The sequence below is a fragment of the Mytilus galloprovincialis genome, chromosome 2, assembly GCF_965363235.1.
Source record: "Mytilus galloprovincialis chromosome 2, xbMytGall1.hap1.1, whole genome shotgun sequence".
NCBI lineage: Eukaryota > Metazoa > Mollusca > Bivalvia > Mytilida > Mytilidae > Mytilus > Mytilus galloprovincialis.
Genome location: NC_134839.1, coordinates 87,858,384 through 88,002,562, shown reverse-complemented (window position 1 = coordinate 88,002,562; position 144,179 = coordinate 87,858,384). Strand labels below are relative to the sequence as shown.

At 31.7% G+C, this 144,179-nt stretch overlaps 3 protein-coding genes and 1 long non-coding RNA gene across 5 annotated transcripts; 3 read left to right on the top strand and 1 right to left on the bottom strand.

Annotated features, from left to right (window-relative positions):
• Positions 1-4,255: 4,255 nt before the first annotated feature.
• LOC143062570 (dynamin-like protein A) lies at positions 4,256-21,003 on the bottom strand. Its single transcript, XM_076234232.1, has 9 exons — positions 20,963-21,003; positions 17,808-17,873; positions 16,441-16,660; positions 10,994-11,277; positions 10,123-10,266; positions 9,545-9,751; positions 8,090-8,205; positions 5,851-5,992; positions 4,256-4,411 (listed from the first exon to the last, which is right to left on the bottom strand). The coding sequence occupies exons 3-9, from the start codon at positions 16,631-16,633 to the stop codon at positions 4,256-4,258; spliced, it is 1,242 nt and encodes a 413-aa protein (XP_076090347.1). The 5' UTR covers positions 16,634-16,660; positions 17,808-17,873; positions 20,963-21,003.
• A 9,036-nt stretch (positions 21,004-30,039) lies between these two features.
• Positions 30,040-62,350, top strand: LOC143064748 (arrestin domain-containing protein 3-like). 2 transcript variants are annotated; one of them, XR_012975318.1, is made up of 7 exons: positions 30,040-30,209; positions 47,989-48,102; positions 52,194-52,420; positions 56,254-56,433; positions 58,562-58,741; positions 61,695-61,778; positions 62,226-62,350. XR_012975318.1 is itself a non-coding variant. In XM_076237819.1 (7 exons), exons 1-7 carry the CDS (start codon positions 30,083-30,085, stop codon positions 62,297-62,299), a joined length of 1,050 nt encoding a protein of 349 aa, XP_076093934.1. In that variant the 5' UTR covers positions 30,040-30,082; the 3' UTR covers positions 62,300-62,350. The 2 variants fall into 2 exon arrangements, 1 of the variants encoding a protein (XP_076093934.1); XM_076237819.1 differs by having other exon boundaries at positions 61,631-61,778.
• Positions 62,351-68,943: 6,593 nt separating this feature from the next.
• On the top strand, positions 68,944-97,053 carry LOC143062450 (uncharacterized). The gene is made up of 7 exons (XM_076234140.1): positions 68,944-69,271; positions 69,911-69,998; positions 71,024-71,131; positions 73,709-73,816; positions 85,645-85,752; positions 95,614-95,715; positions 96,903-97,053. Exons 1-7 carry the CDS (start codon positions 68,975-68,977, stop codon positions 96,917-96,919), a joined length of 828 nt encoding a protein of 275 aa, XP_076090255.1. The 5' UTR covers positions 68,944-68,974; the 3' UTR covers positions 96,920-97,053.
• Positions 97,054-105,531: 8,478 nt separating this feature from the next.
• LOC143064747 (uncharacterized) lies at positions 105,532-117,326 on the top strand. The gene is made up of 4 exons (XR_012975317.1): positions 105,532-106,066; positions 107,159-107,246; positions 111,451-111,558; positions 117,302-117,326. It is a non-coding gene; the product is annotated as an uncharacterized LOC143064747 (long non-coding RNA).
• The last annotated feature ends 26,853 nt before the right edge of the window (positions 117,327-144,179 follow it).

Genomic DNA, 144,179 nt, shown 5'->3' with positions numbered 1-144,179 from the left:
TCTACTTTAAAAAATGCCTGTTCCAAGTCAGGAATATGACAGTTGTTGTTCATTCGTTTGATGTGTTTGATGTGTTTAAGCTTTTGATTTGCCCTTTGATTAGGGACTGTCGATTTGAATTTTCCTCGATTTATTTGCTGATTTTACTTTAAATGCTAAATAATGCTTAAACAAAGATATTAATGTTTGTAAACTTTCTTTCTGGTTAAAACACATGTTGATATATAATTACAATACATTAGTATCCCCTTATTTTAGTCAAATATAGACATCTAACAATATTTATAAAGTCAGTGTGGCATCACTAGTGACGACTGCTTCATATCTTGACTTACATCTAGAAATTAACAATGAGGGTCGGTTGAAATCAAAACTTTTCGAGAAAAAGAGATGATTACAGCTTCCTAATTCTGAACTCTCCATTTCTATGTAGCAACATTCCAGCAGCGCCTGCACACTGAGTATATATCTCCCAATTCATACGATATTTCCGGGCTTGTATTTCCTATTTTGATTTCCTTGATAGAGGGTTGCTGCTCACAAGGAAGCCTTTAAACCAAGAGTTCCAAATGGTGAAGTTGAAATCTTTCATTCGTAAATTGACGCCATCACGAATTGGTTGACTTTTCTGTAATATCCTTTTCACAGATGATATCAGATATGTTCCTTATGTCATAACTACAATCCCGTTCCCTTTTCACGAATATGACCTACCGAATTAGACTATTTACTAAATTTGTAATAACATGAACAACACGACCACTGCCACATGTGGAGCAGGATATGCTTACCCTTCCGGGGCACCTGAGATCACCCTCAGTTGCTGGTGGGGTTCATGTTGCTTAGTCTTTAGTTTTCCATGTTGTTGGTTTGTGTACTATCATTTATCTGTTTGTCTTTTTTTAGCCTTGGCGTTGTCAGTTTATTTTCGATCTATGAGTTTGACTGTCCCTTTGGTTTCTTTCGCCTCTTTATAGTGAGCTTTCTGCACTTAAGTGTTTAGATTAAATCTTTAGTACCTATACCAATGAAGTTAACATACTTTAGAAAGTCTGTAATACGTCTTTCTTATTATTCTCCTAAGCACACATTCGTTAGTTTCGATATATTCGTATTTGCTGTGATGTCAAAGATGTTAATAGTTAAACACTTATACGTTTGGATGTTCTTTTTGGATCTTGTTTTTTTTACAGTATATATATACATTGTATTAATAAAAATAAATCTTATAGATGTATTCGAAAAGTATGATTTCGCCTGCATGTATTTATTCAAGATTTTTGACACCGAGCATTGTTCTGTTATACATTCTGTGAGGCAAATATGATTAATAAAATGAAATTGATAATTTGCATTTTTTTTCATCATTTCTTTTGGAGATGAACATCACTTGTTATAAAATATAAGCTATTTTTAAAATATGCCATTCTTACACTGAGTGATTTACTCTTAAAAAATGTAACATATAATAAATGGAGATTTTAGAAAAGAAAAACCTACCTGAAGGAAAGAAAGATACTCATCCATATGTAACACTCGTCGTTTTGCACACGATACGACAAGTTCGGTGTTCAGTGATGCGACTCAGAAAAGACAACGATTAATGGCTACGACACTTTGAATATCCGTGGTCATCTGTTCCACAGATATTCCATAATGTTCAACCAAGTCGGATTGCACCTTTTTAACTTTCAATAGTATGACTTCAAACAGAGTAGACAAAGATACAAGAGGGACGTTAAAACTCATTAGTCGAAAAAAACTAACAACGCAATGGTCAAAAAAGAAAACACCAACAGACAAACAAAAGTTCACAAAACACAACATAGAAAACTAAAGACTGAGCAACACGAACCCCATTTTATAACTTTACGGCTAGGAACCCTTAGTTCAATATCTTCCTTGACAACAGAAAGTCTAACAAGATACCCTAATGATAATTAGTCAACTTTTGATAAATTTGGTCCAGTTTTTTTTTAGAATAGAAGATATTTGTAAAAGTTTACTGACAAAGAACGAAGAACGACTGCAGACAACGTGCGTCAAGTGATGACATACGAGCCCCTTTGGCAAGGTTAGCTAAAACTTGATATTCTGTTATTTTGAATCTTTTATTTCTGGCATTTAAGAAATTATTTGTTTTTCTTTTTAAACACCTATGCATCTTTTCGTATGTTTTGTAATCGTTCAAAAATATTTCTGGCCGTTGGGCGATCGACAGGATCTTTTTCCCAACAGTCTTGTATTAATACTTTTAATTTGTTAATAATTTCCCCGTCAAAATTAGGTTTTCTACCTTCAAGGATAATGTAAGATAACTGTTCGTAGGTTTCAAGAGATGACTCCTTTTCGTCATTCAGAGCAGAAATGCGGTACCAAGATTCCCACAGCACAAGTCCAAACCTAAATACATCTGATTCTCTACCATAAAATAAAGAGCGTAACAAATCTTGTGCTTTGATTAATGCTATGCCATGAATAGGACCCTTAAGCAAAGGTCGGTGCATGCCAGCATCTGCTAATTTTGCAATGCCATCTTTTATCTGCAAATAATAATAAGCATATAAAAGCTATGATTTATTACAAAAATTTGTGACAAACATTTTTCAAATTTATTCATCAAATGTATTGGTTTTCTTTTGTGGAAGAAAGTCGATCCAGTTAATCACTCTACATAACAGCAATTGTCAACTAGAGGCTCTAATGTCTATGTGCAAATTAAGCAAAGGACACAAAAGGATTCATGACAAAATTATGTTTAGTTGTTGCTGCTAACAATTGTCTCTACCTGTAATGAACATGGTCCAGAAGTGGCAGTGGAAAATCTTTTTTAAAAATTTACAAAAATTTACAAAATTTATGAAAATTGTTAAAAATTTACTATTAAGGGCAATATCTCCTTAAGGGGTCAATTGACCACTTTGGTCATGTTTACTTATTTGTAGGTCTTACTTTTCTTTACATAATTGCTGTTTTCAGTTTATCTCTTTCTATAATAATATTCAAGATAATAACCAAAAACGGCAAAATTTCCTTAAAATTACCAATTTAGGGGCAGCAACCCAACAACGGGTTCTCCGATCCATCTGAAAATGTCAGGGCATATAGATCTGAACCTGATAAACAATTTCACTCCCATAACAGATTTGCTCTAAATGTTTTGGTTTCAGAGATATAAGCCAAAATCCATATTTTACCCCTATGTTCTATTTTTAGCCATGGCGGCCATCTTGGTTGTGTGGCCGGGTCACCGGACACATTTTTTGAACAAGATACCCCAATGATGATTGTGTTCAAGTTTGGTTCAATTTGGCGGCCCAGTAGTTTCAGAGGAGAAGATTTGTGTAAAAGTTAACGACGACGGACGACGGACGCAAAGTGATGAGAAGAGCTCACTTGGCCCTGTGGGCCAGGTGAGCTAAAAAGAAACCAATTAAAACGAAATTTTTCAACAGTTTTATTTAAAGATAAAGATCTGGTTTTTAGAGAATTCTTTCCATTAATCGAACCGTTCAGTTTTCCATGATTTGTGTCAAATTCTGTAATCACATTACTGGTTTAAGATATCTATTTTTAACTTGGCTCTATCATTATCGTTGAACTTATTGCGGGCACTAAAATGAATAAACGACACTGAGAAAAGATAAATTATTTATGGACTTACCAAAATATTCGAAGGTTTGACGTTTCCATGCATGATATCATGTTCGTGAAGATAAGTTAGTGCCTCTAAACACTGACATAGATAAAGATGAATACATTTCCTCCAAGGTTTATCTTGTTCTGTACTATTAAAAATTACAGTCTCTAAACTTTTATCACACTTTTCTGAGTGGATTTGAAGGATGTGGCATTTTTTTCGAGTTGCAAATGTTATTCCAAAAACATCTAAAATATTTTTATGATTGATGTTTCTACAAAGCGAAAAAATACTGGCTATAAGGTTATATAATTTATTCTGTATGTATTTTTAAAGTTTATTTTCTGAAAGTAAGACCATATGTATTCATACTTACAATTTACCTTAATTTATAAAATAAACGACTTTCTTACTCAGTGTTTCATGTATAGAAATACCAACTAATCTTTTTATTTCGCCATTATTAATTATTTTCTTATTCGTCTAAACATTAGGACCAAAGTACACATACACCTGTATTTTAAAAGTGTTCTTTACATAATGTAAATGTCCTTTACTCTTCATATTTGATGAATGTTATATCGTGTATTTCGATGTTTACAGTATAAAATGTGTTTACCGTAATATCTGGATTTCACTCAGCACTGAGCAGTTTGCATTGTTACTGTATGACCATTGCATTTGTTTTACTGCTGCATCTTTCCATTCTCCATTTACAAACACTTCAATGTCATTTGAAAGGTTTTTCTTTCGAACATAGGATCGACTTAACTTTAACATATCAAAATACTCCATATAAATGTACAAAACACGCCCGTACACAGATTTGAAGTCATTATCTACTAAAATACATTGTTTTCTTATTTCGTGTGGTTGCCTTATGTCTATTTTGATTCTTTTGACCAATATTTCCCCTGCCGAAATTCTTCTAGGAATGGTAAATTTACAGAATTGATCTATTCGGTTATTAATTTCATTTAGAAATTGTCCGAAAACTTTCTCCTTCAGAAATTTTATATCAATTTTCGTCAGCATGTGGTCTAAAACATATTTTGCACACATTTGTTTATTTTCATTGTAACTTCTAACACTTCTTCTGTTTTTAATAGATTCATTTGAAAAATACTTAATACCATAAGGGATAGCAAATAAACCAACGACTAAAGACAATGGCGCCCATAGTGGAAATGTTACAAGAATGGCCACTTTATATCTAAGGGGGATTTTTGTAAGAAATGACTTATCCTTTTCTGATTCCCATGTACTGGTCATACCTAGTTCACAAGTACTAAACGATTGTCCAAGAATTGTATTGTCTATTTCAGTACACTCAGATTCAATTATTGAACATTCCTTCTTCAACTTTTCTTCCATAAATTCGGGAAGTCCACCATTACTAGTTTCTTTTAGCCATGTTTTTATTTCTCTAGCTATACACTCCTCCACCAAACACATTAATTCCGTGTGAATCTTGTCAATATCATCATTTTCTGGTAGATCATCTTCCGTCCATGAACACAGTTTATTCTGTGTTCCCGGAAGATGTAAGTAATGATAAAGCTGTTCTGCACGTTTTAGACACTGATCAGTTGCTACGCCTTTTAGTTTCGATTGTACCTATTCATACAAAAATGTTTGACCCATTAAAAATTTCAAAGCATAACACATGGCTTAATGAAGGGTCAATCAAAAAATTTAGAAAAATGAAATGACAAAATGAAAACAATGAAAAAAATAAACGATTTTCTTACTCAGTGTTTTTATATAGAAATACAAAGTAATCTTTTAATATCTGTTTAGACACTGTTCAGTTGCTACGCATTTTAGTTTCGATTGTACCTATTCATACAAAAATGTTTGACCCATTAAAAATATTTACCAATTTCAAAGCAAAACACATGGTTTAATGAAGGGTCAATAAAAATTTTAGAAAAATGTAATGACAATGAAAACATTTGAAAAGATAATAACAGTTCGAAGAAAACTATTTTTATCCGATTTCAATCGATTAATATATTTCAGTCATTCATATCTTCAGTTAAACATTTTTGCTCAAAAGAAAATTCAGTTTGGTGTTCACCAGTATTTGGATTACTTTTTCAGTTTTTTCGTTGATATTTTAATGTTCGGTTTATATTTTCGTTTGTTCAAAAACATTTAGAGTCGCGGTTTTTTGTATTTGTATTTATTATTTTGACACACTTACTTACAGCTGTGATATTCTCTCTAACTTTTTGAACCCTCTTCATGACTTGTTTAGCCATCATTTTTTTTTCATCTTCAGTTCGTCTTGCATTAATCATCCGAGCTGCAAGTTTGAAGTTTAGCCTGTCTAGGAAATATCTCTGCCAACTGCAATGTATACCAAGGCTGACTTTAATGGTGAAATTTGAAGAGAAGATTTTTAGTTGGAATGACTTTTGTAAGTGTAATGAGATGTGTATCAAAATCATAAGTTTAACTAACCCTCATTAACTTCATATCTAAATTACTCAAATATTACAGTTAAAACCGAAAAATATCTATCTTGATGTAAGGTATATTCTTAAGTGTTTTGAAAAAAGCTTTATTCTGAGACACACGATTTACTTTTAGTTGATATTGTCCTTGAACTAGCTTTAAGTACCTGCGATTACTCTCAAATCGATTCATTGTGTCTTATTTTGTCATTTTAGGGGTTATGTTCGTTATATCGACCTGATGTATTTAGCCCCTTTTCGATTGATTTATGTAGTTTGTTCCTAAATTTTACTGCAACACATACATGTTAAACACTGCCACTTTGTGTATTAACGTGTTTAGTTAGGACCATGTAATGTAGTTATTATCGTTTGTTGCTGTATAGAATTGAGAACGGAAATGGGGAATTTGTCAAAGAGACAACAACCCGATTAAAGAGCAGAAAACAGCAGAAGAACATTTATAGGTCTTCAACGAAGAGAGAAAATTCCGCACAAGGAGGTGGTCGTCAGCCGGCCCTTAAATAAAATTGAGTACTTGGTTATTGAAAATGAACGTCACACTAAACTCCAAAACATAAAATGAAATAAAATTAAAACATACAAGACTAACAATACCGTATTTGTTTTGCGTTTATAGCTTTGGAGATAAATCAGGCCGTTATTTTTCTCGTTTAAATTGTTTAACATTGTCATTTTGGGGTATTTTATTGCATACTATGCAGTATGGGATTTGTGCATCGTTAAATGTCATACGATAACCAAGTAATGGTAACTTTTGGATTTTGTCGGGTTATGTAATGTATCCGGTTGTTTTCTGTAATTAGTTAATACTTCAGTTTTATCATGTATATCTTTTATATAGTCATTTTAATAAATTTACTGTTTGCAAAGGTATAAATTGTTCTAAATAATAGGGATGTTCTGGTACCTAACAGAAAACCCTGGTCGTTTTTGGCACAACATTTTTGAACTTTTGAACTTTTGGTCCTCGATGCTGTTCAACTGTGTACTTGTTTTGGCTTTCAAACTTTTGTATCTGGACATTACTGGTGAGTCTTGTGTGGACAAAGCGCACTTCTGGCGTATTAAATTTTAAACCTGTTGCCTTTTGTTAGCTATTATTCGTGTGTTACGATGTCAATTGTGTTCTGTTTATTTGTATTGTAGTCCTGTAATGTTGTGTTGTCATTTTAATATTATATTTAACAAGGTTCAACCCACCATTTTTTTCTTTAAAAAATGTCCTGTACCAAGTCAGGAATATGGTCATTGTAATATTATAGTTCGTTTCTGTGTGTGTTATATTTTAACGTTGTGTTTCTTTTGTGTCGTATGTTTCCTCTTATATTTGAGTGTGAATTCACATTATTATAAGACGTGTCACGGTACTTTTCTATCCCAAATTCATGTATTTAGTTTTGATGTTGTATTTGTTATTCTCATCGGATTTTGTCTAATGCTTAGTTCGTTTCTGTGTATGTTACATTTTAATGTTGTGTCGTCATTCTCTTGTATTTAATGCGTTTCCCTCGGTTTTGGTTTATGACCCGGATTTGTACTTTTCTATCGATTTATGAGTTTTGAACATCGGTATACTAATGTTGCCTTTATTTACGTCATTTGGTGTCTGATGGAGAATTATCTCATCGGCATTCCTACCACATTCTATTATTTGTATATTTTCATTGTTTAATTGTTCATCATTGCCAATTTACAATACCAAATTACGGTTTATTGGTACACGACTTTAACTGTTTGCAAAAGTACGAAATATTCGAAATTCTAAGGATTTTCTTATCAAAGGCAGAGATTACTGTAGCTGTATTTGGCACAATTTTTTGAACATTTTGGTCCTCAGTGCTTTTCACTTTATACTTGTTTGACTTTCTTACTATTTTGATCTGAGCGCCACTGATGAGTCTTATGTAGACGAAACGCGCGACTGGCGTTACAAGTTATAAGCCTGGTACCTTTGATAACTATTTACCTCGCGTGCCGAAATATTTTTTCATGGAGACATGCAGGTATCATTTGATCTATTCCTTTAAGTAGAGCTTTGAAGTTATCAGAAATCGGTTGGTCATTCTTCGATCTTTGCATTTCCTGAGAATAACGAGGAGAAACAGCATGTAGTTATTAGTAGATATCACAAATTGAAGAAAAGGTGTTTTTTTATTTTTTGTTTTTTTTTTTATTTCTTATGATAGTCATTTAAATTAGAAAAATAATTCCACCAATCTTACATTCAACAACAACCGAACATTCATATGTTCGTGAATGTCGAAAAAAGTTGACTTTGAAATGAACAGTGATTTTTTTTTAAATATGCAATAAACTGCTCATAAGTTTTTGGACGAAATCACAGTGAAAAGTAAAATCACAAAATTACTGAACTTAGAGGAAAATCTATTCGGAAAGTCCATAATCACATGGCAAAATCAAATAACAAAACAAATCAAAAACGAATGGACAAGAACTGTCATATTCCTGACTTGGTACAGGCATTTTCAAATGTAGAAAATGGTGGATTAAACCTGAAAGAGTTTGTTCACACCATATATTCTATTCGACATAACACTTTATGAATTTATTCACTGTGCATATTTAGTAGGCTTTTGTGTATTTCAATTACACTGGCTTAAACAGTTGACTAAATTGCAGTTTGAATTTGCCATCAAACTGATCAACTGGTTAAATTGCTTCATGGAAAGTCTTTTTGTTGTAATATCATAGATTATCTTGGCATCGTAAATTATGATTACTTTCTGAATTGTTTGCTTTGGACCAATACAATACTATTTCAGCCAATTTACTAATATGTTACTTCATGCGACCAACCCAACGAATTGCACTGAAATTTGATTAAACTGTTCAATACTATCATATTAGTTTAGACAAAAATATACACTCATGTCATATGAGCACCTCTATGATTTAAGGAAATATGACTGCTACAAACATCCTCTATGATCACGTTAGTGACGTCGTTTTATTTTACCGAAAAAGCATGTAAGTTTTGTTTTCGCATACAAAAATATCATTCAATTTACTTTGAATTCAGTTTAAGAAGCTGGTAACCAATAAAACATCAGATAATGCAACTTACAAATTAACGTCATTCAATACAGATACTTTTTTTTTAGAAACAAATATAAAAAACCCAAAAAGTTAAAAGAACACAAAGTTGATCATACTTCATTTAATTCTATATATTTACTACACCAATAACATAAAGATCATTTCAAAATATGATTTTTTGCATATTTTACTAAACTTAATTGTATGATTCATGACATTTTTCTTTGTCAATGCAAATCCTTGAGAGAAACGGGATACATGCTTTAGCTGTATCGCTGCATTATCACTGTCTAATGAGGATATATTTTATAAGTAAATATTATATAAACGGAAAAAAAGATACATAAGACGTAAAATAATTTACCTCCCACGCACTGATCTTGTACATTTTACTGCTGTCGAAATTAGTCCATTTATTAGAAAGTTTCTCTTTGATATGATTGAATACTTTTTCTTCGTCCTCATGCATCTGGTCCCATTTGTTACATACAAATATTGCTCTTCTTGGATCAAACACAGTCTTTACACCCCTACATATACGTCTTTCTTGTTCGTCTAATATTCTTTGAAGCTGTTAACAATGAGTTTAAAAGATGAGAAGAGTAGTTCCTAACAAGCAGTAAAAACCGATTAAAACTATATTTTTATTAAATGTCAATGTTCAGAAAAAAACATCTATACATATATACATGCAATGCTGTTTAAAATATAACTCAACAACAACTTGTACTGCAAATGTTGTATAATCTATAATATCAACACTTTACACATTTGCATAAAATTATTAGTATAATAAAAAGTAAAGTAACAAAAAGTTTAATCTCTTATGTGTTGATTATACACTCCGCGAGGAGAAATATAATACATAAAAAGTGTTAATCTCGCACAATTAAATGCTAACACGATTATCCCTAATAAGTTAACTAGCTATATAATACTCACTCTATCACTCTGAACTCCTCCTGCGTTTGTTGGATTGATGATATAAATAAATGCCAGAGCCGATGGAAGGTACTCAAACAAACGCGTTGCGAGAATATCGTTGTCTGGGCTTATACCAGGTGTATCCACAATCATTATTTTACTCTGAAAAAAACCCCTCTTCCTTGAAATGGAATGTTTGAAAATGTGTATCAGAAGAAAATAAATAATAATTGTAAAACAAAATAGAGAGGATAAAAGTTAGAGATTTTTTTTTTTAAATAAACTATTTTAAAGAATAAAGGCCTCTCTGTTAACGGCAGTTTTTGTTACTTCACTTTAAATCGTTATATGGTACCATATCCTTACAAATTGTGTGTATATCAAAAGATCGAAGACTTTGTTATTAAATGTTTTCTGTCTCATGTCTTCATTTTACACAATTTTTTAAGAAAAAGTAAAATCACAAAAATACTGAACTCCGAGAAAAATTCAAAACGGAAAGTCTCTTATCAAAATGCAAAATCAAAGACAAAGGATAAAACTCATCAAACGAATGCAGAACAACTGGCATATTCCTGACTTGGTACTGGCATTTTCAAATGTAGGAAATGGTGGATTGAACCTGATAGGAAATGGTGGGTTGAACCTGGTTTTATAGCGCTAGACCACTCACTTTTATGACAATCGCATCAGATTCCGTTATTTTTACAACGATGCGTGAACAAATCAGGCATAATCGGTAAAATAGTCAACCTATGGTTACAATAGTCATCACTGTGTTAAAATCCCAAAACAAACAAAATTATGCGAAAAACAGAAAATGCATTTATCAAAAAGCATTTACAGAATAAGTTCAGTTATTTATTCCAGAATTTCGTTGTAAATTTACCTGCAGACAAGGAATAGGCCAGCATATATCTACAGCTTTATACTTCTCCCCGGCTTCAGTAGCACATATATAATCCTTCAGAAGTATCCTCATTTCTTCGACTCCTTGGATATCAGCAAGATTCAGATTATGCTGTTTGTCCTCACTGTCTGTCAATAGTATTCTTTTGTTATCTCCGTTACTGATACGACATATCGGTGAAGTACAGGTCAAAGGTGACTGAGGAAGAAGTTCTACTCCAAGTAATAAGTTAACGAAAGTACTCTTTCCAGCGCTGGTCTCTCCTTGAAAGAATATCACCACGATGTGCACATTTGAATGGTAAAATTACATTAAATTTCGTTTTCAATTAGTATATCCATAGATATAAGGTGACATAAAACTATATTTTGAGGAAAATATTTTAAATCATTGTAGTATCAAATTTTAGGTAATTGAGGTATAATTACATTATTGGGAAATATCAATACGAATAAAGTGTCAATACTTTGTTGACCTTTCTTTTTTTTTTGTACTGTGAATTCAGAAATTATTGCCTGCATTTATTATTGCAACAATTGAAGATTCAACAAAATTGCGAGATTTTAAAAAATTGCGATTTCAGGAAAAGCTTTAAACAGATATATATACAAGTCTAAATTGAAAACTACGTTCAAACCTATGATTGCGTTGGATAAAAACCGCAATTTTTATACGTGTGCAAGTAAAACAAATTTCGTTGTAGAAGGGTCTAACACACAAACAACATCTTGACCAAAAAAAGTGAAAAAGTATATTTAAACAAAACGCATTTGACTAACAGGTCGAACAACTGATGTTCTTAAATTCTACTGACTGCCATTGGCGATTGCCAAATAAAATTGATCACAAGATGTAGCAAAATGGATCTTAATATAAATTTAATACTAAACAGAAAACCCAATAAACTTGTGACCAAGATGTTATGCCACAAACACAAGGTGTCCATATTTTTTTTGTTGGACACCAGATCTAGATTTCGACAATATATGTCTCTTCAATGATGTTAGGTATCGAAACGGTAATTGGAAGTCCATATGATTTACCCTCAATTTCAGATAAACTCTTAATTTTAAGAGTCAATATAGGATGAACGGATCATATAAACCGGAGGAAAAATATGATACAAGCCCAAACGAAAAAATATAAACAAGTCTAAATTTAAAACTACGTTCAAACCTATGATTGCGTTGGATAAAAAACCGCAATTTTTATACGTGTGCATGTAAAACAAATTTCGTTGTAGAAGGGTCTAAAGACAGCACAAACAACATTTTCCAAAAGACCAAAAAAGTGAAAAAGTATATTTAAACAAAACGCATTATATGTACCAGATATCTATATGCGAGATTTATTATTGTGAGACTCGACTGGTCGTATTATTTGCATTAAAAAAAACCAGCAATAATTTCTTAATTTACAATTTGCTCTGAACGTCACTGTTTTGTGGACGAAACGCGCGTCTGGCGTATTAAATTAGAATCCTGGTACATTTGATAACTATTTACACAACAGGGCGATGCCATTGCTGGTGGACATTTGAGCACTCCGGTGTTGACATGGATATCAATTATATGGTCATTTTTTATAAATTTCCTGTTACAAAACTTTGATTTTTTTTTTTGAAGAACTAAGGATTTTGTTGTTCGATGAATAGATTACCTTAGTCGTATTTGGCACAACTTTTTTGAATTTTGGGTCCTCAATGCTCTTCAACTTTGTACTTGTTTGGCTTTATAACTATTTTGATATGAGCGTCACTGATGATTCTTATGTAGACGAAACGTGCGCCTGGCGTATTACATTATAATTCTGATACCTTTGATAACTATTTTGGTATGTTATACCCTACGGCAAAATTAACTTCCAATAAATTTACTTATTCCTTTAAGTTTAATTACATGAAAGCGTTTATTAAGAAGGTGAATTTAGAAACCACTTCGAGCGAACAAATTTATACATGTTATTGTTATTTACTGGCAGAAGATCTAAACCATATCAGGATGTTTTTGTTTAATGTTTCTCTGTATCGACATGATCAGTTAAACTGTTTTCTGTATCGACATGATGAGTTAAACTGTTTTCAACTGATTTTTATAGTTTGTTCTAATGTTGTGATGTTACACCACTGTCCAGTGTTAGGGGATATTTAAGTGCCCACAAACATGTTTAACCCCGCCTCATTCTATATGTGTAAATAAAGGCAACAGTAGTATACCGCTGTTCAAAACTCATAAATCCATGGACAAAAAACAAAATCGGGGTAACAAACTAAAACCGAGGGAAACGCATTAAATATAAGAGGAGAACAACGACATAACACTAAAATGTAACACACATAGACAAAATCCCACGAGAATAACAAATATAACATATATATATAACATCAAAACCAAATACATGAATTTGGGATAGACAAGTACCGTGACACGTCTTATCGCAATGTGAATTTACACTCAAAAATAAGAGAAAACAAACGACACAACGTTATAATGTAATACACACAGAAACGAACTATAATATAACAATGGCCATATTCCTGACTTGGTACAGGGCATTTTTAAAGGAAAAAAATGGTGGGTTGAACCTGGTTTTGTGGCATGCAAAACCTCGCACTTTTATGGCCATGTGAAATATAACATCAAAATGACAACACAGGACTACAATATAAATAAATTGGAGAACACAATTGACAAAGAATCACACGAACAACAGCCAACAAAAGGCAACAAGTATCAAAATTTTAATACGCCACAAGTGTATTTTGTCCACACAAGACCTACGTGTGACGCCCAGATACAAAAGTTTAAAAGCCGAAACGAGTACAAAGTTGAACAGCATCGAGGACCAAAAGATCAAAAAGGTTGTGCCAAAAACGGCAAGGGTTTTCTGTTAGTTACCAGAAAATCCCTATAATTTAGAATAATTTATACTTTTGCAAACAGTAAATTTTATAAAATGAATATTCAAAAGATGTACATGATAAAACTGAAGTATTAACTAATTACAGGAAACAACTGAAATACATTTACATAACCAGACATTTGAAACACAAAAGTAGACACATCCGAATACGTTTAAACCTCTACGCCAAGTGACGTCCTATTTGAAACTGAAAAATGACGAAAAAATGACGTCATTTGAATTTGTAAAACAGATCATCAAAAAATGAAAAATGACGTCACATAAGAATGAATAAGATAGAATTAGGATTAATTTAAGATTATATATTTGAACTAAATACTGATATTGCATTTAATAACAAAGCACATTTTAATACTTATTAATATCAAACTAAGGTAGCAATTAACTATATTATAAAACTATGTCCGGTATATTTTGCATCTAACTTCAAACGTAAAATATCGTACTGATTACGTTGAACGAAATCAAATCTGATAAATGAAGGCGGTGATTAATTTTCGTTACCATAACACATAAATATAATAGAAAAGACGTCAACACATTTGACAAAATCCGATGAGAATTACAAATATAACTTTAAACATTTAAACTAAGTACATGAATTTGGGATGGACAAGTACCGTACCACGTCTTATAGTATGCGAGTTCACACTCGGCAAAACAGTCACAATCGGGAATAAGTCACATTTGGTAATTAAAAGATTAGACGACATTATGACAAAACACAATCTACCATGTGGTAAAAATGTCCTTAGCTAGTTTGGTCAACGAAACATCGTATGGATCCACCAAATCGTGATGGTGTCCATAAAATTTACGGAGTGTCAATTTTAATCTGTCCTCCTCATAACTTTGTTGGAGCAGTTTCTGCGTAAGGAGCACACTCCTGTATATGAAGTCCGTATAGTGTGAACAAGCACGAGAATAACGTATCAATTGTGATATGTAAACACCATACGAAGGGGCAGAGGGTATGTTACTGCTGAGAAATGGGAAATTGATAATTGGGAAGTTGAAATCGTCCCGTTTATCATAGATTTTCGTGTGAATTCGTCCATCTACGTCAATATTGAGGAAAAGATCAAGGTATGAAGCAGTCTTTCTAGTATATGTGGTATCCTTAATTTCAAGTTCACTTGGATATATGAGATGTATATAAGTATTGGCTGAAATATGGGTTATTCAATGATAGAACATCATCAATATATCGGAAAGTAAAATTAAAGAATTTCGCAAGGTGCTTTTTCTTTTTGTCTTTTAGAAGGTTCTGAATGAATTCTGCTTCATACGAGTACAAAAACAAATCAGCCAGCAGGGGTGCACAATTAGTACCCATTGAAATACCGACTGTCTGTTGAAATATATATCCTCCAAACTCAACAAATATATTGTCGATCAAAAAGTCCAGCATTTTGATAATATCATCTTCTGTATATTTTCTGGGAGATTCAGTGTGATTTTTCACAAAATATGAATTATTGTAACCCAAAACAAGAAATTTGTATCTACGATTTCCATTTTTATAGAAAAAGCTCTGTTTTATGAGATGGTGTAGTCGATCTTTCAACTGAGCATGGGGAATAGTAGTATATAGCGTAGAAAAAACAAAAGTTTTTATGTTGCTGCAAAATTGCAAAGATTGTGATTGAAGGTTAAGCAGTAGATCTTTCGAATTTTTGAGAATCCACATCTGGTTAACACCACTGGTAGAATATATCTCCTCACAATATTTTTGAAGCCCATCTTTAACTGTCGAAAGTCCCAAGTCAGGAGCCTTTAGTTCAGTTGTTGGTGATTCACGTCGGTCAGTATTGTTTTTCGTAATTTGTTTTGGTTATGAAAAAGGCCGTTAGCTTAACTTTAGCTTTAACTGAATTGTTCATATTTTACATGTCGGAGTCTTTATTATTCTACTATACGGTATGGTTTTTTTCTCATTGTTGAAGGCCACACTGCTGCCTATAGTTGCTAACATCCACTTTATTTGAACTTTGGTGGATAGTTGTTTCAGAGGCAATCATTCCAAATTTCCTTATCCATAAATAGACAGTGTAGTAGCAGCTTTGAGTTCGTTTCTGTATTGTCTTTTGTTTTTTGTTACACTTAAATGTTTCGTTGTTTTCCTCTTATAGTTGATGTGTTTCCATCGGTTTAAGTTTGTAACCCGGATTTTTTTTCTCTCAATCGTTTTATGACTTTGAAACAGCGGTTAACTTCTGGTAACTTTATTTATCACTATTTATATATTTGTTCATATTTAATGAATACAGTCAACGTCGTTTTAAATTAATCTGATCATTCAAAATCAACAGTATTGGTTTTCATTTCACAACAGAAAATTGCAGTCTATTTCATTTAATTTGTAAAATTTGGCATACGTTAATTTCTCATTTTGTTAAAATAATGTATTCAAGCATAGTGATATTCTTTCTTAAAAATAAAACACAATCAAATACTCACTTGTAGGATCACTAACCTGTAACATTGAACAAACAAATACAAACCTGTGATAACAATTGGACAGATGTCTTCACACACATCAGCTTTCTGCTTATGGACCAATTTGATAATATCTCCAAATTCTGCTGTCAATTCTTCGTTTATCTCAGGAAAGAAATGCTTGCTTTTAACAATATCTTCTATTTCTTCATACACTTTATATAAATTACTTTTCGCATTTCTATCAAATGTGGCCATCCTTGATAACACATTCGCTGCTTCACTCTATAAAATAAATTTATAAATGGATGTTCAAAACCACTGGCAATAAACTCATCATAAATATCAGAATTAATATTATGTTCGCCATACGCGTGTTTCGCTTAAAAAATCAAAGTCATGTATACAGTTAATTGATAATTGTTACCATATTCATGTCAACACTGAGTGTTGACTACTTGGCTGGTAAACCTCCACTAGTATTGGATTTAATCCAGTGATTGTAAACAAACTCTAAATATATACCAGGATTCAAATTTTGTACGCTAGCGAGGTTTTTTTTCACAAAAAGATTTGTACATGGTGCTTGAATAAAAGTTTAAAAGATAAATTACAGTGTGAAGTTAAAAATTATTGAGGAACAAAAAATTAAGAAAGGTTTTGTCGAATAAAGCATCTAATTTATGAACATATGAATAAAAATTCATGCCAACTCTTTAAGTGTTGGCTAGTGGGCTCAGTGAGTAAATATGAATCAAATATATGACATGACGAAACATACACTGATACATTACTGAGACTGGTTAGAGGGAGGGATTGGCGCCAGCAAACATGTTTAACCCAGCTGCAATCTGAAAGTGTCTGTCATAAATCAGTAGCCTGTAATTCAGTGACAATCGTTTGTTGCTGTATATGATATTTATTTTTCGTGTAATGTGTTGTACATAAATCAGGCCGTTTGATTTCACTTTTGAATTGATTTACATTTGTCATTTCGGGGTCGTTTATAGTTTTTATCTGGTTTGGATTTTATTCATTTTTCAAGGAAGTACAGTGACCTATAGATGTTTACCTGTACGTAATTTCATATCTGTAAGAGAGGTGTTACAATTATACCATCACTTTTATGATGACTACCATATTCAGCAAAATTATGGGTTGAATAAGGTATGATATCTCAATTACTTGATTAATCGATCACTTTTCCAAGTTAGAATTCTATACAGATCCTAGGAAAAACTCAAATAACACGGAGTTAAAAACATTATACTGAACTTTAAAATGCACCTGTTATCGCCTAGTATAGCAAACTCTATACACCTATACAAAGAACCAGAAAAGTTAACTGTCAGACACAGTTTGTGGTCTTTTGGAAGACTAAGAAAACTCAGTAATTAAAAGATATGATTATAAATAAATATAAGCTACTTACACATGCCGTTTTATGGACTTCATCGGGAATTTCCCTTTCATCCTTGAAATCAAAAGATAAGGTGTCCTAAGAATGAAAAATAAAATATTCTTGAATTTTCTAATCTCTATTTATTTTCACGTATACATTCCAGTAATGCATGGTGACGATCTGAATGAATTTTGATTGTAATAACATTAGAACTACGTATTATACATGGGCGGATCCAGGATTTTAGATTAGGGGGCGCAAGTTCTATATTCGCCGAGCGGAGCGAAGCCAGAAAAATTTTGAGGTAAAATTATTAAAATATTCTTCTAAAGGGGTGCAATGTAGGTTTTTTGAACTATTGTGTGGAAAATTAGCGAGAAATTAAAGTTTCAAGCAGAAACCGCCTAAATCCACCCTTAAAACAATCTACAATCAGTAGCGACTGACTGACGGCTCGACAGACAGAGGTAAAACAAAATGTTCTTGTTCCGCGAAGAACCGCCTAGACTCCTAGTTATGATGGCAAGGTCTCCTACAAATTAGAAAAATCTACCACCCCTAACTTACGCACTAAGAGATTCATATTGCATATATGAGTTTATAAAGTTACAGTTATAAAGCTGCTGCCTCAAAACCAGAAGCTGAAGATTATGCAAACATTTTATTTTGATTCTGTGTTCCTTTGCAAATCTACAATCAAGACACCAGCACTTGTCGTAAAATTATCTATACAGCAATATCAGGTAATATCTTAACTAATCCTTGAAAGACATGGTACTGGTACAATGGTAGTTGTGACATAAAGAAATACAGGAACATCGCAAAAAAAAAAATAACCCTTGTTTTGCACATTGTCAGTGTGTCTAAGCCAATTGTACAAGGTTTCAATAATGCGAAATGAAACCGGTTAACTTAAGAATTACTTTAACACTCCATAACACCATCCCTGACAAACTTGGTTAAGACAATTGAAATGTGAAGAGTTGACAGATAGATAAGAGGACCGACGGACGCAAAGTGAGACGAGACAGATCACAACAGCATACAAGTGTAAGATAATTATTACTTTTCCCCGTGATTTTTAATTGTCCTTTCATAATATATTTTTTTATTTTATTTTCGGAGGTCGTGCCAGACTTTATATATACTGTGTTCGCCACAAACATCTATATACTGTGTTCGCCACAAACATCTATATACTGTGTTCGCCACAAACATCTAAAATCAAAATGAGGTGCATTTACGAAGTTATGTTTATTTTCTGGGGATTCCATGCATGTACATTGTAATACGGTACATAATTCGGCAAAAATTTTAGGTTGCAAGTAAGCAATATATATAGACACAGAGATACAAATTATAAACTAACCTTTCGCTTGAATCAGTATTTCTATCTACCATGAAAGATATTAACAAATAATCTCACCTGGACTGTTTTCTTGGCCATGTCATGATGAAATTGTGAAAGTGAGTGAGGGACGTTTTGGAACTTGGATTATCAAAGAAATTAATTATAAAAACCGTAAATACATTGTAACAATTGTTTTTACTTTTTAAACTGCTAAAAACCTTGCGTTTATATTTGTCATGAAACGCAGCTCCGCGTTTGACACCACCCTTTGAAGTATATAATATTTATAGAACTTAAATAAATCGTAGGTCAGTTGATTAGTTATCAAGTTGATTCCGTTAAACTGACTGTTTTACATATACTTGGGATGTTAAAAAAGATGGAATGGTCTCTTCTGATACTCAAATAAGTTGAAACAACCCATGCTTTGCAAATTTTAGGGGGAGCGCACGCCCGCCACTCCCCCGCCTAAATCCGACCCTGTTATACAAATAAAGGTTAAACCCTATATAACACTCATACTAGCCATTAGTGTTTTAACAAAGAAGTAAGCTATTTCATCATAAAATGGCGTAGAAGGTACTTTGAAAAAAACATTATTCGGATGATCACGAATTTAATTTCTCAATGACATATCAGACTGATTTATCTAAATAATTTGGATATTTTTATTTATCGTTGTAGAATAACATGATACCATAATTCAATTAACCTTTGGCACTCTGTTTTATTCTTTGACTTCAAAATGACAAAACCAATGACTGATTAGACAAATAAAACAAATGAATTAATCCTACAAATAAAAAGCATTTTCATCAATACAGTACTCCTGATTATGTATTATCGGAATGTTGAACATCATTGCTACTGGTTGATACACTTTCCAACAAACGTTTGATATTCCAAAATCGTGCATCGCTTTTGTGCCACCACAAATTTGTTGATTGCTAATCTATGAGAGTTTAGAACATTGATTTACCCTAAACGTATGTGGTATTTTTCATTGTAAGAAGTTCTGATGGGTGTCACATATAGAGAAGGATGTGCTTTTAGTAGCAGAAAAATAAAGGCAACAGTAGTATACCGCTGTTCGAAATTCATAAATCGATATTCCTGACTTGGTACAAGCATGTTCTTAAGTAGTGTTCATTGTTCTATGCACTCTTTTTCGTTGACCTTGATCTCTGATTTAATTTGCTCTTGTATCAGCGTATCGAGCTACTGGCGACGAACCTTCTTTAAATGCATTTGAAAAGAGAAGGATGTGCTTCAAATAACAGAACATCTACAACATTACCAATTATGATTGAACTAGTTTTATATTGACAAATAACTGGGATATAAAAGTATAAACAAAAATACAGACCACCGAGGAAAATTCAGAATGGAAAGTCCCAAATCAAATGACAAAATTAAAAGCTGAAACCCATCAAACGAATTTAAAATTGTCATTTTTCTGACTTGGTACAATCATGTTCTTATGTGTAGTGTTCATTGTTCTATGCACCCTTTTTCGTTGACTTTGATTTAATTTGCTCTTGTATCAAGCTACTGGTGACGAACCCTCATTAAATGCTATTCGTATAACTTGGATATCTCATTTTGATTTAGACTGTTGAAACCAGTACACAATTGATAAGGTAAAATATTCACAGTTCTTTTAATTAAAAATTTATCGATTAAAGTAGATTCTCTTATGTATACTTAAAGAACTTTAAACAGTAATTATGAAAGACCGGGTCCCTTTTATTTTCAAATAACTCTATCAATGTTCTTTTCATTAGACATGTTGACGTTTGAAGCAAAACAAATTTGACAAGAATGTAAGTCATACCGATATGCTGATACCATCTGAATCAGAAACAGCACAATCTGAATCAGAAATAGCCAATCGTCTTAATATGGAAGGTTTCTTTTTCTTAGACGATGCCATCAGAAGCTTTCAAATCTACAAGGTACGAAAATACTATAAGACATGAGTTTGTATTTAAGAATTGAATGGATCTTTTGGTAAATTCATTGGGGTGTAAAAGCGTTGACCGAAGTGCATTTTGTATGAAGCGGGGAAGCGCTGCATTCTAAACATTTGCGTACGGTCAATGCTTTTACAACCCAATGAAATTACAAAAAGAAGCATTTAATACTGATAATTACATTTGTTAGCTAGGATCATGAAAACACGATTTCTATCAAGTTTTTAATTAATTTACCTGTGCAATTTATAATGGTACCTCATGTCATTCTGAATATTAAATTTCATTGTGTAATGAATGTCAATTGCAGACGAACGCGAGATTGCTGTTAGTCAATTAAAGTAACGCAATATTATGAAACATACATGCAATATAATTATTAAAGAATGACAAACACAAATCCATACGCCGACTGCAATTGCATGCACACACAAAATGTCTTAATATGACATGAAACTTTTATAGAATTCGATCTAGAATGTCCCAATTGACATTAATAAGATTAAATTGTATATTGTACTGAACCTGTATGTAGACAGTTACAATTCAAATTTATAATTTCAATTATAGATTTATTGCACTTGCATGTTTACAAAATTGTTTTAATATTGTTATTGCGTTCCAGCTCATATAAACCAATTGACCTTAATAAGCTTCAAAATAGATTACCTAAATCAAGATTTACCTGTGCAGATGACATTGAAATGCATCTAAATCGATGGAAGTGGCCTGAAAACCATTACCATTGGCAATGATAATCTTTTTATTAGCTTTATTATGTTAATTGGAATGATGTGAAATTTCCGTCTGTAAACTTGCCTTTTTTTCTCTTAACCCTCGCGAAAAATACACCATCGATGAATGAGTTCTAAATAAAGGCAACAGTAGTCTACCGCTGTTCGAAAGTCATACATCGATTGAGAGAAAACAAATCCGGGTTACAAACTTAAACTGAGAGTTGTATTTGGCAAAACGTTTAGGAACTTTGGTCCTCAACTTTTTTGGATTCGAACGTCACTGATGAGTCTTTTGTAGACGAAACACGCGCATGGCGTAAATACAAAATTTAATCCTGGTATCTATGATGAGTTTATTTCGAAGTGCAACAAAAACCAAACGACCATGCTACACACATAGAAACGAACTCTAAGATAACAACTGCCATTTTCCTGACTTGGTAAAGGACATTTTAAGAAAAAATGCTGGGTTGAACCTGTTTTTGTGGCTAACCAAATTTCGTGCAATGTTAAATATTACACTAAAATGACAACATTATATGACAGGGCTACAGTACAAATAAATGCACGAACATTCAGGACAGAGAAATGCAAAAAGAAACAATACAATAGAACATTTCGACATGGTAACAATCAAAGGTAACAGGCTTATAATTCAATACGCCAGACGCACGTTTCGTCCACAAACTTGAAGAGCAACGATAACCCAAAATAACAAAAAGTTGTAACAAATACGGTTAAGGTTATCTATGCCTGGGATAAGAACATCCTTAGTATTTAGAATAATTCATACTTTTGCATACAATAAATATATAAAAATGACCATATAATTGATATTCATTTCAACACTAAAGTGGTAACTAACCACAGAATAAAAATGAACATAGATATTTTTTTTAAATCGAAATTTTTCCACAGGTAAATATTTCCTTTGTAATGAACAACTGTTATTCAAATATAAATTTTCATTTGTAAAATTGTTATATTTTTTAAAGCTTTCACCTGCTGTAACAAAAAAGCGATCGATCGAAAATCTACAGCAATGATATACTACTCTTTCATTCAGAGAACGAATCGGTGACAATGCCCAGTTGTTGCCATGGTATAAAATCCTTAAATACAAAAGTTACCAAATCGAAACTATACTTTAGTGCATTGGAAAAACAATATGAAACTATAGTGAAAAATCTTCGAATTTTGAGATTAATTGTTGAAAATAAGCTTTCAGCATTTTGGAGTTCTATAGAGCTGGTGTAGATATTTTATTTTATAATTTTAAATGTGTATGTTTTAATACACGTTGTCGCTTTCTATATATTTGAAAAATATACAGGATAACAAAAACTATATATGTGTATGTTTGAGCGACACATACTTAAGGGGAAAATTCTTGAAAATATTTGTACGTCTTATAAAATACTCGATTCGATGTTAGAAACAGATCTGTAAATATTTCACGATGTGTTTTATTCAAATTACAATAACTTGCATAGTGCCACTTTTGTACAATAATTTTTTAGTTGTCTCATTTCAAACAATTTTGCTAGTCAACATTCTGTAAAGTTCCATGAGTTTATCTTAAGCGTTATATACATTATAAAATATATACGAAAAAACATACCTTATTCAAAATTCATTCCATTTTTTGAATTCAAATAGTTCAAATATCGGAACTTCCTGCTTTGTTATAATAATACCAGTTTGTGTGTGCAATGAAGCAATTTAAAATGTATTTGAATAAATCACTTTAAATGTCATACAATTATTTTATATCAACTATACATTCAAATAAGAATAAAGAGTGAGACCCATTCGTCAAATAAATTAAACAAGTAATAATTAGAAATCTGATATTACGCCTGAAATATAAGCTGTTTGTCCTCTAATCTGTATAAACGTTCCAAATACAAAAACGACCTTGATAACACACATAAAACGTGCAAGCGTTTTAAGTATTTGAGTCTCTTAAAATACACATCCACACGATATGATGCATACATATTGATAATGTTTCGTGCAACTCAAATCGACACTAGATTAGTATTGAAACATCTTTACTTAAAAATATCACTGTAGTTATTAGTTATCAGAGATAACAGGCTTATATTTTGTCTACATAAGCTCATCAGTGAAACTCAGATCAAAATAGTTAAAAAGCCAAAGAATTTATAGTTGAAGAGCATTGGGGAACCAAAATTCCAATAGATATACAGCAGAATACCATGCAAAAATAAGATAGGACTAGTGAAGAGTTACCAAACTAACAACACTTTACCTATATCTTTTTATGACAAATATCTTTATGTTACAAGTTGAATTTTATCGTGATTTGGATTCATTTAAATAAATAAGTCAAACCAAAGGCAGAAACATCAAAATTTTGTAAAATAAAATCATAATAGTATGAATTTTGCTTTCTACTACTTGTATTTGTAATCAAACAACGGAAAACGATCCAGCCAATCGAATTAAATGATTAATCATATAAATAAATACAATATTATTCTTACAATAAATAATTAAATTTTACAAATATCATCTTTTCTTTTGTTCATAGATGTGGTATGACATGTTGTCAATGAGACAACTCTCCATCCAAGTCACAGGTAAAAGTGAAAAATTAAAGGACTAAGTACGGCCTTCAACACTGAGTCTTTGCTCACACCGATCAATAAGCTACGAAGGGCCAATATAATTACTACTTTTAAATCATTAAATAGTAGTGTTATATTTCAATACAGAAAGACACTCTATGAAATATCAGTTAAAATGGCTTAACACATATTTACAAAACCATGTAAACACAAGTGAACGAATATATTTGGTCCATGACATAATATAAATACAATATCAATTAAAAAACTATAATCTTGGAAAAACATGGCGTTAGAAAAATAAAGTACACAGGTACAAATAATAATTTTGCTGCAAATAGTACAATGGACTACGGTTTTATAGTCTATGAGTTTCTGGAAAGTAAATGATTTCGAATTGGTCTGGACATAACTTCAGGCGAACATAATTATTCATACATTCCTCAAAATTATCCCCTTAAAGGAGTTTCAATTGATGTACCGTAGTAATCAGAGACATCATGATATGGAGGTGTAAATAGGTTTTAATCATTCATAGGAAGACATCAAAGTTTTTTGACTAACATGTAAACTCTGTTCGTTACCGGTTAATAAGTTAAATAAAATTTTGGAGGATTGCAACACAATTTCATATAGCAGTCCTAAGTATGAAATTGTTCAATTTATTATGGCATATTGTTATTCTAAATTTTTTCCCAAAATTGATCGCCCTGAAGATCATAAAAAACATTTTATTAAAATTAAGTATGTCAATAAAGGCTTTGATTTTGTAAATATTGCCGGTATATTTAACGACCATTCTGTTAAATAACAAATTCCTGGATATTTTGACAATACTGAGCTACCTCTCATTTGTTATATTTACAAGAAATCTACCCGGAAATTTGTGTTTAATTATAGTCAATATTGTAAAGATGTTAATATCAGTGAAAATACACCTACTTCATGTAATTGCAGTAATTCCGAATATATTTATGCACCCATTTCCCATGTTATAACAGGAGATCTTAACATCGTTCAAGACCGAGAGTTAAAATCATTCCTCAGTAAAGGACCTAAATATCGTCCCCCGTCAATTATTAATTGGAATGAGTGTCGTAATATCATCCACGACTCACTCCATACTTACTGTATGAAATGGATAAAACGGGAAAAAGCTGACAAAAAATCTTTGGATTCTTTTTTTAATTCAGTAATGAAGATAGTTGATATACGTATTCAACATTTTAAAGAACATTTTACTATAAACAATAACCACAATAAACCTATTTCTCGTATCAAACATAAACTAAAAGAACTAGCCAAGGAATTTGTTTTTGTCCCGGCAGATAAAGCTGCTAATAATATTATTATTGTTTGACGTAAATTTTACATTGAGGTTCTGAAAAAGGAAATCACCAATTCACCAACATTCCAACTGACTCCATTTTCAGAAAACGAAATCTGTAACAAACATAAACTTTTAGCCACCGCTTTACAAGCAGACCCAAATACAATGAAAGTCCCAACTATGTATTGGCTTCCGAAGCTACACAAAACCCCTTACAAATATAGATTTATTTCGTCTTCAAGCCATTGTTCAACTACTAAATTGTCTATTCTTCTTACCAGCACACTTGGTACAATTAAAAACCTGATAATGAATTGTTCAAATAAGGCCTTCGAAAATAGTGGAATAAATTACTTTTGGAGTGTCAAGAACTCGTTGGAAGTACTTGATAAATTGCATGCTTATATTGGTGATTTTGAATCTGTTCAAAGTTTTGATTTTTCTACCCTGTATACCACATTGCCTCACATTCTCATTAAGAAAAAATTCACACACCTAATTAAATGGGCATTCAAAAAATCAGAATGTGAATATATATGTTCAAACTCTTTTAGGTCATTTTTTAGTAGCAATAAACAAAAAAGCTATGTTAATTGGACATGCTTTGATACTATATATGCCCTTGAATTTTTACTAGATAACATTTTTGTTCGCTTTGGAAATTCCGTATATCGTCAGATTATCGGAATTCCAATGGGGACTAACTGTGCACCACTTATTGCGGACCTGTTTTTGTATTGTTATGAGTTACAATTTATGACAAAAATAAGCAAAGACCCATCGAAATAACATCTGATAAACAAATTTAATAATACTTTTAGATATTTGGATGACATTTTGGCTCTCAATAATGACGACTTCAGTATGTATATTAATGAAATTTATCCTGTTGAACTTACTTTAAATAAAGCTAATACTAACAATGACCACTGCCCTTTTCTCGATCTTGATATCTATATCACTAATGGAAAGCTGAATACTAAAATTTATGATAAAAGGGATGATTTTTCATTTCCTATCGTTAATTATCCGTTTTTAGATGGTGAAGTTCCCTTGTCACCATCTTATGGTGTTTATATATCTCAACTTGTACGATTCGCTCGTGTTTGTAACAATGTTTTAGATTTTAACGAGAGAAATTTATGTATTACTGAAAAATTATTACACCAGGGTTTTCGATATCACAAACTAGTCAAAACATTTACTAAATTTTATCATCGGTATAAAGACATCATTCGTAAATATAGCTCAACATGCAGACTTCTAATACGTTCAGGTATTTCACATCCAATTTTTTATGGTAATATTCTTTATAAAGCACAAAGGTGTCAGTATTCACCTCAGAAACTTACAAAACCTTTGAATAGACTTATTAAGAAGGGATATAATTACGATACTGTTGTCAAGTCATTAAAGATTGCATATTTTGGCGTTAATATTGAGTCACTGATAAGGTCTTTGCATCGGAACTAAACACATTTATTCTAAAAACAGTTGTTGGCATGACACGGATTATGTTCTTCACATATATGTTATGATGGTATGATACTAAACCCCTAACGGGACGGATTGTGCCTGATGTTCATATGATGAAATCATAATCTTTCAGTCAGTTTAATTGAAGTCTGGAGCTGGCATGTCATTTAACTGCTAGTAGTCTGTTGTTATTTATGTATTATTGTCATTTTGTTTATTTTCTTTGGTTACATCTTCTGACATCAGACTCGGATTTCTCTTGAACTGAATTTTAATGTGCGTATTGTTATGCGTTTACTTTACTACATTGGTTAGAGGTATAGGGGGAGGGTTGAGATCTCACAAACATGTTTAACCCCGCCGCATTTTTGCGCCTGTCCCAAGTCAGGAGCCTCTGGCCTTTGTTAGTCTTGTATTATTTTAATTTTAGTTTCTTGTGTACAATTTGGAAATTAGTATGGCGTTCATTATCACTGGACTAGTATATATTTGTTTAGGGGCCAGCTGAAGGACGCCTCCGGGTGCGGGAATTTCTCGCTACATTGAAGACCTGTTGGTGACCCTCTGCTGTTGTTTTTTATTTGGTCGGGTTGTTGTCTCTTTGACACATTCCCCATTTCCATTCTCAATTTTATCAAACATATTATCAAAAGATGAGTTTTGTCTTAATAATTTATATCTGATAATGAAGAATTGCCTTTTGACAAATAAGCATAATGATTTTTTTATTTCAGTATTTGAAATTATATACTATGTTGCTAATAAGTATCATTTACCTATGTTAGAAAATATGTGAGAACAATTTGTCCAGGAATAGATGTGAAAAAAAACAAGACAGAAGACATCAAAGGCAAGTTAAAGAAATATTAAATCGGCGATACAAGGACAAATAACAGAAAATAACCACGAAAATTGGAAGTTGTTCCTCATAAATCAACGATTACATGATACACAGTCATATAGAGTTCGTTCTGCCACACAAAACAACAGTCTACGACTGTTAGTCCCAAGGAGATCATCGGCATAGTAGATATGATTCGGTAATAACATGATTGCCAACATATTTTTCTTAATTCTCTGTTGACAAATTAAGATATCATTAAAAAAAGATTTCATCAGCTACCTCAGTCCGATATGATCTTGGACAAAATTTGAATACTCCTGAATACTCCTGTTATGTACATTTTGGTAATAAAAGCTCCTCATTCACTTAGATTTCTAGGTTTCATTTTTTGTGTAAGATAAAGGTCAATGTAAAGAAGGATAAATACAGACCTCCCTCTGCAAAACAAACTCTCCCCAACTATATTTATACCTAATAAATATTTTTGTCATAATCTGTCTAACTGGTTAAGGGGATCAGTCATGGTTGCGAAGAGTAGATAAACTCATCATAGATACCAAGATAATTTTTTTATATATACGCCAGACGCGCGAAGTTGAGGACCAAAAATTTCTAAAAGTTTTGCCAAATGCAGCTAAGGTAATATATTCCTAAGGTTGAAAAGCCTTAGTATTTCATAAATTTAAAGTTTTGGTTAACAGTAAATTTATCATTATGAACATATCAATGATAGTTTTCCTTGGTTAAAAAAGGTCTTGGTTAAAACAAAACAGAAGATACAGAACGGACATTCTTTTAAAATACAATTGACTTATGAAGTCAATTCCGTTTTTTCTTTTCTCTTATCTATATTTCTTTACTAAGTACTACATGGATTTTATTGGGATTAATATTCGTTTTTTCATGTTGTTTTACTGGGGATATTCAAACTCGTACGTCGATAAAAAAAATCACAATGCCATGGTAAAAAAAAACCAAAAAAACAACGACCACAAGACAAATATAAGTACACATAAGGTAGCACAATACAAAGATTTTTTTATATTTCCAATCTCCAACCTTTAAAATGGTGTTACTTTCTTAAGACTGCATATAGATTAATAAACGAGGTATTGGAGATAGATTAAAGATTAATCTTTTAAATGAGTGCAATATATTTGGTATGCAACAATTATGTAATCAATTATTATTCAATTAATGGCAAAATATTGGTCAGTTCACTTGAATGAATTAAGCTCTATCATCTCTATAACTATACAGGATTTTTTTTAACGAAATCTTAATCAACACAGTAGGAGCTACCAAAGGATGTCTCAAATTATCACTATCGTATTCCATTCTCTCATAAATCAGTAATTAGTGTAAACATCCTTACCACATAAAAGGAGATAATGTTTGAGTTGTAAAATTTGATCTATACATTCTATTCAAAATCTGAGACACTATTTTGTAGATAATGGCTCTAGGAACATCCTATAATAAAAACAACCCTCTGGGAATAACCACGAAGAAGCTAATTGTAGTTGAAAGTGGAAATTTCTTGTAAAATTTTGTAGACACAGCTCACATTATAATTGCACATTATGATTACATAATTGTTGTATAATACTAACCTTGCAATAATGTGAAAGAGTAATCTGTTAGCTATCCATAAATACTACTTTCATACATTTTCAAGCATTATAAAGAAAGTTAAAGCATTTTAAAACTTGGGAATAGAAGTATAAAATCTTTGTATTGTGCTACCATAAGACAGCATAGAATACTAAAGACTAACCAACAAGAGCACAACTAAAACCGAAGTAATTATTAACTTAAACGATCTTTACTAAACAAGGATTACCCTCTTAATAACAATCTTCCGATAGTCATCCATAATATGTCGGAAATCAATACCTAATTTTAATCAAAACAAGTTTCCGAGTGTAACATCTGATTACTTCCGAAATATCTATTGTTTCCGTGGTTGTTTACATAAAGATTATACGAAGAATATAAGTATGGAAGAAATAAGGGAGATAAGGGAGTTTCTTATAGAACTCGAAAACAACAAAGATGTTTACCTTCCAGGTGATATTGTTGCTGGAAACCTAGTATTAGAATTATGGTCGCCAATGCAAGTTAAAGGTAAAGTTGTTGTTTTTTTGTCATCAACAACCAAACTATGTAATTGATTATGTTATAAATATATATTTGTATGTATAATCAAGATAAAAATAACAGGAAACTCTAATATATATGTAGGATCTGGAACCGCGATGGTACTTCAAACAACGATGGTCACGCTGAAGTGCGTTGGTTAAACACGCTGAAGTTCGATTGTGACATTGTGACGTTTACTTGTTGATAACTGCGCTGATGTGCGATGGTGGTTACGCCGAAGTACCAAAGTACCTGATATTCTCACATTTAAAAGATCTTTTGATTTCTGTTTAGTTTAAAACAGAGTCTTTGAAATCTTCATTAAATTTTGTTTTAAAGGGAAAATTCGCGATTTTTTACTTATGGTTTAAATATGTTCATTATGACATAATATATATATTCACAAAGTTTTATCGCTATAATTGCAGTAATAAAGGAGAAATTCAATAATCAATGAAAAAATATTAACAACTTCCTGTAGGTCGTGACGTTTTCTCCTGGTTTTTGCATGCCGGGATTTAAAATACAATCATTAAAAGTCTTGGTTTTTAATCATATTTTAACGTAATCGTAAGCGCGTCGATGACTTCTGCTTTATCTAATAACCAGCCGATAATAAGAAGATAAAACGCACAAACGTGCAATTGTACATATTCATGAGATAAATTTTCTATGTTAAACGTATATATTCAAATTAATTTTTTAGACACCACAAAATGTTATAAATTTATTTTTAATTAATGCATTTTCGGACTGATAAGGTGAACAAATTAAAGTACAATAATCTGTAAAGACAATATGTTGGTGTACTCTTATTGACCTTTTACTGTCTCTGCTATGACTAGGTTTATACGATGTGTGTATTCACGGTTCTGTGGCAAAACTCGTAGATGGCTTGTTGAAAGGTAAATTGTTATTTGCACTTCGGTATCATGTTAACCACGCCTCTAGGGCACACCTTGCCAGGTGTGACTGTCTATTCGGATCAGTGGATTATAAAACACATTTAAAATACATATTCAAGTTGGTGACAAATGAAAATAGATCGCCGTGGAATTATTTAATTATATTTGGTGCTATTATTTATTTGAATTCAAATAAATTAATTTACTAAGAAATAAACAATTTTCGGTTAAAGACGGGAAACTTAATTCATGTGTCAATGAAATGATATACACCTCTTGTCCTTGATTTATGTCTCATAAAAAAGGGGAACTTATAAATTAGAAATAGCTTTACCAAAGCATTTTGATTGTCTTTATTAGGCAAAAAAATGTACGAGAATACTTACATTTAGACTTTTGAACCCATGTATTAATTAATATCTGAAACTATTTGAAGATAACTCTACCGAAGCGGAATATAATACGTACAAATAAAGAAAAACTACTGTTGTTTTTTAATCTTGCACATTAATGATTAATTATTGTTATCAATAATATTGTTCATTTAATTACTTAATTAGTACCTAAAATATGTCTACCGCTTGGCATTAAATCTCGGTGTGGTAGGAAACGATTATTACATATAGATTATATTATTTGGATGAGGATTTGAGCTAGTCTATAAAAACACATTAATTAGTTAACATACATTCGAGACCTAATACAATTGTTGTAATAAAACTTATATTTTAGTCATGCATAACTGATATTGACGAAATTAAAATAGTTCGTCCCTACATCGTTGTTCTTGAAACAATCATTATTAGTATACATGTAAGTTTCCTGACGTATAAGCGCCATTGAGGATGAGCTCCAGAGAAAGCAGACTAGTAGCGTTTCGTTAGTTTGTTTGTTGGGAAAGGAGAGGAAATGCAACCAGTTGTACAGATAAACGACAGAATAACCATACAAGCATATATAGTCAACACAACCAGAAAGAGTTCCAATCGTTGGACGGGGAATATGAAGGCTTCCAAGAATGAACAAGTGACATGTCTAACTCTGAACAGTTAGAACACGGACTATCGACATCGACCGCTTGTTCTTGATACTTGAAACTGCATGCATATACACGTATACGTTTATGATAGTGATGCGTTCTTGCGTCTGACAAAAACTAAATTCCTTCAATCATGGTTGTATCTTGCCATACGTTTATATTGGTTCGTTAGGGGATTACTCAAAATCGTTATTTAAACATCCTGTTTGTGAGATGTAGATTCATTTCAATACCGAAATTTCGTCTATATATTAAGATTCACAAGTTATAACACGGAGAAGCTCTGAAGGTACATCACTCCCATTTTGTTTGGGTGTGAACCATCGATGTTAACAGCAATATTAAAGAATAAGATGATGATGGTAGAAAGAACTATGGGCGTCATGTGGCAAATATTACATGCATATCGGACCATGAGTTGTCAATCTGTATGAAAAGATTTCCAATACAACCATATTATTGAGAAGGAATGTTTACATGCTATACTCTCGTACTAGTATTACAGGGTTCTTGTGGCGTTCACCTTAGACACACATCTTTTTAACGATGTTTAAAAAAAAAGACAGAACCAATTTAATGTCATATTTCCCTATTTTTTTAATATAACTAAAAGTCTTTTATCTGAAAAGAATACCCCTATTTAGCGGACAAGCAATTTATTTTTATAATTAGTGTCCGTCCAGTGGCATATATAACAATTGTGATGACGAATTCCTTCCTTTGTTCGAGAACAATCTTATTGAAATATAAATCTGTGATTTTACTATGTCCACAACTTCGATGAACCAAAGCCAGTTATACATCGACCTGTATTTAAATCAAATTGGTTCTCTTCTTCTTCTTCTTTTGGTATACAATAGTCTATCGACATTCGATGAGTACATACTGTTGGCATACGTGGACTAGTCTCTTTACAAAACTTTTACCCCAATTTATTCAAAATATATATTTTTTTCTTATGTTCAATGTATACATGTATATATTTTAAATTGCGCTATAAATCCGTAACTTTCTACCCAGTCGTATAAACGAATCGTCGACAAGTGCGTTCATTTTTTAAATCAATATTTCTGGTATGTTCCACTCTGTCCTTCACTATTGACAACGAGTATATATTACATTTTCCCAAATTCAACCTTGGAAAAAATATTTAAATAGATTTTAATTTCATCAAATCTTATTTTTTGGGGTATTATTTATATTTTTATGAATAATATTCTTTACACCAGAAATGTTATTTATAAACAAGCGTATGCGTTTAGTAATGACAAGTAAGACAGACGTATATTATACATCTGATAGTTCAAAATGGAAAGTTATAAGTTATCGGCCGTGTACACTGATCAATACCTGCAGAAGTGAAACGATGCATGAACTTGCAAGCCCGACAGGAAATCGCTTGAATACCTGGACGTGTCACCTCACACCCCTCACAATACCTTTGGAAGTAATACCTTTAGCCATGCTGGTGATCAGATGAGGGAAGATCAGAATTTATTTGAAAAAAGTTTATTACTTTAAAGAATTATGAACAAATTAGATTTTCGAAAACAATTTTCACAGAACACTTATTTATGATTTCAACTTTGACTTTTTACCTAATTCCAATATTAACAGTTTAAAAACAACAGACCATGGTAATTAAAAAAAATAAGAATATTTTCCGTATCAAGTTAGTTAGTCGGATAAAACAACCGTACGAGTGACAAGATATCGACACGCAATTACGACTACATCGGTTACTGTCGTTTTGTTCCTTTGCGGTTTATAGACATATCGTTGTTATTAATCGAGAAAGAAGACAAAATGGCCGAACGCAGAGAATTGATAATCTAAATTTAAAATCGATGGTGATCGCTTATCTAGCGGAATAAAACTTTAATATCTATGAATTTGAGCATTTTTATACAGAATGAACATAATACCAATTTTTGATTTTTTTGCGAAGTTTCCCTAATCTTTGCACATTAATGATTAATTATTGTTATCAATAATATTGTTCATTTAATTACTTAATTAGTACCTAAAATATGTCTACCGCTTGGCATTAAATCTCGGTGTGGTAGGAAACGATTATTACATATAGATTATATTATTTGGATGAGGATTTGAGCTAGTCTATAAAAACACATTAATTAGTTAACATACATTCGAGACCTAATACAATTGTTTTAATAAAACTTATATTTTAGTCATGCATAACTGATATTGACGAAATTAGAATAGTTCGTCCCTACATCGTTGTTCTTGAAACAATCATTATTAGTATACATGTAAGTTTCCTGACGTATAAGCGCCATTGAGGATGAGCTCCAGAGAAAGCAGACTAGTAGCGTTTCGTTAGTTTGTTTGTTGGGAAAGGAGAGGAAATGCAACCAGTTGTACAGATAAACGACAGAATAACCATACAAGCATATATAGTCAACACAACCAGAAAGAGTTCCAATTGTTGGACGGGGAATATGAAGGCTTCCAAGAATGAACAAGTGACATGTCTAACTCTGAACAGTTAGAACACGGACTATCGACATCGACCGCTTGTTCTTGATATTTGAAACTGCATGCATATACACGTATACGTTTATGATAGTGATGAGTTCTTGCGTCTGACAAAAACTAAATTCCTTCAATCATGGTTGTATCTTGCCATACGTTTATATTGGTTCGTTAGGGGATTACTCAAAATCGTTATTTAAACATCCTGTTTGTGAGATGTAGATTCATTTCAATACCGAAATTTCGTCTATATATTAAGATTCACAAGTTATAACACGGAGAAGCTCTGAAGGTACATCACTCCCATTTTGTTTGGGTGTGAACCATCGATGTTAACAGCAATATTAAAGAATAAGATGATGATGGTAGAAAGAACTATGGGCGTCATGTGGCAAATATTACATGCATATCGGACCATGAGTTGTCAATCTGTATGAAAAGATTTCCAATACAACCATATTATTGAGAAGGAATGTTTACATGCTATACTCTCGTACTAGTATTACAGGGTTCATGTGGCGTTCACCTTAGACACGCATCTTTTTAACGATGTTTTAAAAAAAAAGACAGAACCAATTTAATGTCATATTTCCCTATTTTTTTAATATAACTAAAAGTCTTTTATCTGAAAAGAATACCCCTATTTAGCGGACAAGCAATTTATTTTTATAATTAGTGTCCGACCAGTGGCATATATAACAATTGTGATGACGAATTCCTTCCTTTGTTCGAGAACAATCTTATTGAAATATAAATCTGTGATTTTACTATGTCCACAACTTCGATAAACCAAAGCAAGTTATACATCGACCTGTATTTAAATCAAATTGGTTCTCTTCTTCTTCTTCTTTTGGTATACAATAGTCTATCGACATTCGATGATTACATACTGTTGGCATACGTGGACTAGTCTCTTTACAAAACTTTTACCCCAATTTATTCAAAATATATATTTTTTTCTTATGTTCAATGTATACATGTATATATTTTAAATTGCGCTATAAATCCGTAACTTTCTACCCAGTCGTATAAACGAATCGTCAACAAGTGCGTTCATTTTTTAAATCAATATTTCTGGTATGTTCCACTCTGTCCTTCACTATTGACAACGAGTATATATTACATTTTCCCAAATTCACCCTTGGAAAAAATATTTAAATAGATTTTAATTTCATCAAATCTTATTTTTTGGGGTATTATTTATATTTTTATGAATAATATTCTTTACACCAGAAATGTTATTTATAAACAAGCGTATGAGTTTAGTAATGACAAGTAAGACAGACTTGTATATTATACATCTGATAGTTCAAAATGGAAAGTTATAAGTTATCGGCCGTGTACACTGATCAATACCTGCAGAAGTGAAACGATGCATGAACTTGCAAGCCCGACAGGAAATCGCTTGAATACCTGGACGTGTCACCTCACACCCCTCACAATACCTTTGGAAGTAATACCTTTAGCCATGCTGGTGATCAGATGAGGGAAGATCAGAATTTATTTGAAAAAAGTTTATTACTTTAAAGAATTATGAACAAATTAGATTTTCGAAAACAATTTTCACGGAACACTTATTTATGATTTCAACTTTGACTTTTTACCTAATTCCAATATTAACAGTTTAAAAACAACAGACCATGGTAATTAAAAAAAATAAGAATATTTTCCGTATCAAATTAGTTAGTCGGATAAAACAACCGTACGAGTGACAAGATATCGACACGCAATTACGACTACATCGGTTACTGTCGTTTTGTTCCTTTGCGGTTTATAGACATATCGTTGTTATTAATCGAGAAAGAAGACAAAATGGCCGAACGCAGAGAATTGATACTCTAAATTTAAAATCGATGGTGATCGCTTATCTAGCGGAATAAAACTTTAATATCTATGAATTTGAGCATTTTTATACAGAATGAACATAATATCAATTTTTGATTTTTTTGCGAAGTTTCCCTTTAATCTAATTTTGAATTTACTAATTCTTAGATAAGTAGGAAGTAGTATAGTCAGAAAATATGATATTCACGGCTTGTGTGTCTATATAAGAGCGGCTAAATATACCAGTGGCACAATCAATCTCATAGATCGAAAATAAACTGATAAAGCCATGGCTAAAAAAGAAAAAAAGACATATCATAGTACACAAGAAACAACATAGAACACTAAAGACTAAGCAACACGAACCCCACCAAAAACTGGGGGTGATCTCAGGTGATAATATACATTTATTTCCCGTGCCTGAGGGAGATATGAAGAATTGCTCACCCAATAATATTCATATTTCATGAGATTATAAACATAAGAGCTCATAAGGCAATTTTATGTATAACTAATGTTCCCATAGATGCATAACTCATTTATAACTTTTTGATCAGCACTGATTTTAAAACAAGCTACTATAGAACTCTGGCAAGAATTGTACACATGAAGGCGAAAATATTACTACTTTCAATATATTCAGTATTTCTTTCCAAAGGGGACTTCCTCTTTTATAAATGATTGACTGGCATTGATTTCCAAATTTGTCCAAGATATTACTGATATAAACATTTGATATTAGTTTCATAAAAAAGAAAATGGTAATAATTATACACATAAAAGCGCTGACGATGCGATTTTTAATAATATTAATGTTCATATAGGGCATTACTCTTTAGAAAATATTTCATCGGCACCTGTTTTTAAAGTCGTCAAAAACATTGCTGATATAAACCAATGCTATAATTTCCATAAAAGTCTGTCAAGAACTGTTCATACAGGAGCACTAACGAAACAGAAAGGACGGACGGACGGACGCACAGACGGCCGTACAGAGGGACACCTAATCTTTCTATATCCTCCCCAACGCGTTACACGGTTGACAGTAAACAGTCGTTTGTCCTATCCAGTCAAGTCCAATCCAATCCAGTCCAGTGTAGTTCAGTCCAGTCCAAGTTATACACTTTGCCATCACAGGCTTGCTCTTTTTGATAGGATGAAGGAATGACAAAAACAAACACATGTCTGACTTTAAATCTGTCCTTTATTATCAAAAGGAAGGAGAAGCAACAAAATGATTAATATGTATAATTGGATAAATAAATCATATTAAGAAAAAACATACATGTTTAAAATGACAAACCTTTATTGACCCATCCCACTTAAGGTTGCGTTACATTCGAATTTACCACTGCCAACTTGTATAACAAATTAAAGATTAAAAGTGCCTGACTTAAAATATATCAATTTTAAAATGATTTTTAAAAATGTATCAGTTATCCATGGAGGGATGGGATATGATTTCAGTTCCCAAATTTTCCTGCCTATTTCAATCTGCAACTGAAGCGCATTATGAAATTAGATAACAACAGGGAAGGAATAAACTCTGTATTAAACATTTATTTAACAAAAAGTCAAAGTGATATGCCGCTTTTTATAACACCATTAAGAATGACAGAAAACTAGAATATTCCACTTAGTGTTGTGGATAAAATATGATGCTAATCCTTCAAATAGTTGAAAAAATTAATATTTTTTGAAGGTTTTTCTTGACGTATAAGTTGTATACCTATATATCTATCAGTTCATAAGAAATTCAAGAGCTTGCATTTCCTATCATAATTGTATAGATATAGGGTTTTGTCTTACAAGGAAGCAATTGAGTCAAGAGTTCTAAGAGGTTAATTTGAAATCAGCTCTTCGGACATTTTACGGACGCCATCAGAATTGGTTGACCTTTATGGAATATCTGACGACGGTTATGTCCAATTGTCGTAACCACAATCCCGTCATCTATTCCTCGAATATGTAAAAACAAGATTTACCACCAAGTTGCCACATGTAGAGCAGGATATGCGATATATGATAATTAAGTATACTTAACCCCTAACGGGAGGGATTGTGCTTAATTTTCATATGTTGAAGACAATCTTTCGATCAATTTAAATGAGGTTATGAGCTGACATGTCAGTAACTGCTGGAACTCCTTTTGTTAATAATGTTGATCATCGTTATTTTTCTAATCTTGTTTCCTATTCTAATATCGGACTTCTTTTAAACTGGGTACTGTACGTATTGCTGTGCATTTGGTTATTACACGTTGGCTATATGTATAGACGGAGGGTTGATATCTCATAAAATATGCTGAACCTAGCTGTTTTTATAGCCAAAAACCTCTTGGATTTGTAAGTCTTAGTTTGCGTTATTGTTAAGGTAGCAATACACAGTAAGGATTGAAGTTTGGAGTTTAAATTCACTGGTATTAAAGAGATTATCGTAACTGGAATTACGATTATCCCAATATGGCGACGGCAGATATAGGTAGAATCTTTACTGTCATTTTTCTCAAATATAGCATGTTTTTGTCAATAGTTACTCAGCTGAAAGGGTTTTCTATACTATTACATCATATTTGAATCGTAACGGTGCACTGGAATTGTCTAAGCGCTTTGAAAATTGCCGTTGAAAACTTCGGGATGATAATCGTAACTCGGAAAAAAGATAATCGTCATTATGGTATTAAAAACTGAAATGGTAAAATTTAAAGATTTCAGTAATTTATCATGAATTAATGATGCCAGTTTCCGATATATATGCAGTGTATTGTCAAAAACAGCCCATAATTATGTAGCAGAAGCATTGTACTTTCAATAAATAACTAAAAGTTTACATTTTAACAATTTTGCAAATCTGCTATATTTTGGGGCCAAAAAGGGGTCTCACCGGACCTACTCCTTTTATTTTGCTGTAGAAACAAGCGTCACATTATTTTTTTCACATTTAACATTAAATAAATAAAAAAATATTTTTATCACAAAATCTGTTTTCCTAGATTTATTTCGCATTAATTTTAAAAACAGTGTTGTGTAGCATCCTTGCTTTGCAAATCTGATGTTCCACGTTGACAATTTAACAATTGTACTGGCCGGACCAGTGAATATAACCAAGATGACTGGGTTTAAGTAAAGATAAATCAATCAGGAGCTGACTTTTATTTCACTACCAATCCAAATGGTGAAAAACTGAAATACAAATATAAACACAATTTTACAATGTGTTCAAATATAATTAAAGTCCGTTAAATACGGATAAACAGTTAATAGATATATAAAGCTGTTAATGTTCTTTGTGATAATAAATAGATGAATATTCTTGCACACGTCGGGTTCTGTCTGAATTAAATTGTGTAATTGCAGATACGAACAGTTTGAACGGTTAAATGTTCATAGTTTCTTTATAAAAGAGAGACGAAAGATACCAGGGGACAGTCAAATCATAAATCGAAAATAAACTGACAACTCCATGGCTAAAAATGAAAAGGACAAATAGACAAACAATAGTACTCACGACACAACATAGAAAACTGAAGAATAAACAACACGAATCCCACCAAAAAAAAGGGGTGATCTCAGGTGCTCCGGAAGGGTAAGCAGATTTTGCTCCACATGTGGCGCCCATCGTGTTGCTTATGAATTAACAAATCCATTAAATAGTCTTATTCGGTAGGTCACATTTATGAAAGGGAAAAGGATTGTAGTTACGACGTAAGGAACATATCCGATATCATTTGTGAAACGGTAATTCCATAAATCAACTAACTCGTAATGGCGTCCGTAAAATTAACGAAGAGATGATTTCACTTCAACATTTGGAACTCTTGATTTAATAGCTTCCTTGTTAGCAACAACCCTCTATCAAGAAAATCTTGATAGGAAATGCAAGAACGGGAATATCGTATCAATTGGGAGATATATACACCGTATGCAGGTGCTACAGGAATGTTGCTACTTAGAAATGGACAGTTGGAAAGCTGAAATAATCTCTTTTGTCGTAAAGTTTTGTTTCCAATCGACCCTCATTGTCAATTTGTAGATGTAAGTCAAGCTATGAGGCCGACTTAACTGTATTTGTTGTATCCTTTATCTCTAGTTCAATGGGATAGATGCGTTCGACGAAGTCACCATATTTTGAATTATTTAGTGAAAGAACATCATCTATATAGCGGAAAGTAGAGTTAAAGGATATTGCTAACTCTAATCTTTCTTCCTAAGAAGTTCCTGTATAAAGTCAGCCTCATAATAATAACGAAATAAGTCGACAAGAAGAGGGGCACAATTAGTTCTCATTGGAATGCCGACAGTCTGTTGAAAAACACGTTGTCTGAACGTTACAAATATGTTATCAATCAAGAAATCAAGCATCTTGATAATGTCAGTTTCAGAGAATTTTGTGTTTGAATCAGAGTGATCCTTTAAAGTAGGATTTATCTCTTATCTCTTCGTTGGCCATTCTTTTTTTATGAAACATAGCAATATAAACTCTTTCAATTTGTCTTTTAGTTTGGAATGTGGAATACTTGTATAAAGTGTAGAAAAGTCAAATGTTTTAATACTATTACAAGATGAAAGAGAGTTAGATTGTACGTACTCTAAAAGATCTTTGGAATTTTTAAGTATCCACATCTGATTCATAAATTAAGAAAGAGATTTTGTTGAGCACTTGAAAAACCCAATATGCCGTTGTTTGTAAGGACACTTATGCAGTTTAGATATCCAATACAGTGATGAAAGATCCAGTTCATCATCTTTGGTTGAAATTCTAAAGGAACATAGAACAGAACTATGATTATCCAGGATTTTCTCTTTGGTAAGTGTCGTGAGGGTATATGTTGGGTTTCCAAGTGAATTGTCAATACCTAATTCGTTTATCAAGCAGTTAAGGTTCACCATAACAAATTGACAAATATGGCCGTATTTTCACCTCAAAACTTACTGTGTGTACAGATTTACCTGTGCTGTTTGGAAAGTTTTAATGCCTAGCATCCACTAGATATATAAAAGTTATATGGATTTTGGGTTTAAGAAAGATAAGATCTTTCTTGGTTTTTGATGGACATTTTTTTTCCTTTCTGCAGAATGTGTAAAAATAAACAAACACCTGAATTACTTTGATACTGTCCACTCACTGACTCAGATAACTCACCTAAAGTTGTCACGACATCTGTTGTCCATGTCAATTAAGGACAATCAAAACAATACAAACCGGTTTTTGACCTGAGGGAGCATCTCATAGTTGTACCACAACTAAGTTAATTTTCACACCTTTTGCATGAAGGAAAAAAAATGCCCATCAAATCTAAAAGGGATTTTATCTTTCTGAAATACAAAATGCGTTTAACTCTGTACTCAGAGTAATTTTTGGCATGTAAATACAGCCACATTACATTTGTCCGTTTGTTATGATGAACCTGAAAGTAATGAGTTTTACACACAAAAACGATGTTGTTTTGGGGCTTTATCTTTAAATATAACATAGGAAAATATATTAAAACAGTTCATCGCTGATGTTAAGACATAATTTGTAAAAAAAAAAAAAAAAAAAAAAAAGACTCTAAATTGTTACTTTGAAAATGTAATAAGTGCTCCCTTTGCGTTCGTTCGTACCTTTTTGTAAGGAAGCTCTAGAGTGACGAGTTCCAGCTTGGATATGACTAATAACTGTATCCGTATATCTTTAATCTAATTAACAATATAGTGCTTTAATTCAAATTTGATTGCATTAACTAATTTGAATTAGATAAATTTCGCATTCGAAATATTTGACGTCCGAACGTAAATGCTCACACAAATTGCATTGCACGTCAAATTTGCTTCTTTCTTGGCACGGCGTGATCTTTTTGTTGGCATTATCTATTTCTACAATAATCCAAATTTCCTTATTGGGTATTGCAATGTCAATGAAAGAATTTTAAGTTCCTGCGGAAATGGCATGTGTTAAACGGGATAGACCAAAAAGAATTTTAGGTTGATGTTGTCATTCACATTCTAATCAATTTAAACAGTTAAAGGGGCACTAGCTGTCAAATTCATGGTCACCGATTTGACTCAAATTCTCATATTTGATTTATAACAATGTAAAACAATGTCTAAAATAAACAGTTTATAGAGCATGGGTAGATAATATATAAATTCGTTTCGTGTGTATTTTAGGCCAGACGCCATCTAATTAACTATCGATTTGACCTCAGATGACCATATAAGCGATATGAATAGATTAAACCAACACGTGCAATTGTATTTTTATAGATCTGTTTGAATTTATTTTATAGATTAAAAATAGATGTTTCTCATTGCTTTTAACCGTGTAAGAATGATTTTATGTGCATCGAATTTTGCCGTAGTTTCAATTTCATTGTTGACATTCTTATTCTTTAAATAACCAGTACACGTACAATGCATGCGTTGTCAATCTCTAACTAGGGGTTAAATTGAAGTTCACATGAATACGGATTTAAAGAGGTCGACTCATTCACTTGCAAGTGAATAACTAATTATCAATCATGTTTCTTAGCGTAATTTGACAAAATTGGACCTTGTTGGCTGCAAAAAGCAAATTGTTATTTCACTATTTCACTTTCATTATTGATTGAACAAAAAAAATCAAACTTTAGATGTTTTATATATCTCGTAGCTAGTGCCCCTTTAAATAAATTATTAATGTTAACTATATTAAGATTGGTTTTGAATTTGTTCCTTTTTCAGACCACGCTAATTGATATACATTAACTCGACACTGAATCAAAATAAAACCTATCCATTGTGGCATCATATAATTTATTGTGACGTCAAAATTTTATGGGAACGTGTGTGTATAGGAAAACATAATTTAAAACCTCATTCATTTAAGATGCAAGTATATGAAAGCTGAATCGGAATGGTTAAACCCTTGTGTTGAATATGAAAATAATAATTAGAATGTCAAAATGTCAAAATCACTATTGGACTATGAGTATAAGTTTAGAGCAAAATTCGAGGGAAAACGGGAGGAGAGGTTGACGTAGTGTTCAAGAAAAGCAAATGCTCTTTAAATTATGGGGGTATAAAAAAATTGAGGAAAAATTATAACAGGGAGAGTTGCCACAGCTGTCTTATGTGGAACTCTGATATTACTTTATGTTGTTTTGTCTTTACTTAATATGGTTTTGACACACCACATCTAACTTTATTTCAATTCATATGTTGCGTTTTGTATTCTGCAACATTGTTAATTTAGTACGCATATCCCAGAGACCTCTTATCGGAAGGCCGAGCAAAAGCCCTTGTTCCTCGATAGAAAATTCAATTAAGAACTCAAAAAGACATATAAAATAGCTCGAATTTCAACTCGAAATCTTAATTAATCTAAATGAGACTTAAATTCGAATCCTACTCAAACTCTACCTCAAGAAGTGACTCAAATTCAAAGTTGTAACTAGAACTCTGCCTTTAAATGTGACTCAAACTTGAAATCCAACTCGAAACTCAATGCTAACTAGAACTTTAATTCTAAGCATGACTTGAATTCGAAAACTTACTCAAAGTTTAATTCAAACAGTAACCCGAACTGTAATTTGAACACTTATTAGATTATTCAAGGCATATACAACATGGAAATCTATCTAATAAAAGAACAGGTTTTACCTCAGCAAGTAATTGGATAACCACAAAGAATGACAGAACCACATCCAAGAATGACAAGACCACATCAAATAATGAAACAAACACATCAAGCAGCGTAAAATCGTCAAATTTTGAAATATCATTACGTAATGTTAAAACCATTTAAAGAATAGACAAATCATCAATACGAAATAACAAAACCACATCATGTAATGAAACAACTACATTACGTTGAGTCACATACACATCAAGTAATGTTAAAACCACATTGACTTACGACACAACCATATTAAATAATGGTGAAACCACATCGAGTAATGACAAAATCATATTGAGTAATGAAAAAACTATATCAAGTCAAAACGGAACCACATCGTGTAATATCGAAATATCATAAAGTAATAACTATTCCATATTGAGTTATATTAAAACATTATTACGTAATGTCAAAACCATACTAAGAAAAGACAAAATATCATTAAGTAATAATAAAACAACATAAAGTAATATCAGAGTTCCACATAAGACAGCTGTGGCGTTCCATAGTTGAGTCATCTTTTCACTTTCAGACTTAAGTTAAATGATGACCAATGTTATGTCTAAATAACTATGACAAGTCTCACAGTGTGGGAACGGAACTGTACGGTTTTCTACTAATTTGGTCATTCGGGAGACTGTCAAGCGGTGCTCCGACATTTGCAAAATAACAAGTTGCTTGATAGAAACTTTGATGAACTCATATGTTGTTATATAACGTTTCTGCTTAATAAACGAGTGACCGGTGAAAAATAATGTTCTTCCAAACCAACGCATACAAACATCATAAACTTAGTCTTCTGTGCACGAATTTATCATTTTTTTCGTGTAAATTTCGTATAATCGTCAATTTTTTTTCTCAATCGGTCAGTGTTGTTGTCAAAATATGACAGGTAATTAAAGTTCGTGTTTTGAAGCCGAAGTTTAACGATTGTCACCTGTTTGTCAACAATCGACAAAAAATCAACAAAAAAGCATGGAATTTGAGCACGTCTTTAACATGTAAATTCTGATAATAGTCTATTTTAAGGACATCCATGCGTATTGTGATCACCGGATTTTTACGAGATGGGTCACACTGAGGTCACTTTGCATACGGAAAATATGTCAGGGGAATTGCTTCCTTTCCAGGAAGCAATTAAAATAAAGTAAACTTCTTCTTAATATGAATAAATTAAAGAATTTTCTTCAGAAACAAATATATGTACATAAGTTTTATAATGAAAACTATCCATTGAGTTATAAAAAAACACAAGACAAGAACAGACAGACAGATACGGTTTTGATTTGTCGGTTTTAAAAGCTCTTCAGAGCTTATGTTTGTAATTGCTTGCTTATACCGACTCTAAATAAAGCTTTTTGTCTTATGTTTTATGATAATTATCAGAATTATGTTTTTTGCTTTATCCTACATATCGGTCTACTTTTAATGTTATCACTGTAAAACCTAAATGTCATAAATTACCCGGTACAATGAATCTATGTTTTTGATTTCAGATCAGAATATTGTCGAAAAAAATAGCTAAAAATTAATTGCGTTTCAATGTAAGAAAGAGTCCGGGGAAATGCCCAGAAGCAACGATTTTGCGTTATTTTTATCAGAGCTTCTGGGGGCCTTGAGCGGCCCCCAGACCCCTTGCCAAAATAATTGCTTAAGCTCGGCGAATATGTTTTGCCTCACTATTAAAAGAGCCTAGTTACGGCCCTGTATAATATGCAGCAGCAAAGGACAGTTCTGTACGTAATCCCATTACTGGCCGATATTTTGTAACTGTTTTGCAGATCAGGAGGAATTAGCAATTGATTCAAATTGACAGATAAAGATGATAGACTGAGAGTAATGATCAATATTAAAGGGGTCTGAACTTCTGAACGGTATAAAGATTAGAGAATAAGGGTCAAAGAAGATAAAAAAAAATAGAGAAAAATTGTTGAAAAAGTTCAAGAATAAAGAAATAGAGGCCCAATCCAGAACTTAGTGTTATGACCAAAGAAGGCTAAAGTGTAAACTCAGTTTTTTTTATAAGTACTAGATCACACCCGCGAAATCGCGGGCATACACAGTTGTAAAAGGTTGTAGGATTATTTTTTGTAAAAAAAATATTATGTCTGGAGAATTTCATAAAAGTTATCAAAAGCAATCTCACTTTTTTCCAAAGTCCGTTTTCTGTTTCCTTTCTGTTAAATTCAATTATTTTCATGTTTCTGGCCTCAGACCACGATTATTCTTTTTCTTTGCTACAATGCATTTTTTTGGTAAAAGTCAAATCAAATTATCAAATTAAAAATTTGCACCGCTAACATGAAATAAATGCACCTGCTTATAGACCATTATTATTCTAATTAAATTAAATATGCTTCTAGGACAATCCATCAGTTCTTTTTTTCTTTTGAGAGCCCTATCACGTGTATTAACATGCCAATGGTAGGATTTGAATCTTGTATAAATGACGAAGGCTGATTTGAGGGGTCACGGGTCGGAGGGGTCCTGATCCCGAAATCCCGGGCTTAAAAACGTGAAATCCCGAAGTGCCGAATTTAAAGAAATTCATATCCAGACATCCAGAAATTCGATAAAAATATTCCCGGACCACGTAAGGACCAATCCCAAAATCCCGAGCTTAAAAACACACGATCCCGACGTCCCGAAAAAGTCCCGCCTCCCTCAAATCTCTACCCTACTGTCCGTGACTTTGGCTAAATCACTACTTTCACTTTCAACAATAAATGTTTATACTCCATTTTAGGACATTATGTTTTCTAGTATGTGCGTTCGTTCGTTCGTCCATCCGTCCGTCTGTTCGGCTTCGGGCTAAACTTTTTGGTCGAGGTAGTTTTTGATGAAGTTCAAGTCCAATCAGTTCGAAACTTAGTAAATAATTATGTTCCCTACTTCATAATCTTTCTAATTTTTAATGCCAAATTAGAGATTTTACCCCATTTCACGGTCCACGGGACATAGAAAACGATAGTGCCGATGTGGCATCCGTGTGCTATGAACATATTCTTTTTTCCACATGTTTTACTTATTTCAATATATATATATGCAACTGGTATAACCCCTTAAATAGTAATTTCTAAGAAAACAGTAGACAGAATACAGAGAGTCTCTATATATAGCTATGTATATCATAGTAGTATAATTGTAGTTTACAAGTAGATAAACGCGAAAAATAATTGTCCTCTCTAAGGAGGTATAATAGTTGTGGTTCTTGTGATCTAAAAACCATAATATGGAGAACGCTCTGATTGGCTTATTTATTTTTCATTTTTGTTATCCATCATACAATTGGTTGTACTTGTGCATGTTTAAAACCGGAAAACCTATGTATGACTTAAAGTCAGTCAAATGACGGAATCAAAATCCGGACACTTTTTTTGTCATTTTCTCCCAAAATTAAGTCAATCTGAATAATCATAAGAATGGATGACAAATGCGACTATGCATGTTACCTATAGGACACAGAGGCATGATGATTAATTTATCATGGAAGGAAGAGAAGCGACACACAAAATGAGGTCTTCTCGTTTAATAGTATAGATTTATCATGGAAGGAAGAGAAGCGACACACAAAATGAGGTCTTCTCGTTTAATAGTATAGAGATACATTATTTTTTTTGATTTGAGGTTTCTTATGACTTTAAGTTGATTAATGTATTGATAACAAATATCTAACGTTGAAAACGAAAATCAGCTCAATCGGAAATATTGATACAAATATGTACCGAGTATTTCTGTAACAATATTTCATTTACTGAATCAATATTATGATAATTATTTTCCAAATATTAAAATTAGTTGGTACATAGAATTGACAATAATCAATATTTTGAAATAAGTTATATTATTTTCATATAATTTTCAGAGCTAAAGCTTACATTTAGCGGTGAGGCAAAGATACACTATTGGAATACAACTGAGCCTTTTCGATGCGGCTATGAACGTTACTTTGAACAATCTGCTGTGATTCTGGAATGTGGTAAATATTGACGACATTAATTGCATATTAAAAGAAAAATATATTTTCATATTGTCAATTTTCTTAGTTTCTTTTAACTCTTCTGACGTCATACTCGTACTTTTTTTAAACTGAGTCTTGCTGTGCGCATTACTATGGGTTTTTTTTATTCTACAATTTCTACAATGGCTAAAGGTATAGGAGGAGGATTGAGATCTCACAAACATGTTGGAAACTGCCACATTTTTGCGCCTGTTTCAAGTAAGGAGACTCTTGCATTTGTTAGTCTTGTATGTTTGTTTACTCTTAGTTCATTTATATGTTTTGTAGTTTAGTGTGACTTCCATTTTCACTGAACTAATACACAATTTTATTTAGGTGATAGCTGAGGACCACCTCAGGGTGTGGGATTTTTCGAGGCGTTTAAGACCCAATAGTGGCCTTCAGGTTATAATGCTATTAAAAAACAGAGACTGCAAAGATATGCTTAAAATAAAAAAATAGTTATGTGTGATATGAAATGGCACGACTCTAAAATTCAAAAGGTGACAACAGTTAAGATATTACATTCAACAACGATGGGTAAATATAAATTCCCAATAAACAGCACTGACCAATCTAAGCTGCTATAATATTTCAAATTTGACAACGTAGAGTAATCATAGACTGCGTATTTAAACATCCCAAATACATAGCAGTTTGATAATAATAAAAAAAATTAATACTAAATGTTTACTAAGGTTAAATAATTGAACGCAATTGATTACTTGTACAGCCCACCCAAACAAGAAGAACCCTGTAATTTTAACTGATATACTTAAATGGTTACCTATAACTGTTAAGGTTATGTACGGAAGCCTGAGATGTTGAAAAAGAGTGATGGTAGGAAAATGATTGATGGTAGGGAAAAGAAGTGACTCATTCTATGTTTTTCAATTATGCACTCTGGGGGAAATGTCCTTAGCTTTCTTATCCAAAAGTTTTCAAGAACAAGTCTGTCGGGCCTTGACCAACCCTCGTTGTGGTCTATGATTGTGATGATAAGGTTATTGAGATCAGCTTGGACGTGCCCAAGTGATCTGAAATGACGACTTACAAGAAGTTCGGGCTTACAGGTGTAGTCACTTCAATGACCATTCATGCGTTTGTTGGATGGCTATTCTGTCTCGCCAACACACTGCATGCCACATCGATACTGAAGAAGGTATACAACATTCTTGGTAAGAAAAGCTTTAGGTATGAGGCAGCAAAACTCTGAAACTCCTTGCCAAATGAGGCAAGGAGCTTATCAACTTTTGGCCAGTTCACAAATTTTATCTCCACCTAGTGTTTTTCAGAAAAATGTACATGCAGTTCTTGTAAATAATGTACTTACTTGCTGCCCCATAACTTGATGCTGTTTTTTTTTTATGTTTTATCTTTTTGCAGTTATTCTTAGTTTTTATTTAGCCATTTATTTGTTTTGCTTATGCATTACCTTTGCTATAGCTGCATGCAGTCTTTTGTTTGTGCGTATAGTGTTTAAGTTTGCATGTGCTACTCTAATATACATACTATGTGCTACTATATATGTGCTGATATTAGACATTTGTTTTAATATATCTTGCTTAGCTTTTATTCTGCATGTGCAATCTATGCATTAATTTATATATGTGATGTCTGTATGTTTGTGTTGTATGTGTATCTGATGTTATTACATGTATGTTTTGTTTATTAATATCAGTCGGTTAAAGAGCTCTTAAGAGCTCATGTTCTTTGTCATTATGTATATATGCAACCCGACTTTAAATAAAGATTACTTTACTTTACTTTTACTTTACTTTATCAGTCTACTTAGATTAAGCTGTTACAATCTTTTTTGAAATTTATACAATAAAAAAAGTCAAACCGAACATCAGGTAAGACGCTTGTATAATTCTAAAAATTTGTTAAACACGACATAGGTTATATGACTAATTACAACAGAGAGTTCAAATATATGCTTTAAATAAAAATAACAATGTGCGATATGAACTAGCACAATTTTAAAACTTTAACGGTGTCGACAATTATGATGTTACAAGAAAGATTGCGTCAATAAGAATTCCAAATAAACAGCACAGAACAGTCTAAATTTGTAAATATTTTAGATTTGAACACGGTAGAGTAGTTACATCAGAGTCTGCGATGTTTAAAACAAACGGCCGTTAAAATATAATAATAAATTTTGACTAAGGTAAACTAGTTGAACGTGGCTTGGTACATCCCTCAAAAAATTAAGCAATTCATATTGTTATATTTATCTTAGAGATGAGTAAGGTAAAGAAATAGAAACAGAGACTGTAATAATAAATAATATAACCCAGATACACTGCATGGTGTCGAACTACATCTGTTCATTTATCCCATTTGGTGCCAAAGTTGTTAATTGTCTTATTCAAAATCTTTCCCGAGTACGTCTATCCTCCCTAGACCAAGTAGAGTTGTGGTCAATGATTGTAGTGGTCAGTCTATTGAGATCTACCTTAGTGTGGCCAGGGGATCTCAAATGTCGACTAAGAGGAAGATTTGGCTTGCATTGGTAGTCGCTACGATGACCGTTCATTCGTTTGTGAAACGGCTGTTCTGACTCGCCAACATACTGTTTACACTGTAGGAGATACACAACATTTGAAGTCTTGCAATTAACATTTCAAAATATGGTGTATTCTGTACCAGTGGAGTGACTGTTAAAAGTCTGGGTAACCAGAATTTGTTTGCAAGTTAGACATCGTTTGTTACCGCAACCCTTACAAGAGCCCACTGACGAAGAGCCAGTACAGGTGGCTCGGGAAAGATCTTGGATAGTTAAGGACGTTTTTCGATTTCTTTCCAATTTTCGCGGATAAGGTGAGATAAGTTGTCAAATTTTGGATGGTAAGTCAACACAAAAGGCACCCTCCTGTAAACCTTATATATATATATATATATATATGTGTGTGTGTGTGTGTGTTGGCGACAATTAGGCATTAAATCCTAAGCAATAAACTAACACCTAGGCAGTATGTCTTTTGCCTAAATGATGCTAGGCATTAGTCTTAAATCCTAGGATATAAGCTTAAATCCTGAAAAATGTGATGCCTAAAATATAAATGCGAGTAAACGCTCAAATCAAAATACTATATAAGTAATGAGTAATAGTTAGATAGCCAAACAAGTACAAAGTTGAAGAGCATTGATAACCCAACATTCCAAAAACTTATGCAAAAACACGGCTAAGATTATCTATGCCTGGGATAAGAAAATCATAAGTAGTTCGAGATTCATACTTTTGCAAATGGTAAACAATGACCATTAAATTGATAAACATGATAAATATGTTATTAATATTAATTAATCTAATAATACTTTATAAACATGAAAACTTTGTAGACATTTGTGTTTAATCATTTGTAATCACAAGTTGTGGAACTGTTAACAAAGAAAATTTACAGTGCAAAAATTATATCTTAATTTTGTCTACCTACTTTTGACCAGTTCATCCTACATTAAAAATTATCCTTAACCGTTTCAAGCTATTGTTCTATGTGACAAACTTAAGATGAAGTTTCAAGCATATCGTAATGAATTGGACATGCTTTCCCAATTGCAGGTTGGTATGGATTATCGAACTTCAAACATTTTTTTATAAATTAGAGTAGAAAACTTGATGTCGTCATTAGATATTTAGATAAGAGCCACACTAACATTGTAGTTACTTTCATTCCGTTCTCCATTCGTTTGGTGTGTTTTAACATTTGGTTTTTACATTAGATTAGGGGCTCCCCCTTTTTTTTTTATTTTAATCGGAGTTTATAATTTTTGTGATTTTACTTTTTGATATACATGTAATGCAATTTTTTATGATTTATGTTCTGAGTTGATTCGGTTCAATTGTATGTTCAATTTTATTTTTATAATGTATTAGAATGATGTACAATAATCATTTTCCGTCTCAATTTCATCTAAGTGTTATTTTGTTTTGAAATTTTTCAAATTCAAATGCGTTGACGATACATTAAGTACAAATTTCAAGACAAAAATAACTATTCGAATAAAAACAAATCACTTATTTCTTCTGCCTGTAACTCTACAAATTTGCTTTTCCATTATAGACAAGGAAATAAAAGATGGTCATGAAGTCGATGAAGGTGTGCACAAATATCCCTTCATTTTCGAACTTCCATCTAAACTCCCCACTTCCTTTGAGGATGGTTTCGCACATGTAAGCTACATCACAACAGCAATACTATTTACAAATATGCGGTATAGTCAGAAAACCTGTACAAGACTCATCACGGTCTTATCTCATCTAGATCTTAATGAAATTGATTACATTGACGTACGTAGTTTATATTAGTGGTTATATTATTATATCCTCATCTGCAATTAATAACTTTGTAAAACATCTTTTCAGCATACGACATGCAGCATATGTGGTTTTTATTTCTATAAACTGCTTCTAAATTGATTTTTCGAAGCAAAAACAAAGGAGCAGATATTTCAAGTGATGTTCGTTTGTTTAAAACAGAAGAGGATAAGAGCTGTACATTTCTATTGCAAATAAAATTAATTTAAAAGTACCATTATGTAGATGTTTTTAATCATTGCATTGAAAAAAAGAATTGACAAATTCTCAGAAACTAGGATTAATTACCCTTATATACAAGACAAATGACCAATTAAATTTAGATAATTATAGACCAATCACCTTACTAAATGTAGATACCAAAATTATAGCATCCTCTCTTGCACAAAGACTGAAACCAATATTTCATAAAATCATTTATAGTGATCAAAACGGTAATGTAAAAAACAGATATATTGGATTTAATATTAGATTATTCGGAAAAATTCAATGTAGAAGGAGCAATCCTATTTTTAGACTTCACAAAGGCATTTGACTCGCTAGAATGGGAATTTATGTATTGTTCTTTAAAGAAATTTGGTTTAGGTGGATAAATCCTGTATACACAGATATGAAGGGTTGCATATTAAACAATGGCTGGATTTCAAGATCCTTCAACATTGAGCGCGGAATCCGTCAAGGGTGTCCCGCAAGTTCTATAATTTTCGTCATTGCTGTTGAAATTTTAGCTAGTAGATTAAGACAAAATAAAACTTTTAAAGGTTTTCAAATCAAACTAGATAATAAAACCCCATACCTTAAAAATAAGCCAGCTTGCAGACGACACCACTTTGTTTTTAAATTCAAAATAAAAAGTGTCATTAACTTTGAATATCATAGAAATTTTTGGATCACTTTCAGGCCTAAAGCTTAACCGAAATAAAACAGAAGGAATATGGCTCGGCAATTAAAAGTCCTGCAAAGATAAGGTTGAAAACATTAATTTTTCACAAAAACCTATAAAAGTTTTGGGAATATACTTTGGACTTAATAAAAATGAGTGTAAAAAATTAAATCTGAAAAAATAATTAAAGATTGGACTGAAAGAAATTTAATTATGTTAGGTGAGATAACTCTTATTAAATCATTAATCTTACCGAATATAACTTATGTTGCATCTGTAACCGAAATTGATAATGAATACCTAGGAAAATTTAAAAAAAGAATAATATATAGTTTTATATGGAATAATAAATCAAAAAAGTTAATAGGGATATAATAAGTAAAAATTACCATGCTGGCGGGCTTAAAATGATAAGCATAGATAAATATCTAGAAGCGATAAATATTAGTTGGGTAAAAAAACTCATCGATAACGAAGATCTATCACCCAAATTGGAAAGTCTTACCAACATTTTATTTTGATAAATTTGGACAATTTCAACAATATTAATTTGGTCTATAAACTGAAAGAACTAATTCCACAATTTTACTTAAGAATAATCATATCATGGATAAATTCAAAATCTGAAAAAGAATCAGATCATCTATCATATAAACAAATTAGACAAAGCTAATATGGGGCAATAAAAATATCAAATTAAACGGTAAATGTCTCATTTTCAAAAACTGGATAAACAGTAAAAATCTATTTGTAAATGCCATTATTGATAATAAAGGAAAATTTAATCAAAACATGATCTTAGATAAACTATCATGTCATGCTAACTGGTTATCGGAATATTCTAAATTAATGAAAGCAATACCAAAACAGTGGTTACAAGAGCTAACTAAAGAAAAATCAATTAAAACAAAAGTTGCTATTGAATCCGAATATACATTTAAAGATAGAAAAGGAAATATGGTATCATTTAAAAACATTTCTTCCAAAGACATCTACATCTCCCTCTTAAATAGATATTATGAAAAACCAATAGGATTTCAAAAATGGGACAACATATTTATATTAGAAAACAACACAAGCAAAAGAAAACAAATGCTAAATTATATCTTTTATTATATACAAGATAATAAATTCAAAATGTTAAGATGAAAATTTCTGCACTACATTTTACCAACCAAACAATTACTTTTCTCTTGGAAAATAACTAAAACTCCGCTATGTAATATTTGTGATGTCATCGAAGATTGTGAGCACTATTTTTTGACATGCAAATTTCTAAAATCATTTTGAGATCAAATAAAACTATTACTTGATAAACTTAAAATAGAACATCATATAATACCAATTAGATCACTTTTGTACGGATACAAAATAAACGATACAAGTTATTACAGTTTTAATGATTTAATAACAATTTTTCTTTTTACTGTATACAATGGATACTATATATCTGAACAAAAAACATAATACATTAATGTGTTTGAAATTTTTAAAAAAGAATTTCTTCAATATCATGAAATATTGATAAATAAAGAAGTACCATTATACTCCAACCGAAGTTTATTTCGACAATCATTAATACTATATATTGATGTTCAAAGCAAAAATATTGGAAAATTCAAACGTAATACGATCACTGACGTGGTGATCATATATATAAAAAAAAAAAGATTAATAAAACTTCCGAACTCCAAGGAAAGTTCAAAACGAAAACTCCCTTATCAAGTAGCAAAATCAATAGCTCCAATTCATCAAACGAACGGTACAGGCATTTAAATATGTTGAAAATGGTGGAATAAAACTGTTTTTATAGCTAGCTAATTCTCACACCTGTATGAGAGTCGCGTAGAATTCCATCATCTTAACAACCGTGTGTGAGCAAATCAAAAAGACATAATAGTTAAGAATGTCAAAAATGTATGAATACCAGTCAATGTTTTATCATATACACTGTAAAAACAACTGTAAACAAGAACATAAGCAAAAGTGAAGGACAGGAATAAGAAAATTACCATAGCAAAATAATAAAGCGGCGAGGTATAAATATCATGCCATGTCAAAGTATATAACGAAAAATTGACAAAATAAAGCCAACATTAGTATAATGTTCAATAGCAATAATTCAATAAAGCAAAAACAAAACCGGGTAATAAAATAAAAATAAAACCGAGGGAAACACATTAACTGTAAGAAGAAAATAACAGAACAGAAAAACAGAAACACTGCACTGTAATACAATAAAAACAGACCCATCCATAAATAGAAACGAATTGTAGATTCCACCTGCCATATTCCTGACTTGGTACAGAACATTTTCAGATAAAAATGGTTAAACCTGGTTTTATGGATAGCAAAACCTTCTGCATATACGATATTGGTAAAAATACCGCTAAAATGAAAACAATACTCGTCAGGAATACAGTACAAACAAACGGAAGAACATTCAGTGCAGAAAAATATATTCAAACTATTACAATAGTACATAACAAACAGTGGATATCCAAAAGAGTGAAAATATACAAAGACAAATAAAAAGAAACACTATACTATGTAATAAGATGATAAACAACGTCAGTACTTATAATCTTTACTAAATTACCATCATTTATTATTTGTGAAGTTAATACGGAATATTTATCAACAAGATCTTGGTATTTTCAGATTATTTTTTTTTTTAGAAAAACCTATTGTCAACTTTTGCTAAGATACTGGTTACTTTTTATAAAGTCTTAGTAGTAGTCTTTAACTGCAATCTCTTTAAAACCGAGTTACATATTCTATATAGTCCTTATAGAATCTCCGACGAAACCACAAAATCAAATTTTCCTGAAAATATAACATTTCCTTCATCCGTCTCTTTAATTTTATATCAGCATAAATATTTTTATTCTGTAGCTTTTTGTTATGCATCAATTTGTTTTAGGTTCCTTGTGAGGAGCAGATGGCAAAGAATCTGTGTTGTTTGTGCTGCACAACGGGCCCAGTAACTGGCATTCTACGACTAGATAGGACTGGGTATATTCCAGGGGAGACAATACATGTTAATGTGGAGTTCACGAATATGTCAAGATACACATGTAATATATGTGTTGTTGGTACCCAGGTAATCTGTGATTCCAATTAGAATTTCTTCATCATTTTCAAAAAGGAGTAGGGTGGTAAGGGCCAATTTTGACCTCGTCTGATGAAAGATTTTGGACACTTTTTAAATACTGTATCTACTTCAGAAAAGAAAGATTTGAGCTAATTTAAGACACTCAAATTCAAGTATGAAGAAAATACATATCAGATATGCCATAAAATGTCATCTTTCAGATGTTTTATTTTGACAAAAATGAAATCGGCCGTATCCGTGTTCACTCTCAACCTTTATATATGTTATTTATTATCATCAAATACAACTTACATTTTAAATATTAAGAATGCGGCCACTTCCATAGAAGACGGAAACCGTCAGATTTTAACTCAAATGCTAGAATTGATAAGATTTCAATAATTTAGCATGACTTATTCATACTGGTACCCGATAATTATGCATTGTATTGTCAAAAAACAGCCCATATTTATGAAGCAGAACATTAAACTAAAACTGATATATTTTGGGACCAAAAAGGGGTCTTACTAGAACTACTCCTTTTTTTCATATAAAAAAAAACTTGATACTGGTTTTCTTATCTTCATGTTATTTATGTAATTTGTCGGATTTTCATGACGCTTATACAGTATATATAAATAAACTAATTTTTTAGTTATAAAGTACTCAAAGCGTATCAATATTATATGGAAATGTTGTAGTACTTATTGCTATATACTATTATGGTACAATTTATTTTGATGTATTATATTTTTTTCATATAAAAAAAGGATGTGTTATGATTGCTTATGAGACAACTCTTCACATGAGACCACATAAGACAGAAATTAACAACTACAAGTCACCATACGGCCTTCAATAATGGGCAATGTCCATAGCACATAGTCGGCTATAAAATGCCTCGAAATGGCAAATGTAAAATCAATTCAAACGAGATCACTACTGATTTACATACAAAAAATGGAACGCGAAACAAATATGTAAACCACGTTATTACTTGGTACTAACTTAGGACAGACATATACAAAATATGGCAGTGTTAAACTTGTTATATGGTGTCAAACCCTATACCTGATCTACGTACAACAGCGCAGCACAAGAACATACTTTATAAAACAATGATTTAAAAACAAATATGATAAACAGCAACAAACAACAATTACCCACTCAATTACAGGCTCCTGACTTGGGACAGGCACAAATAGAATGTGGCAGGGTTAAACTTAATTGAAGGCGCAAACCTTCTCCTAACCTGAGACAGCGGTGTGACAGTACAACAAAAGAACAGACTATCGAAATCAGTTTAAAAAGTTCCCTCATCAGATGAACACAAATAGAAAAACATCAAACATAAACACAGAGTGAACATGTCGTTTATTTATGTGCTACATATTTATTTTTTATTCGTATTTTTTACGTAAACAAGGTCGTTTGAATTGTTTTACATTGCCATTTCGGGGACTTTAATAGCTGACTATGCGGTATCGGCTTTGCTCATTGTTGAAGGCCGCACGGTGACCTATAGTTGTGAATTTCTGTGTCATTTTGATCTCTTGTGGAGAGTTGTCTAATTGGCAATCATACCACATCTTCTTTTTTTTTTAACATGGACGTATACGCCCAACAAAAAGACACCAAAAACAGAAATGAGAGTGAGAGTCATGGTAGTTATTGACAGCTAGTTCAAAGCCAATAACAAATTATACAAAAAAATCATGCATAAAAAAAAAATCAGTTAACCCAGCATCCAATGAATTTGGTGTAAAGACGTAATAAAATAATCAGAGAAAAACATGACAATACAATGCCAATATAAAGGTATCGATATATTGTAGAGCAATGAATGTGAATATGTATTTAACAAAAATAAATAGTTTGATTTTTATTTACTGATAACTAAATGAATATTTAATAAAACAATATGCAAAGATCTAATTACAGTGTTGAATTTGTAACCCTTTAAGAAGGTACAACACATTCAAAGTGCCATTTGTGTACACCCATTGTGCATTATTATTATCATTAAAACCAAAGTGCAACGACTTTTATTTCAAAATAATCAAGAAAGCGCGTCGAACGCATGAAGTTATATAAATCAATGCATTTGAATTATCATGAAAAGGAAATGTTTTTTTAGACAGTGTCGTATACTCAACTTTCCAAGAAGGACACCGAACACTGGTTTTGTCAAGCAGTTCGTAGAGAAGTTCATCCAGGAGACAGCGAAACGTTGTCGGAAGAACTTATTATTCAACCAATTCCCCCATCATCTGGATTAACGGGATGTGGGATAATATCTATAGACTATCATGTACAGGTAATATCACAATATAATTTGAAAGTGAACTTTCTTCAGGAAGCACCTGTATATTTTTTTTCTCGGTTATCTTCGGCACCTGATCATTCCAAAATTCCGTATTCGCTGGTATGAATTTATTAAAAACAATTCTAATCTGTGGTATACATTTCTAATTGATAGTATACCGTAATATACATTTCTAATTTATTATATACATTGAATCTATAATAGACATTTTAGTCTATAATATTCATTTCTAATCTATATTATACATTTATAATCTACAAATACAATTCTAGTTTTTAACATACCAAAATATCCATATTATGATTGTTTCACAAAACATAATTATATAAGGGGTCCCTGAGATTTTTTTTAATCAGTTCAAGTACTATTTAAAGACTGGTTTCTGCTATTTGGTCTGAATGAGTACCTCAGAAAGAAACTATTGGGACAGATGGAACTGATCATTGAATAAAATTGAGAACTAAAATGGGGAATGTGTCACAGTGACACAGCAAACAAAATCCCGCACTTAGAGGCTGGTTTCAGCTGTCTCATTAACAAAAATGTAAAACTCTCAACTGAATAAAACACAAATCAGAGCAACCTCGATATTTACTATATTTTTGACTGTATCACCCAAAACAGTATTGGAATGCAATTATTTTGTAACAATGGTTCTGATTAGATGTAATCAAGCGTAAAATACTTTATCACCTTGTCTGTAACCAAGGAAGCCGGCAATTTGAATTGCGGAATGTATTGACATGTAATTTCTACAATAATAAGCAAAATACTCACATGTAGTACCTGAAATCAAGAAGCATACTTATGGAGTCACCTAGTTTAGGGACCTTAACATCTTTTCTCGGATTTTTTTAATGAAAATTTTACCCTGAAATAATGATTGAAATTTAATTATGAATTTGTTCTGCATTAGAAAAGAGATAACTGAATTGTATTTGAAGCTTTGCGGACGTCCATCGGTAGTTGTAAACTAAATTTGCTACAGTAAAACTACCAATGAACGTCCACAAAGCTTTAAATACAACACTGTTATTCCTTAAATACCCAGTACATCGATGTAAGAAAGGGAAAATATGTCAATTTTCAACTATGCAACTATGTGAAAAGTTTGGGAACGTTTTTCTTCTTTACAATACAGTCACTCAAAGATACGAGTCCTATGAGTCTATTTATGATTATAAATTGATTATTGAAACCTACGTTCAAACGTATGAGTCTAAATTGAAAACTACATGACACGGGTTATGTTCTTCTCATATATGTTATGATGGTATGATACTAAACCCCTAACGGGAAGGATTGTGCCTGATATTCATATGATGAAATCATAATCTTTCAATCAGTTTAATTGACTGACTTGGGACAGGCGCAAAAATGCGGCGGGGTTAAACATGTTTGTGAGATCTCAACCCTCCCCCTATACCTCTAGCCAAAGTAGAAAAGTAAACAATACGCACATTAAAATTCAGTCCAAGAGAAGTCCGAGACTAATGTCAGAAGATGTAACCAAAGAAAATAAACAAAATGACAATAGTACATAAATAACAACAGACTACTAGCAGTTAACTGACATGCCAGCTCCAGACTTCAATTAAACTGACTGAAAGATTATGATTTCATCATATGAACATCAGGCACAATCCTTCCCGCTAGGGGTTTAGTATCATACCAGCATAACATATATGAGAAGAACATAACCCGTGTCATGCCAACAACTGGTTTTTGAATAAATGTGTTTAGTTCCGATGCAAAGACCCTATAAGTGAATCAATATTAACGCCAAAATATGCAATCTTTAATGACCTGACAACAGTATCGTAACTATATCCCTTTTTAATAAGTCTATTCAAAGGTTTTGTTCGTTTTTTAGGTGAATACTGACATCTTTTTGCTTTATAAAGAATATTTCCATAAAAAATTGGATGTGAAATACCTGAACGTATAAGAAGTCTGCATGTTGAGCTATATTTACGAATGATGTCCTTATACCGATGATAAAATTTAGTAAATGTTTTGACTAGTTTGTGATATCGAAAACCCTGGTGTAATAATTTTTCAGTAATGCATAAATTTCTCTCGTTAAAATCTAAAACATTGTTACATACACGAGCGAATCGTACAAGTTGAGATATATAAACACCGTAAGATGGTGACAAGGGAACGTCACCATCTAAAAATGGATAATTAACGATAGGAAATGAAAAATCATCTCTTTTATCATAAATTTTAGTATTCAGCTTTCCGTTAGTGATATAGATATCAAGATCGAGGAAAGGACAGTGGTCATTATTAGTATTAGCTTTATTTAAAGTAAGTTCAGCAGGATAAATTTCTTTAATATACATACTGAGGTCGTCATTATTGAGAGCCAAAATATCATCCAAATATCTAAAAGTATTATTAAATTTGTTTATCAGATGTTGTTTCGATGGGTCTTTGCCTATTTTTGTCATAAATTGTAACTCATAGCAATACAAAAACAGGTCCGCAATAAGTGGTGCACAGTTAGTCCCCATTGGAATTCCGATAATCTGACGATATACGGAATTTCCAAAGCGAACAAAAATGTTATCTAGTAAAAATCCAAGGGCATATATAGTATCAAAGCATGTCCAATTGACATAGTTTTTTTGTTTATTGCTACTAAAAAATGACCTAAAAGAGTTTGAACATATATATTTACATTCTGACTTTTTAAATGCCCATTTAATTAGGTGTGTGAATTTCTTCTTAATGAGAATGTGAGGCAATGTGGTATACAGGGTAGAAAAATCAAAACTTTGAACAGATTCAAAATCACCAATATAAGCATGTTTACAATTGATAATAATTGTTTAAATAGATACATGTTTATTTATTCTATTTACTTTTTAAAAGTTGAAGGTTATGCCCGTTGCATTTCGTACTCCGCCATTTTACATAAAACAAAGAATTGTTATAGGGACAGTTCCACTGAAGTCAGTGGTTGAGAAGTACACTATGGAGTATCCTGGTGCATTATCAACGACACCAACAGCTAACGAATGTAAGCATTATAACATAACTTAGTGATGTATATAAAAAGTATATGTACAAGTTTTTTTTCAATCTTACTTTGTGCATGATGTAGTAACATGTTTGTATACCCTTTTACTTATTTGTGAATAATATAATTATATATATGTAATTTAGGAATACTTTCTGTTTTCTTTGTGCATAGTATAATTACATACTGGCATAACTTTTACAGCAGATTTTATCTAAATAGTTTATAAACTTAACTAACGTAGTAGAACTATGTTCAAATCATCAGACAATACCATAAAGAGTTTACTTTCTTTTAGATACAGTACTTTTATAATATTCAAAAGATGTTGACATATTTAAGATTAAAACAGTTATGTGTATTAACAAAGGCACATGTAAGCTCGATTGCGCGTTCTCAAATATTTTTTGTATTACATGAAAAATAATATTTTGATTTTTTTTTCAGTTCAGTTAACTTTCAAGGAAAGCAAATATGGACCAAAATATCATTATTTTGATTGTCTCAAAGACAAGGCATAACCATAAAAATGGTCAGTGAGATAAAAAAAAAAGTTAGTCAGTTGAAGTTCTTTTAAATGGTTGATTATATTCCATCCCAAATGTATAAGATTGTATTTCAGATTTTACTATCATGACTGACCAATAATGGAGATTTCTTTGTAATTTAAAAAAAATGTGTACTACACTAACTTGAATTCCTTTTTTAAAATGGCGAATTAAACTCTGCTTTGAGAGCTTGAAATCAATATCTGTAGAAGATAATAATATATACAATTACTGTCTTTTGATGAGGTAAATATTTATATGACAGGTAAATATGATTATTTATTCAAACAGACAGAAAACCTACTGAAATTTGATCAATATGGAATGATATAGGGTTATTGTATGAATATTGGGGAATATTGTCCCGAGTAGAATTTACATTGCACGAGCTTGCGAGTGCAATATATGTTTTACGAGGTATAGCAGTATAAAATTTGAAAGTAAAAATTGGTTTAAAGTAAAGATTTTATCGTTGATTACGTCATGAATTTTGAAGATTTATTGCAATATTAGAATTTATTGCATGCTAATTTTTGGTTACTTTCTGTGGGAAATATTATATTGCTATGCAATAATATTATTTATCTGTAAATTTATGTAAATATTCATTATACAGTGTGTATTATATTAAAAATGCATTGAAGTTAAAACTCTCTGTTCATCGATTATCATATGAATTATGTATCGGCAGAACAAACCGACGAAGCACAGCACATTTTCTATAATAATCAATAATGTTATGATAATGATAAAGTGTTTTATTGAAAGTAACTTGAATCTATCAATGAAAAGAATGTTGATATTTAAACGTTTTCAAATTAGCAAAAGTAGACATTTGATATCTTCAATTAGAATATGCCAAAATACCAGTAAAAAGACTCGGACATTAGAACGACAATTTATGTGTCTATTTTCACTTCTAATATCAAATTTGTCATTATTCCATTACAAGTGAAGACATATTTCACTACAGGAAATCTATCATCCTTAAACATGTGTTCGTTGCGGGTGTCAGAGGATGATTCTTTGATGTACCAGACAAGTCTGCGCCGAATTAAAAAAAAAAGCGACTTCATTAATTTTTGTAATTAAAATGCAAATTTGGCGAATTTAATTTTCAGCAGAATATTATAACTTTATAGATGAATTAAACAAGTATACACCTCATCCTTTCGTATGAACCAAGGGTATTTCAAAGATTGTCTAATCTTTTTCTAAAACAGTTTGTATCAATAAATAAATATTACTTTTACTGTTTAGTCTGTTTTTGGTGATATCCATTTGACGTTACTGTGTACTTATACAGCCCGTTATTGTGTTATTTTTACATGATATTTTTTGTATTCTTGTCTTCCATTTTTGATAATCTATAAAATCAGATTTTACATAAGAAAATGCATGTACTGAGTCAGGAATATGACAATTGTTATCCATTCGTTTGATGTGTTTATGCTTTTGATTTTGAAATTTGTTAAGGGATTTACCTAAAAAAATGTATTTTCAACGAGTAGGACGACAAGTGCAACTTGCGTAAAAGGATCTGCATACATGTTGCTAATATTGTTCGTCATTTTGTCGTCTTCAATTGTTGTCATGGAGTCAGTTTTGTGATTAGTTAATTGTTGTTTGTTTGTTGGTCGTTTTTATGCCATGGCACTATCAATACAAACATATAATGATGTCGTATGATTGATAATAAGACAACTCTCCACCAATGACCAAATGACATAGAAGTTACCAGCTACACGCATCGAACGAATTTTGACAATATGCAAATTGTCATACCGCATAGTATGTCCTCACTCAATAATGAAAAATAGATAAAACTAATTAAAACCTGAAAACAAACGGCCTAATATATGTACAAAACAAAAAAGGATACACACGATATCAACCGAATACAGGCTCCTCACTTGAAACAGGCACCTATAAAATGTGGCGGGTTTAAAAGAAAAAGAAAACTTTACTATATAACAGAGTTTCTACATGAACAGACGTAGGAAAAATGTCTCCGTTATATTTTCGATAAACGTGTTGATTTAAAGACTAGTATCATCTATACGGTGGACATACCAATTCTATGGAAAAGAGTGAACTTCAGTTGCATATGTGATGCAAAATACACCAAAATACAATAATAAAAAAATATCATCAGAAGTTGAGTCCCCTCGTCCTGAAAGTTAACAAACAAAAATGGTCAATGCAGACAATCTTCAGTTCTGTATTTAATCGATAGTTAAAATCAGTAAAGAAATTAAAAATGGTCAAGATAGTATGAAAAAGATGTTTGAGTCGATAATTGACAAACTAAGAAATGATGTTATATCTACAATTGACGAAAAACATCGAATATTTATTGCTGTTACTTATTTAAACATGGATGACATGGTAAACTTAATTCAAACACTTTTAAAACATGTTGAGCAAGTTAAAAACTTCATTATGGTCCTACTGACTAAGCCTCAACAACCAATCTAATGATCAAGGTGTTAAAGGTAATACATAACCGACAGATCAGTTTAACGACAATGATGTAACGGTAATAGTAAAACATTACCCATTCACAACAGTCGAGAAACGCCCAAACAAAAAGAGTCAGCTAACAGACAGCTTCGGCGAGGTTTCGTCTCAAATATCAGTGGTTGCAACAAAACGTTTGACAACAAGACTGTAAATCAAACCAGGTCTCGGTAAAATCAGCTTTCAAAGTCAGGATAAGAAAATATTTATACAAAGGAATAAACATTATATGTTATTCAGGTCTCAGACAGGGTATATACTGTGATACTCCCGGCTTAGAGTTTATATCCCCTGAGCCGAAGGCGAAGGGGATATAAGACCTAAGCCGGGAATGTCACAGTATATACCCTGTCTGAAACCTGAATTACACATATATTACGGATTACCCCTGACTTAATGTTATTTTCCAGTTCAAGTATTTGTTGACAACACATATATATTGAAAAACCCAACCTGATATGTTCGGCATACATGAAGGATTTTTTAATTTGCTGTGAACATAATTTTATCGTGTATGTAATAATTTATAATAACACTTTGAACATTAAATTTAAGTATTAAAAGTGTAAATTGCGTGATTTTGTATTAAAAATGTATTATTGACTGAAGCACGTCATTATTTTCCTTCTGTGAGCCTCTGACAGTCCCATAGCTTTTGACTACGTCACATAATAACCGGTGTTATGATGACGTTTTTTGAGGTTCCAATTGGGGATAAAAACGTCGTAAATAACCCGTCAGTTTCCCGAATATATACTGACATCTCTGTGTTGTTATCCAATCACAAACCTCGACACATTTGTAATCCGTATACAAATATGTTTACATCGAGTGTTCTAAATCCTGTATTGAACAATTAATCGATACAAGTACACGCACGATTTTACGGGAAGTACCACAAGGTAAATCGTACAGGGATACCGCAAACGGAAATATTCTTAAAAAATCAAATTAATCGGTTGCTGACACTGAAAATACTTACATGACACAATAGAACGATTAGGACAACACCGGGAACAATGATAAACATAAAATTGGGCCACTTTAATTATATGCACATAGACTCAAAATCATAAGGAATTACGTTCAGCAGTTTTAGAGAAAGTGAATACAGACATTTTGTATCTGTGAAAAGCATTTGAAAGAAATTGATAAAATTGAAGTTGATGGTTATACTGGAATAGATTAAACAGATTAAACAGACTATACATACACAGGAATGTCCCTAAGCCAAGTGTATTTTGTTTGAAACAATTACAAGAAGATCGATTGCAGAAAAAAAAACTTTTTTTTCTTTTTTTTCTCTTTATACACACTCACATATTTATTCATTCACACATATGCTATAGTTACATACATACATGTATCTACGTGCATTTTCATACATTTTTTGTACATAAACACATATATTTATATGTGATGTTTTTGTATCTAAGGTTAGATTGTTTACATTGGTTACATTTCGGCAGAAGCCTTACTTTATATATTTGTATAATACTTTTATAAATGTATAAAAGAATAAGATGTTTCGCGGGTTAACTTTGGTTCAGGTCAAATGTAAAAGGGGTGTTCCTAATGAAACTCAGATACTGGTAAGAAGGCACTTTGGTAGAACACCCCTCATTCAAGAATGGTACGACTATCATTGGGTATATAAGAAAGAGCAAATCCTAGCTCTTGGTCATTCGTCTGATGCTACGAAGACGATGGCCATGATACGTACGGTACGTGATTAGAGAAAGGATATTTGAGATCGTTGTGCTTCGTAAAAAAGAATGGCCAACGTAGATACAAGTATCTTGTTTTAGGGAGGGATAAATCCTACTTTGTAAAGGATCACTCTAAGTAGCAACATTCCAGCAGCACCTGCATACTCGGTATATATCTCCCAATTGATACGATATTCCCGTGCTTGCATTTCCTATCATGATTTTCTTGATAGAGGGTTGTTGCTCACAAGGAAGCTATTAAACCAAGAGTTCCAAATGGTGAAGTTGAAATCATCCCTTCGTAAATTTTACGGACGCCATCACGAGTTGGTTGACCGTTATGGAATAACCGTTTCACAAATGATATCGGACATGTTCCTTACGTCGTAACTACAATCCCCTTCCCTTTCATGAATGTTACCTACCGAATAAGACTATTTACCGGATTTGTTATCACATAAGCAACACGACGGGTGCCACATGTGGAGCAGGATCTGCTTACCCTTCCGGAGCACCTGAGATCACCCCTAGTTTTTTGGTGGGGTTCGTGTTGTTTATTCTTTGGTTTTCTATGTTGTGTCATGTGTGCTGTTGTTTGTTTGTCTTTTTCGTTTTTAGCCATGGCGTTGTCAGTTGTTTTGGATTTATGAGTTTGACCGTCCTTTTGGTATCTTTCATCCCTCTTTTGTCTCTTATATAAATCTATCACTAAGTGTAATAAAGAACAGGTTGGTGCCTGTTAATATTCTCTAATATAAAAAATTGCATTCATGATGCAATGCAACAAAGAACAATGTTGGTGCCTGTTCTTTAGACTTGTTCAACTGTTGTTTGTCAAGTATGAAGTTAACCGTACAGGACAAGTATGGATCTATGTGACCAACTTGTAGGGTACCACAATGTACCATTAAGACAAGTAGTAGCTTGAAGGATACCAACATTTATAGGACAAGTATGGATCTGTGTGACCAACTTGTAAGGAACATAGTTGTGCCAAGAGGACAAAATTGTTCCTGACCCAGGACACATTTGTAATATTACAAAATTTTACCAGTTTTATATATTTGAAGTAGAATAATTGTAGATAGTTTATTTGAACGTAAAGAGCAGTTGTACATATTTTGGTTCATTGACGTTAATATATGAATACAGATTACTTGATGTATATTTTATAAATAATACATTTTGGATCCAGTATCAAACTGGTAACGAACTCATCCTTAATGGAAACAGACACACTTACCGTGTGTACACGTTACATATATTATAGTAACATATATGTTTACTGATACACTTGAAATATTGAAAAATCTTTTCAACTTCCTTGGTGAACGTAGCAAACTTCCAGATCAATCAGTTTTGGTGACAGACGATATGTTTTCTTTGATAAGTGTAAACTAGCATTGAAAAATGATGATATCACATTGAACAAACTAGAGAAACCCAGTAAAATATACATAATATATACACTGAACTCTGTGATGTCCTAATTAAGGAGATGAAAGATAAAATTCCAGTCTTTTCAATACCAGTGGATCATCAAAAATACGGCTTAAGGTGAAAAAGCAATTTTGAAAAGATAAGCTTCAAACATTATGAAATAATATGCAATTAACAGAAAAACAATACTTGAAGTTCAAAGGACATACCAGTGAACTAAGAAGTTTCAGTTAGCGCAAAAAATACAAAAAAAAAAAACAAAAAAACAACTAGCAAGCTATGCCATTATGAAAGGCAATATTAGCGAAGTATGTGCACTGACATTAAAACTGTGATGATGAAGAATCACATACTTTTCAAGCGTTTACGTTTATAAATTTATAAATAATTCAGAAAGTATGATTTCAACTCCCTTATGAAAAGTAAAGCATAGAAAGATTTGGCAATTATATTTAAGTCCTTCTTGGTCATATAGATTTCAACTGTTTCGCTTCAAACAAATATCCTTGGCTACAAAATATTTGGCTTTGATGGTTTCTGGTGATGCTAAATCCACTAAAGCGTTTCGGACACATGAGAATTACCAAGTGTTGCTTTTATTTTTTTTTGCAACCATTGTTCGCATTTTTACTGTACTTTGTTTTATTGGATGTTATCTGATTCGGTGGATAAACGTATTTGACATGTACAATTTGTCAAATAGCGTAACAGATTAGGTATTATATTCTAATGAATTATTATCAATTAGCTTTTCCAATTATAAAGTTGATTGCTATCTGACATTAATATGAAAGACTATACATTTATTTATTTTCAAGTTGCAGATGAACTTGTTGCATTGTTTAACTTAATTGTCATATCACAATTAATGCAGTTCATTATGTTTTAAATCACTTGAAGAATTGACAAATATTCAAACCCATTGCCAGAACAGACGTTTGTGGAAATATTGTAGTAAAGGTTGAAAGTATTTGTTAAAATGATTTATATGATAATACCTATGATTTTATATAGTTTTCCAACAATGATACTTGGGTTTAATATAACCGGAGGAAACTTTCAGACAAACAGGCATATGGACTCCTATGTTATAATTGCGAAAGACAAACTTGGACCTAAAATGTGCGTCAAAGATTGCATTGCATACAAAGGTTGTAATGGTGTAAATTACATACGAGACGGAATTACTTGTGAGATGCTGTCTATTTCCTACCCTGATGATAAACTCTTATACAGGAATGGAGAATATTTTACAAATATTTCCGGGTGGACGCAGGTAACTATCAAATGTTTTGCTACAACTTATTATCTGAAAAAAATCATTTGAATTTGCTTTACCCCTGTTTTAGATACGTCAATGTTTGCGGTAGTTATTTTGTATAATTTGCAAATTCTTTGAAAATAACACATTATCATACTTTATACATGTAAAAGTATAAAAACAAAAGTACCGAACTCCGATGAAAATTCTTAAATTACATTCTCGAAGCAAATGGCAAAATCAAAAGCTCAGCACACATTCAACGAATGGATATCAACTGTCATATTCTTGTAATAAGCAGTTGTAATTTTTTGGAAATCCAACATTTTGGATAAAAATTTAAATCTAATTTCTAAATTTTAGATAAGTGTGTGTTAATTCAAAATAATTTAAAACAGTTTGCCTTATCAAAATATTCAGTTGCATATATCTGTATCTATTTTTAAAACCGAAATTTAATTCATTCTAAGCAAGGTATAATTATACATTGTACTATCTAATAAAAGGCAAACTACAACAATGATTTGTATTGCTCATATAATAGTAATAAAGACCCCCAAAAAGGTCACTAGAATGGACAAAATGAAATAGCAGTTAACATGGAATATCTTAACAAACACCTTTGCGATGTTTAAAATTGTATTTCTTCGACAGGAGGTAAATCGTTGCTATCCAAACCCATGCCAAGAAAACACATACTGTGTAGAAGCTTCATACAACCAATATGTGTGTGTTACATTTGGTAAGATATTTGCAAACTAAACATACTTGTGTCAACCAACGACAAATCATAATGTTGTCAAACTCTATGGTGTATGCTAGGAAATATCTAATTTAACAAACAAATTTATTTGTTGACAATGAACTTTCTGTACTGTGAACTGAAATGATATTAGTAAAAACCAACGGTAAAATCTATATAAAAAACGGGAAACTAGTATGAACCACATCAACAAACGACAAGTACTGAACATCAGATTCCTGACTTTAGACAGGTGCAAATAAAACGTTCACAGTATTTATCAACAGATGAAGTGTTCACTGAAAAAGCAAAATATACATAAACGTCGCCATGCGACGTCATTAAAACGTCATCTTTTTAAAATAAGCAAATACAATGCGTTACAAGTATCCATTTCTTAAAAAAAAATTAAGAGTAAGCATGGACTTATATCCAATTGTTCAAAACATTTGAAGAAATTAAATAAAAGGCTCTGTTATTTGACTTTTGACAATGTTAGTGTTAGCATGGATGCAATTTGGGTACTCCTCATTACAGAATCATTGATGGTTTAGAGGTCAGTTCAGGCCAATTTTTCTATGATTCCATATGGATTCAAATTTAGATTGGTGAAACCATATAGTAAATAAAGATACATCTACAAAATATACACAACATAAAAACTTTTGTCTGAAGCATAATTAAACGCAGGTTAAAAAACTGTCAAAATATGTGCAATTTGGGTACTCTCGCGTTAGATAACAAAACAATTATTCAATCTGTGCATTTATCGATTGCATCCTTCTTCCTAATAGCAGATTTATATTCCTGTATTTTCATGGTTCCTTGTTAGATTATGTCCTCTTACTAAAGTAAATAATAAAAATATAACTGTTAATATGTTGATTCATTTGTCAAATTGAACAATAAATCAAGGCTGCAACAGATTCCATCAAATTTCTTCGTTTTTCAATAATCCATCCAATTTTAATACGTCTTTTTTCTTTCAATTTCAAATGTTTGTAGTCTTTTATTGATATGTTTAGATGTACCATGCGACTCTACCCCATGTTTAAACTCTGGAACATGCCGTAATGGAGTGAATAGATACACATGCACATGTCCAAGTGGGTACTATGGAACAATCTGTCAATGTAAGTACTCTGTATACAAATTCATATATGACTAAATACTGCATGGAACATGTTTTATAATACAAGGAACAATGCCATTGTATCTGTGTCTGAGGAGAGGGGGTAGGGTTAGGGGTCGTAAGTATTTCAGGTATAGCTATGTATCCGAATAGTGGACTATTTAGTAATGGATTTTTATAAAAAAAAAAAAAAAAAAAAAACATCATACTAGTGTCAAGATGGACCTACCAAACAAAATATTTATACGATATTAGTGTAGGTTATAACAGTGTGCAAACTTGTATCTATTGAAAATCACATAATTGTGGTCGAAAGTACAATTTTTGGACTAGGTCAGGTTTAAGAATTTGTGTTAGATGTTCGGACTCCTTGGCTTGTACTACGATACAGGGTAAAATATTTTGCCCTCTTAAACCCATTTTACAAAAATTTAATCAAATTCTAAATAAATAAGGAACCAAAATAATATCAATGCAAATATAGGTAAAGTGCGAGTCAGTCTCTTCCCGCCATTTACAAAAATAACTAATATCTCAAAAAGGGCGCCATAACCTATAAATAGTTTTAGCTTATCTTTTTTCTTAACTTATGCTCTTCTGACTTATAGTATCAATTTTAAATTTTAGATTTTTCGACACGGTATTTAAACTTTTTGAAAATATAAGCATCTTTAATAGATTTTCAGACACACCGTGTAATGAAAAAATGTTAAAATACTGTTTCTCACTAATATCTGGATCATCATAGAACGTCTGGGTTGTTGACTTACTGAATGAATGAATTAAGGAACGAGTTTATATGCAAAAAGCATAAACATGCTATGGCAATCAAAACATATATTACATATATAAAACAATGATAAATAACAGAGAACACGCATGATACATTGTTAAGTAATTATTTGACATTTCATTTTCCATGCTGCCTTTAGATAATAACACAATTTTATAGTCAGAATTTAATAGGCAGGTTTTAACAAATGATCTAGTTTATAAATACTTTGCCAAAAGCCATTACCGGTCTGTATATAGGACAGACTAAAATAAAATGATATTCGTCTTCAACAACGTTCATGTTATAACAAAGACATAACCGTAATACTCTTGGAGTATTGGTATATTTACCGACTTTGATATTTAATTGAAGTGTTCCACTACGTAGTTTATTGCTCTATCTTAATAAATAATTACATTAGATGTATGTTTCATTATAATACGTTATTCTGATTGGCTAACTGCACATCACGTGTTATTCCTTAAGCAGTTGCATTACACAATAAAACTTCTCATTCATGATGACACGAGGTCCCATAATAAAGTGCACAGGTAAATTAAATGAAAAACTTGATGTAAATCGTGTTTTCATGATACTAGCTAAACAATGTAATTATAAGTATTGAATGCTTCTTTTTGTAACTTCATAGGGTTGTAAAAACGTTGACCGTGCGCACATTTTTAGAATGAAGCGCTTGCGCGCTTCATACAAAATGTACTTCGGTCAACGCTTTACACCCCAATAAAGTTACAAAAAGAAGCATTCAATTCTTAATTGCAATGAATCGTGTGAATTAGCAATTAAAGGATTATCTTCCAAATGAATAATAATTTTCTTACTAATTGATTGATGCATAAAAAATGTTTAATTTGTCTCTAACAAAACATCACTCCACCCAATGATATGATCCTGAATATTCAAGTATCCAGTTAATCAAAACTCTCTGAAACATCATGATCGTATTTAACGAACCACTCGTTTACGTGCATAATTTACATTGACAAATTGCTGTTTACAAATTTTAATGAGTTTCATCGTACAAATTACTAAGGTCTTTATGAAATATAACCAAGGATTTGATTAGTTTAAACATATTTTATTGTTCAGAAATGAGAAATGGATTAGACACAAGTTTTTCAATTTAGTAACGTCTTCTCTAAATTACTTGCTGTAGAATATGAATAATCGATATCACGACAACAAGCCAGCGAGACAGCATGACAACGACATAGTACAAAACAAATTCATCTTCTTATATTTCCATAAAAGAATACTTAAAAAATTGCATGTGATATTCAATTTTGTTTCAAAATGATATCGAAATGCCTCATTACTCTGAAGTTTCAATGTGACAAATAACAACAAGTACATTGGATATTGTATTAGATCCTAATTGTAAAACGCACTAAAAAGGCCGATATTGTCCAAAAAGTAATCGTTGACAAGGTTTTTCCTAAGCTTTTACTCTCAGTTTTTTGCAAGTTCATTTGTCTTGTGAAATCAGAAAACTGCTTTGTTGGATCAAATTAAGTTATTTGATGTTTATTATAATTTTAAAACAAATTTATCAAAATTTATGGGATAAATATAATTTGCGTAAAAAAAGGGGGGGGACTAATTTTTCACATTATTATTTATTTTCAAACTCTCCCTTCTCTTAGTGAAATTTACTTTAATGTTTTATGCATCATACTCATTACATTGAGCTTAGAGAATATTTTATTCATTGATCGTACTATTCAATAACCAAAGATCAAGTATATTTTTTCATTTAGTTTATTTTTAGTCCTTTTATTTTTCTAGCTACACCTTGCACCAGTATACAATGTAGAAATGGCGGATACTGTGTTATATCTGGCTCCAGTTGGTACTGTTCCTGTCCGTCTGGTTACTACGGAACATACTGTCAGTGTTAGTATAGAGTTTTTATATATATTCAACAACAGCAATAAGGCTCATAGGTATAAAGTACAATAAATATAACATTAAAATATAGTAAGCATCCAATAGTACTATAATATCATTCATTATCGTACAATTCATACAATTTAAAACAAATCTAATTAACATAGTTTAACAATCTTAAATGAAGTATGATATACACATTCAAAGATTACGTTTTTTTTTCTGCAAAATTATTAAATTCTTTTATATTACGAACAGATAACAATTATATAAGTTTAAATACTGATGGATTTCTCTAATAATAAGGTTTAATAGTATACGTCATACGAATATCTTTGTATCCAATACATGCCATAATAAAATGATATTAAACTTCAATATTAAACTTCAGCAGGATTATAGTTGCACACATTACATGTTCTAGTAGTCTGTTGTTATTTATGTATTATTATCATTTTGTTTATTTTCTTTGGTTACATCTTCTGACAAAAGACTCGGACTTCTCTTGAACTGAATTTTAATGTGCGTATTGTTATGCGTTTACTTTTCTACATTGGCTAGAGGTAAAGGGGAGGGTTGAGATCTCACAAACATGTTTAACCCCGCCGCATTTTTGCGCCTGTCCGAAGTCAGGAGCCTCTGGCCTTTGTTAGTCTTGTATTATTTTAATTTTAGTTTCTTGTGTACAATTTGGAAATTAGTATGGCGTTCATTATCACTGAACTAGTATATATTTGTTTAGGGGCCAGCTGAAGGACGCCTCCGGGTGCGGGAATTTCTCGCTAAATTGAAGACCTATTGGTGACCTTCTGCTGTTGTTTTTTCTATGGTCGGGTTGTTGTCTCTTTGGCACATTCCCCATTTCCATTCTCAATTTAATTTCTATTTAAAAACCTTCCAGATTCAATGTTTAAATTATGTGCATGTATACGGTTCTTGTTTATCAATCTAAAAATAACAAGTCAACTAATATACAATTGCAAACCATGACTGTCATATATGTATTTGTAAAACTGACATTTATAAGACTCATAAAAATGACATTGCTTCGGATATAAATCTATCAGTAACACGCTGTTTGAAATCAGCTGTAAAAAACATTTACATTTAAAACAGTGTGTGTCAACCGTGCACGACTTAAGTCAATTCAATTCATTTTTACTTTTTACATTGTTACCCTCCATCATTTCTGCATAACAATTGTCCAGAATACAATTGGCAGGGTTTAACAGTTGACACCAAATTTCCGCCATTTTACAGGACATATATACAAACAATGGAACGCTACCTAGTTCGAAATACACCATGTGATTTGTAGCATTCTTGTTAATTTCAAAATCTGCATTAAAAAGTATAAGTGAAGAGTTCCAATGTAAATTGCTTAATGATATCCCCAATCTTCGCTACCATATTTCACTATGCTTGAAACATATACATCAAATTAAGAAAACAGTGTCTGTATTCTTGAATATTACTAAATTATGTGAAAACAACTTTTTCACCTTGATTTGACAACATTTTCTGAGTTTAAGTAAAAGTACCATTATTTTAATTTATTATTTATTTAACAGCATACCTAAATATATAAATTCATCGCATGACTCAATATTCTATCTATTAATGAACCATTTTTACTAACACCGCTGTTTCTAAAAGCAACAATCTTAGTTTTTATCATATTTATATGCAAATTATACCCATTTTGAACAACATCTTTAATTATTTTGAAGATCATGTATTTTTTCGCTGAAAATAACATTAACGTAAGAATGCATTAATGAATTAAGGTTGAGCATTCTCATGTCACATATTTGACAACCCTGTTTTATCAGCTTTGTTTCAGTGTCATAGACATATATAGTATTTAAAGAAGGTGATAAGGATTCTCCTTGCATTAGACCAATGTCACAATTACAAAACTGAAGAAAAAAAAATCGCTCATGTTAAACACATGATTCAAAGTTAGAATAGATTGGTTTTATTAGATTTAGCAAAAAGTTAAATCACAAAAATACTGAACTCCGATGAAAAATTAAAACGGAAAGTACCCAATCAAACGGCAAAATCGAAAGCTCAAACACATCAAACGAATTGATAACAACTGTCATATTGCTGATTTGGCACAGACATGTTCTTATGTATACAATGGCGGATAAACTATAGTTTTATAGCCAGCTAAACCTCTGATTTGTATGACAGTTACATTAAAGTACACTATATTGTCACTTATATGTTAACAAAACAAACAGATACAATAGACAAAAACGACAAAAATAGGGGCACAGCAGTCAACTTGGTATTATAATCTTAACCACCACAAAAACTAAAATACATGCAATATAGACGGACAAAAAGGCATATAGACAAAGCACACAAGCAAAAATTTTTAAAAAAATGCAAATATTTACCAAAGTACAATATTACAATTACGTGATGTATAAGTACAAAGCAACGTCATATGTATAAAAGAAACACAAAAAGACATAAAGACAAAGCAAAAATGAAAGACAAGAATACAACATTTATCATAGAACAATAACACAATGACGGGGATATCACCACAAATGGACTAACAGTTAAAGTAATATTCATAAAGACAAATAAAAGAATACTATAACACGTTAACAAGATAATAAACAAAGTCAATATCCTAAATCTATACTTCAAGACCATCGTGTATTTTTTTTATACGAAATATTTATCAACACAGTCTTGGTTCCTTCCGATAATTTTTTTTTAAAGAACAAGACGTTCTTTGTCATAACCCTTTTTCATCAACTTTCTGCTTAGACACTGGTGACATTTTAAAAAGTCTAAGTAGTAGTTGCAAGCTCTTGAATACCGAATAAATTGGGGAATGTATATATCATATACAGGTGAAGTTGGTATATGCTACTAAGCACGTGCTGCTAAGATGCTGAACATCGGTAATTTCAAAATTAATATCGTCTCGTTTGTCATATATTCTGGTACTGAGATGACTGTATTTTAACTTCGTAGTTTAAGTCTAAAAGTGAGTTGGAGGAAGCCGGGTCTACTGAGATTAGAGTGTATGTTAAAATCCTGCATCCCAAAAGAATGGATGCAAGTTTAAAAAAAAGAAAACTCCGTTAAGAGTATAATCAATATATGTAAGGTTAAATTAAGATGGCAAAATAAACAAATTGAAACAAAAGATATCAACAATAAAATATTCTATAAAACTTTAGTAGATAAAAAATATATAAAGCCAATCGGTATCAACATTTGGACAAGATATTTAAAATTAGAATACGTACCACATATGTCATTTGTATACGATTTTATATTTAAAATTTTAAAGGAAAGTAAGTTAAAAATTTTCAGATGGAAACTGCTTCAGTATATTATTCCTACAAAGCAGCTACTATTAAAGTGGAAAATATCTGAGAACGATAAATGCATTTTTTGTAAAACAAAAGAAGAAGATTATTTGCATTTCTTTATTACATATAAAAAAGAAGATGTGGTATGATTGCCAATGATACAACTATCCACAAAAGACCAAAATGACACAGACATTAACAACTATAGGTCACCGTACGGCCTATACATGTTCATTTTTGAAAGATTTTTTTGGGAGAAAGTACATTATCTTCTGGCAAAAATTAATTTTCAAAACAAGATAGAATGAAATTCAAAAGAGTGTAGCTGTGGCCATTGATTGACACATTAAAATCATCCATTGACTGGGACAATTTAGGTGAACGTTTGTATGTAACGACCAATGCTCACTATGTACTTTTTAAAGACACTTAAACTATGGGGTCACCAAAGGTTCTCAACACCTAAATAAAATAATTCGAAAAATTAATCAGAAATAACACGATATTTTGATTTATATCAATTATATAAATCAAAACACAAAGGTTATTCCTGATTAATTTTTCGAATTATTTTATAATTAAAGGCGTTAAGAAACCTTAGGTGACCCCACAGTTTAAATGTCTATCATAGGTACGTCGTGAACAGTGGTCGTTACAGACAAACGTTCACGTAAATTGTCCCAGTCAATGGATGATTTTAATGTGTCAATCAATGGCCACAGCTACACTGTTTTGAATTTCATTCTATTAGCAAAACGTATAGTATTTGGATACAAAATATCAGATCAAGGGTATAACGGTTTTAATTATTTCTTGACAATACTAGGTTTTTTGTATTTACAAGTCGTACTATGTATCCGAGCAAAATTAAACTGAAATTTTTAGATGTGTATGCTATGTTTATAAAGGAACTACGAAGGTTTATGAATGAGAACAAAAAAGTATCTCAAAATGTATTTTTCATTAAGTTAAAAAGATTGATTTAATTGATGGAAAAAAAAATAATGTTTATATTTTATTATATTCTGTGTATTTTCCTGGATACTCAGAAAGCATTTCACAGGGATTCTTTATTGAAGCTTGGACAATGAAGTTAAGTTGTAACAAGCAATTTGAAGAATAAAGAATATTTAGTTGTAAAAAAAAGAGATTAGAGTCTATGTAAATATTGAGTTCCGTGACAAGGTATTAATCCGAATTGTGCGTATGAGACAATACAGTGTTCATCGCTCCATTTTAGCAGTCTGGTATTGATAGTAGCTGTTAAAAGATTTCCTATAAGAGACATTGATGATTTCCATGATCATTAACCGGAACTTTATTTTGATAAAGGCACTAATGTACTTTTCACCCAAAGTTCTTGGAAGAATCCAGTGTACAAAGTTACAATAAAAAGCTAACACAGTAAAGGTAATAATACTGGCTTGCTTTCAATAATTTATTCGGCCACAATAGTCCCCACTTCTAGAGATTTATTCTTGCTTAATTTTCTTATATTTTCTTCAAGTTAGTTTTCGGTGAAATTTCTGTCTAATTTTTTAAATATACACGATTTACCACCATTTTCCTGATCCTCAGTACTGGTATCATTGGCAAATTTAGACATCAGATTTTTAAGTAATGAACAAATTGTTCTATTGAAATGTTACTTGAAACAGTTTTGTTTTGCGATTTTTAAATTTTCGGAAAAAAAAACCCGTTTCGAATTCGATTTTCTCATTGAGTTTAACTTTTGCTTGTTTCTATAATTACACTTCAGTTTATTCTCCATAGCTTTGTATTTGTGGTTTATCTAAGTTCAGTTTCAGTCTATTTTTCTAGGATTGATTTTTTGTTCAGATGGATAAGTGCATGTCTATAGTTCTTATATAGTAATTTACAATCGGCTGTTATTCATGATTTGTTTCGTTTAAAGTCCGAATTCGTTCTCGGTTTAATTATCACAGTGTTCCTCTTCTTTATGTGTATATTTTTATTTAAATATTTGTCAAAACAACATTCATTTTATTCACATCGTTATGAAAAGCATCAGCATCTTCTGTAATACTTTCTTGCAGTTCTTCGAATTTATGTGCGTTATGTATACAATACAATACAAAGTTTTCTATTGTCAATTATGACGCCCAATAATTTGAGCAGTACAATTAAGTTCAATTTCATACAAGTGATTACATATTGATTACATTGATTATCTATCAATTAAACAAAATCAAGTCTTTTTCAACAGAACAATTTCCACAGGAATAAAACGTATATATGGACAAACTACCGGTGACTAAATTGTTTCTAGAATTAAATTTCTCTCCTTGGATAAAGTACACAATAAGAAGCTTACTTTTTTAATTATAACATTATCCTCAGATGACATTAACCACATTAATTTTGATTTATTTTGGAGGCTTTTAAACATTTTGTTAACCTTATTTAAGTAATTTATATATTCATATATAATCTTTTATTTTCTAAAACAGGACACTAAAGTAGATCTTTATTCACATTCCCTGAACTCATCTTTCCATCGTATCCCACTATACTTTATTGTCTCAAATGACATACAGTTATCGGTCATAAAACAAACCTATAAATAATGGATCATGACATGATAAATTTGTAAAATTCCTAACAATTAAAAATGAGTTAAGAGATATCAGTATGTTATAACACTACAACCATTTCTTTTAAAATTGAAATGTTTACTGTGTACTTGAGTCACCGAAACGTCCTTTACAAATCGTCTGGCCAGTTGGTTTACACAAATTAATATGCGTCTACCAAAACAGTTCGGTGCTTTTAAATCTTCAGTAAATCTAGAATGTAACGGTACATCCACAGTATACTCTATTAGATAGTCAAGTTTGTGCAGTAATTCTCCGTGTAATCTGTTTTGTAAAAGGTGATATATGGTCCATTACCCAAACTCAGCCTTTTAAATCACCAATAACGGTAATGTTTCCAAATTTTAAATAAATTTCAATGTGTCATTGTAAAACATCGAAAACTTAAATATCATACTTTCTATAATATAAAAATTGTATCGGGTATTATGTATATAAAAAATATATAAATTTTCATTATCGAACATTATCACGGGTAGAAAGGTCGTCATATCGAGGGGCGTTTAGTACAGTGATTTTGTCATAGTTTGGTTAAGTTAGACATGGTTGTGTTAAGAGTTTTTATTAACAATCAATGACAAAACATAAACATTCGGGTTTTTTTTCGCTAAAGGAACCTCTGAATGTGAAATCAAGCGGGTAAGTATCTTTGTTAACTGCTTAAATGCTAGTACATTAAATTTTTCATCATATAGTTATAATTTGACACAGAATAATGCTTACGTATGTCAAAATTCATAAGTTGTTGCTCGTTAGTAATGCATAACGTACAGTTATTTTTTTACTGTCTGTTTCGTTATGGTATATATCTACCGTCAATTATTCCTAAAAACACCCACATTTGCACACAATTGAAGATTACAGAAAATTCTGTGTCATGGTTTGGTTCATTAGTGTCTTGGTTTAGTTCATGTTCGACATGGTTCAGTTATGTGATTCCTATCGTGAAAGATGGAAGTGTTACGATTAAAATAAACAATATTTTCGCTGATATTTGTTTTCGTGTTAAACCCATTCTATCCTTTTTGAGTCAATACAGTGTCGCTATTTTATTAGGTCTTTCCACCTTTCCGTGGAAAGATCTATTGGATTTCTTCTGATTATTATTATTATTATTTTTTTTTTTATTCTTCCGCCTAATTCTTTTCTTGCGTAGTATTGATGTTTCAAAAGATGTCGCTTAGATATTTGGAATATGATATCGTAAAGCGTATGCACTTTTAAAACTGACCACTGCGTAACCAAATACTTTACGTTGTAAGAGTTATCTCCCCAAACACTGTTTTTCTTGTGGCCACTACTCCTTCGCAACCATAAAAGATTACGAAAAATTTATTTTACCAAATTGCTCGTTACATCCTCAGGATGTTCTGTTTTATTTTGACCGAAGCCGTATAGAGACTCCATATTAGAGTTAGTTCCCCTTTTGTATTTGAAATTTTGAAATGTATTTTAAACTGGAAAACCATAAGTGATAGAGACCTAGGGTCTTTTGTTTTGAGATCATTGGTCCAAAAAAATGAAAATTAGGTAAAGGTCAAAGGTCAAGGTCATATTCTAAATTTTGATTTTGGCCTATTTTCACTAATTTTCATTAACCTTATAAAATACCGACAAATTATTTTTACTAAATTGTTAGTTGCGACATGTCGTAACTTATATATTTTGGTTAAAAGGGTGTGTAGACATAAAATGGGAGTTTTTGCCCCTCCTACATTAAGAATTAAACGTAAAGTGATATAACTCATTAACTATACATATTACAGACCTAGGGTCTTTTTATTTGGGGTCCCTGGTTTATGACCTTGAAATATAGGTCAAGGTCATCAGTAAATTTGACGTTCTAGATTTTGACCTTTGCTCAAAATTCATATTTATACATCATTAAGCCATAGGAACTGACATTTTCAACTGAATTTTAATATTTTCATATCAAAATAGATCCTTATTGGTGGAAAGACCTTCAATTGTTCTCTGAACAATTGGTTTTTAATTATGTTGTTGTTTTGTTCCCAAACGAGTAGATCTGAAATTTACATATTAACGATGATCTTCCACTTGCAAAAATACACCGCTCTTGAAAATTAGTCGTCTACAGTAAAGCTAATATATTATCATTATAATTATCAGAATTATAGAACAATCACGTATAAAGATCACTAGAGTAATCTATTAATGAACTTCAATTATGGCAATTATGACATAAGAAAGCACATAATAATATACAATTAGTAAATACAGTATGATTTCCAATGAGACAACTATCCACACTAGACCAAATAACGTAAATGGTAGGTCACATTATTGATGTTACTCATGCTAACAAAACTCATACCTCTTAGCAAGTTGTTAAAAGCTCCGACAAAATTAAAGATAAAGCAATTCAAAAAAAAAATCTTACAGCCTGACTTATATTCAAAACAATAAGCAAAAATAAATATGATACATGTATACAGGAAAAAACGACAGCCAGTGCATCACAGACTGTACACTTTATACAATGTCATACAGAATATGACGTGGTTTAAATGTTTACGGGCTCACAACCAGTCCCTTGTCTTAATCTGGGCATGCAGGTTACATCACAACAAACTATAAAAAAAAGGTTGAAAAGGACTTAATAGATCAGATCGATACAGAAAAGTAATCAAGTAACAAAAACACAAAAGAAAGAACTGATCTGTGGGTATATTCCAAGCCAATAACAACTAATAAAAAAATACACCTAAGACAAAAGGTTTCTTTTATTTATTTCAGAATGGAACACTGCTACCGATATTAATCTTATTGTCTGTGATTTCTCGCCTTGTCGGGTCAGAAACGAGGTTGTACACAGTTTAAATATACTAGTACTAAGCACAACAGTACGTGTATCATTGAATCTTTGTCGAGCCTCGAAAAAGCGAGACTAAGCGATCCTACATTCCGTCGTCGTCTTCGTCGTCGTCTTCGTCGGCGGCGTCCACAAATATTCACTCTATGGTTAAAGTTTTAAAATTTTAATAACTTTCTTAAACTATCCTGGGTTAGTACCAGACTTGGACAGAAGCTTGTTTATGATCATACGATAGCATTCAGAAGTAAATTTTGTAAAAATAAAATTCCATTTTTTCCGTATTTTACTTTTAAATGGACTTAGTTTTTCTGCCAGGAAATATTACATTCACTCTGTGGTTAAAATTTTAAAAATTTTAATAACTTTCTTAAACTATCCTGGGTTAGTACCAGACTTGGTCAGAAGCTTGTTTATGATCATAAGATAGTATCCAGAAGTAAATTTTGTAAATATAAAATTCCATTTTTCCGTATTTTACTTTTAAATGGACTTAGATTTTCTGCTAGGAAACAACACATTCACTCTGTGGTTAAACTTTTTAAAATTTAAATAACTTTCTTATACTATTTTGGATTTGTACCAAACTTGGACAGAAGCTTGTTAACGATCAAAAGCTAGTATCTAGAAGGAAATTTTGTTAAAATAAAATTCCATTTTTTTCGTATTTTACTTTTAAATGGACTTAGATTTTCTCATAGGAAACAACACATTCACTCTGTAGTTCAGCTTTTTAAAATTTAACTTTCTTATACTATTTTGGATTTGTACCAAACTTGGACAGAAGCTTGTTTATGATCAAAAGCTAGTATCTAGAAGGAAATTTAGTTTTCTTCCAGTTGACTTTACATTTAGTCTGCAGTTAAAAGTTTTTAAACAGTATTAGATTCATAAACTATCCTGGATTTTTACCAAACTTGGACAGAAGCTTCTTACAATTTAAAGATAATATCAACAGGAATATTTTATTGATTTATTTCCTCATTTTTGTTGAGCCTGCGATTAACAGAAAGAGTAGGCGAGACACTGTGTTCCGTGGAACCCTTACAAATTTTTCATTCACATTTAATAATGTACATTTTTTCATACTAAATACTAAACCGACAGAGCTTATTCTGATATTATCGGAACTTTATGGCATACAAGAAAAATGGTTTAACGAGTTAAGTGGTACTGCATAATACACTTATACAATATGAAAAACACAATCATTTTTATTCGTTCGTAAAAAATAGACATTATGGACCTATTTCTAATTCGAACTTGTGATCTTTCATACATTTAAATCCCACACTTTGAAATTAATTTTCATATTAATTTCACTTTAAGCTTACTACTAGTAAATAAATAAGTTTAAACTGTCGTCCAGGTTAACATTTTGATCCGTGAATGTTTGAAGACTATTTTGTGTCCTCTCGATATAGTTTGTTTAGTTTTATAGTTGAGTTATTGTATCATAGACGGTATCATTTCTATTTAGGTGGACACTGACGGGGATAAATACGTGAGAAATGATTAATGACGTCTAGTTAGAGTTGTAAAACGTAACAGTTAGATAGTTAAAAAATAATCTTTCTCAAGTTTCTGTTTTAATTTTCAAATCAGTCCAAGACATGGTCTGATATCAACCTATGATTTAACTTTCATAAAATTCGGATATGAATTGTACATATGAGAGCGCTTAAAATGTAGTTCTCCATATAATCATATTTCTAAGGGACACAAATCTTTTAAAATTAATTGATCTGCACTAATTTTTTAATTCGTCCAGGCCATTCCTAATATTAATTTATGATGTAAGTTTCGTAAAATTCTGGCAGGAATAGTACATTTGAGAGTGCTAACAATGCAATTTTAATATAACTAATGTTTCCAAGGGGCATAACTCTTTGGAACGCCCGATATTTCCATTGACCCCTGAAATGCGTTACACGGGGTACAAAACTATATGAATGTACGATTTACCGTTTACGCCCACCAAAGTTGGCATATTTCCCCCTTTAGTTAATTAGTTAATTGTGTTACTTTAATTTTTCACAATCCCTTTCAAACAAACTATCAATTTTAAGGTGCCAAAATATGTATTAATTTGGAACTAAACCATGACAAATGTAACCAAAACCATGACGAAATTCTAGACTCGTTACTCAACCATGTCAATCGCTAATGTCAATTGTTAGTATTAGCTTTATTTAAAGTAAGTTCAACAGGATAAATTTCATTAATATACATACTGAAGTCGTCATTATTGAGAGCCAAAATATCACAAAAATATTGCACTTTTCTCTAGAAAGATATTTCTTTTTTTATCAAATTAAGTCGTATTCTTAGGGCATTTAACCTAAACCTTACTAGTAAAACATATACCATCGTATTCACACAACATATTTTCAAATTCTTCGTCTGCTAATTTCCGTAGTTGACCATTTGAAATATTCCATGAGCATATTTTCATATTTTTCGAAATTGATTTGTCACATATATTATCTTTCTCGGATTCCTATTTCTCTCATAATTTTCCTTCGACATATAATTCATCGTCAACAAAGTAAGTTTAGAGCTTTTCTTTACTTTTCTTCGAATTATGGACTATTCCCGGAACCGGTACCCTTCAAACGTTTTGACATTTTTGTACCACTTCTTCACGGTCTCATAGGATCCAAATATTTACGACAATATGTCACAGTTTAACTGTCACTTTTTTTTACCTTTATTTTCGAAAAGGATTCTTTGTTGTTGTTTTTTAAATTTTGAATTTGACCCGTTCCTACCCCGTTACTTTGTTCACTTTGTTTCCGTCGGTTTCCATGTCAGTATTATAATTGTTTTCATTATAGCTAAATAAATATCCGAAGAAGAACACCAAGAGAACTGATTTTGTCTATTTCTTTTATTTGGTTTACTTGTTTTACTTCTTGGCATAACTCGGCATTACTGTACTGATAAATCCAAGTCGAAATCTTTATTATTTATGTTTAAGAACCAAAGTCCATGTACTTTTTTTTTTTAATTTAATCTATCTTGCGTCATTCTATATTCTAGACACACCTTGCACTAATAAACAATGTAACAATGGCGGATACTGTACAATATCCGGCTCTAGTTGGTACTGTTCCTGTCCGTCTGGTTACTACGGAACATACTGTCAGTGTAGGTATACATTGAAAATTTCCACATTTATGCTCGCGCATGCTCATTTATACATTATTATCAGGTTTTTTTTATTGGTTACTTATATTGATTTGTAATAAAAAAAAATTATCAACATGTGATGAGGAAATGTCTCCAATGGTAATTATTATTATTATTATTATTATTATTATTATTATTATTATTATTATTATTATTATTATTATTATTATTATTATAAGTTGTTTCCACTCCACTTTTCTGTGGAAAGACCTATTGTATTTCTTCTGATTACTTTTTTTCTTCTTCCCCCAATTTTTTTCCTATATTGTAAAGTGGTTACGTAAGATGACACTTATATATTTTGCATGTGATATCGAACAGTTATTGCGCTTTCTTATATGACCCTACTTATTCGACTTTTAATTGTAAGAGTTATTTTTCTTAAAACTATTTTTGTTAATCGTGCATCTCTTCTCATCTCTTCTTATTATAATAATAGAACTATAGTTATACAGTTGTATCTTTACATATATTTTCTTTCTTTTTCTGTTTATTTTATTATTCATCAATTGGAAAACTCTAAGGACAGCTTTATGAACATCATAGATATAGGAAGATGTGATATGAGTGCCAATGAGACAACTCTCCATCCAAGTAACAATTTATAAGAGTAAACCATTATAGGTCAAGAAACGGTCTTCAACACGGAGCCTTGGCCCACACCGAACAGCAAGCTAGCTATAAAAGGCCCCACAAATTACTAGAGTAAAACCATTCAAACGATAAAACCAACGGTCTAATCTATATATATTTTTTCATTGATAATGATACCATATGTCTGAACTTTCGAGCTAAGATAGTTTCTATGTTTATTCTCCGACATGTTGTAAACTATAGGATTTATAACAGTTTCTGCTCAGTCATGGTTACCGTCATTAAGATCACCAATCTCTATTAATAACCTGCTGCCATTTATACAAGAGCCATTTTGGTATTCACTATATTCGCACGTAGATTTATTCATTACCCCTTCAAAACTTCATTTTTTTGTACAATTTATGTTTGGAAACCACTGTTACAAACCCTCTTTCAACTTCAATACAAATTACAGCTATCATCTCGGATATTGTGAGACACATACTTTTCAAACTAGTTCGTTTGGAAAAGATTAAAAAGAGAAAAGATCTTTTCGAAATATTTCCTTTACCAACAAGGGTCGCAATACCATCAGTTTGGAAAATATACTTCATCATAATAAATCAGTTCATTCTAAAATACCTCCCTATTTTCATGATCAATATATACAGCCCGTAACAGAGTAGTGATCGAATTCGCGTTTCTTTACCGTCAGAATAAGTTACGTTATCGACAAACTTATTTCAGAAGTGACATAATTTAATTTTCTTCATCGACAAAATATTTTATGTCCAACGTGTAAGTTTTCATTGTTTAAGTCGAAGTTTTTTTAACACAGTAAAACATTTTTTATAATCAACCTCTGTCATTGGCATTTTCATTTTAACGGTGAAGGATCAAATACGGGATCTCCGAAATTTCTATCATTTGTTACGAGGAAATCATTATTCAATCGAACATATGTCTTTGTTCATGACAAATATTATGAGATACAAAGGAGTTGAAATGATCAAATCAGTGGCAGATCCAGAGGGGGGCGTAGAGGGCGTACGCCCCTCCCCCCTTTTGCTTGGACTTTTTTTTGTAAAAGTTTAATGACTAATCAGACTAGACGACGTGAACTTTGCCATTTCCCGTGTATTTATTTTATGTGCCAATTCTTTACTTATAAAGATATTTGTCGCTGTTGTATACTAACTGAAAGTCATGTGATTCACTATAGTGGAGTTGACCAGTGCGTCGAAAAAACGTCACTCAGTCATTTTGAAATTTAAATTACTGTCACAAAATTGCTTAGGCTGAGCATGACAATCTTAACACCTTCAAGGCGACACAGGATTGAGCAAGAACATATTGACTTCTATTTCATTAGTCCACAAAATAGTAGTACTAGTTATATAAGTACACTCTCATAAAGAAAAAAAAAATCCTCAGCAATATTATTTACCTACGAAAACATGTTCAACTCGTAACGCCCCATGATCGGCATCCTATTTTAAAATAACAGCTGAATAATGATCCCCAGTCAGTATAATCTCTAGATAGATTTAAATTCTAAGGTACGAACTATTTGATTTGAGGAGGCAGTCTGAGATATTTGAGAGATAAAAAATTGACTCTAATTTTTGCATTAAACAAAAATTCTGGCCGTATCTGGATTGAAAACAATAATCTTGTCCATTCTTTTGCTATTAGAAACGAATATCCAACAGAATTATTAAGCATTAAATGAACATGATAGACGGGGTTTGCATGTCTGACCGGAATGTCTGTTTCGCCGAACTGATATATTGAATACTTTTTTCAAGACCAGACTACAACCTTAACAGACTTAATGTCTACATTTTTCGACCGTCATTTATATATTCGTTGTCCGATGATTTCAGACCCATTCGTAGCTTTTGGTTAATTTGGAACCCCTCACATCCCTTAATTTTGTTGGGTGAAACATATCAGCCAAACATTTGGATAAATATTGCTTGTTTGTCTTTTTTTAGCTCGTGTCCGTAGTATTGTAAATTTTATCGAATAGCCCGACGTATATCTTGTTTACAACAAGAAATTTGTGAGGTTATGATAACTTAACTTACAGCAAACCAGCGAGAATTTTCCATGTCTTTTTTTACTGAAAAGTCCAACATCAAATTTATCGGTAAATAGCTTGAAATCCTTACTATCATTTAATGATAGACAATTAATAGGGAGAATACAGCATTTAAAATGTCCAACCCTAGCTTACACCTTTCAGGAACTACAAAATATACATGCACCACGCCAGGAATCGTTTTAAAAAGTGCATATTACACTTATTTCATGTTTTTTAGCCAAAAAAAGGTCCAAAAAAATTTTCGCCTCGCTCCGCTCGGCAAATTTAAAAACTTCGCCCCCCTTTCCAAAATCCTGGATCCGACCCTGGCAAGCGCAGTTTTCGGGACGATTTTCATTTGTACACTGCTAAAAACTGTCAGGTTCTGGCCATGGTATATTTGGAAGAAATTTTTTTTTACTGCTTTTTACTAAACAAAAATATTCTCTGTGTGAAGAAATAGTTTTGCTCGTTATTTTGTCATATTAAAAAAATTCTCAACAAAATTGTCCCGTTTAAACTGTACTAGAAAAAAGTTTGGCATGTGAAACGGACGAAGACATATTCTAACAGAAGTACAAATACCAGTCCTCCCTTTTATGTATACATATGAGAAAACATTTCAAAGTCATTGATTGAATTCAAATCCATCACACATACGGTACACATTGTAGTCCGAAAAAATAAAGGACTTCATTCCTATCAAACACCTTTTTAATTGTTTACCAGTATATTTCTTTTAGTTTTGGGTCAAATTGTAAAGGAAATATAATACTATCAAGACGTCCTTCCATAAATACTCATTAACCAAACATATTAAAGACCTTGGGTCTTTTGATTTAAGGTCCTTGGTTTGTGAACTTGAAATTGAGGTCAAGGTCATAGGTTAATATGACGTTCTAGATTTTGACCTTTGCTTTAAATTCATATAAATACATCATACAGCCATAGGAACTAACATTTTAAACTGATTTTTAATATTTCAATATCAAATAAAATTTTCAATTACTAACACATGTTGCTGGATTTCAATATTGACTACTTCAAAACTAAACCTTCTGGTTGTACATGTGCTTGTACTCTATTCATATATAATCCGACTAGTAATGTTATAACCGGTGACCTCAACAATAACTCTTCTAAAGGACCGAATTATCGAAGAAAAAAATCCATTAATTGAAACCACAACTTCAATATACTGATGGATTCAGTCGAGGATTATAACAGGCAAAGGGTTAATCGCAGGAAAAGAGACAAAGTTACTCTTTCCGAATGGATAAAAGCTGTTAGGTCGTTGAAACAATTTAAAAAATAAATGAGTCTTTGAATACCCATGCTTCATCAATCATTAAAACACAAATGTTGCAATAAAACCTGTCATTCCTCCATGACAAACAATATTTTGTCCCGCAGATAAAAATTCGTACTAACAACATCGTTTATGCGTGTAAATCACATTATATAAAATGCTGTGACGTTACACGCGATAGCATGTACATACAAGTGTAACACGACGTCGCGACTTTTTCAGTAAACCTGCTTATCTTTTAAAGAAGTTAAACTTTACTAACGTTTATATTATTGACAAATGATTAATGCGTGTTTGTTTAATTGTTTGTGATCATTACATTCCATTTTATTGGTGTGTACATGGAAACAATAACTAAATAAGTCTTTTAATTCCTTCACTGTTTATAATTTAATTTAGCGTTTCGGTATAACAAAAAAAGAAACGCTCCGCTAAATCATCTTCAATTTTTCTTAGAGTTTCAGGGCAAGTAAATGTGTAAAATAAATAGTACATTTGTACTTTGCATTTTCTTCATCCTTTTATAGGGACAGCAGAGTTCTCTCTGCAATTAAGTCAGTCATTTTATATTCAGTGTCAGTTGTGTCGACTTCGTCAGTATGTTTTCCAGCAGGTCAAATATCAATATATAAAGGCACGACCTCATTGCTACCATGCAATTGAGTTTTTAACTAGTATACATTCGTCGCATGAATAACAAAAAATATATATTAGCTTGTCCAGGTGTGAGTAAAATATTAATGTGAAGTTTGTATCCACTAGTAGATTTAAAGTTTTGAACCGAATCAAGATTTGTTGTGTCTACAAACCTGAATATCCGTTTCCTTCAATAATGAGACTTCGTGTCGTTCAGGTTAAAATATGCCAGGGTTTCGGTCAAAACTATATATTTTAAATACAAAATTCAACGGCATGTGGTAGAATAAAAAAAAGTCGTATATTTTAACCGTTTTCAAAATCTTTTGAATAATCAGAAAAATGGTTTGTAAGGTTTACGTCAAAATTGAGTCTGAAACGTCGTTTTTACGCAAGTGCGACATTCTAGTAAGACTCCGAAAAATTGACGGTGATTTTAAATTACTAATAGGAAATTGATGTATTTTAGATTTTTGGAAAATTGAGAATGATAACATTTCGAAAAATCATTTCAATTCGATTTTATCATAGCACGGGTAAGTAAAAAATTGCCGTAAATTTGAGTAAAGTTCGTTTTTATGCCAAAAAATGGAAGTGCGACAACATTGTAAGCCTCTGAAAAATCGCCCATAAATCATCATTTTATATTTTTTAGAATATTTGTCTAAAATTTTTTTAAATTAAGCAAAATAACATTGACGTAGAAATAAAAATTCTAACTTTTTTCAATTCTATATTAATTTTTTGGAACTCTCAAAACTGTAATCACCCTAAAAATTCCCAGTGGGACAAAATTGCCTTAGTTGTATGGAACGCAGTTTTTTCTTAGGAATTATAATAACATCATAAAATATTGCGTAAATGACTGAAGAAACATTTCTGTAAGACAATGGAAAAATCCGTTTTTTTGAATATTTAATGGTTAAGATACAAATCATGGTTCAGTTGTAACAATAAACGAAACATGTTACGCGGGACACCCTAAAAAATCCCGTTTTTTTAAATTGAAGCTTGTCACATATAACATAAAACATAGTTTATACAATTATTTTCTTCGTTTTTCTTTTGAAAAACCTTTTATTTTAAAATGCTTACAACAGATATTTATTTTAAGTTACAAAATTGCAATTTTGAGACCTGTATCTTGCCAAACACGTCAATTTTTTCAATGAGGTACGAACATCGCGCGTAACGTAACGTCTTTATAAATGACTAAGATACTGATAATTCACTTGAGAATTCAACGTGTACCCCTATTTGTAATTTCAACCAAAGATGGATCTTTCGTCATTGTATTTGATACTTAAACTAGAATGAAATTCAAAACAGTGTGGCTGTGGCCATTGATTGACACATTAAATTCATCCATTGACTGGGACAATTTAGGTGAACGTTTGTATGTAACGACCATTGCTCACTGTGTACTTTTTAAAGACACTTAAACTATGGGGTCACCAAAGGTTCTCAACACCTTAATAAAGTAATTCGAAAAAATAAATCAGAAATAACACGATGTTTGATTTATATCAATTATATAAATCAAAACATAAAGGTTATTCCTGATTAATTTTTCGAATTATTTTATAATTAAAGGCGTTAAGAAACCTTTGGTGACCCCACAGTTTAAATGTCTATCGTAGGCACGTCGTGAACAGTGGTCGTTACAGACAAACGTTCACGTAAATTGTCCCAGTCAATGGATGAATTTAATGTGTCAATCAATGGCCACAGCCACACTGTTTTGAATTTCATTCTACTTGAGTGTCCCTACAAACAACGTTATTTCGCTGGGTCTTCCAAGTGTTCCTCGAAACCCTTTTTTTTTAATTTGTAACATCATTTTTATCTGCAACTAAGGCCAACTTTATATATAATAAAGTTATTGAGAAACTTTATAGCAAAGTTATTGAGAAACTACTAATTCTAGAGGTGGCGTTAATCAGATTTGGATACTAAAACATTCCAAAGCTCATTTAGTGTACACACAATTAAGATGCTTTCATCTTGCAACAGTAGTAAATCGTTTGACACAAGTATTCCCAATTCCAAAATAAAAAACAAATTGAACGAGTTGGTCCTGCTATATTTCTATGTTTCAATATAAAGACGAAGAAACAATTCTATTGTCTTAGAGAGGGGATAAATCACTCCAACAAAACAAATCTCTGGAACTGATATTATAAAAACAATTAACAAACAATTTACAATCCCATGTGAACCAACTCCTCTTCTTGTTCACTGTTTCCTTTATCAGATGAGAATAACTTAATGCAGTATCTTCTTAGAAAGAAAGAAAAAAATGCAATATCCTTGAACTTCATGTCACGCTATTTAGATGATGTTTTCTCACTAAATTATTCAAAATTGTTTAACGTATTTATTCAATATACATGTAACTTTAGATAAAAGATACGACCATTACAGTTATGTCTGTCTCATTTCTTGACTACATCTAGAAATCAACAATAAGGATTGATTGAAAACACAACTTAACAACAAAACATATGATTGCAGCTTCCCGATTGCGAATTGCCCATTTCTCTAAAGCAACATTCCAGCATAGCTTGCATACGGAGTATATATGTTGTGTACACGTTATTATTTTGTACAAATTATAATTTGTACAAAAAGTGTTTGTACACATTATAATTTGTATTTTGACTTTGTGCAAATTATAATTTGTATTTTGACTTTCTACAAATTATAAATTGTACAAAAAGTGCTTGTACATATTATAATTTGTACAAAATAAGGCTTAATTTCACTTATAACTTGTACAATATTTTACATAGAATAAGCTTTCAAATCAAATATTAATACATAGTTGTAATTTTAATTATGAAATAACATGAAACACATTTATAACTCTATTTACAATACTATACAATAATATACAATGATTCCATTTGTTGGATGAAGTGAGCAAACCATGACATCTCGAATTAATTCAAATATTCTGCATTTTGCGATTACACTTGGAATTGATACAACCACCTTTACATTTGCAAGAGAGATAACCCTTTCCTCCAGTTTTTAAGTTTTGTTTCACAGCTCCCCTCAGGGAAAGTTGTAAAGCAGGAATTTGTGACACAGAAGAGTCATTAATTGATTTAAGTTGATTTCTGCTTAAGAATCCTGGTAAATTACCAACTATTGTCCCTACACGATGTCCAAACTTTCCTTCATCCACTACAACACCTTGCATATTCCTCGGATCGGTCGGTGCCCAGTCATACTGTGGTATTGGGATGATAACATTGTCTCAAACAGATATCTCGCTCAGTTTCTGTATTATATTTCTTGTTAGGTCATTTGATTGGATTTGTTGGCTAGACAATGCGCGTTTTCTTGCACGAATGATTGAGGTTTCGATTTCCTCTGAAACAACTCCAATAGTTGTACTAGTAGATTCAGTTTTACTATCAGTCACAAAATCGATAGGTTCTCTTTCTGATTCTACCTATTCAGTTTCAGTTATCCATTCGTGCCATCAATTTCAATGTCACTGTTCTCCCCTGAAACTTCTTTGAACACTTTCTACAAATCTTCCTCATTTCAAGATTTAGCAAAAGTTTCTCGGGGAAAGAAGATGAAGACAAACCTATCTTTAGGTTAGAATCAAACAGAGCATGATAAGGCGATTGATCAATTACCCTGTGATATGATTGATTTTTTTTTTAAATTGCACAAAGCGCAAACCTTTAGACCACTGCTATGTGTCATTATCAGTCATATATGATATATATGAGCATTTCTTTAATGTCTGTGTTCGCTCGTTATACAAACTCTTGATTTTGCGGTTGCCTTGATCGCCGATGAACTATTCTTATTCTGACCATAACGTTTAGTGATTAAATGTGCAATGAGCTCTCTCCCATTTATCGCTTTGGGGGTTATATGTAGCAACAAAGAGAAGAAAAATGCCAAGTTAATGATAAGCAATTTCAGCAGCTCTTAGATTTCAAAGCTCTAAGTACACTAAATGTTAAAAAATGCATAGAAAGGTTTCTATATGGTGTAGCATGCGTTTTTATAACAAAAACCATACAATAAATTATTGTACAAGTTATAAATGAATTTTAATCAAATTTATACAAATTGTAATTTGTACAAGCTCTTTTTGTACAAATTACAATTCATACAAAGTAAAAAACAAATTTCAATTTGTACAATCTTATTGTGTACAAATTATATTTTTTTTTATAAAGGAAAAAAACGAAATCCAAGGAAAATTTAAAATGGGAAGTCCCTTAACAAATGTCAAAATCAAAAGCTCAAAATCACCAAACGAATAGAAAACAACTGTAATATTCCTGACTTGGTACATGCACTTCCTTATGTAGAAAATGGTGGATTGAACCTGGCTTTATAAATAGCTAAACCTTTCACTTATTTGACATTCGCAGAAAATTAAATTATATTGACAAGTAGACATAACAGGTAAATATGGAAAAATTGGGGTAAAGGAGTCAACATTGTGTTCTTATATTAATCACTATAAATACAAACAACTTTGTCAACAAAGAAAAACGAAATAATATTTAGACGCTCTATGTACAGGGCACATGTTATGAGCAAAAAATGAAAGATACGCATACAAAAAAACCCCCATAGTATAATAATAATATAGCGGGACCAAATCAACGCCAAAAGGATATTGCAGACTCTTGATAATCGATTGAGTGAGAAATATATATTCCCATATGCAGATGGACTTGATATATTGGAAACTGTAAACAGTAAACAAAGCAAAGAGGCTTATCAATACAAGATCAATAAAAAAAAATTCTCTATTGGTGGATAGAGTCCATTGTTGACGATTCATAGACTTATAACATTAACGGTACCAATTTTACTGCACCAGATGCGCATTTCTACAAAACATGTCTCTTCAGTGATGCTCGTGGCCAAAATATTTGAAATCCAAAGTTTATATAAAAGATGAAGAGCTATAATCAAAAAGGGCCAAAAAGTATAGCCAAATTCGTGAAAGGAATCAGAGCTTTGCATGAGGGAGACATATTCCTTAATTGTAACAGCAAATTTTAATAAGTTGGACGACACAGGCTCTTTAGAACCTCTAGTTTTGTTGTAACTATAAGTACTTCATTTTATTTTGAGTCAATTTACTCGTTTCATTTTTTAAGACCCTGAACTAGTTGAAGTCTAGATATGAGTGTATATTAATGTTGTGTTTTGATTTTTTTTACAGATGATCCATGTACGGGCGGATGTAGCAATGGAGGGAGCTGTGAAGTTGTCGGTTCAAGGGCAAAATGTTGTGTGTCACGCTTATGGGGTTCTGATGAGTGTGGTATTTAAAACATTTAATATAACACATGATTTTAAAAAGTAACATGACTGTACTATACTGCTGACAACCGCATTCCATTTAATACATCATATGTTGCATGATTGCATTTTTTTTTCAAGAACGGATTTTAAATTAAGAGTTCTCATTGTTGTTCATTTAATGTATATATATATGTATGCTGTCGTTTAAAAAAACGAGATCTTAAATGCTGGGAAAACCAATATAAATACAAGGTCCATGAATCTATTGTATCGAAACGTTCAGAATCGTGCCTTTAAGTAATGTACCAGATAGGTTGAAGAGGTCCAGACATATGATCTTTGAATGATATGAGGAATGCTATGGTAAACGATATTCTGTAACACTTCAAATGCACAAAAGAAAAAGGGGTTATTTTAAGCCCACGTGACATATCAGAAAATGGAAGCGAGGAGAGATCGGTTTTTCATAAAATTGTTTCAGATAGACTCACAATCTGAATACAAGTTCAATGCCATTTTATTAAAATTTGTAAGTACTGTAGTTGGTTCCGGTTTCACACCTTTAATCTAAAAAATTAAAATCGATTCTTGTAATTCTCCAAAGAATATTTTTTTAATTAATCTGTATATTTGAACTTTTTTTAACCCAAGAATTCCATTCACGTTTATCGTTCAGGAATAAATTTCACTGAAATTGATAAAGCGTTTGTATGAACAACGAAAGTAGTCGTCGGCACATAGTTTATAGAAGTGTAAAATAAGAGAAACATTTTAAAGGACCAATACATTATTTTGTAGATTTGCAAATTAATTAGGGATTATTATAATGTATATCGTTATTCTGAAACAATAGTTTAACATCACAACATAGAAAGACACACTTTAAAATATCAATTGAAATGGCTTTACTCAATCAAAAGACATATTAACACAAGTTAACATACACCGAACAAATACATTTGATGTATGATACAATGCAAATAGAAACTCAATAAGATAAGAGGCGAATAATAAAAATTAACAATAAACTGCTGTGAAATGTTAAACGATTTCATAAAAAAAACCAGAATAACTTTAAACAAAAATTAGCCATTTACAATAATATACACAGGTAGATGAAAATAATTATGTATTCTCGTAAAGTTATTTTGATTTGTGTCCACTGAGCTTATTCTGACTTTGTTTATTGTCTATCTTTTTTTACAGAATACCAGAGCAAATAAAGATGGAGAATCAGGACAAATGTATCGGTTATAAGGAAAACTTTGATATTACTCACTTATGTTTTTGACTGATATAAAACATTCCAATTGATGTAGTGTGTTTTTTTTTTGTCAAAAACTTATAAAAACATTAAAAAAACTATGGAGGTATTATACTAATGTTTCGTTCATTTATGACAATTATATGTATACAAATAGACAACAACCGTGAATACGGGGTAAAAACAGTCAGAAGTACAAACTGACGGACACCATAATATTTAATAGGGTTTAGGCTAAATCCCCCATAACATGATCTGGTAGTAAGTATTATAGCATGGAACTCGACAAAATAGGTAATAATATCAGACTAAATATATAGTGAAACCGTGGGATATATAACAGAATTCAGTACTAAATTATAATCCTGGTACCGTTGATAACTATCCAAGTGCATCTATGAGTAACTTAAATTATATCACAACAATAATATATCAATTTATAACGGTAATTGTAAACCTTCTTTTTTGAGTCAGCAGAGATAATAATAATTAATTTCTGTAAAAGAAATTGCCATAATCAGAAAACTGTGATTTATCTAAAAAAAACCTGACACAACCTTAACAACATACATAAAGGCAACAGTAGTGTACTGCTGTCCAAAAGTCATACGTCGATTAAGAGAAATCAAATCCGATTTACAAACTAAAACCGATGGACACACATAGACTATATAAGAGGAAAACAACTGAACAACAGAAAGAATCGTCAACATACATATAAATAGAGTATCGAATAAAAACTGCAATATTCCTGATTCGGTACAGGACGTTTTTAAGAAGAAAAAAAAAAATGGTGGATTGAACCTGTTTTTATGGTTAGTCAATAAATTACTAGCAACTTTTTTTGTGCCGAATTGAGCAAGTATTGTTCTTCGGTCATTCTATTTCGAAAATTCAAGAACCGTTAAGTACCCTTACAAATTTATCATCGGATTTTTTATATTGAAATCTAAGGACCCCAAAAGGCTACCATTGTCTCCTATGTAAATAATTCTTTTTATCTTAAAAAGACTTAATTGAAAACTTAAACATAATGTTAGCCAGCTATATAACACATTCCCGTTTTTTAAAAAGCAGACTTCAGACATTGATTATTGTTTTTTTTTTTTAATTTTGCGATCATCTTATCTCAGATTCCAGGTATGAATTTATTTTGTATAGCAAATGTTTGTTACATTGTTTCTTTTAACAATATGTTTTCTGCTTTTTAGAATAAAAAACAATACGTAATTAAGAGGAGTTCATATTCACGAATATTATCACTTTTAAATACTTAGTCTAGTTTAACAATACGCTAATATTCACGAATGTTGCCCCTTTTTAAATACATGTATAAGGTGAAATCGAAATTTTCCAATTTATTTTAATCCTCTGTGATAAAATATAAAAAGACAGTTTTAAGGTGGAATACTTTTTATAATAAAAACCTACTTTGACCTGACATCCTTTAGCCAAAAGAGTCTGGCATAAATATATGAAACTCATTTTGTATTTGTATCATGCAGTTCTCCTGCGCATGAATCATATCCCTATATGACGTATATAACAATATATGTTATGATTGGTAGATTTCCAGGACTACAGATTTTTGGTATTGAAATACTACCTATGCAAAAGTAGCAGTGTACCTATTGCCACCTTAGTTTTGTTTTGTTTAATAAGTTAATATATCATAAGAGAAAATGAAGCGAAGTGTCAAAATATTAGAAAAAGGGAAATTAAACCCTAGTGCATGATAAAAGACTTAAACGAGTGAAATTGAATTTTGTGTGCTTTTCTTTAGTTCCAAATACTTAATCATAGTTCCATTTAAAATTTATTCTAGAACATGTATTCAATTTGTAACTGATATTATGTAAAAACTTCCATTTCTCGACAATTGTGAAAAACTTATCATTATTTTAATTTGAAATCATCATGGTTATGCATTAGCTATTAATCATACGCCTACGATTATCTCTTCGTGTCCAACATACAATTTTTATTTATAAATATTGAATATTCATTAATTTTATATCATCAGGATCATACAGATTCCATTGTATATTATATATAGCCTATCTCTGAATGACAAATATTTGACATTTGATAAATAAAAGTTTATCTGACACGCCAATACACATGTTTTCGGATTCGTCGCCTTTTCGCAACTTGCTTAAAGTGTTCGCTTTCATTTTTTATCGAAGACGACCTCTGTGTTAAAAATAATATACAAGTAGTCATTAACACGCGTTCACTAAAGAATAATTTCTGAAATGATAACACGAAAATTTATATTGATAAAAAGCGATAAAAGGTTGGAGAAAGTATGCATACTATTATTATAGATATTGGGAGAACCACGTGATCAGTGCTTAGAATCATGGGCTTCCTTCACGGAAACCTCGATCAGTGTGAGCAATGTGGTGTGATCACCGCCTTCTGCGCACTGCTCAATATAGATCGATCAAATACGCCTCTTGAACAAGTACAGTGCATCGCAGTTTGTTTCGTGTTTAGAACTGCAGTACATGTCACCGGATGGTTATGGAACCAATTCTAACTGATCACAACAATGATAAACACCGACTTGCCTTCCGTTACAAAAGCAAGAACCCTTTCCGGGAGATCCGAATCAGAGGGTAGATACAAGCAGTAGATCAAATGGAGGCCATAAACTTAGAAATAAAATACCAAATCCATTTTCCCATGGTATATAAGAGATTGTGACCTTCTCGTAACAGTTATGGAATTACGATGTGCATTGGAATATAGAGGTATGATAGAAACTGTATGAACATCTCAAAATATTTTGTTTAACGTGCAAAAGGCTTTGCATTCTAAATAAACGAATTTAATGATTTAATGTCCAATTACCGACTTGCTTAGTATTATACATCTCGCACAACTATTCTGAAAAACGGAATGATCCCAGGCGTATTTAAAAAAGGAGATGTCTTGTGTTCCAATATATATACAGAACAACACGGTTATATGCCTTACAAATACATCTGCTCTTAATGGAGATACGATCACTTTGTTCATTTATATACCAATCTTCTTGAATAAAGATTAAGTTTAAATATGCGAGAGTAATGCTTTATTATTCAATCTGGTATATCTATCAAAACTTATTGCCGATGTTTTGATGTAAGGTATACTGCAATTACATATATACCCATTTAATATGATGACCTTGTTCTAAGTAATTGGACATAGTTGCCACTCCTGTCGTTATAGGTACTTAGTGACATACAAAAACATTAAGTTATAAAAATGTACATTGTATATTAGTGTCGAGTAATAAAGAGAATATGAAAATAAATTCTAAAGAATAGTAAATGGACTGAAGTTCTGGATGATGGCAAAATACAAACGATAAATAGGAAAAACAGGGATTGGTATGTGACAAATAGAGTCCGTCATTTGTGAAATACTGAAGAATGCATGAGCTTATATTAGTTTTCAATACACCAAAATATAAATCAAAGTTTTTATTATATTTTGCCACATAATTTGAATGAAATAAATTATGTCGTTTCATGGAAATATTAATAGTTAATACAACTTGTATTGCTCAGTTCAATTATTTATCTAACTTTATAGTTCAAGTATTGTAAATGACTTTCTTGATGACTTCACTTCTTCAAACTCAAGTATGCAGTTGTATTTCAAGTGTTCGTTAATAAATTATCAGCGATGCAATAACACCATCCCATTCAGCAACCTTACAACCTTTCATGCAAGGACAGTGTTAATCATTGCATTCAGATATCGCAGATCAAATTTATTCGTTTATAGTGTATTAATGTACGTTTTTTGATTGAGTTAAGCCTGCCAATTGATATTTTATCGTGTGTTTTTCTATGTTGTGATGTTATGCTATTGTTTCAGAAAAAGGGAGAAGGTTTGGATCCTTTAAAACGTTTAATCCCGCTGTAAATGTTTGCACCTGTCCTAAGTCAGGAATCTGATGTGCAGTAGTTGTCGCTTGTTTCATGTAATTTATACGTGTTTCTCGTTTCTCGTTTTTTTTTATTTCACATAGATTAGACCGTTGGTTTTCCCGTTTGAATGATTTTACACTAGTAATTTTGGGGTCCTTTATAGCTTGTTGTTCGGTGTGAGCCAAGGCTCCGTGTTGAAGGCCGTACATTGACCTATAATGATTTTACTTTTTTTTAAATTGTTATTTGGATGGAGAATTTTTTTTATTCGAGCGTCACTGATGAGTCTTTTGTAGACGGAATGTGCGTCGGTGTAAATATGAAATTTTAATTCTGGTATCTATGATGAGTTTATTTGAAGCAGATTAATGAGACTATGGAAGTCATTAAAGACAGATAATGCTCATGTTACATAGATTAGCAAGCATCTATATCTTTACTCTCTCGAATTCATTATTATGCAGATAAGAAAAGCCAACCAAACCCGAACATCCATTTGTCTTTTGTATTAAAGATGTATGTTTTGTGTTGTTGTATCTGTTAAGTAGTTGTCTTCTTACGTGTAATTCATAAATATTGTTTATTAAAGGTAAACTTACAACGCAAATATTTCAGTTTTAATCTATTTACTAGTACTGTAATATTGTTTGTGTTGTGTTATAGGAAACATTAAGTTATTTTATAGAAAACAAATAGCGAACTGTAACAGTGTTTTCATACCAACGTTCATTCAACAATGACGACAAAGTCAGTTTTCTTTTTTGTTTTTTGGTCGGGTTGTTGTCTATTTGACAGATTTGCCGTTTCCAATCTCAATTTTGAATTAAAAGAAGAATATCTTTAACAAATCATTCACAGCTGTATCTGATCGTTCATATTTACATTGAAAGCAGCAATGAAATGTAGAAATCACTGACGGTCATCACAGTTATTGTTAACAGCACTGTTATGTGTCTGTCCGAAGCAAGAAGCCTGTAATGCATCGGTTGTCGTTGGTTGCTTTGTGTCATCATTGTCGTTTATTGTTGGTATTAATTTGGTTTTAGTTTTTGCACTTTGACATCCCTAGCCCATTATAGCTAGTTCTACGGTATGATTTTGTTATGGTTTTCTGAAATATCAACTGAATTCACATTGGAGATTAATTGGCCGTCAGTTTAGAATGGCTTAGTTTGAAAATCTTTAAAAAAAACGCCATCCATTGCTAAATGCTCTGAAACTTTGTAATTTATTTCAACTTTTTAACATTTTGTGGTTCGTTCGAGCGTCACTGATGAGACGTTTGTAGATATAAATACAAAATTTCAATCATGGTATTTATGATGTGCTTATTTGTAATTCAATACGTGCAAATTTATCTTCAATAGTATCCGAAGGCATCTCCTTCCCATCAAGACGTACTTTAAGAGAGCTTTTCATCTTCTTTCAAAATATAATGATGGTTTCATTTGGGACATTCATTAAATTTTATTCGAAAAATAAATATTCAAGAACAGATAATTTAATTTATTCCCCATGTGGTAACTGTGATAACCAAGGTAGTACATTAAACTGAACTGGAATTGGAAATGGTTGACGGTTCCTAATTAAAGGGACAGTTGCAGATCAATATTTGAACCTCATTTTTTTCGAGCCTGAAACTTTTGTTGCAGAAAGCTCGACATTAGAATAGTGATCCGGCGGCGTTAGCTTACTTCTTAAAAGCTTTATATTTTAGAAGGTGGAAGACCTGGATGCTTCATACTTTGTATATAGATACCTCATGTTACGAAGATTTTTTGTAATGTTAGTAATAGGATAACTATATTTGGTATGTGCATACCTTGCAAGGTCCTCATGCCCGTCAGATAGTTTTCACTTGACCTTGACCTCATTTCATGGATCAGTGAACAAGGTTAAGTTTTGGTGGTCAAGTCCATATCTCAGATACAATAAGAAATAGGTCTAGCATATTCGGTGTATAGAAGGACTGTAAGGTGTACATGTCCAACTGGCAGGTGTAATCTGACCTTGACCTCATTTTCATGGTTCAGTGGTTAAAATTAAGTTTTTGTGTCTTGGTCTGTTTTTTTCTTATACTATTAGGCATAGGTCTACTATATTTGGTGTAAGGAATCATTGTAAGGTGTACATGTCTAGCTGACAGGTGTCATTAGACCTTGACCTCATTTCATGGTTCAGTGGTCAAAGTTACGTTTTTGAGTTTTGGTCGATTTTTTTAATACTACATGCAATAGGTCAACTATATTTGGTGTATGGAAATATTTGATGATCTCTATGTCAGTCTCTCAGGTTTTATTTGACCTTGACCTCATTTTCATGGTTTATTGATAAGTGTTAAGTATTTGTGTTTTGGTCTGTTTTTCTTAGTTTATAAGCAATAGGTCAGCCATATTTGTTGTATGGAAGAATTGTTAGCTGTACATTTCTGCCTGGCATGGGTCATCTGTCCTTAACCTCATTTCCGTGGTTTATTGATCAATGTTTTGTTTTCGCATGGCATTTTCAAATTTCCAGACCTTCGTCCTGGACGACACCTATTACAAGACCTAGCTTCCTGTTATTGTAAACTTTTTTTTTGGTCCTGAACTTGCATAAATATTTGACACTGGGTGTTTAAAAATCAATCAATCAACTGCCTTCCAGTAATTTTGAGTACTCTCAGATCTACGTGTAATGACCACAATTATTCGAATTCCTAATCAGACCAATTGATGGTTGATGTCTAGCCAAAAGAATAGTTCTATTTTATAGTAATATAAGTGTTTACGTGCCTTTTTTTAATGAAGGATCATCAATATGTTCTATTTATTAAGTTAACGTATATATCAATCAGAACGGTATATATATAATTAGTTAAAAAAAAAAATAGTTATCAAAGGTACCAGGATTATAATTTAGTACGCCAGACGCGCGTTTCGTCTACATAAGACTCATCAGTGACGCTCATATAAAATACCAAACAGGGTGTACTGCTTAATTAAAGGGATACGCTGACCCACGCTGGGCAATGCATTTAAAAAAATATATATGTATATTTCCGATTGTACTGCGTTATTTAATTCGCCAGTCAGATGTTATGGTAAATTATTCACAATTCTTTAAACCTTTTATAATGTATATCATAATTATCATGATTAAATAACCAGTAAATTTTTGTGCATAAAATTTTGCACCTAAAACGCTGAAAACCGTTTTCCTTAAGCAGCCCCCAAACCCCCTGCCTACAGTTGACTGAATACCTAGCTACGCCCCTGTTACAATAGGATCATTTTCAGGTTGAACAATCAATCGATTGGACATCTTGTTTTCTTCCAAAAACTACCGGCGTGATTTCAAAAGACTTACCTTTACTTATTGTCCCAAACTGTGTACACAATGCTCAGGACAACAATGATTGTGTCAGATCCAAATCAATTTGTTATATCTGTACTATAGCGTGAAGGTGAATCAAATACTAACCGCTGTGCAAATACCTCTCTAAACAAAAGACTGGTATGGTGCTACCACCAAATGAAATATATACAGCAGTAACCTTGACGATAAACTCATATAAGGGATTGGGACGTATTTTACAAATATTATCAATAATATTGGGAAGCCAACCGGTAAAGCTATTACTTGTTGTAAACAGGAAATGAAAATCCATACATTTATTTTTGTGTTTAAGATGTACATGTACCCGACAACGTCCACTCTGTGTTTTGTAAGATGTATTTCTATTTTTATCCATCAGAGAGGTTAAGACTTTTTCAATTGAAGTTTAAAGTTTGTTCTAATGTTGAATTGTGACACCACTGTTCAGAGTTTGGGAAGTTTTAAGTTCTCCGTAACATGTGCATTCCCTTACATTCTGTATGTTCCTGTCTAAATCCAGTAGCCTTACTTTATTGGTTGTCGTAGGTTGCTGTGTAACATATTTGTTTTTTATGTGTCATTTTCTTTTTTATATTAACAACTCCATTCAAAAAATTTGCATACCTATGAATTTCAATGCTTTTTGCTGTACATAATGAGGCATTCCTCATGTCCGAGAAATCTTGGTTTTGAATTGTTTGATTATGATATCATAGCTGATGATTTATTTAGTGGCCATTTTGTACAATGTAATCAATAGTTTCTGCCTTTAAAAACGTAGGATTTACTGAACACACGGTAATGTGTACATAAAGGGCGGTTGCAGTGCATTGAAAACCTGCATAGTTTGAAACAGCTGTCATTGGTGGGAAAGCCCGTTCACTTCCTTCATCGTGTAACCAACACTACTTATTTTTACATTCACAAATCCCCGCGAAAATTTCTCATACGTGAGTGCGTTTTGAAAGTCATATACGTTCGTACAACAACGCTAGCAAAGAATATCCCGCTTTCATAGATTCAAAAAATAATTGGAGAAACAATTAATTTAAATATTTAAATCTTTATACGATCTAGCTCAAATATTTATTACTTTCTCTTACTTTCAATCAAGCTGTAATCAACCAGACGTTCTTTCAACACAAACAGATCACTCACCATGACAGCATTTTGTCTAATCACAAAAAGGAGTTTCGAGTATGCGTAATATGTGTCTATAGATAAGCGTCTGTTAGATTCAAAGGGTTCAGATAGTGGCAATAGTAGTATACCGCTGTTTAATAGTTATAAATCGATTGGGCAAAAACTAATCCGGGCTACAAACTAAAACCAAGGAAATTATAAAAGAAAAACAACGTAACAACAAAAACACTGAACTGCAACAAAACCAAACGCCCACATACATAGAAACGGGCTTATTGAAAACAATTGGCATATTCCTGATCATATAGAAGTATGAGCAAAGATTCATTCCCATTCCTAAAGCCGACATTAGTGAAAATAATATGGTAAATGTTTTCGTAAACATGATTTATATGATAATATTTATGTGTTTATGTAGCATTCCAGCAATGCTATTTGGATTCAATATCGGTGGAGGAAACTTTCAGACAAACAAGCATATGGACTCCAATGTTATAATTACAAAAGACAAAATTGGACCTAAAATGTGTATCAAAGATTGTATGTTATACATAGGTTGTAATGGTGTAAACTATATACGAGATGAACTAACTTGTGAGTTGCTGTCTATCTTCTACCCTGATGATAAACTCATATTCGGTAATGGGACGTATTTTACAAATATTACCAAGTGGACGCAGGTAACTATCAAACGTATTATCACCAAATACTATCTGAAAAATCATTTTATTTGGCTTAACCACTATGTTTGTCTTATTTTGTTTGTTATCTAAACTCGGTAATGTTTGCGATAGTCATATGCAATTTCTTTTTAATTCGTAATTTATAATGTATATTTGGAATAAGCAATAGAAATGGGTTTCAAATTCCAATATTTCTGATTGAAATAAAATTTAAATCAAAAATTTTATTGATGAGTGTGTGTGTGTATTTTCAACAGTTTGTATTATCAAAATATTCAACGGTATATGTCTGTTACCCTATATTTTACATTTTTACTTATTATGTCTGTTTGTTTTGTTGGCGCATTGCTGTCAATATATATTGAAAGTTGATGTGACTGTCATACAAGTAAGAGGTTTAACTAGCTATAAAACCAGGCATAATACACAATATTCTTCATAAATAAAATTCTTGTACCAAGTCAATAGTACGACAGTTACTATCTAATCGTTTGATGTGTTTGAGGTTTAGATTTTGCCATTTGATTAGGGACTTTTCGTTTTGAATTTTTCTCAAAAATTAGTATTTTTAGGATTTTACTTTTGAGGAAACATATAAATTAAATTTAGAAATCCGATTTTCTCTCAAACTATCTAATGAAAGGCAAGCTATAACAAAACTATGTTTTAATCACTTTATTTACCCTCAGACCGCAAATAAAATACCAGATTACGTTATGATAATGTATTTTTGTAGGGTTAAAGCTTACCATTTTATGAAAAATATGTGCTTTATTGTTGGCACTTTACAATTCGCATTTTTTCCCCGCATTTTGATGTTCTTTTCAAATAGAAAAAAAGCACATCAAAATATAAGATACGGAATCTTGGTCACGTGAAAGCAACAAAAAATAAATACAATAAGTTTGAATGAATAACATAAGAATAAAAATGCGGGATAAAATGTCTGCAGTCTACATTAGACGACCTACTAACACACGACAATATTTTATAAAGTTAATGCTTTAATGATGACTTGAAATTTAACGAATCAGTATGACTGTTTTATTTCCATGATCAAGATTTCTGTTGTTTACAACTGTATTTCAGGAGGTAAATAGTTGCTATCCAAACCCATGCCAAGAAAACACATACTGTGTAGAAGCTTTATACAACCAATATGTGTGTGTTACATTTGGTAAGGTATTTGTAAACTATATATACTTTTAAGGTTAGAAAAAGTGGATTTCGTGGCAAATAAACCAAGAATTTTAAAAAGAGATTTTTGTTATAAAATTTTAAACATAGATGGCTCACTTGCAATAATCCTATCAAGCAACAAATTTCCAAATATGAGAGTAGAAGGAGAAAAGCTGAAAATTTTCTATAAAATGTCCATGTGTTTATTATTGACCATACAATATAAATAAACGATAAATCATACTGTTGTCGAGTTTGAATATGCGATGAATGGTCAGAAAATAAAAATAAAAAACTTTATCTCAAAAAAAGAAGGAGTTCGTGTTTATCAGCTGTCACACATTTTTTCTTCGACTGTTAGGGTTTGATTTCTACGGATTTCCGCTAGGGACATGCAAAGAAAAAAATATATATTGTGCGCACAACTTAAATATATTGTGCGTTAAATTCTTTGACCTTACAGATGGTACGGGGCTTCAATGTCTCCTTTTTATAGTGACAGAATGGAGAAATACATAAAGTTTTCTTTTGCAATGGGGCTCGATCACATGGAAATACTTTAGCAAAAGCCATTACTGCATTTGTATCGACTCCTGACAGGAATACTGAAGAAGTTACGTTTATTTCGTCTGAAACTTGGTTTACCAACAGATGCGTTAGAAGCCTCCACTTTTTTCCAGACTTTGTTTATATTGATTGACACAAGAATGACATATTACTTATTTTACGACTTTGATTTTGTTATGCTCCGTCGTTGATGGATATGGTTATTATATTTAAAAATCTTTACGTCCGTTACACGTACAAGTTTTTTTGTTAATATGACTGTGTTTGATCATGATTAAGTACAGTTTTGACTCAAAATGGACTGTTCGTTATTGAAATGTGACGGTGTGTACAGTCTAGGAAATTTACCATGAAGTTGTGATCAAATTAAGATAAAACTGAGTGCATATATAAATCGAAAGATGCAATATGAATGCCAATAAGACAGTTCTCAATCTAAGCCATAATTTATTAATTTCTTTACAACAAATATGGTTGACCTATTGCTTATTGTTTTAGAAAAGCAGACCAAAACACAAAAACTTTACACTGATTAATGAACCGTGAAAATAAGGTCAAGGTCAAATAAAATTTGCGCGACTGACATATACATGATATAGTTCATAAAATAATTCCATACACCAAATATAGTTGACCTATTGCATATAGTATTTGAAAAAAAAACAATACTCAAAAACTTAACTTTGACTACTGAACCATGAAAATGAGGTCAAGGTCAGATGACACCTGCCAGTTAGATATGTACACCTTACAATCAATCATTCCATACACTAAATATAGTAGACCTATTGTATACAGATAAGAAAAACAGACCAAAATACACTAACTTAACTATAACCACTGAACCATGAATGTGAGGTCCCGGTCAGATGACACCTGCCAGTTGGACATGTACACCTTAAAGTCCTTCTATACACCGAATATACTAGACCTGTTGCTTATAGTATCTGAGATATGGACTTGACCACCAAAATTAACCTTGTTCACTGATCTATGGAATGAGGTCGAGGTCTGACGGGCATGAGGACCTTGCAAGGTACGCACATATCAAATATAGTTATCCTATTACTTATGATAAGAGATAATTTAACATTACAAAATATTTCTTAATTTTTTAAGTAGTCACTGAACCATGAAAATGAGGACATTTGACATCTGACTGACGGAAACTTCGTAACATAAGGCTTCCATATACAAAGTATGAAGCATCCAGGTCTCCCACCTTCTAAAATATAAAACTTTTAAGAAGTTAGCTAACGCCACCGCCGTCGCCGGATCACTATCCTTATGTCGAGCTTTCTGCAACAAAAGTTGCAGGGTCGACAAAAATGAGGCAAAGGACATTGTACATGTGACTGACGGAAACTTCGTAACATGTGGCATCTATTTACAAAGTATGAAGCATACAGGTCATCCATCTTTTGAGATATAAAACTTAAAAGAAGATAGCTAACGCCGCCGCCGCCGCCGCTGGATTTCTATCTCTATGTCGAGCATTCTGCGTCATAAGTCGCATGCTCGACCAAAACGATAAACAGATATGAACCACACCAATTAACGACAATCACTGAATTACAAGCTCCCGACAAAGAACCGTATGCGTATTATGATTTAAATTTTTTAAGAAATGTGTTCAAATGTTTCAGGTCAAATTATAGTTTATTAAGAATAATCAATGAAAATGTATTCCTCAGTTGAATATTTTGAAAACAAACGAAACAATTATGGTTCATTTTTTCCAAATATGTTCCGTTTTTGGGCATCATTTATTCAAAAACGTGTGGCCCGATAGATCGCGATCGATACGATTGCCAATGAGACAATAATATACATATACACCATAGCTCATACAAATACAGGTTATATTCTTCTCGTATACTTTATGATGGTATGATACTCAACCACTAACGGGAGAGATTCTGCTTGATATTCATATGATTAAGACATAATATTTCAATAAGTTTAATTTAGGCGTTGAGCTGGCATGTCAATAACTTTTATAGATGTAGTCCTTTGTTAATTTACGTATCATTGTCATTTTGTTAAGTTTCATTCCTATTCTGACATCGAACACGGATTCTCTTAAACTGAGTTTTTCTGTGCGTATTGCTGTGTGTTTGGGTTTTTTTTTATCTGCATTAGTTAGAGGTAAAAAAGGAGGGTTGAGATCTCAAAAAACATGTTTTACTCCTCCACATTTTTGTGCCTGTCTAAGGTCAAGAGCCTCTTGCCTTTGTTGGTCTTGTATGATTTTTAATTTTAGTTTCTTTTATATATTTTGGATAGATATAGGAAGATGTGGTATAAGTGACAATGAGACAACTCTCCTTCCAAGTCACAGTTTATAAAAGTAAACCATTAAAGGTCAAGGTACGGTCTTCAACACGTAGCTTAGGCTCACAACGAACAGCAATCTATAAAGGGTCCCCAAAATTACTAGTGTAAAACCTTTCAAACGTGAAAAACAATGGTCTAATCTAGTCTTTATAAAAAACGAGAAACGAGAAACATATGAAAAGTTTAGTATTATGTCCATTATCACTGAACTAGTACATATTTTTGTTAATGGACCAACTGAAGCACGCCTTTGGGTGCGGGGTTTTCTTGCTGTATTGAAGAACCAAATGTATCAGATAAACCAACCTTATACGACATGCGCGCCTTATAATTATTGTGTACATTAAATACAGTTAAACTATACCTTTATTATCGTATCTGAAAATTTATAGACCAATTCTGACATATTTAACATTGACCAATAAACCATGAAAATAAAGTCAAGGTCAGATGATACCGACCAGACAAATATATATACATTACAATCATTCCATAAAACAAATAAAGTTCACTTATTCCTTATAGTATCTGAAAAACAAACCAAACAAGAATCAAATACCATGGACTAATGTACCATGAATATAAAATCAAGGCCAGATTAGTATTACTGCAAGATAGACAATTACACCATACAAACATTCCATACACCAAATATATCAAACTAAATGCTTATAGTATCCAGGAAATACACCAAAACACAAATATTTTACTTTGCCGGACAACTCAACCCTGAAATTAAGGTCAAGGGCAGATGACACCTGTCAAGTGGACATTTAGACATTAAAATCGTTCCATACAACCAAATAAAGAAGAACTGCTGCATTTGGTATCTGAGTTTTCGTCTAAACTACGAACACTTAACCTTGTTCAATGATCCATAAAATGAGGTCATGGTCAAGTAAAAACTGTTTTCCTAATTTTTGGCGCCCACCTTATTACTTTGTTGCGCACAGTATAGCATATTGTGCGCACAATATATTTAAGTTGTGCGCACAAAATATTTGAATTATGCGAACAAAATATTTAAATTGTGCGCACAATATATTACTTTGTGCGCACTATATATTTAAGTTGTGCGCACAATATATTTTAGTTGTGTGCACAATATATTATTTTGTGCGCACAATATTTAATTTTTTCTTTGCATGTCCCTAGCGGGCTCCATTTCATTATCATATTCCGTTTTTCTGATCCAAAAATGTGAAACATCATCTTTTCCGCATTTTTTTAATTATCAATACAATTTTTTACATTTTTTTGTATTTTAAATATTGATTATATTTTATATGTATTTTTAGATGTACCATGCGATTCTAATCCATGTTTAAACTCTGGAACATGCCGTAATGGAGTGAATAGATACACATGCAACTGTCCAATTGGATACTATGGAACAATCTGTCAATGTAAATATTCTTTATACAATCTCATATATGACTAAATACTATAATAGATGAACAGTTACATCGTATTTGTGTTTGGAGAGAGGGTGTTGGGGTTCGAAAAAACATTCAATTTAAGTATGCATAGATTACCTTATCCGTATTTGGCACAATTTTTTGGAATTTTGGGTCCTTAATGCTCTTCAAGTTTGAACTTGTTTGGCTTTATAACTATTTTTATCTGAGCTTTACTGATGACTCTTATGTATACGAAACGCGAGTCTGGCGTATCAAGTTATAAACCTTGTACGTTTGACAACTATTTCAGGTGCAACCCCGTATCCAAATAGTGGATTATTTCGTGATTGAACAGCGGTATACTACTGTTGCCTTTATTAGGGGGGAAACATCAAGCTAGTGTCAAGATAGATTATACAGATCAACATATCTTACTTATTTTGGTTTATGTTATAAGAGTAAGTGTGCAAACTTGTATTTATTGAGGAAAATTAAAATGTTTGTGGTCACAGAACCTCTTTCGTCTTAAGCATATAATAATGACAATACAGCAATTATATGCGCTGTGTATTTGTGAAAAAAATCATGGAATAGCTATCAAGTGAAATATATCCTTATTTATATATTCATTTCCATTATTCAGAGTATGTTAAAATCGAGAGTAAACAAAGTGTTATCGGATGGAAATTAATTACTTTTCACCCCGAGTTTTCATACAGTCCCTCTGAGAAAACATATTTATTTATATCATAAGATGCCATAGAGTCAAATCCGTACAAGTTTATATAAGAATTTCAAACGATCCCAAACGAGTTAAATGCCTAAAAAGTGTTATTGAATGTAGTTTAGTATAAAGACTTTTGGTAAATTATAGTAGAAGCTGACTCAGAATTCTCAAATTTGTAATTATGTGAGCAAAGTCATTCTTTATCAATCAATCTGGTATTTATCAAAATTGATTGCAGATATTTAAATTTAAGGTATATTACAAATACTTCCAAGTCATTAGACTTAACTACCAGTCGATTCGTTACTAGCATATATACATAGGGTTATATATATATATATATATATATATATTCGGGTTGTTGTCGCTTTGACACATTCCCCATTTCCTTTCTCAATTTTATAGGGACATACAGAAACATCTAAAATATATAAAACTCTACCTTGGGCTTTCAGTGCCGAGTACTAAAGAGACTTCGAAAATAAATTCTATAGAATAGTAAATGGACTGATAATGTGCTAGTATTAAGTTTTGATACACCAAAATATGAATCAAAGTTGTTATTTTTTTTTTTGCCACATGATTTGAATGAAATAAATTATGTCGTTTCATATATTAATAGTTAATATAGCTTCTTCTGCCCGGTTGAATTATTAATTGAATTTTATAGAACCAGCATTGTTATAAACTTTCTTGCTGACTTCACTTTTTGAATTCAACTATGCAATTGAATTTCAAAGTGTTCCTGAATAAATTATCAGCAATGACGTGACACAATCCGCATTCAACTTTCTAATAACATTTCATGGCGTCGTGCTTCTCCTGTTTTCCAGGAAACACAAGCTGCATTATGCATTATATGTGATTTTAATTACAAGATGGCTTATAAGAACTTGTATATAGGTTCTTTATGTATGGCTCTAATTGTGAGCCGTTGTGGTGGGAATTTCTTTCTTAGATAACTGTAGTTCAGAATCATACCAGTACTATTTGTGAAAGATTTTGTGTAGCGAAATTGATTCTAATGAGATGTAAAGTAGTTAGAAGGGATGATAATACCATGATACCTGGCATGTACATGTCGATATAGCTAGATGCGCAAGAATGTACAAGTCTTTTGTATAACACATGTATTAACATTTTTTCTTCGAAATTGTCTTATTCGTAGATTATTCCAGGCCTGGTTGAAGTTATATAAACACGATAATAGTCAAATTTAGCGGACGAGTATGAAATAATCGTAATCACATGGTTTATCCATATAATTGTTAAAGATTTAAATTAGTTGATAAATTATTAAGTTTTGATACATCAAAATATGAATCAAAGTTGTTATTTTTTTTGCCACATGATTTGAATGAAATAAATTATGTCGTTTCATATATTAATAGTTAATATAGCTTTTTCTGCCCGGTTGAATTATTAATTGAATTTATAGAACCAGCATTGTTATAAACTTTCTTGCTGACTTCACCTCTTTAAATTCAATTATGCAATTGAATTTCAAAGTGTTCCTGAATAAATTATCAGCAGTGACGTGACACAATCCCACATTCATCTTTCTAATAGCATTTCATGGCGTCGTGCTTCTCCTGTTTTCGAGGAAATACAAGCTTCAGTATACATTATATGTGATTTTAATTACAAGATGGCTAATAAGAACTTGTATGTAGGTTCTTTACGTATGGTTCTAATTGTGAGCCGTTGTGGTGGGAATTTCTTTCATAGAAACTGAAGTTCAGAATCATACCAGTATTATTTGTGAACGAAATTGATTCTAATGAAATGTATAGTAGTTAGAAGGGATGATAATACCATGATACCTGGCATGCACATGCCGATATAACTAGATGCGCAAGAATGTACAAGTCTTTTGTATAACACATGTATTAACATTTTTTCTTCGAAATTGTCTTATTCGTAGATTATATGAACACGATAAAAGTCATATTTACCGGACGAGTATGAAATAATCATAATCACAAGGTTTATCAATATAATTGTTAGAAAAGATTTCAATTAGTATAGATAAATTATGACAACTAGTGAAGACTAAAATAAATATAAAAAAGAGTATTGCAGAATTACACTTGATCCAAGGTTTTTATTATGGGGATAAACAATAGATAAAACCAGTAGGATGCAGTGTTTGTTGTAATATACAAACAGTGTTGTACCTGACAATTAACGTTAACAAAAATTAGAATAACAAATGAATAATAAAAGTTTTTAACAAAGATAATTTTAGGAACTGACTAAGCCTTACGAATTTCGTCTTTGTGTATGTTGCATTCAGGACTCTACAGTAGGCAGTACAAATGGTTAAACAATGTGTTACAACACCACCTAGCATCATATTCCGGGTAGCATTTTTGTTTTTGTTTAGTTCAATTTGCTTTTCATATTGGCTAAAATGTAAATAAAATGATTTAATTTCGCTTTAACTACTTATGTTCTGTTGATACTGCGTCAAAAATTCCTTGTGTAGACAATTTAAATCATTTTACCTTTGTTGTGCATATGGTTGTCTATTTATGAATCTCAAAATTTACAAAGAAAGCATTGACATAACAATGAAATGAGCTTAGTGCAAACAGTTCTGATACTACACTTGTACACAGAATTAAAACATAATATCACAATAATGCCTCGCTGACATTTTGACTTTACTTGTATGGTATTGTAAATGAGAGCGACCCTACATAAAAGATTATTTGATTAAAACCAAATATCGTAAAATGTCTTCTTTTTTATTCTCTCTATGTCCTCTATCTCTCAATGTTTATCTATTTATCGGTCTGTGTATTTGATTATCATTATAAAACCCTTTAAAAGATTTGTTTACGACAATACACGTTCATACAATCTAAAGTTCAGTCACGTCACAGAAAGAACGTACTGGGTCAGCTCCCCTTTAACCGCTATCTACGATGTTGGTTTGCTGATAGATTGATCTTCGACTTATTACTTTCAATGGCAGAAACCAATCCGACGCTGTAAGTCTTCATTATTGTCGGTGTATAAACCCAGTGCAGCATACACTCCAAAACCCATTATAGATTTGGCAGTGTTATGCCAACTGACGTCAGAGGGTCTGTATCTTAGGTATTAGATAATAGACCGCCATTTCACCGTCGTACGACTTTCTTCCTGGTATACTTCCAGTCATCGTTAATACTATGTCCGAGATGCATCGACCACTTCATCATTGTGGTTAGCGGACTGCACAGCTGACCGACATGGCCCTGAAAACTGTTGTTGTGAAGGAAGTACACTGCAAACCAACCAAACAACAATAGTAAATGTAAGTGATGGATATCCCTCATGGAAAGATTGGAAGAGTAGTTTGACATGTTTGAATAATTCATGGCGGGGACAAAAAAAAAGAACATTAATAAAGCACTATAATGCTGAAAATTGCATAAACAACAGATTTCAGAAGGAAAAGTGATTTCCAGTATGTTGAAAGAATGATCTCAAATTAAATAACATAAAAATTTGCAAATCTAAAAATCTCCTAGTAATTTCACCAACAATCCTTGTAAGACATAAGACCAACAGATAAACTTGAAGATAAAAAACTTTAAGGTGTCAACAAAAATAATTTTAAAATGTTGTTTTGGGACATGTTGTTAGTTGAAACATAGGTTATATGACATTGAAGATTAAAAGTTGTAGAGTGCCTTTTGATCAATTTATAAAGTATTTTTCAGCACCGAGCATTGATAATGTACTTTTTCAACGTAAACTAATTAAAAAAAGCTTATTTTATTGAAATGTGGATTTTATCTTTCGTGGTTGCAAAAATATATATTGAATTCTAAATATTCAACTCACTAAAATTGTTAATAGACGTTTGAAGGTGAATAAAATAAAATGTTTTGTTATACAAGTAATTAAAAGTTTTCAAATTTTACTAACTGTTTCAAGCCAATTACTGATAAATAAAAATAAGTGAACTAACTTAAATTGTTGATTAATTACAGATGATTATTGGAAATTTATAAAGTAAATTATAGACCTTACTTAAATACCTTTTATATATTCATATTTATATTTTTATTTACATTTTTATCAAAGATATTTTTAATTCTTAATTAATCATTTATCTTTCAGACATAATTTACAGAATCACTTTATGTAGTGTAGATCAAAAGTAATAGGCAATGGATAAATATATCCTTATTTATCAAACACCTAATATATACATTTGTGTATTCAAATATGAGGTCAAATATTTGTGTATTGAGATGTATATTAGGGTCTGTATAATTATGTACGACTGAGGTTTATTAGTAATGTGGTCAATTTGATAGACAGTTTAGGAGGTGGGGTCCACCTAGTCTCTGATTGTTTGATGATAATGACAGTTGTCACTCATACTTGTATTGTATCAATACCCAAATTACTAAATCAAACTGATTAAAAAAGCCTGTACATGGACTCATATTAATGATATACATTCTTGAATAAACTGCTCCAAAAATATACCCACAGTTTATATGTGTATTATGTGCACATACATGAGAACAATAGGTAACTATATGTCAGTGCAGTGAATACATTTAGTGGCTAACCTGTCGTGTTGTTAGGGAGGCCAGTGTCTTAAGAAAGATTTAGAACAGGTTCCAATCTTTCGAAAAACCAAATAAATTATGGAACTTTCTTTACTATTAATTTAATTCCAATTTTAGTCAATATCATCTAATTATATTTACATTGAATTAATAATTTACGATTATTTTTTTTTTGTACTTTTAATTACATGCTTCATATTTAGACTTGTTTTGACTCAATTGTTATTAGGTTGTCTGTAAATCTATTGTTCGATATACTTTTCCTGTTCTCATGGCATGGAATAAACAGGTAAGTAGCGTGTCTAATGAGGTCTGAATAATATGGTTTAATGTTAATTATCTTGAGAACACCCTGTCCTCGAGTTATATTTCAACTTGTGACATTAAACAGAAATTACTAAATATGTATGATATTATAATCAATTTACGTATTTTTATATTGTAGACACACCTTGCACTGATAAACAATGGTGGATATTGTGTAATATCCGGCTCCGGTTGGTACTGTTTCTGTCCGTCTGGTTACTACGGAACATACTGCCAGTGTAAGTATTATTGGGTGCTTCTAAACACTGCTAAGGAGTCCTTAGTGCACTAAGGACTGATAACATACCACTAAGGACTAGATGGGGTGCTGTTACATGTAATTTCTTTTCGTATTATGGTAGAAATTGATATTTAATGCATAAATTTCAAATTTTATAGAAAAATAATCATAAATAAACGAGATATTCAACATTATTTAGACACGTGCCTGTTTGTCTTTGATGTGCCGAAAATCAATGAACCGTTTAACACGAATCAAATAACATAACTGATTACACGGGAATCTTGCTTGCATAACAAGCTGACCACACTCTAACTTTAGTCATTTAGTTGGCGCAAATCAAAGTCGTGCACATGTGGCAAATAACTGTCGGAAAAGAAGTAAAACAAAATAAATAATGTTGAATATCTTGTTTATTTATGATTATTTTTCTATAAAATTTGAACTTTGTGCATTAAATATCAATCTCTAATATAATATGTAAACATAATACACATAACAGCACACCCTCTAGTCCTTAGGTGCATTGTATAGTCCTTAGTGCACTAAGGAGTCCTTAGCAGTGTTTAGACGTACCGAGTATTATTATGTTATTGGACTTTCTTAACTATTAGTTTAAGTCATATTTTAGTCGATTTTAACTTATTATATTCATATTTGAATTAATAATTAACAATTCTTGATTTTTGTGCTTTTAATGACATGATTTATATTTAGACTTATTTTGATGCAATTGTTATTAGGTTGTCTGTTAATTTATTGTCTGATAAACCTTTCTAATTCTGTTCTCCTCTAATATTTAATGCGGTTCCCTCAGTTTTAGTTTGTTACCCCGATTTTGTTTTTGTCCATAGATTTATGAGTTTTGAACAGCAGTATACTACTGTTGCCTTTATTCATGGCCTTGATTTAACAAGTAAGAAGTGTGTCCAATGAGGTCTGAATACCTTAGTTTACTGTTTATTGTCTGAAGAACATCCTGAGTGTCCCCGTCTTATAGTACAACTTGTGACATTTAACAGTAATCACTAGGAAAAAAAAAGATCACGGGAACATGGCAACGCGCCAACGAGAACGACACAAAAAAAAAACATACTAAATTAATGTTCTTATGTTTTAATGAGTATTTCTTGATTAAATGTTTCTTGCGCCATTTTTTATTCTAGACACACCATGCACTCCTTATAGAGAATGTGTCAATGGCGGATACTGTATTATATCCGGGTCCGGTTGGAAATGTTCCTGTCCGTCCGGTTACTACGGAACACACTGTCAGTGTAAGTATACTTTGGTGTGAGACTACCCGCTCTCTTTGCTCATTCGATATTGGTATGTGATTGGCCTTTCTATACTCTTAGTCTAATTCGTATTTTATCTAATTATATTTATATTCACATTAATAATTAATAACTTGTGTTTTTAGTAAAATGCTTCATATTTAGACTTGTTTTGGTAGCAATACACAGATAGGAATAAACTTAAAATGGACACTCGTTATTTTCGAACACCCTCGTTTCCTATCTTTCCTACAAATAAGGCTTAATATAATTGTGTTACGCATGTTATATTTATGGTAAGAGAACCTTGCATAGATTTGATTTCCAATAGTTATAATGGTGAAATGTAATCTATTTTTGTTGTAACCATAGCAGTAATCTGCATTTATTTGATACAATCTATTGCCAACAGGGGAGTGAAAATGTCACGTAATCCTCAAAAATTGGGACCAAAGGAAAATTTTAATCAATTAGAGTGATACCTTTCCTAAAACCATAGACATTCATCTATAAAGAGGTAAAAAAAAATCATATGCATTTCTGCTCGTTTTTTCAAAATAATTGAATTGAAAAGATCGATCGTCAAATCTTTGTTGAAAATACTACAATAATTTCTGGACCTATAGGCGGTACACAGATTGTTTTTGATTAGTGGTGATGTATAAATGAGCACCTCCTGATTCATTAAACAGATCACACCTGGTCAGATATTATTAAATTTTAAATTACATTTCATCCAAAATTGCAATATCTTAAAACTAAATCGCAAGGCCTTTCGAATTCACTGGTTAAGTAATACACGAGTTTAAGAATAATAGAGCTTTTCTTTTACATTTTCTTTTCACACTTGTACTGAGGTAATCAAACCTGTATACCATGTCTTTGATTTTGACAAAAATATCAAATTTAATTGAAATAAATAAATTTTTACTGCAATTTTGAACACAATTTCTTTTTTTTTAAAGTTTATCAATGATTGCTATGGAAGTTCTTTTATCTTGATTGTATTAAGTTCTTCGTTTTACAAAACAAAGGTGTCATTAATAAATTTTATTCAGTTGCATTAAGCTGCATTATTAACTAACTTCAACAGATACCATAATCAGCCTAAGTTTAAATGATGAAAATTGTCCAATAACCATAAAATATATCTGAAACATTGCCAAAAAATTAAATAACATTGAAAGTTTTCATCAGCTTGTTTTACTTTTATTTTAAAGGTGAAAAATATATATGTAACTGTTGATAGATATAATGTTGAAGTTATATTGTGTTTATTGTGAATTTTGGTTTAAATGCTATATTGAATACATTTTCAATTTTAAATTGCTGTTCAAGTTTCTAGCCAGGGAAACATTGAAGCTGTTGTCCAAGCAATTCCTAAATTGATGAAATACAATAGATTATAACAAAATTAGGTCTAGGTTAGTTAAGACTTGGTCGAGTATGGTTCAGATTAGGTCGAATAAGGTTCAGATTAAGTTGAGCATGCTTCAGACTAGGTCGAGCATGGTTCAGACTAGGTTGAACATGGTTCGGACGTTTTTTAATGGTTAAGTTCTGGTCGAGTAAAGGTCGACCACAAGTTCAGACTATTAAGTTTGATTAAGACTACAGTCGAAGAGAATGTGGAGAATATACCTAGACAATGAGGTAGACAGAATGTTGTTGCTAACAGAAGGTATCACATTGAGAAACAAGTCGGTACCTTTGCATTCCCAGAACCCATACTACCAAAAAGATGAGTGGTTAACAACAACAGTAAGAGTTGAAAACATCCCACTATCAGCAGATGATGGTAAAATTGACAGAAAATTAAGACAAAAAAAACATAGATGTCATCACTATTAACAGAGAAAGACTCATGGTTGACAATTTGGTTACCCACTGCTAGACAGGTGACAATAGTCTTATTCAAAAAGTTTGACAAACCACTCCCAAGGTTTCTTACAAAAGTGAATACACAGCAAGAATATATCATTTTGGTCAGTTGAAAGTTACAGACATGTTCTTCTGCAACAAATGCCAATTAAAAGGACATAGTATAAACAACTGTCCAAATGAATGGAAATGCAGATTATGCAATGAATATGGCCATAAGATGCTTGATTGTCATACCTTTGTAAAAAAGAACACGGAAAAACATTCTGAAACAGAAGGAGAAGATCAAGAAACAACAACAGCTAATGATGACGAAAATACAAATTATGAAGAAAGTCAACAACCTGAAACTCTTACAGAAAATGACAAAAAAAGAGGATACTGATGAACAACCTGGATTAACAGATGGAGATGATGAAGACAATATATCACACTCTATGTCATTGAAAAAAAGAAATAACACCAGGAAATACCAAAAAAGATAGAAAGAAGGAAAGGAAGAAAATCTGCTAAAAAGTCTGCAAAAAAGGTTTGAAACAAAACTTCAAGTGATTCTCTTCTAAACAACAGGCATCAAAACCAGCAGAAGCAATAGAGATTTTTCATCAACACAACCTGGCATTTCAATTGTTTTAATCCCCAACAATAAAACAAATGCAGCCAAGGAAAAAACACCTACTCCTAATTAACATGATGGTAAAGACAATCAGCGCATCTATAAACTATTAAACATTTATATATAACAAACAAAAAAAAACAAAAAAAAAAAAAATATATGTATGTTTATATGTCTTGTCTTTTGTATTTATGTTTGTGTGTATTGAGTTATCATAGAAAGATAATTGAATGGAACAAAGATTCAAAAACAAATGTTACAAGAGTAAATATGAAAAAAAGACAAGTAAAATTTTCCACATATTGCATTATAACATATATCTTCATGTTAATGTTACCATTGACAGAACTATATTTGATAATACCAAATTCAAAAAATGATAGAAATAAAAACAATTATATTAGAAAAGTTAAACAGTCACTTTTCTATTCAAAACTGTTTAGAATTAGAAGTTCTATCTATAGTAGACGTATTCAAAAATATCAAATCAAAAGAAAAGATTTACCTACCATAACATCTCTTCTTAGTACATCTTCACAACATAAATCATGTAATGTAACTGAACATAGAGAAAACGAAAATATTATGCAAAAATTAAATAAACACTGTAAAAATGTTATGAAAAACAAAATATCAAAAGCAAGCACTACTTCACCAGAGCTTCATAGATTTTGAATTATTTTCACATTACTACCTGAGAAAATAAGAGAAAGATTATTATTTTTCTCAGTCAAAATCATACAATTGTTTTAGTTTGTACCAAGCAAAAAACATGTGTCATTTTGTAATTTCATTAATAGTTCTATTTATACGGTGTGTGTGTTATATTTCAAGTATGTAGTAATTGTGTATGATAATGTATTATATGTTTCAAAATTAATATCTCAATATTGGACAAAACACAATTGGGAATCAGACTATAACAATACTGTTACAATCCAATTACAAAAAAGAAAATTGATAAACGTAATCATTTTCACAGGTAACTTCCACGCTAAAAAAAAACTACGACTCAATGTAGGAAAAATTAAGTTTACTTTAAAATGCGATCCAAAGTTAAAGTACGCTCACTAATTAAAAGTAATATAAAAATCAAATAACTTTTAATTAAAACAATTGTTACATGCTAAATAACCCACACATTTGTACAGCAAATGGTAAAGGACTTCGAGATAAACAAAAGAGATTGAGATTTTACCAATGGATAAACAATCAGAAATGTAAAATATCTTTTATTCATGAAACTCACTTCAATACATCCCTTGAAAACGTTCTAACTATGAAATCAGATCAATCTTTTTATTATAGCAACCGAACTACCTCGAGCAAAGGAGTAGGAATATTAGTTAATAACAAACTAGACTATAAATTAATAGATGAGCATAAAGATTTAGAAGGTCGAATAATCATGATAAATATTGAATTTGAAAATAAATTATAATCTCTTATAAATATTTATGCCCAAAATATAGAATCCGAACGAAATAGCTTTTACAAAAAACTAAATGACTTTATAAACAAAAACGCAATATGTACAATAATTTTAGGAGGAGTTATGAACGACGTCCTTAAAAATGTAGATAGGAAAAATTCAAATATTCGTAAAAAGGTAAGTAAAACAGTCAATACCCTAAAAGTTTAATATAAAAGAAAGGAAAAAAAAAAAGACAACAGTCGAAGACTATCAAGTAAATATCAGACCAAATCAGTCTGGTCGAGTAAAAATCAGTCGTGTACATTTATAGGCCATTTCAGACAAATACTGGTTTGTAGTGTATGTCTTGGGACTTTCTTGACTATTAATTTAGTTCATATTTTAGTCAATTTCATCTTTTACATTTGAATTAATAATTTACGATTTATAATTGTTGTGCTTTTGATGATATGCTTCGTATTAAGACTTGTTTTGACTCAATTGTTATATTATTAAGTTTTCTGTAAATGTTTGTCTGATATAACTTTTTAATTCTCATGGCATGCATTCAACAGGTACATTTAAGTAGCGTGTCCATTTGGGTCTGAATAACCTGGTTTACTGTTAATTATCTGGAGAACATCCTGTCCTCATGTTATATTACAACTTGTTACATTTAACAGTAATTACTAGATATATAATATAATATAGTTTTTGGATCTGGAAAATATAAATAAGAGAGATAAAGGCAACACGCCAACGCAAAAACGAGAACGAAACAAAAAAAAACACCAAAATAATTTAATGTTCTATGTTTTCATGTATAATTCTTGATTAAATGTTTCTTGTATCATTTTATATTCTAGACACACCATGCACTGTTGATAGAGAATGTGTCAATGGCGGATACTGTATTATATCCGGGTCCAGTTGGGAATGTTCCTGTCCGCCCGGTTACTATGGAACACACTGTCAGTGTGAGTATATACTTTGATGTAAGACTACTAGGTCTGTTTACTCAGTCGAAAGTGGAATGTCGTATCTATTAACTATTTGTTTCAGAGTTTTCATTTTGATACATTACTCATCATCAATCATTCCATTCCAGTAGTCACGTCTCAGTCCTTACAACTGGATATATAATTCAAAGAAAATCTAATCCATGATTACTACAAACAGTACAACAAGTAAATGGTCCGCGTCTGTACTCCAAAACCCATTGTGGATTGGAGAGTTTTATGTCGCGCAAATGTCGGATTACCCAGTCGACTCCTTATTGGAGCTTTTGCTCTCTTGTGAAATTTTTACCATTTTTGCGTGTTTGTCTATCATCTCGAAACTGTTATAGATAGAAACTGTACAAAGCAAAAAGGATAAGCAAATATGTCAAATTTTGGCGAAATAGACCCTTAAGGTCTGATTCATCCTTAAATGCCGATTACTAATCCATTTTGTGTTTTACTGAAAAAGATAGAGAGAATCGGTAACGTGACAACATGATAAGCAATATAAGATCACTAGGACAATCGTTTTGAACTCTTATCTTGTCCAAATGTTGTTGGGATTCCATTGGTGGAAATGCACATATAGTTGAGCGGCTTAGCCTCTTTAGAACCTCTAGTTTTGAAGTACCTGTGTTGCGTGCGTTTTTTCATTTATAGTTGGTTTACTCATTGTATTATTTTGTAGAACTTGAACTTGGCCAGATGAGTGTATAATAAGCTGTCCAGCTTTCAATTATTTCTTTACAGATGATCCGTGTACACTCGGGTGTAACAATGGAGGTTGGTGTACAGTCGATGGCTTCAGAGGGAAATGCTGTACGAAAGACATGTGGAATCAAGTTAAATGTGGTATTTACAATTTGTTATATTTAATATTTAACACATTATTGGATTGTTGGTTGCTTATTTGACTTCAGTGACAAATATTTTATGCATTATCAGGAAAATACGATTTCAAATTTGGGTATATAATATGAATATAAGAAAATATAGTAACTATCAACCGAGATTCAAAAGGAGTGAATTTAAGCAGTTTTGGCATCCGTATGGCATTCAACTGCGACAAAGATCCATATCGTATGGTCGTCTTTAAAAGCAATTCAAACAAAACACTAACAGCCAAATAATATATCACAAAACAGTTTACAAATATAAGTCGACAGACAACCATCGAAATACAAGCTCCTGGCGTAAGACAGACACATAAAGAATATGTCAGGATTAAACATGTTTGTGAGCACGCAACCCTTTCCTATTTTGGGACAGTGGTGTAACAGTACAATTTAAGAACGAACTGTTAAAATCAGTCGCAATTTAATTGACCCAACAGATCAGTACGAGAAACACACAAAAAGGCAACTGTCATTAAGACAGTAAACACTGAGTATTTGCAATTAATGAAAGTTTGTTCAAAGCTTATTACTAGTTACACGCGAAAAATCTTTGTCTCCAAGACTAAAGTATCAATCAGTATATAAAACCAACGGGTTTTGCCATAAACAGTATGAGAAACGCTATGACTTTGTGGTGGTCCGAATTTTCTAATAAATTAATCATCGTAAACTTCATTAATAACACCCCATAAAAAATCTGCTACATTCGACGCCAATTTAAAATTGAGAATGGAAATAAGGAATATGTCAAAGAGACAACAACCGGATCAAAGATCAGATTTGAATTTTTGTTCTATTGCTTTTTCTACAGAATATCTCAGGAAGAAGTCCGGATTCACCTTTGGACTCTTTACCGGAAGATATTCAGCAGATGTACACAAGAAACTAATCAAACATGTCCCTGGGGTTTCTAAATAATTCAAATTGACAGAAACAAGTTTAAATATTTTAGTTGAGAATTATGAAAATTAATAGCAAAATATTCTAGTTTGTAGGTGTTGAACCTGGTCCGCGGATTCACAAACTTTACATTAATGACCTTTTGAATTTTTTAGTTTGTGAATGAGTTAATATATCCAAGTTTACACATCTATAATCCCTAGAAAAGTGTTTTAATCTTAAAGCGATTTAGACTAATGTCAGGCGCAGCATATGCAGTAAACATATTCAATCGAACTGAATTTTAAGTTAACCACTTTACATTTGTTCATATGAAGGGTTGTGTTTCCTCGTTTATAATGGGAGTCCTCATGAATATAACTAAAAGTTCATATAATTGGACCTTTTCATGCGACCCTCTTTAATATGGGAGTCTCCAAAGGTTATCGGAAATGCTGTGTAATACTTAGATGTACATGTTGTTTTAATTACGACTTTTATTGTGTTGGTAGGTATTTCTCCATTAAAATTGACTCATGGGTATAAATTTGGCCTTTAATGTTTTCGCATTCTTCGTGTCGAGGCCTTTGTAGCCGACTATACGATTTGGATTTTTCTCATTGTTGAAAACCGTACTAGGACTTATAATTGCTTTTATCATCGTCATTAGAACTCTGTTGGACATTTGTCTAATTCGTAATCATACCACTTCTCCTAATTTTTATATAATAATTCAACATGTATCGATATTTTCACCAGTTAAACTGGTCGTATTATTGAAAATAACGTTCTTCTGTGAAGCTAACAATGTCAACATTTCATTATTCTACTTATCATTTATATATATTGTATTACAAAACTAACTTTTCAAAATGGGACCGACACGACGGGTCTTGCATTAGTAAATTACACACATCATGTACTTTTATTCATGTAAAGTTATTTTGTCTGTGTCAAAATTAATAGCTTTTTGTAACTGTTTTACAGAATACCAATAAAACTACAGATGGAAAAACTGGACAAATTTATGGATTGTTAGGAAAACGTTGACAATTACTCACTAGTAGTGTGATGGACTGAAGTGACACAAGTGACACAAGTCATTCTCATTGATGATGGTACATTTAAGCTAAAAAAATATTTTGTTTTGGCATTCCACAAGTCATATCTTCTTTGACTGTCCATTGTATAACACACTAAATCCCTGGGATGTGTTGAAAATGATTTTGGTCTCTGATGCATGATTTTTTTTATTGTAAATTGTTATCCCAAATCGTATTTTCGTGTTAATTTGACCTGTTGACACACTTTGTGATGCATTTTTGTTATTCAATGTATACTCATTTGATTGATGTTATATCTCGTCTCACTTTTTCAATATGTATCACCTTTGATTAGTATTTATTATGATGGTGAATTTTCACTTCTGTACTCAAACTGTGAACAACAAATCTATTTATTTTGAAAAAATATTTTCGTACTTCTTACAGCAAAATTGTTATATCTGAATATACCTTTATCTTATTTAACGCTTTTTTGTCCAGGTTAGAGTTGTCTTTTTGAAATGTTTTACAACTTATTTTATTAATATTGTACTTATATTGTGCCTATATTTCTTTTTTTTTTCATCGTGTTTGTGGGTGTATGAGTGTTGATGTGTAAGCGTGTGAGGTTTTACTGTATTGTCCTTCGACTTTTGATACGTCCTTGATTTCTGATATTATAATTAAAGCAAGGATTAAACTTTTGACGAACCATCTGGGGGGTATACTGAAATAAAATAGTTGTGTATAAGAAATAATAAAAAAAAAAAGAAATGACAATGTCGAAAATAAAACTTTATTTATTTAAGATTGATTTCAAAATAGATATATGGAACGAATACATGTTTATTTCGTATGTTATAATGAATATAATGTAGGTACGTTTGTCGGAAGACTATTGAGAGAGAAAATTTTCAAGTCCAGTCTGAAAACATATCTATTAAACGTAAATTAGTTTACGGTAGAGCAGAATCATCATTTGAACACAATATCTTTGAATCTTAATTTGACAGATCCATTTATACCTTTACCAAAGAGGCCAACCCTAGGATAAGGAAAGTTCCCTAAATCCATATCAGCATATCTTCCACAGGGCCCAGTAAAGTTAACAAGATCAGTCCCCGTCTCAGTATCAGTCACTCGAATGATGCAATCTTGTTTGGAAGACCATCGAGTGAAGAAACGCAATGACAACCATTCTTTTTCAAAAGGTAGTGAAGACTTCCATAATTTTGTCCACCTAAAGGAACCTGTTGGTGAGTTACACTCCTCTGAAGTTTTATCAGGTGTGTAATAACAGGACACATAAGGAGGGCGGTCACGAAAAGCAAACATTCTTGGGTCGTACCTGAGAACAATGAATACCTCATTACCTTGTCGCTTAAAAACTAATGGAGGCCTCCCACCATTAAGGTAGAGTAAATCGCTTCTCCCAAGGAACTCTCCCTTATAACAAGGACCATATAAATTACAATAGTCCTTAAACTTTTCGGTGTCCAGCTTTGTTGTCAAATTGGTCTTAGTATTATATATCAAACGATGATCGGGCGTTCCACCAAACTTTATAATATTGACACCACGTGTTACTCCCAATCCTGTTACTGGTATCTCGTAAAGGTCTTTCATGTTCACAGTTACTTGTAGTTCATCTTCAAAATAATCTGTATTCGTTTGCTCTATATATTTGGAACATTCAGGAACATTACAAAATACGTTTCCATTGGTCCAATATCCCGCCTTTCTACATGGTGTAATCTCAACCTTGGCAACTTCGTCTGGATTGTTACTATAAACGGAAAGTAAAAGTGTATAGTGTAATCAAGTCGATTGTTATAATATTCTTAATTTGGTCATGTTTTCTTTCTAATGTAATTTCTGAAATTATCGTGATTATTTCATAAATGTCAAAAATTATACAGTTTCATGTTTGCAATAATAAAACTTGCATTAATAACGTGATGTATGCAATCAATACTTTAATAATGATATTATTCATTTTTGGTATAGGTCAAGGATTCGCAATAATAGGACACGCATTAATATCTGAATAACATCTGAATAACATGTTAATAACACTTCCCTACGAAATGTGTTATCAAACAGTCCGAAATATCGTGAGCCAAACTCCATCAATTGGAAATACAACTTTAAAATTTTGATGGATTCAGTCGAGGATTATGCCAGGCAATGGGCTAAGCGCGAGAAGGAAGACGTAGACACTCTTTCAGAATGGATTAAGGCAGTGAGGTCGTTGATACAAATCAGAATTAAGAAACTGAATGGGTCTATCAATGCCCATGCTACGTCAATCTTTAAAGACCCAAATGTTGCAAAACACTTATCCTACCTCCATGACAAATATGTTGTTGTCCCCGCAGATAAAGACCCAAACAACATCGTTTTTGTGTGTAAAACTCATTACATTAGCTGCTTGATAAACGAATTAGGTATTGACAATTCACTTGGAAATTCATTATATACCCACACGACACTTACTAAAGAGGACATCGTGGATAATCATAGGTCTGTTCTATGTTCCTTTGGAATTTCAACCAAAGATGAAGAACTGGATCTTCCATCACTGTATTTGATACCTAAACTACATAAGTGTCCTTACAAACAACGGTATATTGCTGGGTCTTCAAAGTGCTCTACGAAATCTCTTTCTAAATTATTAACATCTATTTTATCAGCAATCAAGACGGGCTTCAAAGTTGTTGGGAAGTTGCCTATTCTAGAGGTGGCGTGAATCAGATGTGAATACTTAAAAATTCCAAAGATCTTTTAGAGTACATACAATCTAACTCTCTTTCATCTTGTAATAGTATTAAAACATTTGACTTTTCTGCACTTTACACAAGTATTTCACATTCCAAACTAAAAGACAAATTGAAAGAGTTGGTATTGCTTTGTTTCATAAAAAAGAATGGCCAACGAAGATACAAGTATCTTGTCTTAGGGAGGGATAAATCCTACTTTGTAAAGGATCACTCTGATTCAAACATAAAATTCTCTGAAACTGACATAATCAAGATGCTTGATTTCTTGACTGACAACATATTTGTTACGTTCGGAGGATGTATTTTTCAACAGACTGTCGGCATTCCAATGGGAACAAATTGTGCCCCTCTACTGGCCCACTTTTTTCTTTATTATTATGAGGCTGAATTCATACAGGAACTTCTTAGGAAGAAAGATAAGAAGTTAGCAATATCCTTTAACTCTTATTTCCGCTATATAGATGATGTTCTTTCACTAAATAATTCAAAATTTGGTGACTATGTGGAACGCATCTATCCATCCCATCGAACTAGAGATAAAGGATACTACAGATACAGTTCAGTCGGCCTAATATCTTGACTTAAATCTGGAAATTGACAATGAGGGTCGGTTGAAAACAAAACTTTACCAGAAAAGAGATGATATCAGCTTTCCAATTGTGAACTTTTCATTTCTAAGTAGCAACATTCCAGCAGCACCTGTATACGGGGTATATATCTCCCAATTGATACAATATTCCCGTGCTTGCATTTCCTATTATGATTTTCTTGATAGAGGGTTGCTGCTCACAAGGAAGCTATTAAACCAAGAGTTCCAAATGGTGAAATTGAAATCTTCCCTTCGTAAATTTTACGGACGCCCTCATGAGTTGGTTGACCGTTATGGAATAACCGTTTCTCAAATGATTTCGAATATGTTTTTTACGTCGTAACTACAATCCCCTTCCCTTTCATGAATATGATCTACCGAATTAGACTCTTTACCGGATTTGTTATCCCATAAGCAACACGACGGGTGCCACATGTTGAGCAGTATCTGCTTACCCTTCCTGAGCACCTAAGATCCGTCCTAGTTTTTGGTGGGGTTCGTGTTGCTTATTCTTTAGTTTTCTATGTTGTGTCATGTGTACTTTTGTTTGTCTGTTTGTCTTTTTATTTTGAGCCATGGCGTTGTCAGTTTATTTTCGATTGATGAGTTTGACTGTCCCTTTGGTATCTTTCGTCCCTCTTTTAGAACCATGTCATTACCAATACTTGTGTTCGTCATTTGAAAAATTGTATATAACGTTACTATACATTTCTTGTTTAAAAGTCACTTCTTCCAGAAAACTTTTAAAAAACGTAGGGGGAAACAACATGTTTGTCCTAGAAATTAGTTCTGCGTGTATAATAAATCTACCTTTATACCTTATAAAACTCTACGCGAATAAGATATTTGACGTTTAACAATGAAAAAAAAGAGATTTAATTCGTTATAGCTGATTCAATTATATGTAGTTATTTAAACTCAATTTACCTAAATAATTATATCTTCGTTTTCGATTACTTTAATGTATTGAATCAATCATATGTTGTTGGTCAGAGAAAACGTAGCATCTATAAACCAAACTGTAACAAATGGCCAGGGAATGAGTATTTAGAATATATAATAGTAGTTAGCAACCTACCCGTTGAAAGAGGCATCAAAAGCAACAAGTTTATTGCTTTTGTCGAAACAAAAGCGAGGAGTATTGTCTTTAAAATCCAACTGATCAGTAAAACTGGTATATAGGAGCTTTCCGTCATTAATGCGCCTATTGTTCTCTGTTATAGTAATACATCGTGGGTCACCAGTGATCGGTAGCGGTACAGCTGACTTTCTGCAATTAAAATATCAAGTATTTTTTAATGTAAATCACTTTACTCTTGACTTTTGAAAACAAAGCGAATACTTTAAGAAATTTGTTTATCAATGTTGATACTATCTCTATCCTCTCTCTATCTGTCAATTAGAGAACATTAGCACGACCATTTTATATCAGTTCAGCCTATTAATATTTTTTTTATAATTTTTATTCTCCTCACATTGTTTTCTATGTTGAAATTGTGGTTAGGGTTTACTAAATATATATTTTGTGGAAATTGTGTAAATTATAAACAGCCTTAAGATACAAGACATAGGCTATATGGTGTAATTGTCAATTTTAAAGAAGCAATCCACAACAGAATGCCATCTGATTGGGTGAATATCAACAATACACACTTGCCACAACATTTCCTTCAACATTGAACAAAGACTAACAACACCACACAGTTAGCTATGTTACATAGGCACTCTAAATCAAGCATGAATAGTATGCTAATTTCAATAACAAAGATAAACACATCGAAGACACCAGGATTGAATTTTTGTGTTTGCGCCAGACGCGCTTTTCGTCTTCAAGACTCATCAATGACGCTCGAAAAAAAACACGATACAAAGATATAAGTAACACGAAAACAGATACATGTGAAGGATACATTTGAAGATGGGGATGCTTAGCGATTAAACCTTTGCTGGTATTAAACAGTGATTAACAGAATCAAACATATAACATGTATACAACTGAAAAGCAGACTTTCAATTACTTATTGAGCTACGTTTATATAAATAAGGAGATGTGGTATGGTTGCCAATGAGACCACTATACACCAAAGTGCAAATGCAGTTATTCAAATGTTTGTTCACCCTGCCTTTCAATTTAACAACAATGAGTCATATTTAGTCAAAATATTATTACTGTTGTCTACTAGAAAATATTTGAATAAAACAACTCGCAGATATTTTTAGCATAAAAACATTAAAGATACTTTAATTTAGCAAACCTTTTCAGAATGTTGGTTCCTCTATCTTTTCAACTTCGTACTTTATTTTGGTTTGTAACTTTTTTTTGTTTGAGCGTTACTGATGAGTCCTTTGTAGACGAAACGCGAGTCTTGTGCACAGAATTAGTAACCCAGGTATACTTGATTAGTTTTTAAAAGGGTCCTCAACTTTTTTCCATTTTACTGAGGGAATAAAAATTGATAGAAATAGGAGAATCACATAATTTACTTTTTTGCATTCATCTTTATATTTGTCTTTGACAATTGGTATGACAAAATAATACGCAACTATTTTTTTTTAGGAAAAAACAATTATAAAGATAATCTAATGGGTTTACTAATTTAATTTTAACATGGATTCTCAAACTTTTACATTATTGATAAAGGGAGTAAAACTAAATAAAAACAAGGGAAATGTACTTACTGTTTATATTCGTCGCAATTGTTAACGGCAAGATACTGGTCTATTGAGATCGCTCCGGTGTGTCCAAGAACATTCAACAAATAAACCACACTGAAGACGGAAACCCAAATCATTATTGTTGTCAGTTGTAAAACCAGCTACCAGAGTGATGGTTTTATACTATTTCGAAGATGGCGAAATGTCTGCGTATTTTACAGCTATTTAAAAGGTCTTTACACTTTAAATGATGATAATTTTCTATTTTTTTTTTTCAATTATGCGAAATTTAAAATCCTTACTTCTGACAATATGCCTAATTCGTATCATTAAAGTTTATTAGATTACTTATTTATGATTTTCTTTTTTCAACATTACATTGAACTCTGCATTGAACCACGTATTGTTGTTGAAAATAAAAACCTTGAACTTCAAATTAACAATGATTGAAAGAGAAATTAAGATTTCATGTGATTTCAAGGTTAAAAAATACACGACCGAATTAAAGGTAACTGAATTTTGTCAAGATATACAAATGATATAAAGTAAAACATGTTTTCGAAAAGTAAAAAAATCGCCAGCTTATAAAACAAAGAAAGTACATTACTATTAGATTTAAGTAAAAAAGAACTGTATCTAAAAGAGGGACGAAAGATACCAGAGGGACAGTGAAACTCATAAATCGAAAATAAACTGACAACGCCATGGCTAAAAATGAAAAAGACAAACAGACAAATAATAGCACACATGACACAACATTGAAAACTAAAGAATAAGCATCACGAACCCCACCAAAAACTGGGGGTGATCTAAGATGCTCCGGAGGGGTAAGCAGATCCTGCACCACATGTTGCACCGTCGTGTTGCTTGTATGATAACAAATCCGGTAAATAGTATAATTCGGTAGGTAACATTCATAAAATTTCCTGCGCTTATTATAGTCTTTAAAAAAATCAGTCGAAATAAAAGATATTGAGATTTTTTTTTATATTGGCCTACACATAGCTTACAAGACCAGAAAGAATGGAGATGATTTATATGAGATACCGGGTACCCAGTCTGCCACCAATGCTGTCAGACTCGTGAATATCTAGGCTATATGTTTAATGGTACATAGTAGAGAATATGTCTACAATTAACTGTGTGTCAAATTACGACTCCCGTTGCTCTCACTAATGATATTTATATTGAAATTGTATCGGATAATTTTCGTGTTTCTGCTATTTTAATAAATTGTGATACTTCTATTTTGTCGTCTCATCTGGTTGAAATCTTGATGAATGATCATGAATTAAGAAAGAACATTTTTTGATTGGAGGTTATATTTGTCGAACACAACAGTTGAGTACGAGAAATGTATAACTGTTAACATTCATGTTTATTTCTTACTTCGACATGTCAGAGAAAATTAAAAAAAAAAAAAAAACCCGTCTGTACGCGGGTCCATGTGAAATGGATGTGAGTTGTACGTACAATATAAAAAAGAAGATGTGGTGCGATTGCCAATACTCTCCACAAGAGACCAAATGACATTACCAACTATAGGTCACCGTACGGCCGTAATGTTTGGTTCATGTCTAAATAAAAGATACAAAGGTCGATATCTTTAAAGTGTACACATAAAAGCATGTACATTTTCTCTCATTTCTCAGTTTGGTCATGTAAATAACATTAATTATTAGAGAACTTACTGTTAATAACAAACTTATTATACATAGTTAAGGATTATTAGATCAATTATTTCAAAGTTCAGTCCTTCATTACTTCTTTGAAAAAAACCTTGAACTACAATTAAGTGATGATTTAAATCGAAATCAAAATTCCATCCCGTGAAGTAGTACTACTTTCGTAAGACCTAATTATACATGAATAAACTAATAAGTGTTTTTCAGATAGTAGTACATCGTAAAATATCATTCAGAGTGAAAGAACTTTGGTACTTATTTCTTTCCTAGCCTCAAATGAAATCAAATCAAATCAAAGTTTTATTTATTGTCGATACATTGTAAAACAAAGTAACACAAGCTCTTGTGAGCTTTTAAAATTAACATTTTAACCTAGATGACAAGTACAACATGTTTGTTTGAGGTTAAAGATTTATTTAACAAAGTTTTCATGTCTTGTATATTTGGTTATGAAGTCCATTCCTTCAGTTTTAAGAATTTTTTTATTTGTCTGCATTTGAATCATGTGCACATTTGTTGTGAGTATTGCACGCGGATAATTTCCGCTTGTGCTGTTTGTGACGTTGCTGAATTTGAATTACTCCAAAATCTAAATCAATATTCAGCTGTCTTAAAATAAATTTTATTGCACAAACCTTTCATATTTGGAAAATCCACAGGAGCCAAAATGTGAAACTACACAGTTAGTTAAATGCTTATTGCTAACATAACGAAATCTGAGTGACAAAAAAAAAACCATCAAAGATATCAGTTTAAAATTTCTCAGACAGACGCGCGTTTTGTGCACATGATTGAAAGGAACAGAGCGTTTTTAAACTCTAATAACATAAAGAGATTTTCTTAAACAGCTTCGAGCAGGCTTTAGTGTCTTTATTTCAGTGTTTCTACTATGAGGACACTATCTTTTGTAGATCATATGCAATTTAGACGACACATTTAAGATTGGTCGTTGAATGTTTCTATAGTAACATTCGAATTCACATTACAATGTAGACAAATACCTGAAAGTGATTGAAAATTATATAACTCAATTGACGGTTTAAAAAATAAAACTTGATGTTTTAAATATTTGTGTCCAATATTTCAGATTAAAAACAAACACATTCAAAAGAGAGTGATGTAATATGCTCCGAAAGCAGATTCTCTTCTACAAGCGACATCCGTCGTGCTACTCATGTTAGTAAAAATCCAGCGATAAGGCCAATTCAGTAGGTCAAATTCGTGGAAGAGGGGAAAGAATTGTAGTTACAACAATTGAAACATATCTGTTGTCATCCGTTGTCATCTGTGAAACAGATATTCCATACCAGACAACCAACTCGTGAAGGCATCTATATAATTTACGAAGGGATGATTTCAACTTCATCACTTGGAACTTTAAGTATGATAGTTTCTTTTTTAACATCAACCCTCTATGAAAACATGATAGGAAATACAAGCCCTAGACTATCGCATCAGAGATATATACTCAATATGCAGGCACTGCTGATATTTTGCTGCATAGAAATGGAAAGGTCACAATTGGGAAGCTAAAATCATCATTTTTTGCCGAAAAACTTTTGTTTTCAACGAACCCTCATTGTCATTTTCAAGATGTAAGTCAAGATATGAGAAAGACTTAATTTTATATGTTGAATATTTTATCACAAGTTCGATGGGATAGATGTGCTCAACATAGTCACCAAATTTTAAATTTTTACAGAGGATGCTTCCCAAACGTCGAACTCCATTGCCATGAAGCGAAAACTCAAAATACACAGACTGCTCAAACAAATTGTACAATAAGTACTGACCTTAATAGATCTTTTGACGATATGTGTGGAAGCTACAAATCAATAACCCGTATCTGTCAGCATAAGTGACGATGGATGATGAATTTAAAGCTCTTATTGAAGAAAAGCACAGGTCTATCCTATTTGAATTAGAAGCTGATGTCAAATCATTAAAAACCAAATCGACTAATTAAACATTTTATTTGATCAGCTGGAACAACATAATCGGAAGCAATGTGTAAGGTTTAGTAGAGTATCTATTTATACAGGTGAAAGTACCGATATAAAAAATTAAAGAACTTGCTAACGAATTAGATGTTGAAATGCAGCCAAGTGAACTTGATCAGTCATCGTACAGGGAGATGCGAATCTAGACCGCTCAAAGCTCGAAACCCAATTCTTAATCTAAAAAATGAAACTCCTTATAAAGGGAAATCCAGAAAAGCTCTTCGGACTCATAAAATCATTAGTATGCCGTTTTAATTTTTTGAGAAGAAAGGCTTTGTGTCAAAAAAACAGAGATTGGCCATGGAGATGGACAGCCTTGCTATAGAAATATTCTACATTTAAACAACATTAACACCTACTATATAATATAAACCTCGACAAATCTGTTGTGTGTGCTATTAGTACTTCATTATTCTGTTTAGAAACGGAAGTCAAATAGTATCATGACCATCTTCCAAGTGATTTAGTTAAAATCATCCCTTCGTAAATTTTATGTATGCCATCAGCGTGAGGGAAACGGATTTCTGTAAGTTTTCCTCGTTACTGAATCCCTTTATTTCTGTTGTATATATTTTTTTGTACTTTTGACTAAACATATTGATTTACTATATAAATGACGAATTAACAAGAAAAATACAAACAATCCATCCATGTGTTATATTACAAGAAAAGTGAATGACTGTATTCGTCATATTACATAAAATATGTTTTTGTTATACGATGGCTTCGTCTATTATTCTTACATAACTTTTGATTTCTTAACCGTACATACCACCTGTTACCATATTTTTACCGATTATGTCTGTTTTGGTCACGCATCGTTGTAAATATAACGGAATTTGATGAGACTGCCATACACGTGAGAGGTTTAGCGCTATAAAACCCTGTACCAAGTCAATCATATGACAGTTGTTGTCCATTCGCTTGATGTGTTTTGTCATTTGATTTTGCCAATTGGTTAGGGACTTTCCGTTTTGAACTTCCCTTGGAGTTCAGTATTTTTATGATTTTACTTTTCCGTCTATTGTTGAAGACGATGTTTATTAGTGCCTATTGATTTTCCTGTTGTTCTTTGCTACGTCTTTGGCGTATATTAACAATTCCACTTAGATATATACTATGCATGACAGATAAAAATGTATATTTGTATTTTTAATGCTATTGATAATCACACTTTAAAAGTGTTATTGTTGTTTATCTTCGTTGGATTCGTCTGGATCAATAGCACCAAGACCAAAGCCTGTACCTGAAACATACATCATATTCATATCTTCATTCCTATCAATGTCCCATGGTAAAACAGTTTTAAGTAATTTATAATTTTTGCTTTGACTGACGGTCATATAGTCTCCCAAACGGAGAACGCAATGATATCATTGTAACTTTTATGTCAAAGTGGATAAAAATTGATAATAGCAATTGATCAAAACATAGAGTCTACAGTGATAAATTTAGGATCATAAAAGATATGCCTTAAGGTCCATATGATCAATGGTAACCTGTGACCTTAACTGTTGACATTAATCGTTATCTTTTAAATAACAAAAGCTAAAAACAAATGACAATGAACTACATGACTATATACTTCAAATGAAATATAAAGTGTGTCGATAGGTGTACTGGCTCCACAACCCTATCATTTCAGGATAGTCAAATATCTTATCTTGAAAATAGTTGCGATCTTCATCCCTAAAATTTAGTTAATATGTTTTACATGTCACAACTTCTTAGATGAATTATAGGGTGAGTCATATTTTGAAAATTGTTGAAATCATAAACCGTTAAAAAATTCATTTATACAGCTTGCGTGTCCAGGTAATCATCCATCCCCAATTTTATAATATTCAATATTTTCAAAATGATTGGGATTCAAAATATTTTCTTGTCTGACAAGTCAAGATGAATTGAATAATATATAGGATATTTCACTAAGGCTGTATAGTTATGGGGGTGTAATCGGCCTTCGCTAAGAAGGTTCTATGAATAACAGCATCCTTTTAAAAATCTTGTGTTTATTGAAAGTTATTGAGATAAACTTTAGAATTTTGTCTGAATTGAAATTTGTAATTGTCATATGTTGCACGCATAGGAAAGAGGGTCGAAAAAAAAATCCCTTGAATTTGACAGTTGTAGGAAATAAATCCTACATTTCATTGCAGTAAAACTGTTCTGAGTCATAAACATATATCTTGGATGTTTCAAAGCACCATTATTTTTTTTTATTTGGTGTATCTATCGAATAGTTTGATAACTTAAGGTTACATAATTACTAAGGTTTGATAAATGTGTTATATCTTTTATGCAATGAAATGCGATATGAAGTTTTTGTCTATAATACTGGACATGATAAAACTTTGATCATGCCAGGTATGTTTTATTGAAACAATGATGAATTTTGCACAATCTTTTGAAACGTCCAAATTCAATTAAAACTAATAGAGGAAAACAATGGTGGTATTATTCCTTGAAATCATTATATATAAGTTTGCTGGGAAACAATACGTTAATCTCAATATGCATAGATTTTATTAAGAATGTCTGTTAGTGTACAGAGGTCAAAATTAATTGATCATGCAAAACTGTTTAAAAAATTGTCTTTAACGATTTTGTGTGTCTTCCTCTAATATATGATTTGTATTTCAACCCACCGTTTTATTCTTAAAATGTCCTGAACCATGTCAGGAGTATGGCAGTTGTTATCAAATAGTTCGTGTTTATGTGTTTGTATTGGTGTTTGTGTTGTTGCACTCCAGTGATTCTGGTGTACCATTGTTTTCCTCTTATAGTTGATGTGTTTTCTGGGTTTTAGTTTTTAACCTGGATTTGTTTCTCTCAATCGATTTATGACTTTTCAACAGCGGTATACTACTGTTGCCTTTTAGTTATGCTTAACATTTAGTTTACAAAAATTTTCAATGAATGGTTTGTCTTTGTTTAATTATTTGCACGGTAGGTATGGTGTCCGGTGGAGATCGTGGTTTTTTTTCTCGAGTATATATCAGCTTTTATCGAGTTTTCATTATCGATTTACTGCTATTTCGTGAAAATATTTTTATATGCGACTGTTCATCTTATTCTGTATGCTATCTGTGTTTTGAAAACACACCTACAATATAGCGTTTTTAAAACATGTACGTGTTTTTTCGAGAGCAACATTTAAAACATCTGTGTTTTCTGGAGAAAAATGTAGATAAGTAAAAAGACATTATTTGGCTTAAAAACTTACTTTTTCTAGTTTGTAATTGTAATTACGCAAAATACAATATTATGTATTCTCATTAAGTCATAAAACATATTACTATATATCAATTTAATGATGACTTTCTGTTATGAAAACAGTTTACCATAACCTTGCAGTATTGCAATGTAGTATGTCAGTGAAGTTACCAGTAGTTGAATAGGGATAAAAAAAATATGACTAAATTTCCAAAAAATGAAATTTGTGTCAAAATTGAATTTGGAAAAAATAGTTATACGAAGTGAAAAAAATGTTCTGTCATATTTTCTACAAATAACATGGTTTTCAAATTTTCCACAAGAAAAAGAAATTGCAATAGATAAAGTTTGACAATGCACAGCAACGTCGGTATGGAAGTTCGTCATTAATATTTTTTCTATTCCCGGGGGTGGGGGGAAAGTAAACGCACGATTAATTAAGAAATAATATCGTTAACTTGGTTCAATCAGGGTTGTACGGAATTTTACACCGGTGTTGACAATATACCACATTTTGCTGCACCTCAGCATGGGTGTAAAATTCCGTACACTCCTGATTACTCCAAGATATCTAATTTTACCACCAAGACAAATGATATATGGAAAGTTAAGGATATATGTTCTGTAAAAAATAATAACATTTACCCGCTTTACACACTATGTTAACGTTTGTCTAAGTCCAATATTTCTGAGCTTACATATAGATTGTTTACATTACGAAATATTTACTGTATAAAATCCATATCGGTATAGTTACATGAAGATTTCTTAATGGAAATAAACAAAGACTTTTTATAAATGTACATGTTAAAACACCATTATCAAACTGGTTTAATGCGTTGTTTCGTGCTTTGAAAATACTTTATTCGAACCTTTTCGTTGTTTCTTAAACGTAACTGTACCGCCATATTACATTTAAAGCCATATGAATATTTTGTATTTACTCGATAAAACAAGGACATACTCGAAAAAAAAGACGGAATGCTCTCGGGAAAACAGGGACATATATATGAAAATAAGATTAATCTCCAAAATGTAATTTTCGATGAAGAATTTTTATAAAGTGTCTGTATATCTAAGTATACCTAAATTCCATGTGCATATTTTCGTTGTCATTTGCATTGGTGTGTGTATACAAATGGCTTAAATCTTTGTTTGGGAACAAAGCATTTTAAGGTTAAATTAAACGTTTTCAAACAAAATAATGTACTAAGGTTGATATTGTCTTTTTTTTTTATCGAAAATACTAATTAAAATTCTTTGATATTGTATGTAAAGTTCTAGCATATATTTTTTTCACGTTATACAAGAAAGGACGTGTTTGTTTGGTGTATTTCCCTCGGTTTTAGTACCTCAATAACCCGGATTGGTTTTCTCTCAATCGAAATACTGTTGATCAGCGGTATACTCCTGTTGCCTTTTTGGTCCATATTCACTCGGGAAAAAAGTTGTCACACTCGAAAAATAACCCGATCGAATCACTCGAAAACTGGACACTATACCTGCTGTGATTTGTTTAAGATATCAGATAAACAGATTTATAAATAAAAATAAATTATATATACCTCGATCTCCTGGGACGGGCATTATCTTTAACGCTGTAATAGAAAGTATTCATTTCGCTAACATAAAATACATTTGCATTTTAATGAGACATGAAAGCGTTTTGTGATTTCCTGTTTTAGTGTTCACCTCCAAGTATTATCCTAAATGACCAGATATTACACTTTTATCACTAGGCGCTTTACAACAAATATCAATCACAGATACAAATGAATCTAATCAAGAAACAGCATTACAACACCATAAGTGTAAACAGTATAGGCTATTATTGGGAGCGCACATGTGTTTCTAAAAACGTAATGAGATATGCGCGAAACCAGAGTTTGGATTGTCAGGTATATGAACTGGTAGAAGGTAACAACAGATAATGAACCTAACAGAACAACCATACTATATGATGAAGACATATTCTTTCAATCAGCTTAATTGGGGTCTGGAGCTGGCATATCATTATCTGCTAGTAGTCCTTTGTTAATTTATGTCTCATTGTCATGTTGCTTAGTATCTTTTTTTTTTTTACCTATTCTGATATCAGACCTGGACATCTTTTACACTCAGTTTAACTCCGAAATCACTAATATCTCGAAGATAGTATCTGATCATTGTTAAGTCAGTTTTATCAGGCGGACTGTATTCTGTGTTCTTTTCCGCCAATATTCTGTACAGAAAATAATACCTTGCAATTTCAAAAACTCCGCCAGTCATTTTATATACCAACACAAAACATATTGCTTTTAACCATTTCAACCACAAGAGGTATAAGATGATGGTCATGTTAGATCTCTAAACTTTGGCATCATTAAAAAACGAACAACCTAGTGTTGATCCAAAGTCACAAAATATAGAGTTCAACGGTCCATCGAATAGATGAAAACTTCAGACTATACTACACTGATGGATGCAAATGAAGACTTCCCAAGGTAAAGGACGTAATATAGATTAAAATTGAACAATTTATCTGAATAGATCAAAGATGTTCGGAAATTCATTCATAAGTATGTTCTTAATATGCATTCCTTCTGGCCAACTTCTTTAAACCGATGTGAAGCAGAATTCGTGCAAAAACATATAAAACAATAAGCACTTGGAAAAGTTCTCTGATAGAGTGCGGGCTTGCTCCTCAATTTGAAAGTAAATGTACAATAGAAAGAACGACAGGAATCGACACTACATAACTTAATGGTCACCATCACAAATGAATTGATCTCGTATAATGAGTCTCGACTCAAAGCGATATCTAAACGCGATCTTAGATCTTTAGAATAGTCGTCTGATCTGTACTTTTTACATTTTGTGTCCCAATTGTAATATTTTCATTGAGGATGGATCCCCATGGCGGATGATGTATGTAAAATAGGATCATGAGGAGCAAAAAAGGATTGAAAAAAGATATAAAATTCCATGATGATATCACCCAGAAGAACTTAGGACTGATGTCAAGACTTAACCTAACTGGGAAACTAGAGAATGTTTGGTTTTATAACTGTAGTGTTTATGGGAAGCTCCAGAACAGTAAAAGTGGTAACCAAAGAATAAAGTTTGACTTGTTTGACAATATAGAAGAGAAAATTAGAAAGAAAACAGCTTCATGAGTTGTTTTGAAATACTGATCTTAAGAAGGGAGATAACTCTAACTCTTTTTTAAATTGTAAAAATGTTGGTCTCATCTGTTTATGTTACTTTTCCATTCCATTGTATATGAGCATAGTTGAAAGTTTTGATGATAAGGGAGATAATTCAATATATTTTTCAAGATAACAAACAGGTGTTTCCCCCTTCAATTCAAGTTACTTTTACCAGGCTACACGTCTGTGACTTCAATAAATAAATAAAGAAATAAAGAAGCAATCAATTCATTCTTTGCTTTAAATCACTATTAGACTACAAAATTTTTATTTTTTTAACTCTGAGTAAGATAATCTTCAAGTCTATGTTGATACATTTTTTTTCTGTTGTGTTTTTTTTTTTATTAATTTTTAAATATTATACCGTTCATAATTTACGCCAATACTGTGAAACCAATCTGATGTGTTTTGTACATTATCACCAGTGTCATTTTATTGTATGTGTGTTGTGTGTATGTGATTACAATATGTTTATTACTGTTTATTACTGTTTTACAATTAACTTATTTGCTCTCCGGTTTATGTTCTATCTGTTATATATGCATAACCTATGGGAATAGATAATAATATTACTATACTATCTATGAATGTAAGGGGTTTATTTTCTAATAAAAAGAAAAGATTGGATGTCTTTGATTGGGCAAAGGGCAAACATGCTTCAATTATATGTTTTCAAGAAACACATAGCAGTAAAGATGTTGAAAAAATATGGGAAGAAGAATGGGGCAATACTTGCATTTTTTGTCATCATAACAATAGAAGCGCTGGAGTTAGTATCATGTTTAAAAAGGGTTTAGATTTTACTATTCATGACACTAAATTTGACCAGAATGGTCGTTATATTGTTATTGATATCACTTTATTTGAACAGAGATTGACTTTAGTATGTCTTTATGGATATAATACGGATGAACCATTATTGCTTGATGATATATTATATAAAATAGCATTGTATGCTAATACAAGTATTTTATTATGTGATGATTGGAATGTTGTCCAGGACTGCAATTTAGATACATATAACATTTTACATAAAAGAAATCCCAAATCTCGTGAAAAGATTGAAGAAATTATTGAAAAATTAGAATTATTAGATCCTTGGCGAACATGTCACCCTACTGACAGAAAATTTACTTGGCGTCAACCATCTCCTATTAAATAAAGTCGACTAGACTATTTCTTAGTCACTGAGGACATATATTCTCTTATGAAGAACACGAAGATTATACCCGGTTATAAGACAGATCATTCTGCCATTGTCTTTACTTTTTCTACCAGTCTTGCTAAGCGGGGAAAGGGGTATTGGAAATTTAATTCACAACTTGTAAGAGATGTTGAGTATGTTGAGAAAATTAAGACATGTATAAAAGACACTATTACTGAGTATTATCTCTCAGGTGACATTCAAAATTGTCTCGATGTTAAACTTACATGTAATGATCAATTATTTTTTGAAATCCTGAAGATGAAGATCAGGACTTTGTCCATTTCTTATAGTATTGAAAAAAATAGAGAGGATAGAGAACATACATCTAAGCTTGAAAAAGAGGTTGAACAATTAGAAAATATTATGAATATGTCACCAAATGTTAATGTTCAAGCTACTTTATATGGGAAGAAACTAGAGCTAGAAAATAAAAGGGAACAAAAGATTGA

What these genes read in the sequence shown, in the direction of transcription:
- LOC143062450 (XM_076234140.1), top strand. Translation starts at nt 68,975, where the DNA reads ATGATTTATATGATAATACCTATGATTTTATATAGTTTTCCAACAATG. An exon ending in CTATGGAACAATCTGTCAAT is followed by an intron (nt 71,132 to 73,708) that starts GTAAGTACTCTG and finishes TTATTTTTCTAG; the next exon opens with CTACACCTTGCACCAGTATA. An exon ending in CTACGGAACATACTGTCAGT is followed by an intron (nt 73,817 to 85,644) that starts GTTAGTATAGAG and finishes TCTATATTCTAG; the next exon opens with ACACACCTTGCACTAATAAA.
- LOC143062570 (XM_076234232.1), bottom strand. Translation starts at nt 16,633, where the DNA reads ATGGCCACATTTGATAGAAATGCGAAAAGTAATTTATATAAAGTGTAT. An exon ending in ACAAGATCAGTGCGTGGGAG is followed by an intron (nt 8,206 to 9,544) that starts GTAAATTATTTT and finishes CGTTATTCTCAG; the next exon opens with GAAATGCAAAGATCGAAGAA. An exon ending in TTAGAGAGAATATCACAGCT is followed by an intron (nt 4,412 to 5,850) that starts GTAAGTAAGTGT and finishes GATATGTTAAAG; the next exon opens with TTAAGTCGATCCTATGTTCG.
- LOC143064748 (XM_076237819.1), top strand. Translation starts at nt 30,083, where the DNA reads ATGGAAGAAATAAGGGAGATAAGGGAGTTTCTTATAGAACTCGAAAAC. An exon ending in TGCTGTGATTCTGGAATGTG is followed by an intron (nt 48,103 to 52,193) that starts GTAAATATTGAC and finishes TTTCCATTATAG; the next exon opens with ACAAGGAAATAAAAGATGGT. An exon ending in GACACCAACAGCTAACGAAT is followed by an intron (nt 61,779 to 62,225) that starts GTAAGCATTATA and finishes TTTTTTTTTCAG; the next exon opens with TTCAGTTAACTTTCAAGGAA.